This window comes from Ornithorhynchus anatinus, chromosome 3, assembly GCF_004115215.2.
Source record: "Ornithorhynchus anatinus isolate Pmale09 chromosome 3, mOrnAna1.pri.v4, whole genome shotgun sequence".
Taxonomy (NCBI): Eukaryota; Metazoa; Chordata; class Mammalia; order Monotremata; family Ornithorhynchidae; genus Ornithorhynchus; species Ornithorhynchus anatinus.
Window position 1 is genome coordinate 85,980,294 of NC_041730.1, and position 143,276 is coordinate 86,123,569.

Consider the following 143,276-nt stretch of genomic DNA (forward strand, 5'->3'; position numbering starts at 1 on the left):
CGGTAAAATGGGGATTAAGACTGTGAGCTCTATGTGGGACAGGGACTGTGGCCAATCTGATACCTTGTATCCACCCCAGTGCTTAGTACAGAGCCTGGCACATAATAAGCGCTTAACAAATACCAACTTTATTATTATTATATTTACAGACGAGGTAACAGGCACAGAGGAGTAAAGTGACTTGCCCAAGGTCACACAGCAGACAACTGGCGGTGCTGGTATTAGAACCCAATGCCTTCTGACTCCCAGGCCCGTGCTCTATCCACTTCTTAGTAGTAGTAATAAATAATAATAACAATAATAATAACGTTATTGTTAAGGGCTTACTATATTCCGAGTTCTGTTCTAAGCTCTGGGGGAGGTATAAGGTTATCAGGTTGTCCTAGGTGGGGCTTAAAGTCTTAATCCCCATTTTACAGATGAGGTAACTGAGACACAGAGAAGTTAAGTAACTTGCCCAAAGTCACAAAGCTGACAAGTGGCAGAGCCGGAATTAGAACCCACAACCTCTGACTCCCAAGCCCTTGCTCTTTCCACTAAGCCGCTCAGCTTCTGTATCTCTCAGGCCATCTTCCTGCCCCCTTGAAAGCCCTGATGAGAGACAGAGTCTTGTGGCAATTTAAACGCCAGAGAGCCCACAGCTGAAACACTGTCTGTGATGGTTCTTTGTGGCCACCACCTTTTTGGAAGGATCCCCAGAACTGGACATCAGGGGAGGGGATATTTGGAAGGGAACAGACTGAAAGGGCCTCAGGATTATTTATTCTGGGAAGAAACAAGAAGGGAAAGGATATGATTGAAGCCAGAAGAAGCACAAAGGGTGCAGACAGGACAAACAGTCCCATATACAAACGTTGCCTATTGGATAGAGCACTGGCCTGGGTGTCAGAGGACCCGGTTTCTAATCTTGGCTCTACCAAATGCCTGTTGTGTGACTCTGGGCAACTCATTTCACATCTCCGTGCCTCTGTTCCTTCATCTGCAATATGGGGATCCAATACCTCCTCTCCCTCCTACTTGGAATGTGAACCCAAAATGGAACTTGATCATCTTTTATCTATCCCATTGCTCAGTACAGTGCTTGACACATAGTTAGCATCAATGGGAAGGGGTACCCGTTGACTTCTGAGGTCTAGGCTTCAAGGCTCTCCATCACCTCGCCCCTTCCTACCTCTCCTCCCTTCTCTCTTTCTACCGCCCACCCCGCACGCTCCGCTCCTCCGCCGCCCACCTCCTCACCGTCCCCCGTTCTCGCCTATCCTGCCGTCGACCCCTGGGCCACGTCCTCCCGGGGCCCTGGAACGCCCTCCCTCCTCACCTTCGCCAAACTGATTCTCTTCCCCTCTTCAAAACTCTACTTAAAGCTCACCTCCTCCAAGAGGTCTTCCCAGATTGAGCTTCCCTTTTCCCTCTGCTCCCTCTACCCCCCCACCTCTCCGCAACTAAACCCTCTTCTCCGCCCTTTCCCTCTGCTCCTCCCCCTCTCCCGTCCCATCCCCTCGGCACTGTACTCGTCCGCTCAACTGTATATATCTTCATTACCCTATTTATTTTGTTAATGAGATGTACATCACCTTGATTCTATTATTTGCTATTGTTTTAATGAGATGTTCTTCCCCTTGACTCTATTTATTGCCATTGTTCTTGTCTGTCGGTCTCCCCCGATTAGACTGTAAGCCCATCAAAGGGCAGGGGCTATCTCTGTTACCGATTTGTACATTCCAAGTGTTTAGTACAGTGCTCTGCACATAGTAAGCGCTCAATAAATACTATTGAATTGAATGAATGAAAGTAAATGAATGGGAACACTTCTTTCATCCACAGCTGGGGAGTGGGTGGGCAGATCCTTTTCCCAGGAAACTGCATGGGCAGGACAGAGGAGCAGATCCAGCAGATTCCCATCTGTGAGAATGGGCATCCAGAAGGGGGCAGCTGCCCTGGCATTCCTCTGAAGATCCCGTGGTCACTGCTGTTGGGGAGGGAATGCTGGGCTGCGTGGGCCATGCATGGGTCTGAGCCAACACAATATTTTCTGTGGTGCTGTGGGGCTGCTGGAGGGCAAGTTTAGGTTTGGATGGCACTTTTAAGCTAGGAAAGGGACTTCTTGTGAAGGAAAAAGGGGAACACATTGCAGTCCTCTAACTGTACGCTGCTTCTAGACTGTGAGGTCCTCTAGACTGTGAACTCCTCTAGACTGTAAGTTCCTCTAGACTGTAAATGTCTCCTCTAAGCTGTAAACCCCTTCTCCACGCTATGAACTTCTCTGGACTGTAAACTCCTCCTCGTGACTGTAAACTCTTCTAGACTGTAAGCTCCTTCTGGCCTGTAAGGTCGTCTATACTGAACTCCTTTAGACTGTAAGCTCTTCTAGATGGTAAAGTCTAGGCTATACACTCCTCTACATTGTAAACTCCCCTAGACTGTAAATTCCTCTTCCAGACTGTGAGGTCTTCTACACTGTAAAGTCCTCTAGTCTATAAGCTCCTCTAGACCATAAACTCCTCTAGACTGTAAACTTCTCTAGATCGTAAATTTCTCTAGACTATAAGCTCCCTCTCTACACTGAAGGCTCACCGTGGGAAGGAAATGTGTCTACCAAATCTGTTGTAGCATACTCTCCCAAGTGCTTACTAAAATGCTCTGTAAGCACTTTATAAATGCCATTGATCGATTAATTGATTGAGGAGCAGAGAGGTGGCAACACTCGCTTGTTTTAATTTTTTTATTAGACTAGGAAATATAATTTATCGCATAAAAATTAATTAATCTGTTACAATCGGAATGCTAAACTTTATTTACAGGTCTGAGTGTACAGAATAAACAGAGGCGGGGGCAGGTGCCATCACCAAGCCTTCCCCCAGCGTATAAATATGAAAAGAGAACACCAAGCAGCAGCACCGTCCTATCCACCGGGAGAGGGTTGCCCCGCCGACTGTGCTTCGGTGGGGTCTGCCCAGCCCGGGGAGACAGCCTGCCTCTGCCCCCTGGCCTCGGGGGTGCCTGCCAGGTCTCGCACAGATTGGGGAAAGCCCCCGCCTTGCTAACCCTGATCCACCAGAGGAAGAGACACAGAGAGAAAGAGACAGAGAGAATAAGAGAGAAAGAGAGAGCAAGAGAGAGACAGCGAGAGAGAGAGGCACATAGTACATGGAGACTCTGATCCTGCTATCTGTGAGAGAAAGGATCCCACCCTCTCCCAACCTCCTGACCCTGAAAACAGAGCTCAAGGGGGAGAAGGTGTGCAGACCCCTGCCTCACTCAGGCTCTCTGACCAGCTGCACATCACTCATCCCAGTGTTAGGCATGGTGCCCACACACCCTGCCTCACCCTCTGACCCCCTCACCTAGCTGAGTCAGGCCCCTCCACAGGTATCAAACAGGGAAGACCTCCGCCCACCCCAACTACCAGAGGAGGTCACATCCCCTCCCCTGTCAGATTCCCCATTTGAAGGCCACGTGCCATCCTGGCCCGAGCGAGCAGAGAGCAGCCTTGAAAGTCATCCAGTGGGGGCCAGCTTAGCTTTCCGAGGAAGCCGATCTGGCTGTGGCAACCTCCCGCCACCGAGGTAGGAGCAGGCCATGATCTGCTCTTTGTTCAAGGCTGGAAAACATGGTGTCGGCAGTCACACCGGAAGTGGAGCTGGACCTCCAAATGGCCTCCCGTGGGACTCCCTCCCCATTCCCGGTAGGCCTGACCCCCTTCCTCCAGAGAGGAGCTAATTCTGCTGGCTGGGACCCCCTGCTTCCCCCTGGAAACAAGCAGGGAACCACAGGTCAGAGTATGGAGAATGGACTCTCTAGATGGCCCCAGGGTGCGTGGGGAGCTGGGAGCCCATGCCACTGGCAGGAAGCTGTCAGTCCACCACTTTCCAAATATGCTGTAGTCAGAACCAAGGCTCGGGGCAAGGAGAAGACAGGGAGCAGGGTGTTTTGTCTGTCATTTCCATGGAAGAAATCAGGCTGAGGGGAGCTTGTGTACCATTTCAAGGAGGAATAATCAATCTGAGGTGCCCATGTTCTTTCAACCTCCTCGGGAGCTCCACCTGCTACTTCTGAAATAGGGCCGTGGAGCTCCTCCCCTCACTGGTCCCCTCTCCCTTTGTCCTCCCCCAGCCTGACCCAGCTGGGAGCCCTGGCCTCCATGGGGGCCAAAGACCCTGAGGGTCACCCTAGCATGCTCTGTGGGAGCAGAGTCCAGGGCCCTAGGCCTCAGAGCCTGTGATGGGTGCTCACACACACAGACTCACACACACACACATGCACACATCAAAGAGCCCTAGCCCCCCTCTTCTGTTCAGGCCTGGTCCCATCCCACCCTGAGAAGGAAGAGTCAGGAGGTTTCAGAGGCAAGCGCTGTCCCGCTCCCCACATCACCCCCGCCCCCAACTCCCTCTTCCACCGCCAGCAGCTGCCTTTGGTGAGAATGGCAATAAAACCCCAAACCCACGGCCACGTTTATGCAACGGCGGCAGTGGCGGCACAGACTCAGACACCAGCCGGGACCACGCATCATAAAAAACCAAAACCTTCTTTAAATTAGCAGCATTTCAAAGGGCTCTGGGTTTGGGGCACTGGGGTGAGCTCCCAGGAACTGCACAGAAATACGTGTTCCCGCAGGTTCCGGGATAATAGCAGTGAGCAGCCCCAGAACTAATTACCGCGTAGCGCTCGCACTCGGGTTTGAGGGCAGAAATACTCCTCTGTTTATTGCCCTGTAAATAATAAATACCAGGCGATTACCGGGTAATTAGCCAGCTGGGCCGGGGCAACCAACAGAATCTGGGCCAGAAGGCAGGGGCCCCGGGGGGCTCTGAGGGAGGGGCCGGGGTCTAGGCTGGATTTCCAGGTGCGCTCCTGAGGTGGGCTCAGGAGGGAGAAAGGGAAAGCCCAACCTGGCCCCGAAGGGAGCGGAGCCCACCGGTTCTCCGCCTCTCCTCCCAGCAGTGCTTATGCCCTCCCCATAGGTTCGGGCTGGGAATCCAGTGGGCAGGGGGAGGGTGGGCTGGACTGAAGCCGGGGGGGGGTGAAGGAGAGTGGTTCACCTGGGGTTCTTCGAAGACCTTCTGGCATTTCCCCCTCCCTACAAGAGTGGGGCTATCTGGGGAAGGAGCTTGGAGGAGGGAATCATGGGGCAAGCGGAGATCAGAGCTGGGAAAGACGAGGCTCTGGTCAGCATTGCCAATCCCGGGCTTGTAAAACTGAGCATGGCCTTTGAGCTGGTCTCTCTCCACACCTCCCCGCCCCCGCTAGCTCTTCCCCCGTGGTTCCCTGCAGGACGCCCGAGGTCTCGTCCCCAGCACTCCCAGGTGGGGGCGGGGGTGCAGAGGAAAAGCTACCTTGGATGGATGAACCTAGGGGAGCTGGCCCAGGGTTTGAAGGGGCCTTGAGCCTTTGGATGTCCTTATCTGCTGGCCTTTCTCCAACCAAGACGGATGCAGTGGTCTTCCCTGCAATGGCCTTTCAGACTTGGTTACTTCCTCCTGCTCCTTCAACTTTGCTCTGAGCCCAGGGAAGGGAGGAGAAAAAAGTAGAGCATTCCCTGCCCCCTTCCCTAATTGCCTGGGTCAACCCCCACCAAAGTGCCCAAACCCATTCAAGCACAGCTCAGACAAGGGTCCCTGGATAGGTCTGCCCAGGTGGAGTCCCCTCCTAGTCTCAGCCTGTTAAAGGTTTCAGGCCTTGGGAGTCAGGGAGGCCAGCTGAGGCCAGTGGCCTGCTGGGACTAATGGGTCCTGAAGTCAATGGCCAGTGTCCAAGTGGGGCTTTCCCTCTGCACCAACCTTGTCCAGGAGGTTTGATGCTGCAGACCTGAAAGGGGCAGGCCCAGGGCCCAATGATGAGCCCGGATATTTCCTGGGCTCAGACTCCCAGGCTGGACGAGTCATGGCCAAAGGACAGGGGAATGGCGGGCTGGCCCCATTCTCTTCCACAGCCTGCAAAACTCGGGAGTGGCGGGAAGTGAGACCCATGCCCCAGCCTCCATCACACAGAGGTCTCAGCCTCCAGGGAGGAAGCAGGGCTGCTGATCCACAGAGAAGCTGGCCACAGCACGCTCGGCCAGCTCCTTTTCCCCACCTCTGCAGAGACACTCTGATCCGCTCTCTGGGCCACTGGCTACTGTGGCCCAGGGCTGTGGATCGGCTAGCTGGCCCATTCAGAGATACATCGGATAGCAAATGGCTTAATCCCGCTCTGCCCCGTGGCCGGCATTCTCAAACTTTCCCTGCCAGGAGCATTTCACAGCTGCTGAGTCTGAGTCGCAGGTAAGGAGAATTCTCTGTCTCTCTCTGCCTCTGCCCCTTGGTGCCACACTTACTCTAGAACCAGGCAGCCTACTTTCCCACCCAGCCTCCATGCACTCACTCCTTTCACCCGCTCAATAAAACAGTTTTCAACTTTTGGCTTTTTTTTTTTTTCATTTTCTTTTTCTCTTTTTTTTTTTCTTAAAAAGGGTTCATCCAAAGATCTGGATAATAAATAATCTGCGTTTCCTAAGAAACTGGTTTCTTTTTTCCTCTTTTTTTTCTTCTGGATTGTTTTTCTTAATCCTTCTTCTCTTAGCTTTTCTAGCTGTTTGGAGGTTTTTGGACAGGAGAAAGCAGTTTGTCTAGATTGCAGTTTGAATCTTCAAAGGAGAAGGGTAAAGGAGAAAGAGGAGGAAGAGATCTATAACACAGGATACCCTAACCCGACACCTACAGATCTCTGGCTGAGCACGGCTGTTGGGGCGGGGGCGGGGGTTGGGGAGAGAGTACCCAGGGGTGCTTGGATCTTCTACCAATTGCAGGTGTCATCTCTAAGGAGGATAGGAATCTGGGAGAAAAGGAGGAAGAGAAGGAAGAGGGGACTGGAGAACAGAGAGATAATCTCTCCATTCCTGTTTTCTTCTGAGCCTCAGCCCTTTGCCCTGTCTCTTCCTCCTCCTCCTCACCCATCCACCCCCAAGTCCATCTGTCTCTTTTCAGGAGGCCCACACACCCATCAGGATCCAGAGAGCTGGGGACCGTCTCAGCAGTCGCCTTCCGTTGCCATGACCACCAGCATCTCGCTCTTGCCCATCTCTTCCAAGGCACCTGCCAGGGTGTTGAGGTCTCCATCATCCTGGTGCAGGGCTTCCCACAAGTCCAGGATTACCCCAGTGGGGCTGGCTTTGGTGGCAAAATAGTTCAGGTACCTGGGAAGGGAGAGAGTTGGGTCAGGGAGTCCTCGAGGCCCTTAGGGCAAGGTATGTGTACACTGCCACAGGGGTGTATGTGGGTGTAGTTGTGTATGTTCTGGGGTAGATGAGGTGGGGCTGGGTAGAAAGAAGAGAGGTTATTCTGAACAAAGGACTCTGCATATGGAACCCTGGTTTTCCATCGCCTCTTTCCCCTCCCCATATAGGCTGTGACCTTGAGTAAGCCATTAGACATCCCTGGCACCACTTCCCTCACCTGACCCGAGGGCAGATCAGTCTCGATGGCTCTGACCAAGACACTCGGTGAACCCGCCCGAATGTCGGCAATTCTGAAAGCATTTTTTTTAAAATGGTATTTGTTAAGTGCTTACTATGTGTTAAAAACTGTTTAAAGTGCTGGGGTAGGTAAAAGTTAATCAGGTTGGACCCAGTCCCTGTCCCACATAAGACTCACATCTAAGTAGGAGGGAGAACAGATATTTAATCCCCATTTTACACTTGAGAGAATCGAGGCACAGAGAAGTTAAGTGTCTTGCCCAAGGTCATACAGCAAGTAGAGATAAGAACCCTAGTGCTTTTTCCACTAGGCCATGTGGCTTCTCAGTGTTAAGGCCATTGAGAAGAGGCAGGTGGAAGGGGAGACTGAGTCCTAGGAAGGAAAGCTGGGTCTCCCTGTAGGGGGCAGGCGACTTGTGGCGGGGGGAGGGGTAAAGGGAGGGGACTGACACCTACCGGTCCATACTGAGCTTCTGGGCCAGCAACCTCCAGTCGTTGCCCCGGGAATTGGGGGCGTCTAGGCTGTTGCAGATTTTCTGGCGGATGGACATGGGGATCTTAAAGGCGTAAGGCCCCAGCTGGGTGGTCCCGGACACACTTGGGGCTGAGCAGAAGGCGTCCAGGGAACCGGCGGCCGTCTGAAAGGAGAAGGTCCGGCGCGGGGCAAGGGGTTGGAGTCGGGCTAAGGAGAAGCCCCTCCCAGTTGCTCCCCACTCATCTCAGACTCAGACTGATCCCTGCCCTCGGCGAAGCCCTGCAGGGCCTGGGATGGTGGTACAGCTGCTTCCTCCTCTGAGTGCCACAGTCCACTGTCCGCTCACAGCTCGCTTTCTCCAGCCTCTCCCTGCATGGGGATGGGGCCGGGACCTCGGGCCGGGACCCCTCCTGGTCCTACCTGCACCGTCACCCTCCCTGCCTCTGCTCCACTCGGCTCACCTCGGCCAGTGTCCTGTGCAGCTGGACTACCTGCCCTTCTCCATCCCTGCTCCACTCCACTCCACTCGGCCAGCATCCTGTGCAGTAGGACTCCTGTCCTTCCTCATCCCTACTCCACCTCGCTCACCTCGGCCAGCGTCGTGTGCAGCTGGAATATCTGTCCCTCCCCCTCCACCTGCCGCACGCAGATCTTGCAGGTGAGCTCGGAGGATGCCAGGCTGAACCGCTCCAGGGTGAAGGTGCAGTGCAGGGCCTTCTGGGTGCCGCTCCAGATGTGGCAGAAGGGAATTTCCTGCCGGGGGGAATAACCAGGGCTGATGGGGCTGCACCCTGAGCTCCTTTCCACCCCCGTCCCTCCCTCACGTAGAAATGCCTTGTCCATTTCTATCTGATACACCAGAGGAGGCAGAGCAAACACTAGGATCAAAGAATCAGGGCCCAGAACTTGCACTGAAGTAGCTAGACACTATTGTTTTAACCTTGGGCAGCAGCAATCTAGGCCTAGAGGTCCGGAGCTCCCTCAACCTTCTTTGGTGGGACTCAATCAATAGTACTGATTGAACACTTACTCGGTGCAGAGTATTGTACTGAGTGCTTGGGACAGTATGACAGAGTTAATAGACATGGTCCCTGCTCTCAAGGATCTTACAGTGTAGGGGGGAGATGGATAATAAAATAAATTACAAATCAGAGTAAACAACAGAGTTGAAAGATCTATACATAGGTGCAACAAAGGTGGTGGGTGTGGAAGAGCTGGGGGGGATGGGAGACGGGGTGAGAAAGATGAGGGATGAATCAGGGAAGACCTCCTGGAAGAGATGTTACTATAACAGGGTTCTGAATATGGAGACAGTGGCGGTATGCCAGATGTGAAGTTCTGGGCTGGTGAGCAAGACACTGATGGGGAGACTTGCAGTCTTCCCCTGGCCTGGATCTGCCAGCCACACCGTGGCCACGCCCTGATCCCCTCACCTGGAATTTGGCCAGCAGCTTGCTCCTCCACTGGGTGTGCGGGATGTCGTGGATGGAGAGCCTCAGGTGGTGATAGCTGTCCTTGAAGAGTAACGGCTTGGGCTCCTCCAGCAGGTACCCGCCCAGCGTCCGCTCCAGCTCCAGCACTTCCTGGGGGGCCAGAGAGAAGGGAGAGCTGGGAGGGAAGGCCAACAGATCACCTCCCTCCCCAAGAGAGGCCCGTAGCCCTGGGAGAATGCTGGGGTGACAGCCTGGATCTTTACGTCTCCAGGGGTGGTAGCAGGGAGGAGGAAGAGGAGGAAGAGAAGGATAATGAGAAAGAGCCTTTATGAAGCACTTTCTTGGTGTGGTGCACTGTAATAATAATAATTATGATATTTGTTTAGTGCTTACTATGCTCCGAGCACTGTTCTAAGTGCTGGGGTAGATACAAATAAATCAGGTTGAACATAGTCCCTGTCCCACATGGGGCTCACAGTTTAAGAGGGAGTAGGATTGAATCCTTAGAGAAGCAGCATGGCTCAGTGGAAAGAGCATGGGCTAGGGAGTCAGAGGTCATGGGTTCTAATCCCAGATCCGCCATTGTGTGACTTTGGGCAAGTCACTTAACTTCTCTGGGCCTCAGTTCCCTCGTCGGTAAAATGGGGATTAAGACTGTGAGCCCCATGTGGGACAACCTGATTCCTTGTATCCCCCCCGTCCCCCCGCAGCGCTCAGAACAGTGCTTGGCACATAGTAAGTGCTTAACAAATGCCATCATCATTGTTATTATTATATTATCCCCATTTTACAGATGAGGGAACTGAGATAAAGAAAAGTTAAGTGAGTTGCCCAAAGTTACCCAGCAGACACATGGCAGAACCAGGATTAGAACCCAGGTCATCTGGCTCCCAGGCCCGTGCTCTTTCCACTAGGCCACATTGCTTCTCACTGTAACGAGGTGCTTGGGAAGTACAGAATAAGGAAGTGAACTGTTCCCTGGCCATAAGGAACTCACACTACTCACCCTCTTGTGGCCCCCCCAGTCCCCTTGGGGTTTCTGAGCCAAGACCATCAGTGTAGGCAGCCTCTGATCCCCACAAAGAATCTGACCCTCACTCTGTCCTACATCATTCTGATTCATGCTAGGGCCGGGAACCAGGGAGCAAGCAGGTAGGGAGTAGGCTCAGGGGATCCTCTGAGGACTGGGGGAGGGAAAGGGCAAGGCAAAGGTGGAAGAGAGAGAAGCCGCAGACCTATTGGAAAGAGACAGGACTGGCAGTTCTGCCATTTGCCTGCTGTGTAACCTTGAACAAGTCACTTAGCCTCTCTCTGGACTCAGTTCCCTCACCTGTAAAATGTGGATAAAATATCTGTTCTCTCTCTCCTCTTCACAGGAAGTTTGCGAGGTTAAATTTACGAGAAAGCAAGTTGGGAAACACAGAAGGTCCTTATAAATTCATGGTGTTCCCTATTCTTAATCATTCAAGGGAGCCCAAGGTCCGGGCTTTGTGGGGGTGCTGGTGGGGGTCTCCACCTACCTTCAGTGCATCCGGAGTGTCTTCTAAGCAGTACACTCTGAGGCTGTATTCCAGGGAGGTGCAGAGGGCGGGGGCAAAGATGGCCAGCTGGAGCCTCTTGACGGCAGAGCGGGAGCAAGACTCCCCAACGAAGACGTAGGTGCCCAGCTGGTCCAGTAGGGTGTGGCAGGACTTGGCCTCCAGCTGGCAGAAGCATGGGGTGTTGAGGGTCTCCTCACCCAGCGTCACGACTTCCTGCTCAAGGGGGAGAGAACGCCAAGCTGATGGGGCCCATCCCGCCTGGGGCAGACTGGACTCTGAGGACCAGGGAGCCAGGAATGGTTCCCAGTCCTTTCCTCAGGGCATCTCAGCTGGCCGTTCCCACAGAATTTCTGGATGCTGGGATGGGGTGGCCAAGGAATGTTGAGTAGCTTCCCACCCTGGGGATCCCGATGAACCGATCTGTCTGAGTTGGCTTAGGCGAAGTGGGTGGGAATGGGGGGTAGAAAAATGAACTGGCCAAGGGTCCTGGCAGCAGGGTGTTGGTCAAAGCCAGGCCCTGCGCAGATGGGATGCAGGACTAGTCCTGCAGCTTTGGACAGGGAGAGGCCAGAACTTTGGGAAAACAAGGCAGTTCTGTTCTGGCCTCATTTGGCCCCAGGAGGTGGGGGTTGGGGGTGGGGTGGTGAAAGGAGGCCTTGGAGTGATTTTGGTGCCTTGAAACCACCCTGGTCATGCCTGGTCAGTTCCATTCACCCCAACAGCCCATCTGCCTGGTCAAGCCCCTCTTGGGCCCCCTGTCCTCACCTCCTCTTCCCCTCTGTCAGTCAGTCAGTCAGTCAGTCAATTGTATTTATTGAGGGCTTGCTGTGTGCAGAGCACTGTCCTAAGTGCTTGGGAGAGTATGACAAAACAATAAACAAATATATTCCCTGCCGGCAATGAGTTTACAGTCTAGACGGGGAGACAGTATTAGAAATAAATAAATTACAGATATGTGCATAAGTCCTGTGGGACTGGGAGTGGGGAAGAATAAAGGGAGCAAGTTAGGGTGAGACAGAAGGGAGTGGGAGAAAGGAAAGGAGGGCTTAGTTAGGGAAGGCTTCTTGGGAGAGATGTGCCCTCAATAAGGCTTTGAAGTGGGGGAGAGTAACCTCAGGCACTACTGACCTCCCAGTTCCCTTGATGCGACTGCGTCTTCAACTGGAAAATCCAGTCCGGGGAGCTGACGTCTGCACAGTGAGGGACGGTGAGGATGACCGGGCGGCACAGGAGCAGCCCGGTGGGCCCACAGGTCACCATGGGGCTCAATACTGTCTGGGTACCTTCCACAGGAGAGCTGAAGGTGACGGCAGAGAGAGCCCAGGGTCACGAGGGCCCTGCGTCCTGGCACCCCAACTCCCCGGGCATGGAACATGGCAACCCTGTAGCTCGCCTTTTTTCAAGCTCATGGGATCCCACTGGAAAGCTCTGACACACCCGCTTTCCTATTCTGGGGGTCCGGGCACAACCACCATTCCTGACTTGGTCTTTCTCGTCCATCAGACGGATAGGTGGCTGTCTGGTGAGGTCGCCGCTCAGCATCCCTGGGTTGCTAGGCTACAGGGGAAGTGTTAGAGTATCGCAATAGCCAAGGGGGAGCAGGGGCACTCTGGCTGCTCAAAGACCTCTTGTGCCTGCACAGCTGGGATGCTGGACTGACAGGCAGAGCACAAGTCCTTCAGCTTTGGACAGGGAGAGGCCAGGATTTGGGGAAAACAAAACAGTTCTGCCCCGGGCTCATTTGGCCTCACGTGCTGCGGGGATGGGGGGTGGCGAAGGGCTCCTTGGAGTTATCTTGGTGCCTTGGAGCGACCCTGGACATGCTTCAGTGACCAAACCCCCACAAAGAACTTTGTAGTTAGAGGATATCTGCTGGTCTCATATGACAGGGGGCCTTTGGGAGGTCCTAAGCTTTGGCCTAGCCTCATTCTCTCTTTCCCTGATTCTCTCCTGTCCACTGATGGTCCAAGAGATCCCAGAGCAGAGCTGGACTACTCACAGGGTGTTCTCGGCTTTGTTGATGATCAGGTACATCTCGTAGAACTTTCCCTGGGGAATGGCCCCATTGGGTACCAGCAGGCTGATCCCTGGGAGAATGGGAGAGAGATTGAAGGAGCCCTACCACAGCCCCCCGCCCAAACACTGTATGGGAGCTTTTGTGTCGGGTGACCTGGTGCTATCTGGTCTCCTCCACCTCCTACGCTTGGTGATTTCTTGGTGGGAGTCTTTTCTTGGGCAGCTGTAAGAAACCCCTGGAGAGTGAGGGAGCCAGGACGTCACAGAGAGGCTGCCTGGGGTCCTCTTCTGTCCAGTTGCCAGGGTGGATATAGAAGCATCTAGTTCAGAGCACTGAATAATTTCCCCCCTTTCAAGCCTCAGATAATCCTTCTGAAAAGTGGGGGAAATGATCCTCTGGAAAGGGGAGAGGGGCCAAGTTGGGTGGGGGTGTGGCTAGAGGTCCAGCAGATCAGCCCATCGGGCAAGCCAGGACCGAAGGAGATGGCCAAGGAGTCGGACACTTTGATCTTGAGGCAGGGCAGGTGAGGGTTGATCGTGGGGGCTTTATCTGTGGGGTCCTACGGTGCACACCTTGAGTGGTGATAGCTGGCCACCGGAGTTGGAGGTCTGGGTGATGCCCTGATGGGTGACAGTGTCACAGGACTGCCCTTTCTGCTGCCCTCTCTATGTCCCCCGCCCTTACCCTAGGCCGCACCTGTGTCTGGAACAGTAAGTCGTCCACCGAGGCAGCCGAAGGTCCCACTGGCGCCGAGCCCGTGCTCCCTGGGGGAGCCGAGGAGGGTCTGCGAGCCCAGCATCCTGCTCCGCACATTCAGGAAAGGCGGGTCCTCTCCCAGGTAGGGGCCCGAGGGCACCCCCCCCAGCAAGTCGGCCCCATCAGGCAGGCCAGGGACCACGGGGGTGCTGAACACCTTGATCTTGAGGTTGGGCAGGGGGTCGAGCAGGGGCGAGGTGGTCATGGGGATCTTGTCAGCGGGGTCCTGCAGAGCACATGTGGGCCCGCGATAGATGCCAGCGCTGGCCGTCAGGTCCGGCTGCATGGATGGGTGCAGCAGCTGTGGAGTGTCTGCCGGAGCGGGCAGGGGCACAGTCAGAAGGGCAGAAAAAGATGGGGGAATCCCTCAGTGGCCCTCTGACATAGCCCACGGCATCTTTACACTTCGCTACTTCCCCTTCCTGTAATTTATTGTAATATTCATTCATTCTTTCATTCAATCGTACTTATTGAGCTCTTACTGTGTATGAAGCACCATATTAAGAGCTTGGGAGAGTTCAGTACAACAACAAACAGATACATTCCCTGCCCAAAGTGAGCTCACAGTCTAGAGGTGGAGGATCTGCCTCCCCCATGAAACTGTAAGCTCCTGGTGGGCAGGGATCATGACTAACAACTCCTACTGTACTCTCACAAGTGCTTAGTAGTGCTCTGCACAGAATAAGTGCTCAATAAATATTATTGATTGATGGATCCATCACTTTCTCTCATCCCTGGGTACAACTAGGGGAGCCTCCATCTCCCAAAGGGAGGGGAACTTTCAAGCCTGTTCTTGGGGCTGCTTGGAGTGCTCAGGTCAGCAGGGAAGAACGTCTGGAATCTGTTCCCTGAGGAGGGCAAGCAGCATGGCCTAGTAGAAAGAGCACAAGCCTGGGAGTCAGAAGATCTGGGTTCTAATCCCAGTTCCACCACTCTGCTGTATGACCTTGGGCAAGTCACTTAACTTCTCTGTGCCTCAGCTACCTCATCTGTAAAATAGGGATTAAGACTACAAGCCCCATGTGGGATAGGAACTGTGTCCAATCTGATTAGCTTATAACTACCCCGGCACATAGTACTGTGCCTGTCAGAGAGTAAGTGCTTAACAAATACCATAAAAAAAAGAGATGATACAGGGCCTGAAGCCTTGGTGGCTTCTACAGGGTTTGGAGAGCTTCCTGGCTGAGCTATTATTAATAGCAGGAAAGTTAGGGGTGCAGAGTGGGGGATTTGGGGGTGGATCCCTAAACGTTAGAAGGAACATACAGTTTCAGCTGGGCAAACCAGACAGCGTTCCTCTCAGCTCCCTGGCACTGCTGCTGTCCAAGACAGATGACTGTCTATCCCATCCTCCCTTAGGAACCTTCAAAACGGGCCAACCCAAGGCCTGGGGGCCTGGCAGGGACTGGACCGGGCTCAAATGAAGCAAGTCTGACTTCAGAAGAGACTAGATCGAGAAGGTTCAGCCCTGGGACCACTGTCAAACCTCTGGAGTCCCTAGTTTCCTGCCCCCTTCCGAATGACCCAGACTTTCACCCAGGCATTGACCGACCACCCTTCCTCCCAGGCCAGCCTGTCCCAATGTCACTTGGTCTGGCAGCATGGACAGATTCTTCCCTGGCCGGGAAAATGGGGTGGGACTGAATGTGTCCCTGCCGGTTCTTGGCTCTTGGGCTCTTGCCCTCCACGCCCCCCAGCCCTCTTCCCAACTGGCCCTCTGGGGCCTGCCCCACTCCTTACTGTGCCGAGCGGTCTTGAAGTTGACTGGGTGGAAGCCACCGGTGAGGGCAGCGGATGAGTCGGTGATGTTGGTGTCGAAGTCCCGGCGGCCACGCCGGTACACGACCACCCCGACGGCCATGAGGATGACCAGGAAGACGAATATAGCCACCACCAGCCCAGCGTAGAGTGCCACATCCCCTGTGACCTCCAGCACTGAGGAGAATGGACAGGAGAGGGGAGTCGTCAGGAAGAGGAGGATGCAGTAGAACATCCCAGCCCACCCCTGAGTAAAAGTGAATGCAGAATCCAGGGCCCCAGGGAGGGGGGCCTGGCGGTGATGTGGGTAAGGGATGCTGGTTCTCTGGAGGGATTTGGGAAGAGGGAAAGCCAGGCTGGCATGGTGGGAAAGGAAGAAGGATGGAGGTGGCAGGATGCAGAATGAGATGAGATGTGTGGTAATGAAGTTGAAAGGAGGGAGAGGGATTAGAGAGGGGTGGGTTCAACCCCTCTCCCACCTTGTTCCTTCACAGGGCTTTTCCCTCCTCTCAATCCCTGTGATACTTCCTGCCCTCTTCCCCAAGCAAGCAGATGTGTACCGAGTCAGTCAGTTCAGGGCCAAAAAGTGTCCTCAACCAGCAGCTGCTTGTTAGAACCCAGATCTTCTGACTCCCTCCAGCTTGTTGCTCCTGGTCGGAGCAGCGGGAAGTATCGGGACCTCGTCATTCAGGGGAGGCAAGACCCCCAAGATGAGAGAGGTGAGGGTAGAATCTGACTGCCAGCCCTCACACACTTCTTAGGTTTGGCAGGGGTTGAGATAGTCGCCCCTCAAGGTCAGACGGGGTAATTTGGGGTCCTCTGGACCCAAGATTCTGGAGTTCAAAGTTCACAAAGGGATTGGCTCCAGGAGATGAGTGGGAGGAGTTTGCACCTCTCCCTTCCATAACCTGCCATGAATGCCCATTGCCGGGGCGTACTGGGCATCTGCTCTTTTCTTTGGGATTTTTGGAGGGGGTGGTTCCCAGAGAGTGGGAAACAGGGAACAGGAGCCCAGAAAGCCTCTTCCCTCCAGTTTGAGGATTGGAAATAGGAGTTGGGGAGGGGACGCAGCTCTGCACCACAGATGATCTCTTTTTTTATTTAGTGTTTAGTTCACATTTGATTATCTGCTGGTTGATTAACGACCAGTAATTAGTCAAGCTGCCCACTCCCTCGCGCCCCCCCGGTGTGCTGGATTTGTGAGGATTATTGCTAATTTTAGCCGACCAGCAGCGTCGGACTGCCGCAGCTGAATGACCGCCGGGTGAACTGGTGGCTGGGGCTTTGTAGCTGTGGGGTGATTCATTGCCCTGGCCGGCCCCCTCTCCTGGGCAGAGGTCTGATGGATGGGTGGGTCAGGGGACCCGGGACTGGGGTCCTATTCTCTTTCACCCTGTCCCTCTGTCTCTCTCCTTGGGCCTGGGCCCTGACAGTAGGTTCTCCTAAATCTTGAGGTGCAGGGATCTATAAACACAAGAGACTAGAAAGTGGACTCTTGTGGGAAGGGAATTTGACTACCAACACTATTAGACTGTACTCTCCCAAGTGCTTAGTACAGTTTGGCTCTGTGGAAAGAGCACGGGCTTTGGAGTCAGAGGTCATGGGTTTGAATCCCCACTCGGCCACTTGTCAGCTGTGTGACTCTGGGCAAGTCACTTCACTTCTCGGTGCCTCAGTTACCTCATCTGTAAAATGGGGATTAAGACTGTGAGCTCCACGTGGGACAACCTGATGACCCTGTGTCTACCCCAGCGCTTGGAACAGTGCTTGGCACATAGTAAGCGCTTAACAAATACCAACATTATTATTATTATTACAGTGCTCAGCACAGAGTAAGTGCTCAATAAATTCGAGCGATTGATTGTACTGAAGTTCACTGTCCACGAGGATGTCTCTCCAGACAGTGTGACCCCCCCTGTTCATCAGTGGGCACTAACCCTCTCGGCCACCCAGGGAAGAGCAGGAAGAAAGAGGCCCGGCAGTCAGGATGAAGACCCGGTCATCGAGGGTAGGGCCAGCCCCTGTTGATGCTCTTTCCTCCTCCTTCTGGCCCCAAAAGAGGCCAACTTCATACCCTTCCAGGACTCCCTCTCTCTCCTTCCCTCCTTTTCACTGGGGGAAGGGGACTACATAGTAACTAAAGCCCCCCTCCCTCAAAGGAGGGGACAGGAGAGATAGACAGGAGAGAGGAGTCGTCAGGAGGAGGAGGAAGTAAAGCATCCCAGCCCAACCCTGAGTAAGACTGAAACTCTTACTTCCCCCAAACCACCCACTTTTCTCTCTTCTCCCAGAGCACTCTTGGCCCTCTCCCGACTGCTGGCCTGGTCTGTTTTTCCTGGACTCCAAAGACTGAGCACCTCAAGAAATAAAGAAAATCAAAACGGGGTGGAGGATCTGCACAGGAAGGTTCCTCCTCCCAGAAGCCTCTGAGACTTCCCTTTCTCCTTCCCTCACAACTGGATTCTCCCTTCCCGCACGGGGAAAATTCAAGGAATACTATTGCCAGCCCAAGGAAAGAGAATGGAAGTGAAATGGAAACTTACGGTCACCTTTGGGTTCGCTTAGAACTCTCTTATCTGTTAGGGAAAATAGAGTAAAACCAAAAAAATGATCAAGGTGCAAGTGATGGCGATGAGGATGGCAAAGTGGGGGTGAGATGTGTGAGCCCCTGCAGTGCCTCTTTTGCGGTGCCCAAGGTCTGGCACCACTGTAGCTGATTGGCTAAGAATTCCCCTCACCCCACTAGACTGTAAGCTCGTTGTGGGCAGGGAATGTATCTGTATATTGTGATGTTGTACTCTCCCAAGCACTCAGTAGAGTGCTCTGCACACAATAAGCGTTCAATAAATATGACTAACTCTCCTGTGGGGAGAGGAGCAGGCTGTGGGTCTGGGGAGAGGAACATGGTTTGGGGAGCCACGCTATAGGCCTAGGCTGTGCGTTGTTCCCTTCCTCCCTCACTCCTCCCCGGTGACTCTGACCCACGACCTCCCACTGTTGACTCACTCTGCATGCACAGGCCGTCGGTGCAGTTCTTGGAGTCGAGCAGCAGGCCACCGCAGTCTCGCCCCCCGTTCTGGGGAGCTGGGGCCGTGCACTCCCGGCTCCTCCAGTGCGTGCACTCTGTGCTACATGCTGACCACTTGCTCCACTCAGTCCAGGCTCCATCTACTGTGAAACACACACACACACAGCCAGACCCAACCATGCAAGAAGACCCAAAGATGAATCCCCACACACACACACACACACACACATACACAGGGACAAACCCCCATTGGTCAGACACAGAAGCACCAACGCACCCCAAATCAAACACAGATGACAGAGAGAAAACAATTCATTACAAGATTAGGGGAAGGATGGAGATTTGAGTCAGGGAGTGGGGGATGGGAAGCAGGGGCCTTTTTTTGGAGGAGTGGAGGGGCCCAGAGCTGTACTCTCCGAAGGAGATGGGGCCCCAGGGTGGGACCTGGACTCAGGATAGCTTCACTTGGTTCCTGAGCAGGACCAAGTGGGAGGGCATGTCATTGTGGGCCATCCAGTCCATGGCTTCAGTGGATCTGAGAGTGGGAACTTCATGGCCTCGGGCAGCCAATTCTCAGAGCCAACAATGGAGGCAGATTGGAGGGTGCCCTGCCCTGATGGGTTCAGGATCCGGGTCTTGGGTAGGGGCAAGAGGAGCTCCTGGGGTCAGGCCTGGGGGTCCCCCAGGGCAACAGGGGGAGAAGAAATGTTGGGAGGAAGGAGGACCCTGTTCCCCTAGATCCGGCGCACCAGAAGGCGATTCCTACCTGGACACATGGTGGTGCAGGCAACCTTCTGGAAAGATGGGCCCTCACAAAAGGTGCCACCGTTGAGCGGGGCCGGGTTGGTGCAGGTCCGGGTGCGCTTCTGCCAGCCGCGCCCACAGCGGTTGTTGCACGAGGACCACTCCGACCATGTGGACCAGCCTCCATTCACTGTGGATAGAGGGAAGGAGGGAGGGAGGCCGCTGAAGGCTTCCGGCCCCGCCAGGGTGGGCCACGAGAGGGCCTCTCCTGGGGGACGGGGGCAGAAGACCGTGTGAAATACCTCAGGCTGGTGCTCACACCCCCGGCGAGGGTAGGTTGGGACGTGCCCCTCCCCCACAAACCCCAGGGCTTCCTGCAAGTCCCCACTTCCAGCAGGGCGCTCCGGGGCCACAGGTGCCGGGTTCGCCCTCGCCCCCAGGGGCACCAAGCCACAGTGAGGGAGGGTGGGGGCGGGGTGGCCACCTCCGCTGAATTCCAGGGAAACATTCATCTCGCCAGCGGGATCCAGGCCCGGGTGGATCCGGGCAGACAGGAGCCGACAGAGTGTGGTTTGCAGAGCAGAGGGATCGGTGACTCAGCCCCACCTCCGGCTCTGCCTCCCATCTCCCTCCTCCACATCGACACCTCCTCCCAGCCTTCAGAGAGGTCAAGCCCACCTGGGGCCCAAGGGATGCTGGGAATGCTCTAGCTGATTTGGGTCTGCTCTAGGCAAAAGCTCTGGAGGGTGAGGGCAGGGTTTGCCTACTGCTGGGAGAATGAGGGTCTGGTAATCCGGTGAAGTCAGCCCCCTACCGCCTTTCTGCACATCTCAGCCTCCCCTCCAGGTGCCCCCAGAGCCCAGGTGGCCCAGGGCAACCCCTCCCCCACCTGGGCCTTGCAAGAGGAGGAAAGACAAAGGTACCATAGACCACGACGGTGGCCGTGGTGCTACGGCGCTTGGCCACGATGTTCTTGGCCACACAGGTGTAATTGGCGGTGTCCGCCAGCCGGGCCTGGCGGATGATGAGGTTGTGGTCGATGGTGAGCAGATAGTTGGTGTCCAGGGCTGGGTCGATGATGTCTTCGTTCCTTAGCCACTCCACCTGGAGGGGAGGTGGGTTGGGGTGACGAGACGGGGAGAGGGAGAGCAGGGAGGGTGAAGGGAGGAGACAGCAGAACAGCGGGGTGACGATCTGACTAGCTGGCAGGTGGGGGGACATGGAACACGCCTGTGATTGGGAAGCACACTGAGTAAAAGCCATGAGCTCACCCGGGACTCTGATCCCTAGACCACCTGGGGACGAGCTGGCTGATGTTCACCTCTAAAAACTCTACTGGAGATCAGGCCTTCTTAAGTATTCTGTAAATTTTGTTTTGCTTTTTAATCCTCCCAGAGATCTAAGGAGATCCCTCCCTGCTAAATTGCAAGCTCCTGGAGGGCTTCTCAATCTTCTGACAATTTTGTTCTTCTCAAGAACTGAGTATAGTGCTCAACAAAGAGAAAACCCTCAAATAAATACCTTTGGTTGACTGAATGATTAATTGATCTAGGGAAGTATTTTCCTGGGAGGGAGCAAATCCTAAAATGAATTTTTGTTAAGGACAGACACCAGACACAGGACATTAATTTCCAACTTGTCAGACCCCAGACCTCACTGCCTGTTTCACCACTCTGGTTTGGTCACAGGAAACTGAAACAGGCCCGGATTGGGAATAGGATCCAGATCAGAACTGGAGAAAGAAGTTGAATGGAAGGAAGGAAAGAAGGAAGGAAGAAAGGAAGGAAGACAGGAAGGAAGGAAGCTTTTATTCTGACTGGGATTTTGAAGGGGGCGGAGAACCCTAACAGTCCATAAAAGCCCTGGCTTCTGAGAAAAATGAATAAAGTCTAGAGAAGGGAATGACCATGTTTTTGTAATATTGAATCCTTTAAATGCCCTTCCCTCTCCATATCACCTACTAATTCCCCAATTTACTGTTAGTTCTTAGTGAAATAGGTTTAGACTTTTCCGAAAGAAAGTTACGCAGTGCCCACTCACACTGCTGAGAGAGGGGATTGAATGGGTCCTAAATTCAATAGCTAAGTTTCTCTTATAAGAGAAGCAGCATTCCCTAATGGATAGAGCATGGGCCTGAGAGACAGAAGACGTAGGTTCTAATCTTGGCTCCACCATTTGTCTGATGTGGGACTTTGGGCAAGTCACTTAACTTCTCTGGACCACAGTTTCCTCATTTATAAAATGGGGTTTAAGACTGTGAACCGCATGTGGGACAGGGACTGTGTCCAACCTTATTAGCTTACATCTACCCAAGAGCTTAGTACAGTGCCTAGCACATAGTAAGCAGTTAACAAATAGCATCAAAAAGGCTGAACTAGACAAACTGAATTCTGCTTGCTTCCGGGGCTGGGGTTGGGCTTTGGGTTGCTGGGAGGTGCCAGCAGTTTAGACTCCCAAGTCAGTCAGGCAGTCAGTCAATTGTATCCAGCTCTTGAGAAGCAGCGTGGCTCAGTGGAAAGAGAATGGGCTTTGGAGTCAGGGCTCATGAGTTTGAATCCCAGCTCTGCCACTTGTCGGCTGTGTGACTGTGGGCAAGTCACTTAACTTCTCTGTGCCTCAGTTCCCTCATCTGTAAAATGGGGATTAAGACTGTGAGCCCCAGGTGGGACCTGATTCCCCTATGTCTACCCCAGTGCTTAGAACAGTGCTCGGCACATAGTAAGCGCTTAACAAATACCATTATTATTATTATTACAGTGCCTGGCACATAATAAGCACTTAAGAAATAACCCCATTATTATTTATTGAGTACCTACTGTGTGCAGAGCACTGTACTGAGTGCTTGGGAGAGTACAATATAGCAATATAACAGACACAATCCCTGCCCACAGCAAGCTTACAGTCTAGAGAGGGACCATACAATCTGGAGTCTGTAACTCCATGGAATTGGGGAGTGCTCTGGAAGGCATACTGGAAGGCTGGGGTCGTTGAGTTAACAAACCTCTGCCTTGTTTGGTCAGAGGAAAGCTCCTGGGGGCCTCTGGGTAAAACAGGCCTGGCACAGACCCAGGTGAGCCTTAAAGGGGTGGGGGGAGGATATTACAATCACAGAAACCCTGGAGGGGCAGGTTTAGACCAGAAAAGTAGTGTGGTAAGCCCACAGTGCCTGATTGTAGGATTGTGCGCATATGTGTGCGTGTATCTGTGTGTGGTGTGTGCATGTGAGGGTGTATTATCTGTGTATGCACATGAGCTTCTGGCTACGGATATGTGCTTTAGAGAGGGGTTGCATATGAACTAGTATACGGGGAGGATTCTCTGAGCACATATCCTGGGGTGCACAGGGGAGGTGTGGGGGATAATCAGTGAGAGTGCAGGAGTGGCCAGAGTGGTTGTCTGCTTCCCATCAGGCCTCGGGGGTCCTCTGAAGTTAAGTCCAGTCCAGGATTCTTATGTCTGGAAGCCTTGTCTGGCAACCAGAAATTCAATTCCTTTCAATTTAATTCAATTATATTTATTGACCGCTAAGTGTGTGGAAAGAACCATACTTAACAATTGGGAGAGTACAATATAACAGTAAACAGACACATTCCCTGTCCACAATGAGCTTACAGTCCAGAGTAATGGGGGCCCACCAGCTAACTTCCCTTCTCCCCTCCTGGCCAGCCCTGGGCTTCTGTCACCCCCCAGGCGTGAGATGGAAAGAGCCATTGAAGGGGGTCGAGAAGACAGGCAAGAGAGCAGAGTCAGTTTTATTTATGCTTATTACTCCTGCATCTAATCTGCGTGCCAAAATCCACACAACGTATATAAACACATGTGTTTGTGCACAATGATGTGTGACCCCATCAGGGGTGTTTTACCTGCATATGAATGCATGACTTTAGGTGAGAGAGAGAGAGAGAGAGTGTGTGTGTGTGTGACTTTGTGTGTGTGTGTTTATGAGAGAGTCTGTGGAGCTTGTGGCCAAAACAGAAGCTGTTGCAGAGCCCAGGAAGACTGAACAGGTGTTGAGGTTAAATGTGCAATGAGATGTCAGAATAACAGATCCACTGTCCAAAATAAACATTCCTGCTGAGTAATGGGAGCCGACAGCCTCACTGTGGGCCCATCCATCATGACCACGCTCCGTCTGTGCAGACGGGGTTAATCTACCTCTCTATCTCCCTGGAGGTGTGTGCTCTTCACTCCAATTTACCAAGCACGTGGCTGGGGGGCTGGAGGCCCCCGAGAGCAGCCCTGCAGGGCGGGGAAGGGGTCTGCTGAGGAGAGATGAGGTGTGGCCCCTGGCCGCTTCCTCTAGATAGTCAATCGATCAGTTAATAATAATTACTGGGTGCAGCGCCCTGAACTAAGTACTTGGGAGAGCACAACAGAGTTAGTAGACATGATCCCCGCTCTCAAAGAGGAAGAAATGATGGGATTTGGTGATAGACTGAACATGGGGTTTGAAAGACAGAGAGGTGTCAGGCTTAAGGCTTGAGAGATGGAGAGGATGGTGGTGTTGTCTACTGTGATAGGAGAGATAGTGGGAGGAGAGAGTTTGGGAGGGAAGATGAGGACATATTAAGCTGTAAGTGTCAGCGGGATATCCACGTAGAGATGTCCTGGAGGCAGGAGGAGATTCGAGAATGCAGAGGACTAGTAGTGGTTGTTCAGGACTAGTGATGTAGATATGGGAGCCATCCCCTTCCGGGCAGATAGTGTCACTGTTCTGTTAAATCAAATAATCTTTCCCTTTGGACCCAGATCCTCTTAGTTAGAAGGGACTGGCTTCAGTGCTTTTCTGAGCAAGGGAGAAAATCAACCCTTAAGTCCAGACAAACGGAGTTTTGAGCTCTGACAATTTCCTAGCCCTACTCAGATGCCTACACGTGCACTCACCCTGCTTCCTCACCCCTTCCCTAAAGAGAAACTGAGGCCCAAAGAGGAAGCAATTTGCTCCTCTTTGATGCTGGCTTCAACTCGAAACTCCGGGGCCACCCTGGGAAGGGGCAGAGGTTTGGTGTCTGCTAGGCTCTGAAAGCAAAGACAGGGCTACTGTCAGTGTAAGCTCCACGCAGGGTGCCAGCCGAACGTGGGGACCTTACCTCAGCCGGGGGCACCCCTTCCGGAGGGCGGCACTGGAGCAGGACCTCGTGTTCCAGGGGCACCTCCTTCCCCAGGGGCTCCTGGTCGAAGTTCTTCCGCAGGTCTGGGGGATGGAGAAGCCCATGAGGCCACAGTGTGGGGGGTGGGGGGAGAGGAGAGTTGTGGGGAGGCAATGTCCGGGCACTAATTTTTTGCACCGAACTCCAGGCCCGGCAGAAAATTGGCCGGCTGGCTTCTTTGGAGAGCCAGGAACGGGAGATGAGCTCAGTCCTCTCCCACCACCAGGGGGCAGGATACTCCACGGGATGGACCCACGCCCCCGAGGGCAGATGGGGCAGAACCTGGGCTGGAAGGACCGGGGTCCAGAGAAGGTGGCTAGGACAGGGTCCTGGAGGGAAGAAGCTGGGCAAATGGGCCTCTGAAGAAATGGGTCTCTGGGTGCCCGGCTTGAGGAGGGGGATGGTGGGCCTGGAAGGGGGCCCGGAGGACCCGAGCCCCAAGGGCCCGGGGAGAACGAGAAGCACCCACAGGCGATGCGGACGTAGGCGCGACGGCTCTTGGTGGTTCCGGCAGAGCTCCAGGCCACACACTGACACCAGTAGTCCTCCAGCCCAAACAGCTCCTCCACCTGTTGGCGGGACACCTCGATCTGGACCTCACGCACCAGCAGACCTGGAGCCAAGAGACGGACGTCAGGCGCAACTCCGGCAGATATAATCGCATGTCAAGAGTGGGAAACAGAAGGGAGAGGGTTGGGGCTGAGGAGACCCTCTCCAGGGGCTAGCTATATTCAGAGAGAGAACTGGTGACGTCCCTTGAATGCAGGAGACCAAGAGAGGTCATCAGGGCCATTCCCCTCCCTCAACAACTTGGGAGTGGGGTCTGAAAGTTGCTTCTGTTCATGGTGTCGGGGTATCTGAGTGGGGGATAAAGACTCTAGGGGGGGCAGATGTGCCTCGTGGGAAATCTGTTTCTAATCCCAACTCTTCCACTTATTTGCCTGCTGTGTGGCCTTGGCCATTCACTTGAGTTTTCTGTGCCTCAGTTTTCTCAACTGTAAAATGGAGATTAAATATTTGTTCTCCCTCCCTCTTAGACTGTGAAGGGTACATGGGACAGGGATCGATCTGGTTATCTTGTATCTATCCCAGAATTTAGCTCCATGCATACAGTAAGTGCTTAACAAATACCAATATTGTTATTTATCATCATCAGTATGACCCATAAACCTTCAAAATTCCCAGTCCCTTCTCTCAGAGCTAGGGAGAAACTGAGGTGGAGAGGTGGTAAAGAAGCCATAGCAGTGCCCTAACCTGGGTCTCCAGTACAGGGCTCAACTCTGACCAAAAGCCAGTGCCCTCCCACCCTCCGATTCTGCTCACATCGTGGATTGCCTGTCACACTTTTGCCTCTTCTAACTGGTGCCGCTCATTCCTTCTAGACTCAGGCCAGGGGGGACCACTGGAGCACTGCCTTGTGAATGGCTGGGGGGTGGTCTGGGCCTGCCCCATCCAGCAGTCCTGCCCCTGTCCCTTGTACAGTGCTTTGCATCCGGCACTGGACACCAGATGGTGAACCCACAGGGGAAGGAAAACGCAGGCATCAATTGTGAAGAAATCAATCCCTGAGTGGACATCAGAAGTCTAATGGAAACTTCTGGGAGTCCAGCCGTGAGAACCACTGGGACAGGAGCTGGTCTGCTGCCATTGCTTTCTGACCCCCATGAGAGTCTGTCCAAAGCCCCCCACCAGCAACAGACACACAGCAACAGAAAATCAGCAACAGAGACCTGGCCAAGACTGCTCCTGGCCCCAGAGCCATGAATTAGGCCAGTCTTTGGGGTCCCTGACGCCCTCCCCTAGGCCAACAAGTTGCAGAGGGCAGGGCCGGCAGTGTTCCTGTCCCGGCCCAGGCCATGTAATAATAATAATAATAATGTTGGTATTTGTTAAGCACTTACTATGTGCCGAGCACTGTTCTAAGCGCTGGGGTAGACATAGGGGAATCAGGTTGTCCCACGTGGGGCTCACAGTCTTAATCCCCATTTTACAGATGAGGGAACTGAGGCACGGAGAAGTTAAGTGACTTGCCCACAGTCACACAGCCGACAAGTGGCAGAGCTGGGATTCGAACTCATGAGCCCTGACTCCAAAGCCCGTGCTCTTTCCACTGAGCCACGCTGCTTCTCCTACATGGCCGTGCCCCAGTTTCTCAAAAGTCATGGGGCCCGGTGGGTACCTTGGTCATTTCCAGGTAGAACATCTGCACCAGTGGGCAGACCTGGGTATAGGACCGTTTAGGGAACCAGACAAAGAGTCTGAGAGAGATGGACAGGCAGAAATGACACAAGAATGGGAGACTCAAAAGAAAATGAGGGAGAGAGAAGAGTTCAGGAGAAAGAGAGGAAAGGAAAGAAAAGAAGAAATGAGGAAGTGTGAGAGGAAGAAAGCGAAGGAGAGGGAAAAATGGTGAGGGAGCGAGCGAGAGAGAGAGAAAATGATCCCATCAGTCAGTGACTGTGTATGTGTGTGTGAGAGAGAGAGACAAGTAGATATGTGTGTGAGAATAGACATATGTTACAATAATAATAATTGTGGTATTTCATTCAATAGTATTTATTGAGCGCTTACTATGTACAGAGCACTGTACTAAGCGCTTGGAATGTATAATTTGGCAACAATAGAGACAATCCCTGCCTAACGACGGGCTCACATTTGTTAAGCATTTGTGTGTCAGATACTGTACTAAACGCTGGAGTGGATACAAGCAAATCGGGTTGGACACTGTCCCTGTCCCACTCGGGGTTCAAAATCTCAATCCCCATTTTACAGATGAGGTCAGTGAGGCACAGACAGGTGAAGTGACTTGCCTAAGGTAACAGCAGACAAGTGGCAGAGTTGAAATTAGAACCAATGACCTTCTGACTCGCAGGTCTATGCTCTATCCGCTGCATCATGCTGCATGTGTGAAACAGTAGGTGTGTGCATATGTGTGTGTAACTGAGTACATCTGAATAGGCATATGTGATTGCGTGTTTGAGAGGGTTCGTGTGAGTGTGTGATTGGGTGTAGTTGTATAACTCTGTGAGTGCATGAGGGAGAGTAAGTGTTTGGGTGTGAGGCTGTGAAGTGGGAGAAAAGGAGGAAAGCGGATGGAGGGCGGTGGGTGTGGCCAGAGAGGCGGGAGCTGGCCGGTCGGTGGGCACATTTACCAGTGCCCTGGTCCAGGCTCTTCTTGGTGAGGTGGCCATTCTGGTTCACCCACTCGCCATTACACTTGAAGTAGATCTGGGTGGCTGGACTGGCGCGGCACAGCAGCTCCACGGGCTTGTTCTTGACGATGTAGGCATCCCCCGGCTCCTGCAGAAAGTAGGGGAGGGGCTCGGCTGGGGCCGACGGGAAGGAGTCCGGCAGGGTGTCACCAAACTCGAGCCCTGTGGAGAGACAAGAAAGCATGTGGGTACAGCTGGCAAGGAGGGACCCTCTGGAGCTGACCAGACCAGCCCTCTGGGTGGTCAATACCTGACATCCCAATCAGCTATTGACATCCCAATCGGCCACCCTCGGGGATGTCTCTTGCCTGGGGTTGCCATGATGTTGCCGCTACTGATGATGATGGTATTTGTTTAGCACTTACTATGTGCCGGGCACCGTACTAAGCACTGGGGAGGATTCAAGCAAATTGAGTGGACACAGTCCCTGTCCCATGTGGGGCTCACAGTCTCATTTACAGATGAGGTAACTGAGGTACAGAGAAGTGAAATGACTTCCCCCCAGTTCACCCAGCAGACAAGTGGTTGAGCCGGGATTAGAACCCACCACCTTCTGACTCCCATGCCCTACCCAATACGCCATGCTGCTTCTCGCTCTGCCATTCCCTCAATCTGATAACTGCATGTATCAAGCCCCTGCCCCCACCTTGGCCCCCCCACCCCAGCCCTAGTTCCTCTCATGGCCCCACCCACGTCCCAGAAGGCATCGTGACCACTGAGGAGGCCAACCAGTTTCGGGGTTGGGGAGGCAACAGGAGAATGCGCAGCAGAGAAGGGAAAACAGAGGAGGAGGGGATCTTCCAGCTCCCGAGACAGGTTGGGGGCTCACACTGACCTCGCCACTCTCGTCAGAAGCTCAGGGAGCGGCCCCTTCGTGGGCTGACCTGCTCTCACACCATCCTGAGAGGTGGGGAGAGCAGGTATTACCAGTAACACTTTACAGCCCAGAGAGATGAGACAACTGGCTCCTAGTCACTCGGCAAATCCAGGACTGGAATCCAGGCCTCGACATCCAGTGGCCCTGGTGTTTTCTAAGTGATGACCTCCTCACTGCCCCTCTATGCTCTCAGGCCTGTGCTTCAGGAGGCAGACGCGTTAGATGGCTTATACTTGTTGGGCAGTGCCCCACGTAGGGCACAGGGCATTCCTCCCACTGAATGTCCTTCTGGGCAGAGCCGGGCAATCCTCTCGGGGCCGGGCACTGGTCAGAAAGCCCCAGATGAGGGCTTAAACTAAGGCAGGTGGAACTGTGGAGAAGAGCTGCTCTTTCCTACTCGCGCTTAGTAGAGTGCTCTGCACACAGTAAGTGCTCAATAAATATGATCGATTGAATGATTGATTGTCATTTTCATCTTAGAGGCTGCACAAATCACCAGGCAGCCAGGCAGAAGGAAGCCGGGCAGGGGGAGCTCTGAGAGGACGGAGGCTGGGCGGGAGACTCAGGCTCAGGCGGGTGGGAGGGAGGACGGGGTGAAAGGTGGTATCCGGACTCTCATCCTCGGTCACCTGCCCTGCTCACAGGAGCCCAGGCACTCTATCGTGCCCACAGGCCTGCCCAGAGCACAGGAGAAAGGAATGCCCAGGGCTGCTCCACTCTCCACGAGGCGGAGGGAGCCACGTCAAGCCTCAGCCACCTCACCATAGCTCTGCCTCTGGCTCAGCTCCTCTCACTCCAAGGGGCCCATGCCCGCTTCCAGGACAGCCTCCTGCCCAGGCTGGACCCCCAGGAATGGGGCTGGAAGAAGAGATGACTCAGGGGCAGCCTCTCTGTCTCTGATTCTTCATCTCTCTCGCCAAGGGGACCGGGAGTTAAGAGCTGATGATCCTAGCCGGTCCCTCTGGAAAGCCAGGCTGGCTTGAAGCCTGGCTTGGCTCCTGTTCTCTCCGGTCTCTCAATTTCCTTCCTGGGTGAGGTGGGCTGCTGGACATGGTCTGGGGCCCAGGCTGGGACAGCTGGCCTGGTGGACGGAGGGGAAGGGACCTGATGACCTCCTGGGGTCCCTTCAGCCTCAGGAACCCAGTTGGCCTAAAGTTTTCCCTTCCCAGCCCCCAAAGCCCGGTCTCAGTGAAACCCAGAGCCACCAGGAACAGGGTGGTGAGCCGGAGTCCAGGGGCCAGACACCCAGCCAGGAGGGCCACAGAACGTCTGCCTGCCGGCCGCCGGAAACCGAAAAGGGAAAGAAAAATCAAAGGAAGAAATACAAGCCGGAGAGGTCAGTGGCTTAAAATCCATTTAGGAAAATTGACTTTCCATTTCCATTTTATCTCAGCCCAGAGAGAAGGCGGGGACAGGCTTGTCCTAATCCATTAACAGCTCCTTCGGAAACACCGAATTAAACTCCAGGATAATTCTCCTCTCTCTTGATTCATCCGGGCTGCTCCCACCAAGACTCCTGAAGGCCCCAAGTGTTCTTGGCACCTTCCAATGGAGACGGCAAGCACAGAGCCAGCAGGACCCTCCACAGGTCCCTTGGGAGCAGGCAAGGGGGTGTTGCTGATGTGGGCATGGAGGGTTGACTCCTGGAACCCCTTCCCAGAGAATGGGAAGAGGCTGGATTTTCTGTTTTGAAGAGGATCAGTGCTTGTGTTTACTCTTCTATAAAACAGAAGCAGTGTGGCTCAGTGGAAAGAGCCTGGGCTTGGGAGTCAGAGATCATGAGTTCATAACCTGGGTCTGCCACTTGTCAGCTGTGTGACTGTGGGCAAGTCACTTGACTTCTCTGTGCCTCAGTTACCTCATCTATAAAATGGGGATTAAGTGTGAGCCTCACGTGGAACAACCTGATTACCCTGTATCTACCCCAGTGCTTAGAACAGTGCTCTGCACATAGTAAGCGTTTAACAAATACCAACGTTGTTATTATTATTAAAACGGGCAGGATGATCCTTGCCTCTGCATCATGTGCAAGAAGATGCTGCGGTATCACTATAAATAGTATGGACAGAGTGAGAAGGGCAATCGTGGGGTGGGGTACTTTATTGAGTACCTACGGTGGGGAGGGCACTATACTGAGTGCGTCAGTCTGGAGGGTTTTTGTTTGATTGCTCTTTACGGTATTTAGTAATAATAATAATGTTGGTATTTGTTAAGTGCTTATTATGTGCAGAGCACTGTTCTAAATGCTAGGATAGATACAGGGTAATCAGGTTGTCCCACATGAGGCTCACAGTCTTAATCCCCATTTCACAGATGAGGTAACTGAGGCAGAGAGAAGTTGTGACTTGACCCAGTCACACAGCTGAAGAGCGGCGGAGCCAGGATTTGAACCCATGACCTCTGACTCACAAGCCTGGGCTCTATCCACTGAGCCACGCTGCTTCTCCAGTAAGTGCTTACTATATGCCAGGCACTGAACTAAGCACTGTGGTAGATACAAGATAATCAGGTCGGACACAGTCAATGTTCTACATGGGGCTCACAGTATTAATCCCCATTTTTACAGGTGAGGCAAACTGAGGTATGAAGAAGTGAAGTGACTTGCCCAGGGTTACAGAGTAGACAAGCGGAGGAGCCGGGAACAGAACCCAGGTCCTTCTGACTCCCAGGTCCGTGTTCTATCCACTAGGCCATGCTGCTTCTTACCTATACTTCTGTGTTAGGGCACTGTACTGAGTACCTAGTGTGCACAGGGCACTTTATTAATAATAATGTTGGTATTTGTTAAGCGCTTACTATGTGCAGAGCACTGTTCTAAGTGCTGGGGTAAGTGCCTCTCTCAGCAGGAAGGTCTTATTTACTACTGTAAACGGGTCAGTGGATAGAGTACCCTCATTGCAATGGCTACAGTACTGAGTGGCTTCTCTGTACATGGCACTGTACTGAGTACCTACTGCAGACGGAGCACCGTACTAAAGGTCTATAGCAGCTGGGTCATTTCTGTCACTGTGTTGAGGGCCCTGCATTAAAATCTACTGAGAGCAGAGCACTGATATGAGAACTTACTGGGTGAGCCAAGCACTGAACCAGATACTTGGAGACAAGCAAAGGAAGACATAAACCTTTCCCTGATGGCCTTGGCTTTGAGCCTACGGAATGGCTCCTCGCTCGACCCATGGCTCACCCCAAACCTCACACTCAAGGCAGGCAGGGGACGGACAGGTGTCTTTAGAGTCCTCTGCACTGTCGGCCAGTCTATTTGCAGGCTGCACCTAATAATGCGCCAATCACTAGACTGGCAGCTCTTTGAGGACAGCGGGAACCACTCTAACCATTTGCTCACCTGGTAATGAATTAAAGATGAGAGCTGAGGAACCCAAGCCCCAAGAAGCAGAAATGACAAATGCAAGAAAAAGAAGACCCAGCTGTCCCAGAGAGCACAGATGAGGCAACAGGGATTGCTGGCCACCCTGAAAAGGCACCTGGATACAGAGAGGAGGGAAATGCCTGGGGCCCTTCCTAGAGGCCAGGTCCCTCTGGCCACAGTGTCTCTCTGTTCTGTCGTCGGTCTCTGACCCCTGGACTCTGGGTCAGGGCTTAGGCGCCACCAGGTTAAACTGCAGTTTAGGAGATGGTCGGCACCGTTCTGACCAAGCCGGTGTCGGGCGGATGGGATCCCCTCCATGCCCCCAACCCTGGTCTTTCATGGGCCACGGGAAAAACTTCACAAGTCTTCCCCTTGGGAAGTGATAGCTGTAGGAGATTCTGGCCTGAAGCAACCAGGCAGGCTGAGAGACGAACCCCACCTGCCCCCCACCCTGTTGATTCCACCACCAAGGCAATCCAATTCCTTCCATTGCTGGGGCACTCCTCCCACCTTCACCCCATAGCCAAATCTTTCTGTCCACCCCCACCCACCCATGGCCTGGTCAACTCTGCCTGCTCCCAAACCCATCATCGGGGCCACGGCCGGGTGTCCTCCTCCCTGGCTACTAGAAGTAATAGCCTTCCATACTCCTCGCTGAGCACCCACTGATTTCCTGACTTTGTTTTACAACTCTAATGCAGCAGCAGGTTGGAGGAGCGTAAACATTAGAGATCCATTAGTCAGTGCAAGTGAATGCCTCCATGCTATTCCCTCCTTCTCCTCCTCCTCACCACTGCCCTCTCCCCCAATCCCAGCGCTCTCGGGTGCAGCAGAGGGGAATTTACTCAAGATTACAAGTACTTCAAGACATATCACCCTGGCCTTGGCCACAATGTCCACCCGGAACTAACGGGCCTGCTCGCTTGGCTTCTTATTTAGTTCTTTTCCCTGCCACTGCTAACCTCTCTCCCACTCCGACTCAGACTGGGACGGGATTTAAAAGCCTGGGATGAGGGAAGACTGGACCCCTGTAGCCATTAGTGGGTGGTGGGAGAAAAGGGGGGTCGGGTCGGGTTGCCTCCATACTCACCCTCGATGACTAATGACCCCGGCATCCTGACCATTCCAGATCCAGGGCTCTTGTGGGGGAGGTTCCTGGACCAAAGGCCCCTGCCCTGGGTGGGGAAGGTAACCAGGCTCATACTCTGTCTGCCTTCTGCTATGTTTCTGACTGCCTGTTGACTGCTGGTTTATTCTCTTGGGATGGATCAGGTGCCAGCGGGCAGGGTGGTTTGCCCTGGTGTTAGTGGCCGAGGGCTTCCCAGGGGCTCTCCTGCTGCCTGGCCTGGCAGTCTGACTGCTGATCCCAGCCCGGGCCTTGAGAATCCCCCAGAGGTCCAAGGCCAGACTCCAGCAGGTCCAGGATATTTCCTCTCCCTGGTTCTCTCTTAGGGAGTCAAGCCTAGGAAATGCAGATGGTCTGCCATTCAAAGAAGCAAAGCCTGGGTCAGGGGACACCTTAGGATTCACCCCAAATTTGCTCCAGTTTCCCAGGATCCTTCCTGAGCCTGAACTGGGGCCTGGCCTGGGAGTGGGGTATGAGAAAGCAGGGGATGGGGCTCACAGGGTTAGACTATGTCAGGGGTAAAGGGGATTCTTGGATTTACAGCTGTGGGGGAGCCACTGTTCCCACCCTCAGAGCTCACCTGGACCTCTAGCCTCCCTCACCCCAGGTCTCCGCCCAGACCTGAGAGTTTCTGAGTGACAATCAGCACAAGAGAGGAAGTTTTGGGGTAGCAGGAAAGGCCCCCAAAAGGGTATTTGAGGCTTGTTAATAATAATAAATGTGGCATTTGTTAAGCGCTTACTATGTGCCAAGCAGCATGGCCTAGTGTATACAACACAGGCCCAGGAGTGAGAAGGACTTGGGTTCTAATCCTCGCTCTGTCACTTGTCTGCTGTGTGACTTTGGGCAAGTCACTTCACTTCCCCGTGCTTCAGTTACCCCATCTGTAAAATGGGGATTTAAGAGTGTGAGCCCCATGTGGGACATGAACTGTGTCCAACCCGATTAGCTTGTATCTACCCCAGTGCTTGGGACATAATAAGTGCTTAACAAATACCATAAATAATAAGTAATAATAACGATATTTGTTAAGCACTTACTATTTGCCAAGCACTGTTCTGAGCATGGGGGTATATACAATGTAATCAGGTTGTCCCACGTGGGGCTCACGGTCTTAATCCCCATTTTACAGATGAGGTAACAGGCACAGAGAAGTTAAGTGGCTTGCCCAAGGTCATACAGCAGTCAAAAGGAGGAGCCGGGATTAGAACCTACATCCTCTGACTCCCAAGACCATGCTTTTTCCGCTAAGCCACGCCGCAGTGTGCTATGAGACAAGGGAGATAGAGATAATCAGGTCGGACATACCCCTTGTCCCATATGGGGCGGTTAGCAACTGGGAGCCCACCTGCCCTCCCCTGGCCTCATCCTACCAGTGCTCTCCCCAACCCCCTTTACAAAAAAGGCCCAGATCTGGCGATCTGGGGAAGAAAATTCAAAAGAGGCACCTGCAGCTGGGGCCTGTGACGCTGCCCCCAGGCAGTGCTGCCTTCTGAGCTGGCGGGAATGAGGAAGCGGTGGGGCGAGAGGGGGAGAATAGGTGCCCGGGAGGGGGTGAGGGGAATGAGGGGAAGAGAGAAACGTTCCACACTGAGCACATTTATCATAGGCGATCACAACGGCCTTTCATAGACCCCTTCCTGCCCCACAACTCTCGCTAATTCCAGACAGCCCGACCACCTACAGCCTGGGAAATCTTTTCCTTTCTCTCTGCTCTGCTGAGAGGCTCAGTTGGAGGAAAATAGCCATTTATTATGAGGTTAATGCACACACACACAAACACACACAAAAACAAATGCAATCCCAACCCAAACTCATCCCTCCCTTTTCCCGGCAGAAAGCTTCTCTTCTTCCTCCACCTCTGCCTCCTCTTCTACCTCTTCTTAATAAAAATAAGTAGAAGAATGTTGGTATCTGTTAAGCGCTTACTATATGCAGAGCACTGTTCTAAGCGCTGGGTTAGATATGGGGTAATCAGGTTGTCCCACGTGGGGCTCACAGTCTTAATCCCCATTTTACAGATGAGGTAACTGAGGCACCGAGAGGTTAAGTGACTTGCCCAAAGTCACACAGCCGACAGGTGGCAGAGCCAGGATTAGAACCCATGATCCCCGAATCCTAAGCCCGTGCTCTTCTTCTGGTGGCTTAAGGGGGTGGCAAGGCCAGGCCTGGTGGTCTCAGCATGGCTCAGTGGAAAGAGCCCGGGCTTGGGAGTCAGAGGTCATGGGTTTGAATCCTGGCTCTGCCACTTGTCAGCTGTGTGACTGTGGGGAAGTCACTTAACTTCTCTGTGCCTCAGTTACCTCATCTGTAAAATGGGGATTAAGACTGTGAGCCCCACGTGGGACCTGATTACCCCATATCTAACCCAGCGCTTAGAACAGTGCTCTGCACATAGTAAGCATTTAACAAATACCAACATTATTATTACTATTCTTATTATTCTCAGAAAACTGAAAAACAATCCTCCAGCTCCCCTGCTGCTGACAAATGAGTTCTGGGAAACAGGGAGACTATTCATGGCCAGGGAGACCCCAGGAGACCCTGGGGCAAGGGGAACTCGAGGACTCACCCTCTCAGAGTCCTTTAGCCTATGGATCTCACTTCCTGCAGTGAGGTGGGGTGATGAGCCACTACTGGGGCAGGCTGGAGGCGGTGGAGAAGAGGCCCGAAGTGGGACCAGTCCCACGCTCCCATCCCCCACGCTCCCATCCCCCATGCTCCCATCCCCTACGCTCCAGTCAAGGGGCCTGATTGGAGGCCTCACTTCTCATCACCACTCCATCCCTTGGGGTTACTTCAGTCCCCTAGGGTGACATCACAACTTGTTACCATGGAAATGGCTGTGATGTCACAGCTCTGGGTGTGTGACTCCCCCGACACCCTTCCCTTTTCCCTTGTACCTGAACCCTCGGGACTTGGGAAAACAGCCTCCTGGGGGCCAACTCACAGCTAAAATTGGATCTAGGTGGCCAGTTCTCTCCCATTTTTAGGGAGTCGCCTATTCCACCCTGTCAGTAAATTCATGATAACCTCCCCTGTGACAACCTGTAGTGCAGTCCTCTGAGGTCCTGTTCCTTACAATTCAGGTTACCTCTCCCCAAACTCCCTCCTCCCCAAAATAACACTCTGTGGCTAGGGAAGAGAGAGGGAGGGCAGGAGACTTGACTTTCAGGTAGGCTCGGCCTCGGGGGCATACCCTAGTCACGTGGCAGAGATGACAAAAACAGCGACACTAACCACGGCTCCATCACCCCGCTCTGGCAGGCGCGGGTACCGGTCACCGATCTCTTTGCCCTCGGAGCCAGCTGCCCGGGGCGGGGTCATGACAGGGACAATGTTTGCTTCCAGATGTGAAAATCCCTGTGGGTGTCTCCTGGCTCATTACCGCTGGGGAGTTCTTCCCCAGAGAAGCAGTGTGGCTCAGTGGAAAGAGTGCGGGATTTGGAGTCAGAGGTCATGAGTTCGCATCTCAGCTCTGCCACTTGTCAGCTGTGTGACTGTGGGCAAGTCACTTAACTTCTCTGTGCCTCAGTTACCTCATCTGTAAAATGGGGATTAAGACTGTGAGCCCCACGTGGGACAACATGATTCCCCTGTGTCTACCCCAGCGCTTAGAACAGTGCTCTGCACATAGTAAGCGCTTAACAAATACCAACATTATTAAGTGCCCGACCCACTCATCTCACCCCAATATTGAATAACCCCGATATTGGTGCCATTGTGAGTCTATTCCATTCTGTGCATTCCCAACTCTGCTCTAACCATAGTCCACTCAATCTGCCGCATGGTCAGATTTTTCTCCCATATTTCTTTCACTTCAAAACAGTTCTCCCCAGATGTAGACATTATTCTCATTCTCTTTCTCCCTCCCTCTTTCCTCTCCCTTCTCCATCACCCCCACCTATCCCTCCCTCTTACCCTCTCTCAACCAGTCCTATTTATCCCTGCTTAACCAGAAGCAGCGTGGCGCAGTGGAAAGAGCACGGGCTTTGGAGTCAGGGCTCATGAGTTCGAATCCCAGCTCTGCCACTTGTCAGCTGTGTGACTGTGGGCGAGTCACTTAACTTCTCTGTGCCTCAGTGCCTCTGTGCCTCAGTTCCCTCATCTGTAAAATGGGGATTAAGACTGTGAGCCCCACGTGGGACAACCTGATTTCCCTGTGTTTACCCCAGCGCTTAGAACAGTGCTCGGCACATAGTAAGCGCTTAACAAATACCAACATTATTATTATCGAGCACTTAGAGTATGCTAAGCATACTTGCAGTACACTAAGCATTTGGAGAAGAGTACACTATAACAATGTAACAGACACATTCTCTGCCCTCACTGAGCTCTACCTCTCCCCCCTGTCCTCTGGTTAGAGGTTTCCCCTTCTCATAGGGTCAGGTTTGTATATATCCAGAGAGAAGGGGCCAGCAGGGAGGGCATGGGCCGCTCCCCAGGAGCCAGGCTCTAGCCAAAAAATCCCCAACCTGACCCTGCAGCTAGGCATCCTTGGAGAATCCCAGGGGCCTTTGCTTGGGGGAAGAGTGGGGTTTGGAAATTGCCCGGCCACCCAATTACCCCCGCACCCACCCACCTACCGAGAAACTCCCTCTTGTCAAAATGGCTGGCTCCCCTCTGCTTTTCCTGGCAAGACTGGCAAGCAGATGAATGGTCAATCGAATACGATCGGCATCTTCTGGACAACCATCCATTTGACAGAAGCATGGGGGAGACACACCCATTGGGTACATGTGGCATGGTGGGTACCACTGTGCCCCCGCCCCCGACATACGTACTGTTGATTTCACTGTTCCTACAGACACTGCCAGGTTTTCTGACAAGCCAAGAGGTGACGTGTCTCAGCTTGAATGGCTGCCCAAGGGGAGGTGAGCCATTTAGAGACTGGCTGGTGGGGAGGGTTACTCCCTGATTCTCCCTGGCTGGCAGGGGCCTGGGGAAGCAGGAGGAAGGGAAGGAAACTGAAGAAACCTCCTCCTTTCTCCCGGTCAGTCTTGGAAGGCAAGGCCAAAGCTCTCCCTGGCCACCCTTGGAGGCATGCCTGGGGAGATAAGACAGGGGAAATTCCACAGGGAAGCAGTGTGACCTAGTGGGAAGAGCACAGGCCCGAGGGTCACAGGACTTGAGTTCTAATCCAGGATCTGCTGGTTGTCTACTGTGTAACCCTGGGCAAGTCAGTTGACTTTTCTATGCCTCGGTTTCCTCCACTATAAAATGGGGATTCAATACCCGTTCTCCCTCCTATTTAAACTGTGAGCCCCCTCTAGACTGTGAGCTCGGTGTGGGCAGGAAACGTGTCTTCCAACTCTATTATATCGTTATATTGTACTCTCCCAAGTGCTTAGCACAGTACTCAATAAATGTGATTAATTGATTGACTGATTGAGACCCATGAGGGACAGGCACTGTGTCCAATGCGATTAACTTGTATCTACCCCAGTGCTTGAAATTTATCATGAATATTATTATTATTATCATGAGGTCCGGGGGCCCCTGATCACCAGCCAAGGTGAGTACTTGCCTAACAGAGGTCAGTCCAGGCCTTCCTTAGGCTCCTCTATCTCCCCCAGCTGACCCTGCCTACCCCAAATTGGGGTGAGCAGCGGGGTTGCCCAGCATGAAGCTCCCCACGGTACAAGTTGGAAGATCTGAGTTTTGATCTCAACCGATCCTCAGAGAGAACCAATTTCCAATTCTGCAGGTGGCCTTGCTGGGTTAACCCAGGCAGTCGCCTTCCCTTTCTGACCTTCAGTTTCCCCTTCTGTTAAATGGGAATGAAGCGCACAACTGCCTTACCTGCTGGCCTCATTAGTGTAAGAACTTGGCCTTATGGGATGGAAGGAAGAAGGCTGTCACAGACACCCAGATTCTTTGGGTTAGCAAGGTCCTACAGAGGTCAACTAATCCATCCCCCTGCTCTCAGACAGGATATCCTTTCAGTCCTGTTCTTAAACACCTCCAGAGACAGATTCCACAATCTCACTCCACAGTTTCCAGTATTTAACAACTTACTTTTTTTTGCATCAGAAAAGTCTTGGGAGGGAGAGAGTGAGAGACAGCCCAGTAAAAATGGCAACAAAGCAATTTGCAAGTTGAAAATATGAATTGTAAACAATACTTCTTCGTGAGGACTGCCTTCCCACAAAATTCCTTGGGCTCTTCCATATTAGGTATTATCTGCTTGGAGGAGGCAGCAGGGACAGAGAAAGGTTAAAACAGAACTCTAAGAAGCAGAGAGAAATTACTGTGGGGCCGTTTTCACCTAAGACATTCATTCAATCATATTTACTGAGCGCTTACTGTGTGCAGAGCACTGTATTAACTTGAACATGCATATGCAAGTATGCATACACAGGCACATGAATGCAAATGCCCCTAAATGCATATGTAACCACACACACAAACCTACACATGCACACTTTGGAAGCACAGTGCTCTAGGCCTTGTATTAGCCCCTTCTCATCCAACCATTCCCTAGGAGCTGCTTTGTTTCTATGGCTGTTTGATTGTTTTCTAACCATCTTGTTTAAGTGAACAAGAATAGTTCTGGGGACTAGAGTCTCTAGGAGTGGTAAAATACCAAGAGATGGAACGTGATGGGCCTTTGGGGTTGGATTTCAATTTGTCTGGCCAAGCTGCCCTTTACTCAAAGTGGACACATCAGGTATCCTCCTCTCTCCTTTGTTTTGTCCTATTTAGGTATCTGATTATCAGGAAGTTTGGTTTGTTAAGGTCTTGGTCAAGGAAGAATCCAGGTCAGGATTCCTAACTTGCTTATCAATAGAGTTTGCCCACCAGATCCTTACAATGGAGAGAACCAGGCAAGGCCTAAAAATTACCCCAAGTAGAATTTACTGCTGTTTGTATTAAGGTAGATACAGTGATTTGTGTCTTCTCATCAAGTGTGAAGGTAGGATGCCGAACCCACTGTAATGAGTGGAGTCAAGCTGGTCTTGACTAGCAGAGTAAACTCTGCCCGTCAACCACCACTCCCTACTAGTGCTAGAAGAAGTGCTAATAGTCATAAGCTTGTCTCTGAGTCTGTGAAGTTTTCTTCCACAGTAATTTAGTGCTGTGACTTGCACTAAACACTCAACAGTGGTCCAGAGCAGTTTGTCCCTCAGTGACTCCCAGAAGCGCAACCCCAAAAGGTAAGGAACCTTTAGAAATCTCTATTGGGCCTCCGAGAGAAAAGGCCGGTGGCCATGTGACCAAATGAGCTTATGTCATTTGACCACTTGGCAGAAGATGCGTTAGGCACAAGTGAGTAATTTGGTCTATTTAGTAACACAGACAGGATTTGGAATTTTCTGATTACTAAATGCCAGGGAGTGGTGCAGGGCACGGGACTAATGCAAGGCAAAGGCTGCCAGGTTAATGTAACTGACTGTGTGAGTGTGGCCCCAATTGAATGCTTATGAATTGCTGCATCAGTTCTTGGATTTAAACCAAGTCTAAATGCACCGTGGTCATCCTAAGTGACATGCTGCGATAGCCACTGGGCTTGGTGGAACCCCACAAACCCAGCAATTGCAAGCTTCCCCTTGTGCCTCTCTCTCGTGTCTATAAACTGTTGCACCAGTTCTGAGATTTAAGGCATGTCTGTATAACTATATAACGCCACTCTGTAAAACAGTCGATTGTGAAAGCAAGTGAACTTGGTGGAACCTGGTGATTCCAACAGCAGTTGTATCTCTTCTGTCCAGTCTGTCTGCTGAGACAGACTCCCAGTTGACACCCCCTCTGTGTCTTCCCCAACTGAGTGTAAGGCACAGATGAGCCTTCAGTTGGGTAGAGGAAGGGCATCAAACTGCACTAGACTTCAGAAAATGGAAAAGGAATACTCCAAAGAGGTACCTCTCCTGCCAGAGGGAACTCTTGCTTATTAAATGTAAATTCATTATGGACCTAAAAATTCCAATTTCTTAGATAAATGGAATTTTTTACTTGGGATAACTCTACTAAACAAATCCCCACTGAAGGAATCTTTAATCTAGATAAAGTAGTTCACCTCCACAGAGCATTAGTGTCTAAAGAAAGTAAGATTGACCCAGGCGTGAGTGGGATTTAGGACCTTATTAGCCAGGAAAGTATTTTTGTCATTTCTCTGTGCTTCGTCTACTTTTCTATCTCTGTCCTTTCTGATTGGCAAGTCACCTCGGGCAACCCTAGCAAACTGTTTCAGATGGCTATGTGCAAGACCCTCCGCGTCAAACAGCAGAAACTTGGGTGGCTGCATTCTAATTCAATCAACCAATCAATCAATCAATGGTATTTATTGAGCACTTACTATGCACAAAGCACTGTACTAAGCACTTGGGAGAATCAGACAGAATTTAGCTGATAGACATGTTCCCATCTGACTCTGTCATCTGACTCTGCCCTAAACCTCTTTCCCATTTATACTATATGTGTGTTAGAAAGAAGCTCTATGCTCAGTATGAAGCCTACCTGGTGACTTAGGTCAGAGCTAGGTGTCAGGAAGAAAGGGACCCATGAGACCTTTGAGCAAATAATGAACAAACTCGCTGGGGAATCTTCCTTTGTATTTACCCCACCTGGACTCTTGTTCTCCCAGAGTCCAAGTAATGAAAGCCTGTAAAATGGATCACATCCGGGTCTCTCCTGGGCATTGAAGTAATATGTTTTAAATCACTACTAACCAAGTTTTAGTTGCAGGCACCAAACCAGCATCTAATGAAAGCTCTACACATCAACCACCACTCCCTACTAGTGCTAGAAGAAGTGCTAGTAGTAATAAACTTGTCTCTGACATATTTGTTGAATACAACGAAGAGTCCGTGAAGTTTTCTTCCACAACAGACAGACCTTTGAGCAGAAGGAAGGTGACAAAAGCCCTGTCTCAGGGAAGGATGGGATCGCTTTGTACTTCGTTATATTACTCTTTCTTCCCTTATACCAGTAGGTAAAGCCTCCCCTGCCTCTCCTTTGTCTTATCCTCCTTTACCCTCCTCTCCCCTCCACCCATCCACCAAGGCCTCTATTCAGAGCCAGGGATAGTGTCTTCCACTTGGGTCTTTGAGGGGAGAGAGCTGGGCTTCCTTGAGGAGTGGAGTAGGGGCAGAGGGGAAAAAGGGAGAGGGAGGGGCAGGGGAAAAGCTAAGTGACTTGCCCAAGGTCACACAAGAGACAAGCGGTGGAACCAGAATTAGAACCCAGATCCTTCTGATTCCCAGGCCCGTGCTCTATCCACTAGGCCACACTGCTTCTCTGGACTTGGATTCTGGATTCAGTGGACCATGAACTGGCCCCCGGGGGACAGCTGGGTGCAGCAGCAGGAGGGAAGCAAACTACACCTGTGGGAGTTCAACCTGCCAAACCCACCAAACACAGAGAGTGTCCTCCTCTGTTAGGCTCAGAGGAATTCAACCAGGCACATATCCAGAGGCAAGCTGGACCCTACTCGGAGCTGGGACCCCAAGAGTCAGCCCCCACTCACACCATCCCCAGCCCCCACTGTACTACTCTCGTTGGCATCGTCGCAGTGGGAGTAATGGGGGTCTCTGTGTTGCCCTGAAAAGGACAGAAAGAGACTTAGGGATGGGAAGTATGGAGTCGGGGTGGGGAAGCTAAAACCAACTAAAAACCACCCCCTTCTCCATCTCACCTCAGTTTCTCCATCTGTTTAATGGACAGATTGGCCAGAGAGAATTTCCCCAGTGAAGTGCAGGTGCTGGGTGACAGTAATTGTGCTGTTTATCTGTTAAGCTCTTAGTGCCCAGCACTGTACTAGGCCCTGGTGTAGATACAGTGTAATCAGATCAGACACAGTCTCTGTTCCACATAGGGATCACAGTCTAAGAAGGAGTGAGAAGAGACATTTTATCCAAACTTCACAGAGGAGGTAACCCAGGCCCAGGGAAGTAAAGTGGTATACTCAAGATCACACAGCAGGCAAGAGGCAGGGTTGGGATTAGAACCCAGGACCCCTGCCTATTCTCTTTCCCCTGGGAAGGATTGGAGGACTGCCTGGAGTAGGAAGTTGATTCTGTTTTCCCAGCTGACCCTAAGTGGGTGTTGAGAGGACCAGCCCCAGGATACATAGAATAAAAACTGTGAGCTCTAGATGGTGAATTCACTGTGGGCAGGAATGTGCCTGTTTGATGTTATTTTGTACTCCCCCAAGCTCTCAGTACAGTGCTTTGCACACAGAAAGCACTAAAAAAATACGATTGAACAGAAATGGGGGACAGCAACCTGGCTTCCACCTGACCCATTCAATCGATGATATTTATTGCACGCTCATTATGTGCGGAGCACTATACAACAGAATTAGCAGACACGTTCCCTGCCCACAGTGAACTTAGAGGGAGACACATCAATATAAATAATTTATAATATACAATTTTAAAGATAGGTACAGAAGTACTGTGGGTGGGGCGAATATCAAATGCCCAAAGGTCACAGATCCAAATGCATGGATGATACAGAAGGGAGAGCAACAGAACTCGAGCAAGAGAGCTCTTGCAAGAGAGCAAGGGAGCCCACTGCCCTTCCTCTCTGGTCGAGGGCCAGGAGTTGGGAGCCAAAAGGGTCAGGGCTGGCTGTGGGAACAACGGGGATCATAGATATTAATCCATCCTGCCTGATCCCAGTTTTCCGAGCAACATCTGCTCTCTGATAGCTGCTCCACACGTCAACAGCCGACTTGGAAAAAGCCAACCTACACTCTTGCATCCTGCCTGGGCTGGGTTCCTTCGAGGAAAAGCCTCAGGAGTGGGTGGGGGTGGGGGCAGAGGGGCAGATGGGGCAGATGAGGGCAGACTCAGGTCTCACAGGGCCAAGCCTGCTAATTTGTAATGAAAGAGGTGGCAATAATAATAATAGTGATAATAATAACTGAAGTATTTGCTAAGTGCTTACTATGTACCAAGCCCGGTGCTTAAGGGCAGGAGTAGATACAGGAGAGGCAGGTAGGACAGTGCTCAAGAGATGAAGTGGTCTTACATGTGAAATTTCTGGTGATTTTGTCATTCGTATTGATGACAAGCATACTGCCACACATTCAGGTGCAAGTTGATTGGAAAGAGCAACTGACTAACAGAGACTAACTCTGGTCCATCCCACAGAGTCTCCACACCAACAGGTACTGCTTTGCTCTGCCCACACTCCTCCCAGCTCCAGAGAGACTGTGGCTCAGGAACTGCAGAGTGGCCACAAAGGGAATTCTGGTCCAGCTGGAGTTGGGCTGAAGAAGGGCCAGACACCATTACAACTCAGTTCAGGCCCAGTATTTGCTTGGGCAGTTGGATTGCTTATGGGCATTGGTGGAGTCTGTACATAAGAGCAACAGCTGGAACTCTGCTCCATCATGGCTGTATCCCACCACCTTGTTTGTAATCCACCATTCATTCAATAGTATTTATTGAGCGCTTACTATGTGCAGCACATGGTACTAAGCGCTTGGAAAGTACAAATCGGCAACAGATAGAGACAGTCCCTGCCCACTGACGGGCTTACAGTCTAATCGGGGGAGACAGACAGACAAAAACAATAACAATAAATAGAATCAAGGGGATGAACATCTCATTAAAACAATAGCAATAAATAGAATCAAGGTGATGTACATCTCATTAACAAAATAAATAGGGTAATGAAAATATATACAATTGAGCAAATGAGCACAGTGCTGAGGGGAGGGAAAGGGAGAGGGGGAGGAGAAGAGGGAAAGGGGGGAAAAGAGGCCTTAGCTGAGGGGAGGTGAAGGGGGGGGTAGAGGGGGAGAAGAGGGAGCAGAGGGAAAAGGGGAAGCTCAGTCTGGGAAGGCCTCTTGGAGGAGGTGAGCTCTAAGTAGGGTTTTGAAGAGGGGAAGAGAATTAGTTTGGCGGAGGTGAAGAGGAAGGGTGTTCCAGGACAGCGGGAGGACGTGGCCCAGGGGTCGACGGCGGGATAGGCGAGAATGGGGGACAGTGAGGAGATGGGCGGCAGAGGAGCGGAGAGTGCAGGATGGGCAGTGGAAAGAGAGACGGAAGGAGAGGTGGGGGGGCAAGGTGATGGAGTTGTAACCCACTACCTCGTCTGTATTCCTCCGCCTTGACTGTATCTCTCCATGTCAACTGTATTCCTCCGCCTAGACTGTATACCTCTGCCTCAACCGATTCTTTTCACCAGGCCTCTCTCCCTCTGCCTCAACTGTACTCTTTCCCCTCAACTGTATCCCTGTTCCTCAGCTATATCCCTTCAATCGACCTGGAAAGAGACAGCAGTGGAGAGATCCACCTCAATTCCAAGTGCTTTTCCTCCAAGAGTGCTATCTGATTTTAATCATTTTCTCTAAAATTACTACATCCAGAGAGGTCTCAGCACTTGGTTTCCAATGGAAACGGCCCAAGGATTCTGTCCAATCTGCCTAAATCGTAAGCATTCTGGTACAACCGAAAGCCCGGCTGGCACTCCAGATACAGGCGGAGAGCACTCTGCCAGCTGGCCCTTTGCCCCTCCCTCCCCTTGCCCAGCCCTCAGAGGCCCCCAGACCATCCCAACTCCTCTTCGGCCACCCCACCAGCCAGGTTTTCTGGCTCTGGGAGAGAGCTCGGCCTGACTCCAGCTGGCCAGTCTATGTTTATGCGTCTTGGTCCCCAGCGTTTCACCAAATGAGCCTGTGCCCGTCCTCTTAAACTGAAAGGATCCGGAGGGGACCCAGTGACCTTGGCTTCCCCCAGAACTGCCCGCAGTGTCTGCTCGCCCTCCCCTCTCCTCAAATGCAAATTGTATTTACCATTCTCCAGAGAGAGAAATAATCACTACTCCCCTGGGGAGTAAGCAAGAATTTGGGGGTGGGAGGGAGAACTGTTTCCCTAGTGGAGGAAGGGGGCAGGGTTGGGTGGAGAGCAGCAGGAGCTGAGCAGGGGTAGGGGGTTCCCTGAGAGAGGATGGGAGACTCCTAGTCCTGATCCCTGCAAAACTGCCATCAGTGAGTAAAATAATAACAATAATAATTATTATTATGGACCTTCAGCGCTTACTATATTCCAGGCACTGCTCTAAGCACTGGGGTAGATAAAAGTTAATCAGGTGGACAATTTCCCTGCCCCTCATGGGGCTCACAGTCTTAATCCCCAATTTACAGATGAGGTAACTGAGGCACAGAGAAATTAAGTGATTTACCCAAGGTCACACAGCAGACATGTGGAGCAGGATTAGAACCCAGCTCCTTCTGACTCCCAGGCCTGTGCTTTACCCACAAAGCCATGCTGATTCTCAAGTGACAAGGTCTCCGGAGTGGAGTTTTTCATGCAAGACAGATCCAGCACTTTCAGTTCCTTGAGGGCAGGAGGCATCTCTTCTACTTACCATAATAATAAATAATAATTATTGTGGTACTTGTTAAGCGCTTAGTATGTGCCGAGCACCGTTCTAAGCGCTGAATTCTGTATAATTCCAAGTACTTAGTATGGTGATCTGTGCCCAGTAGGTACTCAATAAATACTGATGATGACGATGATTTTTCTCTCCCCTAGTCCCTTGTTTTCTTCAGGGCCAAGCCAAACTTCAACTTGCGCAGGAAGCTGGGGGCAAAGGTTAAATGGCTCTCGGTTGCAGAATCCCCTGCAAATCGAAGCTTCCAACTGGGCTATGGCTAGCTGCAATTTGATGAGCCAGAGCCCTGGCCCAGACCGGCTTTCCTGCCGCAACAGGAGGCAGCAGGCTGAAAAATACTCAGTGGATTTCCTCCTTGTTTTCCTCCTGTCTCCTGAGCAGCACTTCATTTTGAAGAGGTGTCGGATGTTCCCCAGCCCAGAGGGGAGAGACGCCCCATAAAGGAGCAGTGTGGAGTGGTGGCAGAAGACCTCCAGGTGGGGTCAATAATTATCATAGTGTTGTATTTGTTAAGCACTTACACTGTGCCAAGCACTGAACTAAGCACTGGGAAGAAACAAGATAAATCAAGTTTCCCGGTGTGGACACCTAGGTCCAAAACAGGATAGGGTAGCCCTTGGGAATACTAATCAATCAATCAATTGGATATACTGAAACTTACTGTGTGCAGGGCACTGTGCTAAGAGCCGGGGAGAGTATAATACAACAATATAACAGACATATTCCCTTTGCTGTTCTGGGGCTTCCAGACACTCCACGTGCTCTCTCCCTCCTACTTATAATAACAATGGTATCCGTTAAGCACTTAGTAAGTGTTAAGCACTACTCAGTCCTGGGGTAGATACAAGTTAATCAGACTGGACACAGTCTGTCTCAGGGCTCACAGTCCAACAGGGAGGGAGAAGAAATACAGAGCAGAAAACTCAGGCACAGAGAAATTAAATGTCTTACCCAAGGTCACACAGCAGGGAACTGGCAGTGCTGGGATTAGAACCCAGGTCCTCTAACTCCCAGGCCTGCTGTTTCTCTTATCTAGTCCTTTTTCCCACAATACACCAACTAGCACTCTTCATTCCTCTCACACCAACATATTCGTCTTGTCTCATTCAGAGACCCCCAGACCATCCCAACTCCTCTTCGGCCATCCCACCAGCCAGGTTTTCTGGCTCTGGATGAAAAATACTGGATGTGCTCGGCACATCTCTCTCATTGTTGACCCCTTGCTCACACTCTCCCTTCTGCCTGGAACTCCCTCCCACTTCACATCTGCAGATCCACACAGCTCCATCTTCAAAGCCATTTAAAAAATCACATCTCCTCCAGGCAGCCTTCCCTGATTAATCTTTCATCTCTCTATCCTACTTCTCCCCCTACTGCCATTTCAACACTTTTACATCACCTAAGAACACGTATCTTTACTACTACTGCTTGTATCTCCCCCAGGGCTTAGAACAGTGCTTGGCACACAGTAAGCGCTTAACAAATACCATCATTATTATTATTATTATTATTATTACCAGTAATTTATTTTAGTGTCTGTCTCTCCCACTAGACTGTAAGCTCCTCGGAGTAAGGGAGCACATCTACTAACTCTACTGACTCACCCAAGTGCTTAGTACAGAGTTCCGCACACAGTAGCTGCTTTTTAAAAAATACATGTGTTAAGTGCTTACTATGTCAGGCACAGAACTAAGAGCTGGGGTGGATACAAGAATATCAGGTTGAACACAATCCATGTCCCTCATGGAGATCACGGTTTTAATACCCATTTTACAGATGCTGTAACTAAGGTTTAGAGAAGTGAAGTGAATTGACCAAGGTCACACAGCAGGCAAGTGGTGGAGCCGGGAGTAGGACCCAGGTCTCTGAACCCCAAGATCATGCTCTTTCCCCTAGGCCATGCTGCTTCTTTTAATAAATACTACTGATTTACTGATTGATTGGAAGTACCAGATTGGGTTATGTTCTGTGGTTACACAGTTCAGGCAGTATAAAGTAATAATATTAACAGAACCTTCCACAGGAGTCCACAGAATCTAGAGTGTTGAGTAGGGAATCTCTCTGCCCCCCACCCGACTTACTCCAGACCCATGGAGCTCCCTTCCCAGAAGGTCATGGGTTTTAATCCCAGCTCTGCCACTTGTCTGCTGTGTGACCTTGGGAAGTCACTTCACTTCTCTGAGCCTCAGTGACCTCATCTGTAAAGTGGGGATGAAGACTGTGAGCCCCATGTGGGACATGGACTGTGTCCAACCTGATTAGCTTGTATCTACCCCAGTGCTTAGAACAATGCCTGCCATTTCATAAGCGCTTAACAAATACTATTATTATTATTATTCTGAGCCACTGGCATTTGGCGGTACGACATAGGGAGGCTGAGAGCTGAAAATAAGAATAATGGATATAAAAGCGTCCGTACCATTCCGGACCAAATGGGGCCAGACCAGCTGTAACTGGCCAGTGTGGTATAAGCTAAGGGAATGAGGCCCTTTGCTGAGGGGGCCAAGCAGCCTGGCCCACCTCTGGCTTCCCTACTTCCACCAGGGCCACCCTGGGCTCTTTTTTAGGGGGAGGGGGCTGCTCGGTGCTGACATGGCCTCCTTTGCCCACCCCCCCGCCACACACATAAACACACTTGCTCCCACCTGTCCATTATCCCCACCACATGAATATCCTGCCTGAGCCCCCATGCCTAATGCCCTTTTAGGCACTAATAACAAAAATAATCATTACTACTACTACTAATAACCATTATTATGATACTTGTTAAATACTCTGTGCCAAACACTGTTCTAAGTGCTGGGTTAGATACAAATTAATCAGGTTGCACACATTCCTTGTCCCAGATGGGGCACACAGTCTTAATCCCCATTTTACAGATGAGGTAACTGAGGCGCACAGCAGTTAAGTGACTTGTCCAAGGTCACAAGGCAGACATGTGGTGGAGTGGGATTAGAACACAGGTGATTCTGACTCCAAGGCCCATGCTCTATCCACTAAGCCACACTGTTTCTTAGCCCTGAGAGTGAAGGGCTTTTATGGTCTGCTTTTTGTTCCTTCATCCCCTGCCTCTTGACTGAAATTCAAACTCAGCGTCCCTTGGGAGAAAATGTCCTCTCTGGGGTCTCCCTGGCATCCCTGCCTTCCAGCCAGCAGGGCAGCCAAGCTGGTAGAGGGAAAGAGGGAGCGTCTCAGGGGAATCCAGCCTTCCACACCCTTGGGATGTGCTGCATCCACCAATCCAGACAACAGGCAGTGTCGTCTGGTGGAAAAAGCACAGGGGAATCAGGAATCAGGAGTCCAGGATCCTAGCCCCGGCTCTGCCATTTCCCTGCTATGTGACACTTAATTTCTCTAGGCCTCAGCTTCCCCATCTGTAAAATGGGAATCATACTTCCTGCTTCTACCTACTGGGAAGTTGTAGGATCCTATGAATTAACTGAAGCAAATGCACTTTGGAGAGATAAAAATGGACACAAATTCAAGCACTATTTGTGTCGTAGGCATCCGAGTGTTTGCCCAGCCAACCCGACAATGCCTTTCCTGACACCATACCCGCCTTCAACCTGGTGATGAGAAGGTTCTGGGCTTGGAGATTGGAGAGCAGGGCTCCAACTCGTCTGCCACCCCAGCACTCTGTACCTCTCTTTGCACATCTGAGGAATGGGAGCAGCAGAATGGTCTCTGGAAGCCAGAATGGTCACTGGAAGCCTCTCTCTTCCATCCAGTCCCTTCCTCAGAGGTGGAAGAGAGAGGCTTCCAGTGACCATTCTCCCTAACCGGCTCTTCCTGTTGCAGTGGCCAGGTGGAAAATAAGGTCAATTGGTCCCGGGGCCAGGATGCCTCTGAGTGGGCTCTGAGCTTCCTGTGGGCAAGAGCTATTCCTCTTCATCACTGCCAGGTGTCCGCAGGTCAAGCCTATTTCCTCAAGACTTGGTAAGACCTTCCCACTTCCTCCTTCCTTCTCCGCCGGGGCTCGGTGCCGCTCTAGGAAACCTGGAGCTGGAGGCCCGTTTGGGCTGGGGCCAGCACCAGTCTTTCCCCCACCTGCTGCTGCCTTGGCCCAGCCTCAGCCACATCTTAGCCCTGCCATAGCCCAGACACAGCCCTGACACAGTCCTTCCAGATCAGCACCGGCCCCTGGGTCCTCTCCGTTTTGGCTGTGACGACACAGAGCTGCAAAAGGCTGATGCAAGTTGGGAGACGGCAATGAAATAGAGAAATCGAGAGGCAGTGGGGCCCTGTCACTGCCCTCTCTGGAGAGTGGCCGGTCCCTTCTCTCTGCTGGGCGTGTGCCTTTCGCTGATGTAACTCCCTGGCCTCATTAACTCAAAGAAGGCAGGACATGCTACCCTCTGCTCCCAGCCCAGTAGGGGGACGAGGAAGAACGGCAGAGAGGGCCGCAAAGGTGTCTTTGGAGCTCTGGAATGATAGAGCTTCCTCTCCCACCTCAGGGCCCCTCCAGCCAGCTTGGAGAGACTCCACAGGGAGCCAAAGACAAACCCCTCCGCTGCAACCTAGGAAATAATTACTGGTCTCGGCGAGGAGAGAAGCTGGTGACTGCATGGTTGTAACCCAAAGGCTAGCCCCAGAAGCCCCTTCACTGGGCCTGATTTCAGTGAGATGTCCGGTGGGGTCGGTGATGCTGGGGACCCATTCTGCACCTCGCTCAGTGTTGCCTGTGAAGGGAAATGTATCTAATTTTGTTATATTGTATGCTCTCAAGCACTTAGTACAGTGCTCTGCATATTGTAACCACTCAGTAAGTACCATTGATTGATTGAGGAGGAAGAGGAGAAAAAGAAAGAAGAGGAGGAAGAGAAAGAGGAGGAGGAGGAGGGAGATGGCGGCACTCAAGAAAGGCACTACAACTATGGCTACACTAGCAAACATATCTGGACAATTCAGGCCCATTTACCTAGATGATTTTGACCAGAGCTTCCTGTTCAACAGAGGGCAAGGTGTGGGTAAGGTGAAGTGCAGGGGGGAACAACTGGATGTCCCAGATGAATGGCTAGCATAGACCCAGCTACCGGTAACCCATTTGGGCAGGGCAGGGGTTCCCCATCCACATTTTCAGGGTGAGGAACATCATCCCCTGTTTTCCTTGTGATGGGCCACTCTCCCACCCAGGACCCTGATCCGGACTCCAATGACCCAGAGAGCTCAGCCCCCTCGACACTCAGTGAGCTTGTGACTTCACTTCCTGTTCTGTCAGCTTTTCCCAAAATACCACTCCTCTGATCTCGCCTGCCCCCATTCTCCCCAGGGTCCCTCAGGTCAAAACAATAGCGGCCTTTCCTTGCCCTTGAGAGAACGGTTTATTAAGTGCCTAATTTTAGCCAGGGAAATACTTGACATTTTCCCAGCCTGTGTTCTCTCCCAGACAAAAGTGTTTGTTTCCCTCCCCGCAATTGTTCTAGTCTGGAGTCTCTCTGGCCATTTGGCGGCCACTGGACACCGGGGCCGCAGGACAATCCCCTTTGTGGTTGTTTCCTGGGGTGCTCTGACAGCTAAGCTCTGGCCCGGTTCTCCGGGTGGGGAAGGTCCTGTGTCCTGGAGGCTATTCTTTGGCCTCCTAGCACGTCGGACCGCCCCTGTGTCACTTCAGACAGCATCCAGTTTACGGTCCTTCTGGAGACGCCTGGCCCTCTCGCCTCAGCCTCTGCCCTCAGGAGCCACAGCAGCCCCTGCCTCTGCCCCCATCAGTCCCCCAGCAGCCCCAATAGGGGAGAGGTGAAAGTGGGGTGGAGGCTATTCCTTGGTCTCCTGGCACATCAGATTAACCCCACATCAGTGTCTTTAGACACTGTCCCATCAAGGGCCCTCCTGCCTCAGACTCCATCCTCAGGAGCCCCAGCAGCCCCTATAGGTGAGAGATGGAGGTGGGGATGGGGCAGGGAGGACCAGAGACCCCCAGTCCCCGCCCCAGCCTTCCCTGCCTGATGAAGCGTTGCTCTGGGTATCAGTGTGCCACGGTAACCTGAGATGCCCCGCTATGTGTCACAGTTCCCTGCAATATCCCGCAATGGATCACAGAGGGTCGCTCTGCTGAGGTGTTCCACAATGTGCTGCGGGATATGTATCACGGGGTCCCGCAATGTGCTCTAGTGTGTCACTGTGTGTCATGGTATCCCACTGAGTGCCATGACATACCATGATGTGCCACATGCCTCAAGAAACTTCACAAATGCTCTTCTCTGCCCCCACCTTCTCCCCTCCAGAAATGGCATCCCCATGGCCCTCCCTTAGGGCAGTCCAAGCCCTGTCTGGCCCCTCCACTCACTGGAGGGCTCAACCTCCTCCTTTCTGTGAAGGCCCTGGGGACCGGAGGAACTAACAACCTCCCTGGAGTGCTCCCTACAACCTCCTGACTGACTTCCAGCCCTGTGGGGCCAGTGACCCCCAGCCCCTTGATATTGCTCCCGTGCCCCTGCTCCATCTCTAGCCCCGGGCCCTGAGTCTGCATGCCCAACTCTGTGGGGCCCTGGGTCTGCATGCCCAACCCTGTGACCCCAGCCTCTTGCCCCCAGACCCCAATTCCGGCCCTATGCCCCCAACCTCGTTACCCCAGATGAATCCTCCCTTTAGGCAGAGGCTCTCTGGGCCAGAGAGAGTCCAGACTAGGACAATTTTGAGAGGAGGATGAGGTATTCATCCTGGACAGTGCAGCCCACTGCCTCCTTCCCCAACTCTTCCGCATCATTCACTCCCTCCCAGCGGATAACCACACCAGCTGCTAGCTCCACGTGGGACCTCCTCCACAACTTCCCCCCACGCTGCAGCCCACGCAGGGCCCAGGAGGGGCCTATCAGAGCTCAGGGGTCTCAAGGGAGGCCAGGCCCAGCAGGACCTACATAAGATGGAAGTCTGGCCTGACCATCTCTGCCCCTCAAGCTAGGCTCACCCAGTAGGGGACCCCTTCCTCCTCCCCCTCCCACCCTCTCAGCTAGGTCTCGGGCCATGGAGATGGGACAGCGGCAGCCCCCTCCCCCTCCCCTCTAGCCTTCCTCCCCTCCGCCCCTCCACCCCTCCCTCCAGCGAATGCTATAATTACTGCATTCCTTCCAGGCTCCGGTAATGAGGGGGTGCCCTTGCCAGCAGTAATTGCAGAGCTTTTATAAAAGGAGCAAGAGCCTCCGCTGAGCAACATGTACAAGTCTGTGGCTGGACTCTGCTCTCCGGGCTCTGTCCTAGTGGGCGGGGATGGGGACGGGGATGGGGATGGGGGTAGCCAGTGGTTCAGGGGAAGTTTAGAGGGGAGGCTCATGAAAGCCAGCTCCTCTCTTGGCAATGTAGCCTGAGACTGGGTGGGGTTTCAGTGGGCCGTCCCGGCCGGAGGAAGAGTTAGGACCTGGGCTGCCATCCCCAAGGCCTTCCCGGGGGCATTCGGGCTCAGCAGGTGAGGCCTCCACTGTCTCCACCTAGGCCTTGGGACCTCATGGGGCACCTGGAAGTGAGTCAGCTGACCAGCTGCTTGAGCCAATGGTGCGGGCAGAATCTGCCTGCAATCTTTGAAAGCTTACACTCCACCTACACTCCTTGCCTGATCCATCCTCCCCAACCCTTCCTCCAGCCACCCTCTGGCCACTCCAATGCCATCTTTGTTTCCTCATCCTTCAGTGCTGGCACAACCACCCTCTGCACCCCATGGGCATGGACGGCTTCCAGCCAGGCACCTTTGATCGCAGCCCTCATCTCCCCCTTGGAGGGGAAAGAAGCTGGACAGGGCAACGTGTCAGTCTTGTCGGTCTTGCCAGCCTGGTGAGGTCTGTGGTCTGGCCGGAGACCTGGGGCCGGAACCAGCAGCAGCAGGAAACCTGATTTGAGATCCTGGCCAGACTTGGGTGGGCACGATGCAGTCCGAACCAGTGCCCAGTTTCCAAGGCAATACTTCCATGAGGGCAGCAGAGTATCCAGAGACAGGGAGGGCGAAAATAGGCTCTGGAAAGACATGGGCACCTTGTTGAAGGGCTATGAGGACCAGAGGCCACAGCCACTTCAGGAAACCAGACCACTTTTGAGAGCTTACTCTCCATTCTTCGGATTCTAGAGAATGGGCCTGTTTGAGAAGCAGCTTGACCTAGTGGAATGATACAGGCCTAGGAGTCGGGAACTCATGTTCCAATCCTGGCTCTGCCATGTCTTCTGTGTGACCTTGGGCAAGTCACTTAACTTTTCTGTGTCTCAGCTCACTCATCTGTAAAATGGGGATTATTTACCCCAGTGCTTAGTACAGTAACTAGCACTTAGTAAGTACTTAACAAATACAATTTTTAAAAATGGCAGGAAGTAGGGGTAAGTAGGAACAGAATCAGACTTAGGAGTCATCAGAGGTCAGAGCTTGATCCAACAGGCCCCACTCTGTCTCCCAAACATCCTCGGGACCCCTTCTGATTCCCTTCATTCTGTGGGTCATCTTGTAAAGTCTCACTGTGAAGCCTCTTGGAGAACTTGAAAAGAACAGGCACACACCTGTATTAGTTGATTGACTAATTCCCCGGGTAGAGGCAAGGTGCCGGGCCACATGACTCTTGAGGTTCTTTCTTACTGAGAAACTGAGAAGCCGCGAAGCCCAGTGGGAAAAGCACAAGCCTTGGAATCAGGACATATGGGTTTTAATGCCAGTTCTACCACTTTACTGGCTGACTGGACAAGTCACTTAACTTCTCTGGACCTCCATTTCCTTGTCTGTAAAATGAGGATTCAACACCTGCTCTCCTTCCTGCTTAGACTCTGAGCACCTTGTGGGTCAGGGATCAGGTCTAATTTGATCTTCTTGTTTCTCTCTCAGTATTTAGTGCAAAGCTCGGCATATAGTAAACACTTAAAAAATACCACTATTTTTTATTATTATTATTACGATGGTGATGATCTCCAACAGGATTAAACTCCTCCGGTTCCTCACATCATTGCACATGGCTCTCAGCAGCAATCCTGTTGGCTGAATCAATGTTCACAGCCAAGGAGATGAGGCAATTTTTCACCCAGATGTAGGAGTGCAAGGCTCAGAGGGCCCCTCTCCAGACAGCAACCTGCACCCCCTGCTTTCAGGAGAGGTCAGGTCCAGGGACTGGCCCACTCCCTCCTCTGCAAACTGAGGAGCCTGGCCTCCCTCCGGGAGCCCCAGGTGTCAGAGCATCAAAGCCCCTTCCCATGAGGTGATCTGCCTACACCCTGTACTAGCCCAGTTCTTCCGGCCATTACCCCATTTGTCCCAGTTCACGTAGCTGGAACAAAGAGGCTGGTTGTTCAGTGTCTCCTCAGGTGGCATCTGGCTTGGCCAACCCAAACACCTCTGGGCCCACACTCCTCCCCCAGGGACTCCTCCTCAGGGTCCTCTGGCTAGGAGAGTGTTGCTAGCCACACGTTGCCCAAGTGCCACCCACACAGAGCCTGCTGAGTCTTCAAAGCCTGCCTGTAAGGGCCTGGCCTCTCTGCGGCGGAGGGGGGCAAGCAGGGGATGGCTGTTCTTCTCATTTCATAGATGGGGAAATAACGAGGGGGGAACAGAGGCTCAGTTTTTGCCCAAGGGCTCCCAGGACATCCCCACTCCCACTGCCAGTCCCTGGCACAGCCACAGGACACAACCCCCTTTGAGGGCCAAATGGCACCTCAGGCCTCAGCTGAGGCAGGCAGCTCAGGGGCACACCACCAGGAGCTTTTCCAGGTAGATATAATAATAGTAAATGTAATAATAATAATAATGATGATAATAGTGGTGTTCGTTAAGCATTTACTTAATTCCAAGCACTGTTCCAAGTGCTGGGGTAGATACAAGATAATCAGCTCAGACCACCCTTGTTCCACATGAGCTTCACAGTCTAAATAGGAGGGAGTAAATTTGTAAATCTGTAATCTGTAAATCCTCAATGAAAAAACTGAGACACAGGGAAGCTAAGTGGCTTGCCCAAGGTTACATGGCAGGCAAGTGGCAGAGTCAGGTTTAGAACCCACATCCCTGGATTCCCGGGCCTCTGCTCTTTCCACTAGGCCACACTGCTTCCCTGCAGAATGAGCAGGGCAGGGGTCAGATGCCTGCCTCTGGACGCCCTAATGAACAGCAATCCCTGGAGAAAGCTGGCACTCTCTGCCTACTCTGAGGGGCCCAGAGGTTCCAACACAAAGCCACTTCTATTTGGCTTCTTCCAAAAAAGCAGTATGGCTTAGCGGATAGAGCTTGGTGTTGGACCTAGGACCTAGGTCCTAATGCTGGCTTCACCTCTTGTCTGCTGTGGGACTTTGGTCAGGTCACTTAACTCCCCTGTGACTTGGTTACCTCATCTGTAAAATAGGGATTAAGGCTGTGAGCCCCATGTGGGACAGGGTCTATGTCAACCTGATTTGCTTGTATCTACTCCAGTGCTTAGTTCAGTCCCTGGCATATAGTAAGCACTTAAAAAATGCTACAGTTGTTATTATTCTCCTCACCTGAGATTGCACGGAGAGAAAGCCCTGGAACAGGCTGGCTGAGCTCCGCCTTGGGGAATAATAATAGTAATAATAATAATATTTATTAAGTGCTTACTATGTGTCAAGTGTCAAGCACTGTTCTAAGCACTGGCTAGGTAGAAATTAATCAGGTTGGACACGGTCCCCTGTCTCACATAGGGCTCTGAGCCTAAATAGGAGGGAGAACAGGAATCAACCAACCAATTGTATTTGCGCGCTTACTGTGTGTACGGGACTGTACTAAACATTTGGGAGAATACAATATAACAGAGTTGGTAGACACATTCGCTGCCCACAAGGCAACCATCCATTTTTGGGTCCTTCATTCCCAGCTACCCCATCCCTGACCCTCCTTCTGGCCAAGTCCTTCCTGAGCGGCTCACGGACCCAAGACCAGAGCTTCCCACTCTAAAGCACGAGCCAAGAGGCAGGCAGAGTTGGTATCAGGTGGGGAAGAGGGGCTGGTCTAGGAGATGGACGATTTGGGTGCCCAAATGGGACGAGGCATGTGAATTATCAACCTTGAGACCTGGATTGATCAGGAAAATCAGGTGTGGGGTGTGATTGCCTTGAAATACCTGAATAATTCACTCAATTTTCCAGAATTATCTGTGTGGGTAAACAGAACTGAGCCTTGGCTTTCCAGTATGCCCTTCTCTGAGGCCCTTCTTTCTTCCCCATGAAAATCTTTCTTTCTAGGCAGAGAGAGTGAGATTATGGCCATGAAGTGCTTGGAGATCCCTAGAACCCCAAGCCTTTCTTGTCCTCTGCATCCCCTGCCCTCCACCAGTCTTCCCCTAACTCTCCCTCTGCCCTCCCCAGCACTTGTGGCTGGACACTTATATGCCGTGGCCATTGTTTGGCTGAGCCGGAGCGGAGCTGGACTAGGGAGTTGGAGGTGGGGGGACAGTCTGCACAATTCCAAAGGCAGGAAATCCATTCTTAAATCAGAATCCTTCCCGTGTACAGGCCTCCATTGACGGAGACCAGCAGGTTCCTCTTACATTGTGACTTTGTTTCCCACATTTGTGAGAAAACCCTCCTCCTTCTCCCACTCTAGGGGCTGCCTACCTCACCCTGGGGCTGCAACTTGCTGACTTCCCTATGGGGCATTTCCTGGAATTGTTTGGGGTGCCTCATCCCAGCAGGTCTGGTGCCCTCCCTCCCTCCCTCCATCTCTCCCTAGCCCATGTCCAGACTGAGATCAGCTCCCTTCTGAGGAAGCTGGTTTCCTCATCCAGCCGCCCCAACCTCCAGTTGCCAACTTGGGCATCCAAGGAGGGCAGTTCCTGGCCCCAGCATCCCCCATCCAGATGCTTAGCCTTGTTTCCCGCTCTTAACCCCATGAACATGTCACCCTAACCCGTCACCCACACAGCAGCTTTTCTCCCCACATGGTCAAACTCTGGACTAGGCCAGCGGCCTCAACACCTCGAGGATTGGTCAGGAAAGCCTGCTCCCATTTTACAAAGGGCAAAACTGAGACTTGGGATATGGGTGTCTTTTTAGGAAGGACCACTCCTACTTTATAAATGGGGAGACTGAGGTACAGAGCAAAGACACCCAAAGAGGAGTCGAGGTGGGGAAACAGACCATCCTCATTCCTAATTGGGGGCCTCCTCTGGGCGCCCCGACTATCATGCTCAAGATAATGCTGCACATTCAATCTCCGGGAGGTTTCCATGCCAACCTGAATTTCTGGACTAGCTCCTCTGGTCCCTGCTCTGACTGAGCATGACTCCCTGAGGAAGGGCTTCCCCACAACTGGCAGAGGCTTATCTGGGGGCTCTGCCTCTCCTGCTTCTGGTCCCTCAGTGCCCAGGAGGCAGGCCAAAGAAGGGTCAGTGGGAGCTCTGAAGTCACACCAGGGTGTGTCAGGCCTCCCCAGTGGGGGAGACGGGACATCCTGGCACTCCCACTAAAAGCAGCAAAGGTTGGGCTGTTGGGAGGAAGGGAAGACAGAGAAGATGGGCTTAGCTTTCATCACGCCTCTTTGCTGGAACCCTACTTGGGCTGCAGGTTCAGCTTCAGTGGGGCTGGGGAAGTTGGGAAGAGAGATGAGAGATCATGGTGAGGTAACAGAGCGATGGAGCCCAGGCTACCAACCTGGATGTCCCTTAGCAGGAGGCATCTTGGAGGGGCGGCTTGGGATCTCGGACAATCAGTGAATGGTATTTATTGAGCGCTTACTGTGTGCAGAGTACTCTACGGAGCACTTGGAAAAGTACAATAGAGTTGGGCGACACAATCCCTGCCCACAAAGATCTTACAGTCTACGGGGGAAACAGACATTAAAATGGATTGTAGATACGGGAGATAGTAACAGTAATGATGATATTTGTTAAGCGCTTACTATGTGCAAAGCACTGTTCTAAGCGCTGGGGGGAATTCAAGGTGATCAGGTTGACCCACGTGGGGCTCACAGTCTTAATCACCATTTTACAGATGAAGTAACCGAGGCATGGAGAAGTTAAGTAACTTGCCCAAAGTCACATAGCTGACAAGTGGCGCAGCCGAAATTAGAACCCATGACCTCTGACTCCCAAGCCCGTGCTCTTTCCACTGAGCCACGCTGCTTCTCTAAGTCTATTTACATAAGCATTGTGCGGCTGGGGTGAGAATCAGAGTGCTTATGGGATACACAGCCAAGTGCACAGTTGACGCAGAATGGGGCGCTGATAGGGGAAATGAGGGCTTAGGTAAGGCCTCTTGGAAGAGATGTGATTTTAGGAGGGCTTTGAAAGTGGGGAGAGTGATGGTTTGTCGGATATGAAGGGAGCGGGAATTCCAGGCCAGAGGCAGGATGTGGGCGAGGGGTCAGTGGCAGGATAGACTAGATCAAGGTACAGTGTGTTGGTTGACATTAGAGGACCAGAGTGTGCGGGTTGGGTATAGATGCAATTTCTTCCTATTTTATGGCTATATCCTCCTTGCCCTTCTGCCCTCCTTGCTGCCCTACTGTGCAAGTTCGGCTGACATCCTTTGGTAAGAGGAAATGGCCCCAAATAGCCAGGGGCAGTTGGTCATCAGCCTTTTCCCCGGTGGCTTGAGAAGATCATCAGGACCTACCACCCGCCCCACAGTTTCACAGCAACTGGGGACAGAGCCAGGAAGAGGCTGGAGAGAAACGGGGAACTAGCAGTGTGGCCTGTCCAGAGGGCTCAGAGTCTAATGGGGAGGAAGAACAGATATCTTAACCTCAATTCGTGACCTAGTGGACAGAGCACGGCCCTGGGTGTCAGAAGGACCTGGGCTCTAATCCTGGCTCTGCCACTTGTCAGCTGTGTGATCTTGGGCAAGTCACTTCACTTCTCTGTGCCTCAGTTACCTCATCTGTAAAATGGGGATTTAGACTGTGAGCCCTATGTGGGATGGGGATTGGGTCCAACCTGATTAGCTTGTATCCACCCCAGCACTTAAAACAGTGCTTGACACATAGTAAATGCTTAGATGAGGACACTGAGGCCCAGAGAAGTTAAGTGATTTGTTCAAGGTTACACAACAGGCAATTTCACCATCCCTCAGCCCCCTAAATCCACAACATCCCCTGGACTTCTGGCCCCACAGAATCTCTGAGCAATGGAGAGGGAGCAGAAGATAAACACATATTTCCCGGCTGCTGGCCCCTGCCGTTACTGCTCGTTGCATCAGGCCCAGAGGCTCCCAGCTGGCAACCCTGTTTGTGGCATCCATGCACCCAGGAGCCCGATTGAGGGGGTGTTCCCGGGTTGGGGGGGTGCTTGATGGCCTTCCCTTCACCTCCCCCAACAAAGGCCCAGGAACAGCAGGAGGGCAAGGTTGGGTGGGCAGCTAGGAAGGGGAGCTGAGGTGAGGAGAGGGCTAAAGCAGCGGGATGAGAAGCAACATGGTGTAGTGGATAGAGCACAGGCCTGGGAGTCAGAAGGTCATGGGCTCCAACTCCGGCTCTACCAGTTTGTCTGCTGTGTGACCTTGAGCAAGTCACTTTGCTTCTCTGTGCCTCAGTTCTCTCATCTGTAAAATGGATTGAAACTGAGCCCTTCAAGAGACAGGGACTGGGTCCAACCTGATTTGCTCATATCCACCCTAATGCTCTGCACAGTGCCTACGACATAGTAAGCGCTTAACAAATACCATCATTTTACGGGCCTTTCATGAGGTGTTGGGGGAGATGCCCCTCTCCGTGGAGAACCCCTGAAGAGGCAGTCTCCTCTCTCCCCAGACTCTCTGGGAAATTTTAAAGCCACCACCGGAAAGAGTCTCACAAATGTCATCCAACCAAGACAGTTTGACTCTAAAGCACTCTGACACAGATTAGCTCATGGGCCCCGGAAGGCAAGCATTACCTTCCCCATTTTACAGGTGGAAAAATGGAAGCTTGGAGAGATCAGAGGCTTGCTCTAGGCCATACAGCGATCCAGTGACATGATGGGGTCTCAGAACTGACTTCCTGGCTCTTTGCTCAGGGCTCTTTCCATCAGTCTCTGTTGTCTGCAGTAGGCCCAAGAGAGAAGCCCTCTAACCTGCAGGAGGAGCAGCCCAACATCCAGAAAACCATAGGAAGTATAATAGTAATAATTATATTACTATCAATTGTAGTAGTAGTATTTTCATTAAGTATTTTCCTGTGTGCAAAATGCTGGAAAAGAATATACAGATGGGAATTGGACATGGTGCCTGTCCCTTGGGGGGGGGGGGGGCGGCGGTACACTGGGTGCCTTAACTCTGGCAGAGAGGGGCTAAAGGAGACTCTCAAATCAAATCTCTCTTTCCTCACTATTCCCTCTATTCTCCTGCTCACCCAGCTCAAAGAGTTTATTGGTCCAGGGTCTGAGGAAGAAAGAGTGGAAGAGAGGGAGAGGGAGGAAGAGGAGGGGAGGGTGAGAGAGAAAGAGAGAGAGTGTCCCTGAATCTAACGATAAACTCATCTTGACACGTGAACACTGATTACTGCTGTTCTCCAGACAGTCCCCTCCTTGCCCTTCCCATCAGCACTTAATCATTTACAAATGAAGACACGAGGGGCAGGCAGGGAGGGAGGCATAGAGAGGTTGCCAGATTTCCCATAATGTACTTGACAGGCTTGGGTCCAAAAACACACCAAACACACAAACTTCTATTTTAGCTGAAGAGACAGAGACAGGGAAAGAGAAGGGGGTGGGTGGGGGTGAGGGGGAGACAGTCCTCACCACAGAGCCACAGTCAACCAGAGAGAGATAGAGAGACAGAAACAGCATGAGTGGGAGCGACAGACGCAGACATGGAGACAAGCCCCAGGACAAGTAACCGCTCAGCTGCCTCACTGTAGCTCTTCCTGATTTCCTTCCAGGTGATCTCTGCCAGGGGAGCTAGAGAGATCCCAAGATGCTGCAAAGAGCCACCCGGCATTGCTTTCTGGGGTATGGGTCTGCCTCAAGGCTGGAGCCTCAAGGTTTCCTCCCTTTGGCCTGGAACTTCCTCCCGCTTTATAATCAACAGAACCTTCATAGCCCTGTAAAATCACATCTACTCCAGAAGGCCTTCCATTAGCCCTCCCTTCTGCATCACCTATGCAATTGAATCTGCACCCCATAGATATCCAACCAAGCTCCTTGTGGGATCAGGTCTACCAACTCTATTGCACTGAAGCGGTGAGGCCTAATGGATAGAGCATGGGCTTGGAAGTCAGAAAGACTTGTCTGCTGTGTGACCTTGGGCACAGCGCCTCAGTTACCTCACCTGTAAAATGCAGATAAAGACTGTGATCCTCATGTGGGACAGGGACTCTGTGCAACCTGATCAGCTTATACCTACCCCAGTGCTTGGTCTAGAGCTTGGAACATAGTAAGGGCTTAACAAATAGCATAAAAAACCTCTCCCAAGTGCTTAATACACTGCTCTGCACACAGTAAGCACTCAGTAAATACCACTGATTGATTTGTTCTTGTCTGTCCGTCTCCCCCGATTAGACTGTAAGCCCGTCAAACGGCAGGGACTGTATCTGTTGCCGACTTGTTCATCCCAAGCGCTTAGTACAGTGCTCTGCACATAGTAAGCGCTCAATAAATACTATTGAATGAATGAATGAATTGAAAGATTGACTGAACTCAGGCATCCAGGGGACAGCCACCCACCAAGGGCTTCCCACCTGAGTTGCACCCTCGGTCATCCTGCCCATATCTCTTGTGCCTAGGCTGGGGGCTGGGCTCCACCTGCAGCTGCCAGGGATGGTCTCTATCCGTTACCCAGTTGTCCATTCCAAACACTTAGTCCAGTGCTCAGCACTGAGTAGGCGCTCAATACATAGGATGGAATGAATGAATAATCCCCTGGTAGGTATTGGTGGTACCAGGCCCGATTTCTCCCTGGGGCTCATGGAGAGATAGGAGAGGGCAGGGGTAAGGCAGCATCTGGGAAGGGGGAGGGTGCATATGCCCCTGAGCACCCCCTCACCCCAAGGACAATGGGCACGGCAGGTGGGGTGGGTTCTGGCTCCGGGTCCATTCTTCTTTGGCACACACATCCCTCTTCCCACTCAGCATCACCTCCCCCCCACACCCAACCCCACTGGCTAGGCAGCTCATGGATTTGGGGAGCAGGAAAAAGGGAGGATCCCTGGGACATAGCTTGGTGGCATATCTAGACACTATCCCCAGAAGATGCTGCTGCCAAAGGTGGCCTGAAGTCAGGTCTCCCAGCTGCCCCCCAACCCCGACCGCTGCACTAGCTGCTAGACCACGCGGCCTGTCACCAGAGGCCAGATGCTGTGAATGGAGCCATCTTGGAGCAGAATCTGTCAGTCGTCATGTCGGAGCCCGCTACCAGCCCCACTCCCCGTGGAGAAGGAGTTTGGCTGGGCCCAAGAGCCATTTCCAGCAGCTAGAGCTCTGCGGCCAATGTCCTCTAGATGCAGTGAAGTCCTTTGTGCTAGGGCCTTCAGCCCCACTGCTGCTGGGGCTGACCCAGCTGGGGTCACATGTATGTGAAGTGCTGCTGGCAGGAGCCCAGCTCCTGCTCCATTCCCCTATCCTCACGGCACACAAAGAGGGAGTCTTACTGGCTGTCACTATTGTGCCCCGATAGCCACGATGCTCCTGGCACTTCCACAGGAGAGGCAAAGGGGACGGGGGCCAGGCTGATACCATGGGACTGTGCCAGTCTTCAATCTAGAGTCCTGGTTGAGGCTCCAACTCACCACCACCCCTTCAGGGTGGGGGCAGGGGACACTGATGGAGGGTACTGATGGAGTCCAGAAATAAAATAATAATAATGTTGGTATTAGTTACGCACTTATGATGTACCAGGTTCTGTACTGAACACTAAAGAGGATAAAAACAAATCAAGTTGGACAAAGTCCCTGTCCCACGCGGGGTTCACAGTCTCAATCCCCATTTTAAGGATGAGGTAACTGAGGCACAGAGAACTGAAGTTACTCGCCCAGGGTCACAAAGACAAGTGGAGGAGGTGGGATTAGAACCTATGACCTTCTGACTCCCAGTCCCGTGCTCAATCCACTACCCATGCTGCTCACCTGAAATGAAAGGTAGAGACAGCCAGAGTGACAGTGGGTGCCCTGAGGCAGCCCGTGGCCTCTCCACGAATTTGAGGCTCTGGGCACATGCCACCCAGCCCACCTACATCCGAACCCAGCACTGCCCCATGGCAGCCCAGCTTTTGACACACCAGGGTGGGCCCAGGCTAGGGGCCGGGGCAGGAGCCACAGCAGGTCATAAAATATGCAAGCGTGGCCTCAGAGCCATGACATTCGGCTTCACAGGTGCTGTCAGTGTCAAGAGGCTTCTGCTTAAAGACCCTGCTCCTGGGGGTGCCTGGGGGTGTGAGGGTCCGGGCTGCAGGGGTAGAGAGTAGCACACTGGGTACCTGGCAAGGGTGTGTGTAAGTGTTAAAGTGGTGCCAATGTGAGTGAGTGAGTGTGTCTGTGTGCGTGCGCGCATGTACATATACGTTCCGGGGTGTTAAAGTAACAGCCTGAATGTGTAAAGGGAAAGGTTTGGCACAGTGGAAAGAGCACGGGCTTTGGAGTCAGGGCTCATGAGTTCGAATCCCAGCTCTGCCACTTGTCAGCTGGGTGACTTTGGGGAAGTCACTTGACTTCTCTGTGTCTCAGTTACCTCATCTGTAAAATGGGGATTAAGACTGTGAGCCCCACGTGGGACAACCTGATTCCCCTGTGTTTACCCCAGCGCTTAGAACAGTGCTCTGCACATAGTAAGCGCTTAACAAATACCAACATTATTATTATTATTAAAGGTTGAATTCCAGGAAAACGCAGGCCTAGCGGGAGTCATTACGCCAACAGGGTGTCCATTCAGACCAATATATGAATTACTAATGGAAATTCATGGATCATGGAAGCCCTTTGGTTCTAAATATTCAATTATTTAACAAGCAATTATGAAGGAGAGAGAACTGGAGGAAGAAAGAGTTTAGCACCCCAAATAATGCCATCTTGAAGAACAAGCTGTTCTTCTCTCTCTTCCATCAACCTAGCTCCTCCCTCCCTCTCTCCCTCCCTTCTCAGCTGGCTGTTCAGTATTTCCTTCTGAAGGATAAATGAGAGCTGAATGACTTGTGACTCTTTCTCTCTCTCTCTCTCTCTCTCCCTCTCTCTCCAGGGTCCTGCCTATTTATTCCCCTTTCTCCTACACACACACACACTAACCTACCTGAGTCCATATGCAGCCTCAGGCAAGCCAGCCTAGTGGGGAGTCACTGATGGTGGGAACAGCTGTCCATCCTGGGGACGTACCAGGATCTGCTCCTCCTCCCACCCCAACCTTCCTGGGGTGACCAACCAGTGTCTGCTGATAATACCCATGTCACTGGGACCCACAGAATGGGGATGACCAAGTGCTCAGAGCCCAAGGCCTTAAACTTCTCCCCTTCTATGTCAGATCTGAAAGAGCACCATTTTCAATTAGTGACCCTCCGAGTGCTCTGCTGAGGGTTTAGAACTCTTTCTTTGGGGTCATAGGGTGGAAATGAGGCAGAGTCATTGGCTTCAGGGAACTTCCCGTCTCGGGCAGAGGGGATGGATAAACCCAAGCACAGGCAAAATAACAAATAATAATAATAATGTTAATGATTGTAATACTATGTGCCAAGCACCGTTTCAAGCACTGGGGTAGATACAAGGTAATCAAGTTGGATTCTTGCTTGGTCCTGCTTGGCCCTCACAGTCTCAATCCCCATTTTACAGATGAGGTAGCTGAGGCACAGTAAAGTGACTTGCCCAAGGTCACACAGCAGATATGTGGCAGAGTCAGGTCTAGAACCCACTTTCTCTGCTCCAAACCCCCATATAAACACATACCTAGCAATACATATGGACCTGTGAAAGGCTGGTGGTGATGAGGCTATCTGGACTTGTACTTCATTCTAATTGGACAGGGGAGGCTTCTTGGAGGATGTGAGCTCTGAACCCTCTTAGAGGAGGGCAAGGAGTCGGGCAGAGAGGGAGGGACCCATAGAAAGCTGGCTAAGGAGCAGGTGTGGAGTTCAATTCCCCTGCCTAGTTACCCATCTCTCCCATTGCTTCCCTTGAGGTCTCGTCTCCCTCCTGCCGGCAGGAAACTGAAGTGAAGGCCTACATTCTCGTGAGCAGAGGGTGAGCCTTGGCTGCACCTTTACCAGGGCCAGATTGCCAGATTCCTAGAATTGAATTATGGCCACGCAAGACCTTTCCCCAAATTCCAACCAGTTTGCAATAGCCCAGCCCACACTGATCAACTTCCCTTGGTATGGATGACACTTGTTCTCCCTGTTTGGGAGAGGGAGGTGGCTACTATATCCCCATTTTACAGATAAGAAAACTGAAGGTAAGTGACCGGCTCGAGGACACTCATCTAGTTAATGGTGGAGCTGGGAGCACTGCCCAGGTATCCTGCTTCTCAAACCCGAGTTCTTGCCACAAGACCAGGTTGCCTTCCCTCCTCTCCCCAGATCTCAGGGCTTTGAGAACCTCAATGTTCACCCTTGGCATTGCCTCTCAGAGTCCCTCACTGATCTCTAGATTCCCATGAAAACCAAAGAGGTGAAAAGTCACTGCTTGATTTTCCTTGACCCCACTGCCTGGTTTCCTGGAGACTTATTTTACTGGCAAGTTTCAGCGGCTGCCTCCAGCCTCCCAGTTGCACAACTGACCCAGGAAAGGGCCCGGGGTCAAACTCATGGCACGGTTTTCCTCTTCAAATAGTCCACTGCTGGGCGAACAGGGCAACCCGGGACAAAACAGAGATGCCAAACTTCCTTTTTATGTTATTTAAGAGCTTATTATGTGCCAGATAATGTAGTAAGCACAGGGGTAGACAGGTTGGACACAGTAACTGTGCCTCAGTTACCTCATCTGTAAAATGCCCTTTTAGGTTCTAATAATAAAAATAATAATAACTATTATGATGGTACTTAAGTACTTACCATGTGCCAAACACTGTTCTAACTGCTGGGGTAGATACAAATTAGGTTGTACACAGTCCCTGTCCCAGATGGGGCTCACAGTCTTAATCCTCATTTTACAGATGAGGTAACTGAGGCAAAGTTAAGTGACTTGTCCAAGGTCACACAGCAGGCAGAGCTGGGATTCAAACCGAGGTCCTTCTGATTCCCAGTCCCATGCTCTATCCACTAGGTCATGCTGCTTCTCAACCCCCTCCCTGTTTCGCTCCCTGCTATTCCCCCTCCTCCTCCCAGAGAATTCCAAGGGGCTCTCGGATGGGGAACAGAGGGGCTTTGGACACAGTACCTAGTTCAGAAACTAGGAAGCTGAACCACAGAGGTTGGGAGTGGCAGGGGCACAGTTGGGAAGGGGTCTGTTGATGCCAGAGGGCACACATACCCAGCTGGAGAACCTCAAATCAGATCATATATCTAAAGCAAGTGTCCTCAAATCCCAGGTTGCTCGGGCATACAGAACAAGAGAGATCAACCCGTCCAGCCCTGGACCTCTAGACAGAGGACCGTCTGAGCCAACCTGGGAGTGGGCAACCACACTTTTAGTACAGAGCTTGGAATGGAGACCCTCATTCCCTTTGGGAATCCCTCGCCAGCAAAGATCACCCTGATCGGGAAGTTCTTCCTTCAATCCAACCTACATCTCTCCTGCTTTCAATGAGGCCCACTGAGACCAAACTGAGGCTCGGTTCTCAGTGGGCGGGGAGAGCCGCTGGCCAGCCCCCTCCCTGTCAAACACCTGCAGGGAAGTGAAGATGGTAATTCAAGTTCCCCTCTCTCTAGCCCCAATCTCCAGTCCTCCTTAGGAGTCCCCACCGGCCTCTCGAGGTCTGTTTCCCATCCTTTCATGGAGCTGGCTTCTGTTCTCCCCCCAGAGAGAAGTATCCAAGAGAGAACTGGAGGGAGGCTCCTCCTATCTCCCTGACTCCTGCTTAGGAGGCAATATGCTGGGTACCTCAGAGCAGCCTAGGGAGTTCCCCAAACCCTGCCCCAGGACTCCCAGAGGAATCGGGGCCTCTGTCCCTTGAGGCTCCTCCCTACTGTGGTTGTCCCCCATGTCCATCCCCTTGAGCCCCAGGTCTGCGGCTCCTCCCCACAGGAGGCCTGGCTCTGGGTACCGGCTAAACACAGGGTTAGGGGACTTGGGGAGGACTTCCCCTGGTCCAGCCTGACCTCAGAGAAGAACACAAGTTCATACCCCTGCACCTGTGCCCAGAATTGCCAGCCACTCCTCCTCCTCGCTACAAAATGGAAGGAGGGATGAGTGTCCCCTCCCCAGCCCAGCTTTCTGAAGTCCAGCCCAAAACCAGGCTCTGGTTCCCCTGTCCCAGCCCCAGTATTCAGGATGTTAGGACAGTTCCCACCTGTTCTCACCGCCCTCCTGTCCCACCAGCCTTTGTAAGGGGCTAGCCTTGAACTAGGCTTCCCAGACTAATCCCAACTAAACCTGCCTGCACCCTGAATCTCTAGGACCCTGGATTACTTTTCCCATCCTCCTCAGAAACCTCCATGCTCTGTGATTTCCCCCAAACCCCAGTCTGCGAACAGGGGGACCAAGTCCCAGCTGAGATCCCTGCAGAATGCCCCTCCACTCTGGATCACTACCTCCCTGACCCAGAAGGACATTCCCATCAATCCTCCTTCCCAGAGTGAACCACAGCTCCAATCCAGGCTGAGTTCAGCACCTCCCCCACCCTTCTCACTCCCTCTGCAATGCCCACCCCAGTCCCGGCCTGCTTCCTGCTCTCCCTCTGCCATCCCCAAGAGCCCCTGTCACACATGACATTTCCCAGGGCTCCTAGACTTCCTGCCGCAGCCCCCACCGGCACCCAACTGCCCAGGGAAAACCCGGCTTGTGGGAACGAAACCTGGAACAAAGGTTGGTTTGGGATTGAAGACGCCCGGAGACAATAGAGAATAGGTTTCGGATTGTTTCCTGAACTTCAGCTCCTCGTGGGAACGGGGTTAGGAAAACCTTTTCTCAAAATGGTTATTATTTTGTGGGTTGTCCAAAATAAACACCCGCACGCAGAACACGGAGCCAGACAGGAAGTGAGAAACATCTGGGAGACATCTGGCCACTTGCTAGTCCATAAACCAGAGGCTGTGCAGGGCTGGGGGGTCCGCAGTGAAGCATGTGAGGGAATTACACATGAAGACGTGCGCACACCCACAAACGCATCCGTGTACTCTCACGCACATGTGCACGTGCATAAACACATACAAACACACAGGGATGGGACTTGAGCACTGTTCACTTCAAGGAGAGTTGGAGGCACATAGTCTCATCCTGAGGCAATGCCCCTCATGGGGCTTGTTCACACTCCCTCCTTCCATCTTGTCTGGCTCTGGCATCGACAGCAGGCAAGTGGCAGCTCAAAAGCCAGGACCACCCCCTACCCGCACCCCAGCCTTACCGTGCTGGGGCGAGATAGTGCTATGGCATCTCTCTCCCTGCAGGACTCTTTCTGATCAACCCAAGGTGGGGACAGCAAGCCCCCCATCATCTCCTCCACCCCTAAAAAGTTTGTGGTGTATCCATGGCAACGAGATGGCACGATGGGAGGCGGGAGTGCGGCGTATCCAGGACAACGGAGACGGCCCCTCTTGGACTGAGTAAGGATGCGATGGGCCCACAGTGGCACTCTGGCTGGCCCAGCACCCATCTCTCCCACCCACGGGTTGGACCCAGGCCAGCGGCCCCTTCAACGATGCTCCCTGAGGGTGAGCTATCACCCTGTACATTCTGTACTTTCTCCAGCCAGTACCCACAGGGCACAGGGGAGTCCGGGCAACTGACTGGCTCTGTGGTCAGATGCAGGCCAAAGTGCAGAGCCTCCCCAGGGGTCTAATCAATAGCTACCCAACTGGCATCTTGTTCCTAGGGGCTGGTTCGTGCCCCCTACCCCGCAATCACTGGGCATAGCTCACAGCTCTTTCTGAGGCTGCTTACCCCACACTAGGTGTGAGCTGAACCCATGGGGGTCCCAGCAAGGGTGAGGAGGGAGCGGAGCAACAAGAGGGAGAGGAGGGAGAGGAGACTGGCCTTCCCCAGAAACTGGAGTTGGAAGTAGTGCCGGAAAGACAGGAATTCAGGTCCCTTCTGGGGGCAGCTATCTTGTTGGGCGGCCGGAGCCTCTTGCCACCAAATCCCTTAGCCAGCTACAGGGGAGAGAGCAGGGAAACAGAGACCTGGAGGGGCCTTGTAGAACCCAGAGCCACAGCCGTTCCGGGTGAAACTGAGATCTGGGCTAGAAGCTGGAAGCTCTGTCTCTTGAGATTTCGGTGAGGGTACAACCCCAAACCTCACAAGAGTCTGAGCTTGGATGTGGAATGAGGGTGACTGTTAGTCAGAAATACAGGATTTACTTTAGCCACACCTCTCACACATGCACCACCCATACACACACACACACCACTCACTCACTAACCATTAAACAGCGTAAACAGACCTCTCAGCTTAAAGTACCCAGATATTTCAGGATTCTGACCATATAACCCACAGCTTTGGGACTATGTGTCACTGGGGTATCGATGCCCCTGCCACTGGATGAGTTGTTGCTTGGTAACTGGCAAGGTGGGGTGGGGACTGGTCGGTTGCTCCAAGGGGCCCGGGCCTGATCCCTATGTGTCCTCTAAAGCATTTTGACAGGAGGAGGAGGGCTGGAGTGGATGAAAGAAGCAAGGAGGAACTGGTGGGGTGAGGGGAGTAGGGTGGAGCAGGGGTCAGCATCATTGTTAGCTCATTTACAGACGATCCCCTTCGCCCGGTGACCTCGGTCAAGTCGTTTCATTGTCCTGCCCTTCAACATCTCATCAGTCAGAGGAAAGAGAAAGAGATGCAGGCTTCAGCCTGAAGATACTCAGAGAACGATAAGAATTCCCTGGGTCAGAGACAGCACACACTCCCCTCCACTCAGCGCAGGGACCAGCAACTCGGAGTGGTACCAGGCTGGACGGGGAAAGGGTAGGAGGCTTGAGGTGGTGGTGCCATCCCCAGCTGATCCACTGCTCCTTGGGGAGGAGGAGCGGGGTTGGGGGTGGGGAGGCCCCCTCCCACCCCCTGGGCCAGGGAGGTGGCACAGAGCTGGGGACCCCGGATTGTGACCAGGAGAACTGGCAGGAAAGTTGCTGGAGGGCACGATGGGGCAGCTGCTGCGCACTACAGACCATTAATTTGGGCAGGCAGCAGGGAGGAGCTGCTCATCCAGGGACAGGAGTGTTCTGTGTCTATTACATTGCTATACTGTACTCTCCCAAGAACTTAGTACAGTGCTTTGTACTAGTAAGTACGATTGACTGATTTACTGCTACACTTCTGGGGTGCTCACACTCAATGAACCTCAAAAATGGGGCCTATCTCACCTGGCAGCAGGGGTGCTGCTGGTCCACTGAAACCCCCCTTCCCTCTCTGCAAGCTGGGCAACAGCCAGGAGTCTAGCTCTTCAGCCCAAAACAGCATCCCACCAAGTGCAGAGCCAGGATGCTCCGGCAGATAGTGTGTTCCCAGAAGTCACCAGAGGAAATGTTAGTTTACCTTCCTTCCTCTGAGCAACAGTCAGTCAATTGTATTCATTGAGTGCTTACTGTGTGCAGAGCAATGTACTAAGCACTTGGGAGAGAACGATATAGCAATAAACAGCACATTCTTTTCCCACAAAGAGAGGTGTGCTACAGATGCCATTGTCTAGGTGGTGACCCCATCCCTGTGAGCAGAAGGGTCCCAATTTTCTGGGCAGTGGGAGCAGAGGGGATTGGGACTGGGCCAGGGGCAAAAACAATAATAATCTTAATGAGATTACTAGACCCCTTCATGTCTCCCACAGCGCTTTCCCATCCACAATCTCCTTTTAACCCCACAATATCCCTAAGAGGTAGGGATAGGTGGCTATTTTATGTATGAGCAAATTGAGGCCCAGAGAGGTAAAGTGACTTGCCTAGAGTCCCACAGAAGGTAGCTGACATACCTTGAACTCTAAATCACTCCCAGATCCACCCTCCCCTCTGGAGCCAGAAGCAGCTTCCTAAACTGGAGGAAATTCCGAGAAGGCTCAAGGGATTGTCTAGCTGAAAAGATTGCAGCCATCTCGAACCACTGATCCTTCCAGAGTTTTCTTCTAAGGCACTGGGCAACAAGCAGCCGATGTCCCAAAGGCAAGGGCGAGAACAGGGGGATGAAGGTGGTTTCGGCCAGCCTAAGGGCAATTCTGTTTTGCTCAGTCCACTCTACTGGCTTCCATTCGGTCCTGCCCCTTGACTTCCCGGCCTTTTAATTAGGAGGGGAGGGGCCCCGGGAGAGTGTCTGGGATGCCAGTGTTACATGGCTAATACAGCAAAGGCATCAAATTAAAGCCACCTCCAGACTTGCTTCCTTCCTTCCAGAAAGGCCGGGGCCTCTCATGGACAGCTTCTCCCTCCTTCCTTCCTCCCACAGCTCCCCCCACAATTGGCTCTGGCCTATACGTTTGCCTCTTCCCAGACTCCCTTCATTTCCAGCAGGAGCAGGCCATGATCAGCCTCTGGGGAGAGGTGGCTGGGGCTCTGTAGGCTGACTCGATTAGGGGCAGATCAAGGGGGACCCAATGATGTCAAGATACTTATCAATCAACCTTGCTCCCGCTACTCCCGCTCTGGCAATTTCCACCCCAGGCTGGGGGCAGCCAGGCCTCTCTAAGGCTGGACTCCAGGGGGACAGATAGAAAAGCCCTTCAGCAGAGGAGAGGAGTGCTGACCAGCCTCCCTTCCCTCTTGGTCTCTGTCGTGAGCCGCCTTTTTCTCTTTCCCTCTTATCAGGGCTGCCTGAGCTTCTGGAGGGCCCCAACCCACGCCTCCATCTGCCATGTCATGGTCACCCCCAAGGACTCTGATAGGGGTCTGGGGAGGATGAGCCCTGCCACCCCCCCAATCTCCAGGAGGCCCCAGCACAAAGCCATTCTGCTCTCTCCAGCAACAGAGAGTTCTCATAAACACCTGGCTCTGTTTATGAAGTGTGAGGCTGCAACAAAGGGGCTTTAGCACAGGGAGTTAGTTAAACCAGGGGCTTGGCCCTGTGGCTTTGGAGAGCCGGAGGAGACCTCTTTGTTGCTGGCCAGCCCGCGGGTCTGAGTTTCATTGGGAAACCACCTGGGACAGGAGTCTACTAGCCTCCAAAGCCGGTTTCGAGACCAGTTAGGGAAGCTGGCAGCCCAGCACTCGCAGACTACAGGAAGAGTTATGCTCTTCTGGGGCAGTAACTCTCTGAGTGAACACAAAAAGGAACCCAAGGGAATCTCGAACCCAGTGCTGCAAATCCAACAGGTGAACAGGTACTGCTTATTAAGAGCTCACTTCCACTGGAGAAGATGGAAAATCAGGCCCACATAGATGGGAACCTAAAACCCGGTGCTATGAGCATGAACACCTGCAGGAGCCCAAGGCATGTCAGGAGCACAGAGAAAAATCAGGCCCCGGGATTGGGTGTTGTCCTGGAACTCCTCTCCTGACTGGACCCTGGGGACTCAGCAGGTCTCAGAGTCAGGAGAAGCAGTGTGGCCTAGTGGATAGAGCAGGGGCCTGGGAGTCAGAAGGTCCTGGGCTCTAATCCCAGCTCTACCACTTGTCAGCTGGGTTACCTTGGGCAAGTCATTTTTCTGTGCCTCAGTTCCCTCATCTGTAAAATGAGGATTAAGAGTGTGTGCCCTGCGTGAAACAGGGACTGTGTCCAACCCAATTATCTTTTATCTACCTCAGTGCTTAGAATGGTTCCTGGCATCGAGTAGGCACTTAATTATTATTGTGATTATAATTATTATTATTATCAGAGCAGGGAAACACAGGAATCTCAAATATCTCCAGGTAACACTTGCTCTCCATTCAGAAGCAGCTGCCACCTCACAGTACCAGCCAGGGTGACCAAGGCCCAGACAAGCTCCACATCCCTTCTCAACAGCCCCTGTATATCCCTCACCCACCACTCTATGTCCCTACCTGGTAAAATCACTCTGGAAGAGTTGAAAGTTAGCATTTCCCTTTTACAGTAATTATTCTGGTATTTACTGATTTCCTGAAAGGTCCCAAGTTTTTATCTGGAGGAGTTCCAAACAGACTCTTTGTAATAAGCTTAATGAGGTGGTGGCCAGTGAAGCTGCAAGACCCCAGCCCCTTCACAGCCCTCCTCCAAAGACCCCTCACCCACTGAGCAGAATTACCTATCGGCCCTTGCCCTTCCCCTCCGTGCTGGGACTAGGTTCTGCTCCTTCCACAGTCTTCCCTGGGCCACTCCGTTGCCCAACAGCTCCTCAATCTCCGTAATTCCTACAAACAAATCTGAGTTCTACGATGTTTAATTGCCCTAACACAAACATTAAAAGTTTATTAAGAAAGCTATCATTCTGGAGTCCAGGGAGAAAAAACCAGCCAGCAGCCCCGAACCAGTAACTAGCAAGAACCCCACAGGCAGGAGGGGAGCACGCAAGGCCCTTGGGCTTCCAGGGAAACTATGTGTGTGTGCTCACATATGTATTTGTTCATATATGACAGTGTGTGTGTTTGGGCGGGAGGCACAGAAAGAGTTGGAGAGGCATTGGGACCCTCCACCCCACCTCCAGACAGGAGAGTGGGGGGAGCTCAGGGCCTCTAATAATGATAATAATTATGGTACTTGTTGAACACTCACTACATGTCGAGCACCATTCTATGCGCTGGGGTAGATTCAAGTTAATCAAGTTGGACACAGCCCCGGTCCTTTATGGGGCTCACACTCTTAATCTCCATTCTACAGATGAGGTAACTGAGGCACAGACAAGTTAAGCGACTTGCCCAAGGTCATACAGCAGACAAGTTGTGGAGCTGGGATTAGAATCCAGGTCCTTCTGGCTCCCAGGCCTGTGCTATTGAGAAAACAGCGGGGCTTGACTTTTCTGGCTTGGCCAAAAGGAAGAGAGGATTTGTGCTCATTTTCACACTCGACAGCAGTGGCTCGAAAGACCCCAGCAGTAACAGTAGGCCCTGGCTGGTCCAGACTCTGCCTCGTACAGCAGCACCAGGACTTGTGGGGGAACTGGGGATGGCTGCCGCCCAGCTGTTTGCCAATCCTTGTGGCGGCCAGTCCCTCACCCCTGCTTGCCTTCCTAATGACCCACCATGAACCACCCGACCGTTACTTGATCGGACCCCACTTGAACCTGCTGTTCTTTGCAGCACCGCTTCCCGTGGCAATGTTAAATTTCTCCCCCTGGTCTGAGGGACTCTGGGCTGCGCCCAGAAGCCTTAAGCCTCTGGGGACTCTAGATCCAGGAGCCCTCTGCACCCTGGCAAGGAAGCTCACGCTCACCTCAGGGGCTGCCTTTAGGTGTTGCAGGTCCTCTCAGACCCTCACTATAAGGGCCTGGTGGAGCTGGGAGCAAATGAGCAGGGTTGGGCTGACTTCTTCCACCTCCCTTAAGAGCCAAGTTCTCCCCTCCGTGCTCCCCCTGCCCCCTTTGAGGGCCCCAATGATCCCTGGGATTCATTGAGAATGATCTTGTCTCACTCACCCTTGTCCAGCCTTGACTTCGGCCAGAGGTCACCAGGGCCCAGCCCTTTGGCCCAGGGCTCAACAAGGTCTGGCCCTGAGCTGACATACCAGTTTATGCCTTCCTAAGTGGGGAACCCACTGACAGCTTAACAGCCATCTCCAGTGCTGCGGCTTAATATTTACAACCTGAGAGGGCGGGAGAGGTGCAGCTAACCGAGGGGCAGGCAGCCTCGCCGGCCAGCAGAACTCCTGCTCCAGGAAGCCATAAACATGATTTTACCTCATTTTTCCTCCCCGGAATGGGTGGGAGAGAGGTGGGGAAAGCTCTTGCCTTTTTTACAACATCCGTCCTATCAAATATTCATGGAAAGACATTGCTGAGAGACCCCATCTGGGGCTGCAGCTCCCCCTCCCCCTCACACACACACTGGGGCAAAGGGGAGAGTGGGAGCAGGGGCCAAGGGCGTGGATGTGGGGCTGCCCCTCTTCAAGTTACCCCCAGAAAACACTGAGCTTCCTCTATAGGAAGCAGAGCGGATGAGTGCATGGGAAGCTGAATGGTGGGGGACAGTTGAGATGGAGAGGGGAGTGAGGCTGGAGAGTGGGGCCCTGTTCTGGCTCTAGTTGGGCTAGTCACTTCACTTCTCTGTGCCTCAGTTACCTCATCTGTATAATGGGGAGTAAGACCGTGAGCCCCACGTGGGACAGGGACTATGTCCAACCTGATTAGCTTGTATGTATCCCAGTGCTTAGTACAGTGCCTGCCTCAGAGGAAGCGCTTAATATATTAAAAAAAACAAAAAACAAAGTTCATCTTCATGAGCCAGCACCGCCCTGGGGGGCAGTGGGGGAGGGGTGGCAGCAAGTGGTTTGGGGGTGAAGGGGGAGCCTATGTAAGAGGACATTGATATGGAACCCTGGGCCAGTGGCAGGGCTCAGATCCTGCAGGGGACTCCATGACACGGGAGGGAGGGAGATAGGAAACATGTGGGGACTTAACCCAGCTACTCGTAGCTCCCCAAACTCTACCCCACTGGGTCCCCCCTTCCTCGGCTGTTTGAGTGTCCAGAGAAGGCTCGATCAGCCTCAGGGGGTCAGCTGGTTCCCTCACAATCTGTCTGTGGATAGCCTCAGCTCCTGCAGGATGTGGCTGTCTGAACATCGCCTTGACCACAGCCCCTCTGGGAGTCTCTCCAAGCTGGGCTGGCAACCCCAATCGCGAGGCTACTCTGCCCCCAGGCCCTCCTCCCTACTGTCCATCATTGATCCGGTAAGCATTCTGGCCTCTTAATAATAACAATAATGTTGGTATTTGTTAAGCGCTTACTATGTGCCGAGCACTGTTCTAAGCGCTGGGGTAGACATAGGGGAATCAGGTTGTCCCACGTGGGGCTCACAGTCTTAATCCCCATTTTACAGATGAGGGAACTGAGGCACAGAGAAGTTAAGTGACTTGCCCACAGTCACACAGCCGACAAGTGGCAGATCTGGGATTCGAACTCATGAGCCCTGACTCCAAAGCCCGTGCTCTTTCCACTGAGCCACACTGCTTCTCTTCCGAAGGGATAGGGGCATGGACACTGATACCCACCCCCCTTCCCCCAGGTGCCTGTTCCAGCCCCACAGGAAAGAGCCCAGGAGGGTGGTGGGAAGCGGGGAAGGAGATGGGGACTGGAGAGGGGGGACTCCCAGTGACAAAGGTTGGGATCCTGACTCCTTGGACCACACTGGAAGTTTGTCTCCTTAGGCCTCTTTTGATCATGCTGGGTGTCCATCAACTCTGTTGTACTGGTACTCTCCCAAGGGCTTGGTACATTTCTCCACTCACAGTAAGCACTCAATAAATACCACCGATGGATTTCCGTCTGCTGCCTCATAGACAGGAATCTGGACTCTCTCCCAAGCTTGATCCCACTGTCCCCTCTGCAATCCCTGGGGATGTGGTGTGGACCCTTGGGGCTTAGCTGGGTCTCCAATCCCTTCGGCCCCTTCCAGATGTCAGGGGGATGTGGGAAGGGGCCGCGTTGGATAGAGGGAGGGAGAGGGTGGGTCCTTCCTTTCCAGCCTCTCCTCTTCTCCCTCCCAGACCCCCTTCTTCCCCACTCCCCATCATTCTTTATCTATCGATGGCCTGGGGCTCTCAGACCAGGGGCAGCGGGTCTGCTGATAATCAGGGAACAGATTTGCAGAGGCAGGCGCCAGACAGGATCCTTATCTCCTCCAGAAGAGGAATGCTGAGCACAAGTACAACATTTTCACAGAAAAGAGAGTGGGGAGACAAGAAACACACACCAGCCCACCATAAACAGGAGGGGGGCGGGGGGTGGGGGTGGAGGGATTGGGTGGGGGTTCTGCCCCCAGGGCTGGTGCTTGTGCTGTCCACTCAGCAGGAGTAGGGCAGAGGAAGGGAGGGGAGAGGGTGTGAGGGGTCAGGCGACAGCAGGGCCCACAGTAGGAATTAGCTAACCCAGGCTTCTGGCCAAGGTGACATGCCTCCAGGCTGAAAGCTCCCTGAGTGAACCCTATTTCAGGCTACAGACAGATCCAGCTCAGGACCCCAGCACAGGAGTGGCTGCATTTTTTCCAGACTTGAGTAAAAATAATAATGAAAATAATAATAAAAATGATAACAATAGCAGCATTTATTAAGAATTTACTGAGAGCCCCACGTAGGACAGGGACTGTGTTCAACTTGATTAGCTTGTATGTACCCCAGCCCTTAGTACAGTGCCTGGCACAGAGTAAGCTCTTAACAAATACCATTAAAAAAATCAAAAAACAAAATTCATCCCCATGATATCATCTCTGTAGTGGAAGTTGTACGTGTTGGTGTAGATACAAGTAAATCAGGTTAGACACAGTAACTGTCTCACCTAAGACGCCCAGTCTAGGTAGGAGGGAGAATAGGTATTGAATCCCCATTTAACAGATGGGGAAACTGAGGCACAGAGAAGTGAAGTGACTAGATTGTGAGTTTGTTGTGGGTAGGGATTGTCTCTGTTGCTGAAGTGTACTTCCCAAGCGCTTAGTACAGTGCTCTGCACACAGAAAGTGCTCAATAAATATGATTGAATGAACCCAGGTCCTCTGATTCCCAGGCCTGTACTCTATCCAGTAGGCTACGCTGCTTCTCAGAAGAGGCATTGCTCCGAACCCTTCCTCAGAATCAAGTGCTGGTAATTATCAAGTCCTTACTGTGTACAGAATACCGTGCTAGGCCTCTGGGAGAGTACAGTACAGCTGGTAGACCCGATCCCTGTCCTTAAGGAGTTTACAAAATACCCCCCAAGGCTCATGGTCCCACAGAGTGGTCAGAAGCCCAGCCAGAATGAATCGCAGACCCAGAAGCAATGGCAGCAGGCAGGAATTCCTCCCAGCATCCAGGCTGGGGGAATCTTGTTCCTCATCCTGATTCCTTTCTTTTCTGGCTCTATGTCTGGCAAAGGCTAGGTTTGCAGACCCCTGCTGGTTGGCAGGTGGCTTTCAAACAGATTCTAAGCTGGTGCTCAGGGAAGCCCGATGGAAGGGAAGTGGGAGTAACCACTGGGCATCAAGCTACTCTGAGCCTGTCCCTGCCCAGCCCAAGCTGACTCCTGGATTTCACTGACAAACAGGAACAGACCCAAGCATCCTGCTTCCTAGCCTCATTTAATCCCCCCACTGCCCCCAAACTATTAACTTTCACTACAATGGCTTAATCCCCTATGGCTAGTGAAGGACAACTGCAATGGAACTGCGATTTCATTATCATCATCCCCATCATCAACATTTTCTCAGTGCCTCAGTGTACAGGGCGCTATCCTGGGGAGCAGTTGCCTGCAGAGCACTGTTTTGGGTTCTTGCTACGAGCAGGGGACTGAACTGGGTGCCTACTTGTGGAGGGTAGGACCCAGGGCACTGGAGAATGTACCCTAGAAGCAGAAGATACAGTCCTGCCTCCTTCCTCTTCGTGCCTGTACCAGAAGGGTTATGGGGAGGCAGCTGCTGCTGAGTCCTGATTGCTGGCTGAGTTTGACACAGTCCTTGAGAGTGTCCATCCCGCTGGGAGAGAGCAGGGGAAAACTTTAATAAAGCTCCTTAACAGACCAAAAAATTGTCCTCACTGACGTGTTTGTGGCTGATTAAAGGATCCTTCCGCTCCGCCCGCTCCCTGGGCCTCCCCCTGCCGGCCCGCCTGTCCACCCCCCGTCCCCCCGCTGTCTGCGGACAGGGCTGTTTCTCATTAGCGGCCACCGTGGGTAGGAGCCAGAGCTGCCTGCCGAGCTTTGAACCAGCCGCCCGCTCAGGTCGCCACTCTCTTCCACAAACAGAAGCCCCATCTGGGCCGCTTTCACAGCTTCCATCCCTTGGCTGGGCCCGTGATGGGCAGCCAGGCTGGGAATGTCAGAGTCTGCAGGAGACGCTGGGCCGGGATTTGGGGAAACTATTTATTGCAATGCTTGGGATGCGGATTTGCTTTCTTGCTCAATCCTCATCCTGGGTGCTGGTGGCCAACTGATTGGTAGACACACTAAGAGCCTGTTTCACTGCTTTTCAGCTAAGAGGTCATCCCTTTCATTCCACTACCTTCAGGCAGGGCCCCACCCCAAAATTAAAGGGCCCCTCTGCTCACCCAGGAGAGGCATAATACCTCCGGGTGCTATGTCAAGGGAGAGTCCAGTAGTCAGGGCACATTCTCGGGGAGTTCTTGGTCACTGCCGGTCTCCCTGTTTTCTCCCTGTTGCATTATCACGGAGGAAAAAACTGCTCAGTATTAAAGGCCTACAACCTCTGTGGCTCTGTCCAGAGTAACTGGCTTCCTCCTGCTCCCCTTCCCTGACCTCCCTCAACCCAGATAGGAGTTGGCGGGATGGGGATGGAGTGGCTATGCTGAGAAAGAGATAGTTTGGGCTTGCGAGGTCTCTGCCGGCTCTCGGGGGACAGTTTCTGCTGGGTCCAGGGGTGGAGGACCGTTGGGTTCTGTGCCCAGCTGGACGGATCCAGAGCAGCAGGGGTCTCACCAGCCAGCCTCCCCCGACCCACTCAGGAATCTGATCCACATTTGGGGAGGGGAGAGAGGGAGAGGGGCCAAACATTCCATCAAGAAGTGAAAACAGGCTACACCCTAGCCCTCGCACCCCAGATCCTCTTTAAACTTCGCCTCCCCCAAGGCAAGCCAGTCACCACTGGGCAGGCTAAGCTGCCGCTGGGAAGGCTGGCCAGGGCCGTGAGCTAGACTTACTAATCACAATCTAGAACCTAGACTGTAAGCTCGTTGTGGGCAGGGAACGTGTCTACAATTCTATTATATTGTACTCTCCCAAGCGCTTAATACAGTGCTCTGCACACAGAAAGTACTCAAATACAATTGGTATGTCTGATGATCCTAGAGCTATGGAACATGGTGGGCTGGGGGGAAATGGGGCAGGAGCGACATTGAACTGAATCTCCCAGATCACAGATCAGATAAAGCCATGATATCCATCCTCAGTGTGGTTGAGTCTCATCTTGATGACAAAAGAGGAGCCCCAGAGGAGTCCTATCTGTGAACCACAGGGGGGTCTTAGAGCCCACCAGGTACAGTTCCTCCAGAGTTTCCATCTGGGATGTGCTGTTGGACAATCACTTCCTTTACTGGGGTCCTCACGTTAGGAGGACACAGGGGAATCAGCAGGTTGGGGGCGGGGGAAAGCGTCAGAGGTCTGTCCAGGTATTTTACTATTTGGCCTAGTGGATAGAGCATGGGTCTGGGAGTCAGAAGGTCATGCGTTCTAATTCCGGCTCTGCCACTTGTCTGTTGTGTGACCTGGGACAAGTCACTTCATGTCTCTGTGCCTCAGTTTCCTCATCTGCAAAATGAGGATTGAGACTGTGAACCCCACGTGGGTCAGGAACTGTATCCAACTCAATTTACTTGTATCCACTCCAGTGCTTAGTACAGCGCCTCACATATAGTAAGTGCTTAAATACCATTATCATCATCATCATTTATTCTCTGCCAGGTGTTCAATACAGCAATAAGGGAAATATTGTGACCTAATGGAAAGAACTCACACCTGGGAGTCAGAGGACTTGGGTTCTAATCCTAGTTCTGCCACTGCCTGCTTTGTGACCTTGGTCAAGCACTTAATTTCTCAGTGCCTTAGCTTCTTCATTTGCAAAATGTAAATTCAATACCTGTCCACCCTCCAATTTACACTGTGGGCCTCATGTGGGGCCTGATTATCTTTTATCTATCCTAATGCTTATTACAGTGCTTGGAACATAGTAAGAGTTTAAGAAATACCACAGTTATTATTATTATTTTAGTGCTCTGCCCATAGTAGGGGCCTGATAAACACCACTGCTTGGCTGAAAAGAGAGAACAGCAGGTTACTAATGAATCCTGTAGGACTCCAGCTTAGCCCATCCCTGGTATGTCTAAATTGGAGCAGAACCATCCTGAACTACAAAAACATGGGCATCTGCAAGTCTTCCAAGGACCACAAGATATGATATTGGCTCCATCCAATGCTGTCCCCCTGGGAGCACGGAAGGTTATCCCATCAGGGTGGGGAAGATGAAACACGCTCTGAGCACGGCCTCTGAACCAGTTTCCACTACAGTCTCTTGTGAATAAGCTTGCAGTCCTCCTTCCCACGCCTACAAAACACTTGTCTCACATGTGAGAGTGTGAATTTTAAAAAGATCTCATTTAAAACAGCGTGGAACCAAGGGAATGAGTACAGACAGGTTCTGACAGAACTCCTAAAAATATCTTTCCAGGAAAGCAATTTCTACGGGGTGTTGAGGACCACAAATAACCCGCCCAGGAAGGGGCAGAAAGTGGCCCCAGGCTATTTCTGGGTATTATATTTATTGAATTAATGGTATTTATTGAGCACTTACTGCATGCAAAGCACTGTACTGAGCACTTGGGGGAGTTCCATATGACAGAGTTAGTTCCCTGCCCTCAAGGAGCTTAAAGCCTAGAGAGCTAAATCAACTACAGTGTACTCTTGTTGCCAGAGAAAGATGAGGAAGGGAAGAAACCTCATAAAATAAAACTTGCTCTTGGGTTCGTGGCAAGTCACTCAACCTCTCTATGTCTCCAATTTATCATCTGTAAATTAGTTTGCCTTTACGATGAAGTCCCCGTTATAGAGCAAGTCAGGGCGTCCTACCCTGGAGCACCGAGGATGGAGATAATATGGTTGTCCTCTGCATTTGCAGGTGAGCTGCTGACGGTGCAGAGTGCGTGAGTGTGGCTGAAAAGGCCAATGCCGAACCCACAGACCTGACCACACTGAGCACCAGAAAATGATAACCTCAACCTCTTAAATGTGTAGAGTGCTTCTATTTTTTCCCCAAGACATTTTCAGATCAATTACCAAGTCCATCCTGTGAGGAGGTATTGGGAGCTCCAGTTTACAGATGAGGAAACAGGCCCAGAGAGGTTGTGTGACTTGTCCTGGGTCACACAGCAAAGTCAGGCACCACTTCAGCATGGGGCTAAAATCACATTCATTCATTCAGTAGTATTTATTGAGCGCTTACTATGTGCAGAGCACTGTACTAAGCGCTTGGAATATACAATTCGACAACAGTTAGAGACAATCCCTGCCCAATGACGGGCTCACAATCTAAACCGGGGGGACAGACATCTCTTCCAGTAAGCCTTCTCTGACTAATCTTTCATCTCCCCACCCTATTTCCCTCCTTACTATATGCATTCATTTACTCAATCACATTTAATGAGTGCTTACTGTGTGCACAGCACTGCACTAAGCACTTGAGACAGTGCAATATAACAATCAATAGACAAACTCCTAGCCCACAGCAAGCTCACTTGAGTCCTTTAAACCCTAAGCACTTACCCCAGTCTCTTGTCATACAGCACTTATATTCAGATCTTTAAATTCTGTTGCTCCCCACTAAATATAACTTAGGCTAGACTGTAAGTTCCTTGAGGGCAGGGTCACACCTAGTGACTCTACTGTATTCTCCCAAGTGTTCTGCTCAGTCAGTGTTACTGATTGACTGGTTAGAGGTAGAGCTGGGACGAGAACCCAGGGCTTTTCCACCTAGGCCGAGTTGCCTTGCTTCAACAGGAGTTTGAGTGTTAAAATGGTTAAAGCAGCATGGCCTAGTGGCCTTAAAGCATGGGTCTGGGAGTCAAGAGGACCTGGCTTTTTATCCTGGCTCTGCCACTTGTCTGTTTGTGACCTTGGACAAGGTACCTCAGTTACCTCATCTGTAAAATAGGATTGATTGTGACCCCCAGTAATCCAACTTGATTACTTTGTATCAACCCCAGGGCTTAGAAGAGTGCCTAGCACATAGTAAGCACTTAATACCATTTTTTTTTAAAAAAAAAAAAAAGAACCACCCTAGCTCCATGGGCCATACCTTTCTCTGGCTAATAATAATAATTATGGTATTTGTTAAGCACTTACTATGTGCTAAATCCTGTTCTAAGCACTGGGGAAGATACAAGATAATCAGGATGTCCCGCATGGGGCTCACAGTCTCAATCCCCACTTTACAGATGAGGTAACTGAGGCACAGAGAAGCTGTGACTTGCCCAATATCACACAGCAGACAAGTGAGAGAGCCGGGATTAGAACCCATGACCTCTGGCTCCCAAGCCCATGCTCTTGCCATGCTGCTTCTCAACAGGCCAAATGTGGGCTCTTCTTAGTCAGGTCATTGTGAGCGGTTGGACAGTCCCCAAGAGCGGTGGGGGGAAGGGACTATGTCCCACTGGACTTCTGACCCTGAATGCTCAGTGACTGGCATGGGGAGAGAAGCAGCACCCATCTCTCCAACCCACAGCCCACTGAGAGGGCATCCGGGAAGGTGCCAGACAGGCTTTGGGATTCCTGGAGGTTGAGCCACTGTACCATCTTGGCCCTCTGACCCTGCACTGAGCGGGGCGGCCCGGTCGCAGTGGACAGGACCGGTGAGAGGAAGAAGATGCAGCGGGTTACACAGTGTTTGGAGAGTCTGTAGCAGGGGCAGGACAGAAAACTCTAATTCTGCTCCTGAAGCTTCTTCAGCCGGGAGGCTCCTCGGCAGTCAGCCATAGATTCTGCGGGGCCAGGGAGTGAGCACGGGGGGTGAAGGTGGAGCTCAGTCCTGTCCCTGCCTCCCAGGAGCCAGGGAAAGCAAGAGAAGCTTTCAATCAGTCAATCAGTGGTATTTATTGAGTGCTTGCTGTGTGCAGAGCATTGCACTAAGCGCTTGGAATAATAATAATTATTATTATAGGATTAAGTGCTTACTATGTGTCAGGCACTGTACTAAGCACTGGGGTAGATACAAGGTAATTGGGTTGAACACTGTCCCTGTCCCACATAGGGCTCACAGTCTTATTCCCCATTTTATAGATGAAGTAACTGAGGCAGAGAAGTGAAGCTTCTTGGCCAAGGCCACACAGCAGAAAAGCAGCAGAGCCGGGATTAGAACACAGGTCCTTCTGACTCCCAGGCCCATGCTCTATCCACTAGATCACACTACTTAATAATTGTGGCATTTATTAATCACTTATTATATGTCAAGCATGTTCTAAGATCTAGGGAAGATAGAGAATAATCAGGTTAGACACAGTCCCTATCCCATACAGGGGTCACAATCTAAGTTGGAAGGAGAACAGGTATTAAATCCCCATTTTACAGATGAAGAGAGTACAGCACAACAGAGTTGGGAGACATGTTCCCTGCTCATAATGAACTTGCATTCCTTTCAAACTTGCATTCCCTTTACCCGTGGCAGGGCCGAGTGCCCGCGGGCAAGCAGCATCCCCTTTCCGGGCCTCCACCTCCCAGGGGGCCTGGGGAAGGGAGACCACCATATCCTCTCTGTTCCACAGGACCAGGGAAACACATAAGCTAAGCATTGAGGAGATATGCCTTCAACAGGGCTTTGAACGGGGCTGAGATGAAAGATCATCTGCCCACAGGTGGGGCCGGGGTGGGGGTGTGGGGGGTCTCAGAAAGCAGGCTCCTCTAGACAAGGCCTGTGGTAAGCACGAGCCCGTTACGTCAGATGGCTACAACCTGCTCTCTGTGAGTCTCCCCACCCCTCCAGGGTTGTGAAGGGAGGGCCCACCGGAAACTTCCTGGGAGCCGCTGTATCTTGAGCATGGCTCCTTCGATTACACAGATGTTATCGGGAACCCTCTGACGCACGCCCCAGAGGCAAAGCTAAGCATACCGAGATGTGCCACAGTTACACTGGAAAGGACTCCTCAGCCCTGGGAACCAGAGAAGCCGGACGCCTAGGAGGTGGGACTGCACATAGGTCTTTCTTCCCAGCATGGCCACACGTACCCAGCCTTGTCCTCTGGCTTGGTCTTGACTCTCTTGGGCCTTTCCATATTCTCAGCCCTCAGGCAGAGGGGCTGGGGGTCAGGGATTTGGGCAATCTTCCTTGGCCCCAGCTTGATTCCCACTACCCAGCGGGACCCGATGCTGACTGGAGACGGAAGACTAAGTCCAAAGACTTCAGCTTTGTTCCAGGCTGGGTGGCCAGAGACAGCACTCCAAAAATAAAGACGCTGAGAAGACCATGATGTCACCCACACTACGGTGGCAGCCTCTGTCAGGGTCCCTGGCCCCCCAAACTGTTCCAGAGCCTTTATGTTCTCTGCCTGGGTCTATGTGAAATCTGGCACAGTGCCAAGTCGTGGAACCCAGCCACATCAGATAGAAGCTTGGCACTAAAAATAGAAAGTGAACATAGAGGTATCAAATATGCATTGGAAATGGACAGGCCCACTGAAAACAGCACTGCTTGATATGCAACCAAACTCCGGCCACCATCTCTAGACTACAAGCTTGCTGTGGGCAGGAAGTGTGCCTACCAGCTCCGTTGCAGTGTACTCTCCCAAGTGCTTAGCACAGTGCTCTCTACACAGTAAGCATTCAATGATTGATCCTATTTTTGGCCCATTTCCAGCCCCTTCCCTGCTGGACTCACCTGGGAAGTTCATGCCCTGCATGGAACTACTGTGGTCCTGGGGGTTGTGTTGGGTTAGGGTGGGTTGGGTTAGTAAGGCCAGGGTAAAGGCTGGCTTGGGGATTGGGGTCTACAGGACCGGAGGAGGAGACAGAGGACAAGGCGGAGGGCTGGAGAAGGAGAGATAGAGCTTCCCAACCTTATTAGAAGATGCTTACTCTCTTATAGGCTCTCCCCAGCTCTGCCAGCTCCTCCCCCTTCCCCCCAGGTGCACACACACACACACACACACACACACACACACATACAGCCTCAACCTCTCTCTGTAGCTGCACAGGATACTGGGAGAGAGGACGAGGACCCTCGGGTGTAATAAACCACTTATTGACTACTGTTTTCAGTTCTTTAGATTTAAAACCTGACCTTCCGGCAATAACATGCTGACAGTCTCCTCTCCGTCTGCTGAATCTCAGAGCAACAGACTCTCTCCCTCCCTCAATTAAGTCAGTCGACTGGTGACTCCACTACACACATACCACACTGCACTACACACTCCAGGTGACTCCCCATCACCATACACTAGACATCACCCTATGCTACACAATAAATGTGACTTTCCACTTCCACCAAGAGTCTATACACTTTCCCCAGCGGACCATCACTATGGCAGTGTTGCATCACAGCACCACACACACACACACACACACACACACACACACACACACACACACTCTTAACCAACTCCACATCTCCAGCTGACCCTGGACAGGAAGAGAGAAAAGTCCACAGTAAAATCCTTCTGCAGACACTAAGTGATTCACCCAGATGTTTTGCAGAAACAAGCACACACACACACACAAACACACACATACAGGCATAGCCCTCACTGGCCTCTGCACCCTTACTCTAATCCAGAAGGCAGGTAGAGATGAGAATGCATTATTTATATATATTTGTGTGTGTGTGTGTGTATAAACAACCCACATATATACAAGATTTGTATATATGTACACAATTATGTAATATGTTACTTATTTATATTAATGTTTGTCTTCCTCTTTAGACTGTAAACTCTTGGTGGGCAGCATGGCCTACTGGATAGAGCATGGACCTGAGAGTCAGAAGGTCATGGGGTCTAATCCCGATAGCGCCACACTTCTGCTGTGACCTTGGGCAGGTCACTTCACTTTTCCATGCCTCAGTTACCTCATTTGTAAAATGGGGGTTGAGACTGTGAGCCCCACAGAAGACGGTGTCCAACATTGTTTGCTTGCATCTACCCCAGTGCTCGAAACAGTAAGCACTTAACAAATACCATAATTATTGAGAAGCAGCATGCCTTAGTGGAAAGAGCATGAGCTTGGGAGTCAGAGGATGTGGGTTCTAATTCCACGTCCACCAGTTGTCTTCTGTGTGATGTTGGGCAAGCCATTTCGCTTCTCTGTGCCTCAGTTACCTCATCTGTAAAATGGGGATTAAGACTGTTAGCCGCAAGTGGGACAACCTGATTGCCTTTTATCTACCTCAGCATTTAGAACAGTGCTTGGAACGTAGTAAGCACTTAAATACCACAATTACTATTATTATTAAACTTGTTATGAGCAGGGAATGTGTCCGCTAATTCTGTTACATTGTACTCTCCAAAACACTTAGTACTGTGCTCTGCACATAGTGAATGCTCAATAAATACCACTGATTGATTTATTGATCTATAGCTCTGTGGAAGAGAGGCATGAGGGTTTGCTTGAGCCAAGGGAATCTCCATATCTAGGTATGTGGGAAGAGTTTGGGACAGGGAGCTAAGGAGGAGAGAAGAGCAGGCACTGGATGGACTGAAAAGAGTGGGAGTCGGGGCTGAGGGATATTTAGGGAAGAGCAGGGGAAATCCAGGGCCCCGGGATTCCAGGGAGGTAACTATAGAGCAGAGCCTGCCCACCACAAGCCACTTCCATAATCCTTTGGATCTTGGTTTTTGTTTCCTGACCCACTGGGCGCTTTGGATTTCCCGACTTCCCCTGCCTCCTTTCAGGTGGGATCAGAATCTGAATTAGCACTGGCTAAATAGCATCCCAAAGGGCTGGGTGGGGCTTGCCCCATCCTGGATTACACTTTGGGCAGGAGAAAGCAGCGGCAAGCAGTTCCCAGCAACTCACAAGCAATTCAACCAGATCCTAGGACATAAATCTCCAATGACTGCTTCTGTTTTTGTCTGTCATCAGGGGGTTGGGATGATAATTTGGAAAAAATCCCTTCCAATTCTAAAAGTCTAAGTGCAATTTTTGACAATTTTCCCCAAAGACAAATAGAAGGTCAGCCACTTCTATTTAGGTAGGAGCTTTCTCCAGTGAGTTCAAAGTCCTTTACAGACATAAACTTGCTAATAATAAGAACAATTTTGGTATTTGTTAACGGCTTATGTGCAAAACACCATACTAGGCACTGGAGTAGATACAGTCATTCATTCATTCAAGAGTATTTATTGAGCACTTACTGGGTGCAGAGCACTAAGCACTTGGGAGGGTACAATATAACAATAAACAGACACATTTTCTGCCCACAAGATCTTCAGGTTCCTAGTCAGTCTCAGTCTAATGCAGGTGAATAGGTATTGAAACCCCATTTTGCAAATGAGGTAACTGAAGTACAGAGTGACTTGCCCCAAGGTCACACAGCAGACAAGTGGTGGAGTCGGGATTAGAACCCAGGTCCTCTGACTCCCATATCTGTGCTCTTTTGACTAGACGACCAGGTCCTGCTTATCCTTGACTAGAAAATAATTCCTTGATTTTAGGAAAAATAGTTTCATTTTTTGAAAGTACAGAGGTGGGTATTGATATACTCACTTCTCTTCTCTGGGCCTCAGTTCCCTCATCTGTAAAATGGGGATTAAGACTGTGAGCCCCACGTGGGACAACCTGATTCCCCTATGTCTACCCCAGCGCTTAGAACAGTGCTCGGCACATAGTAAGTGCTTAACAAATACCAACATTATTATATACTCATTTTACAGATGAGAAAATTGAAGTCCAGACAGTGACTTGCTCTAAGTGACACAGTGGCAGAGCCGGGACTAGAACTCAGGTCTCCTGAGTCCCAGACCCACACTCTTTCCACTAGCCCTCAGGTCAAGGGACTGAGAAGACCAAAGCCAAGAGAAGGGAAAGCCACAGAACTAGAAACTAAAACACTCGTACTCTCCCAAGCACTTAGTATGGGACTCTGCGCAAAGTAAGCGCTCACTAAATACCACTGATTGATTGAGAGGGACTGTAAACTCTAGACTGTAAGCTCATTGTGGGCAGGGAATGTGTCTGTTAAACTGTAGTCTCCCAAGCATTTAATACAGTGCTCTGCACACAGTAAGCGCTTAATAAATACGATTGGCTGACTGACTGGTCCTTCTGCCCTACAGCACAGTGAGCTAGCCCCCAGAGCCAGCTGCTGCAGGAAGTGAGGTGGACACTGGGGAAAGAAGAGGATGCAGCCCCCTCTCTTGGCTCTGCTCCTCTTCCTCTGGGCAACCAACTCGGGGAATCGTTATCATCTCCGACCGTAATAGAGAGCTGGAGTGCAGGGCCAGAGGAACAGTCCCCACCCGACTCCATCTTGCCAAATCAGAACTGACCCGAGATCCACCAATGCCCAGAATTCACCTCGCTCAGGAGGGACCCAGGGAAAAGAGTGGCCTCGGATCCAGCTCACTGTTGGCAGGGGCAAGCACACAACAACCTGTGCAGCCCAATCTGCCCTTTCAACCTGTCAATAGCAGCACTGCCCGAGTGCCTGCTGTGGGCAGAGGACCGCTTCAAGTGCCTGCTGCAGGGCATGGTATCAAGTGCCGGCTTGGGGCAGAGCACTATATCAAGTGTCTGCTGGGGGCAGAGGACCTCTTCAAGAGCCTGCTGTGGGCAGAGCACCGGATTGAGTGCCTCCTGAGGGCAGAGGACCACTTCAAGAGCCTGCTGGGGGCAGCCTCCATTCCCTGTCCTGCTCGGGGGTAGAACACCGCTCAGACCAAAAGGTTCCAAATTCCCAGCCCCCACCAGCATCCAGCAGCTGTGGAGCCGCTTCAGGCAAAACCCCTCCTCTCCCTAAACCACTCTCCTCTTGCTGTTCCAACTCCTCGTCTAGCTACTAGAATATCCTATTTCCCAGCATTTCCCCAAGAAAGCCTTCTGGGAGAATGAAATGCCACATCACTCTTGGGGAGCCATCATACTGTCCCCTGGATGAGGCTGGTTCATGGAGCGGGCCCAGACTATAGGGGCAGACCTGTGGGCTGCCTGGCCTCCTGAGGGAGGCAACAGGGGGAGCGGAGGGGGAAGCCTGAGCTACTGCGTGTTCAGACCCAGAAAAGCGGCCAACAAAACTCAGCCCAGTGGTTTGCCTTGAGTCGCTTTCATGTCTTCGTTGATAGCACGGGGACTTGGGACCCACACTGTGCTGCAGGCCCCAGAACTCACACCGGTGCTTCTCCTGTTAGATTGGAAGCTCTTTGAGGTCAGGGTCTGTGTCTACGGACCGTACGGCACTGCCCCAAGCATTAAGAACAGGGATCTGGACATGAGTGTCTGTTATTGGTATAATGTACTCTCCCAAGAGCTTAGTACAGTGCTCATAGAATGTGCTCAATAAATACAACTGAATGAATGGCAAGCACTAAATAAGCAACACTGATTGATTGCTGTTGCTCTAACCACTAACACTGTTACGGTGGTCCTGTATCTCGGATCCAATACTGCTGACTACTTGGACTACCACCTGAGGTGAATGTCTGAAAGGGCCCCACATCCCTGACCCGAAAAGTTCCCTGGGGTCTGGCTGGGGAAGGGAGAGAAGGCGGAGGTGGCTTGCAGGATAATGGTTCGGGCTCCAGATGCCCACCATGAATCACACCAATTCCACTAGGCATGTGGCCTGGCCTATGCTCTGTCCAGCTGGGCCAGAGCTCTGACCTGATAAGATGCATTACGGGGAAGGGAAGGGTGGCAGGAAGAGTTTTCCTGGAATTTCCGATTTGGGTTCCGATCACTGTGCTCCTGGGCACCCCCGGCTGTGAAGGAAAGCTCATGGTTGGGTTACCAAGCTGCTGTCTTTCTCTTCAGCCCACCGGTGCCATTCCAGCCATGCTTCAAGTCAGTCAGTCACTTGTATTTATTGAGCACTTACTGTGTGCAGAACTCGGTACTACGTGCTTGGGAGAATACAACAATAAGCGGACACATTCCCTACTCAAAATGAGCTTACAGTCTAGAGGGGGAGACAAACATACTATAAATAAATTACAGATATGTACATAAGTGCTGTGGGGCTGGGAGCAGGAGGATGAATAAAGGGAGCAAGTCAGGGTGACACAGAAGGGAATGGGAGAAGAAAAAAGGAGAGCTTAGCCAGGGAAGACCTTTTGAAGAGAGATGCCTCCAATTAGGCTTTCAAGGAGGGGAGAGTAATTGTTTGTCAGATATGAGGAGGGAGGGTGTTCCAGACCAGAGGCAGGATGTGGGCGAGAGCTCGGCAGCGACATAGATGAGATTAAGGTACAGTGAGAAAGTTAGCATTAGAGGATAGAAGTGTGAGAGCTGGGTTGAAGTACGTGAGGTGGGAGGAAGCAAGGTGATTTGAGATCAGTCAACTGTATTTTTTAAACACTTACTATGTGTAGAGCCCTGTACTAAGAATTTGGAAGAATAGAACAGTTGGTAGGCAAATCCCCTGCCCACGAGGAGCTGACAGTCTAAAGGAGCAGAGACAGTGAAAACCTTTGCTCCACAGCACACTCAGGTCCCAAATCAACCCAAACAAAGACCTTGGACTGACAGGGGCCAGTGGGTTTACTCTCCCTACATGGAGAGAAAGCAAACGTAACCGGTACCACCCTCTCCAAAGACCCAATGTGGACCAGGGCAAAAGCAGGTTGTGGGAAGGGGGAGGAGAAGTTCATCCTCAAGTGGGCACTGGAGCAATAAAGATTGGTATTGAGAAGGGGTGTGTCCTAGAGGAAAGAGCACAGGACTGGGAGTCAGAAGATCTGGGTTCTAATTCCAGCTCTGCCACTTGTCTGTTGCGTGACTGCGGAGAAGTCACTTTTCTGTTGCTCATCTGCAAAATGGGGATTGAGACTGTGAGCCCCGTGTAGGACAGAGACTGTGTCCAACCTGATTGGTTTGTATCTACCCTAGCGTTTACCGCAGTGCCGGCCACATAGTAAGTGTTTAACAGATGCCATATGGGGATTAAGACTATGAGTCCCATGTGGGCTATGGACTGTGTCCAACCTGATTAGCTTGCATCTAACCAGTGCTTAGTATAGTACCTGGCACATAGTAAGCACTTAACAAGTACTATAATTTTAAAAAAATAATAACTCACAGGAACCTGAAGGCCCCTGCTTGGCTGGGCGGCCCCACCTGTCCTACCCAAAGAAAAAACACCTGCCATCTACAGCAGCCGCAGTGGGCTGGAACACAGAGTCCCCCAGTGGACCATGCTGGCAGTCACTGGGCCCAGATGATAGGGTGGGTAGGGATCCTAAATGATTTCCTGGAGGCTAAGACTAACTCCAGGATTGCTCCTCCGGGAGCAATCAATAAGTAGCATTTATTGAGCACTTACTATGTGCAGAGCACTGTATTAAGTGCTTGGGAGAGTACAATACAACAGAATTAGCAGACACTTTCCCTGCCCGTTATGAGCTTAGAATCTAGAGGGGAAGACAGACCAATAATATAAATAATTTATAAAAAGAATTTAAAGATTCATATACAAGTCCTGGGGGGTCGGGGTGAATATCAAATGTCCAAAGGTCACAGACCCAAGTGCATGGATGACACTTGGGAGTGTGAGTGGGGACAAAGAAGAGAGTTTATGCGGGGAATGCTTCAGAGGCTCCACAGAAGAGAAGCTCCCAGCCGGGAGCGCTTTATTTCTGGTTGCACCATTCGTGGCCAATGATTCTAGGAAGAGAAACCGAGGTAAAAGCGCCAGGTGATTTACGACTTAGAGAGAGAGAGAGAGAGAGAGAGAGAGACCCGGGGATAGGTAATGCACACAAGGGCACTCCAGTCGATAATATTGACGAGTGTTTTAGGAGGGACCTTTTGGAAACACAAGTGGGTTGAGAGTGCGTGTGTATGTGTCTGACAGGCTTCCAGGCAGATTCTTTGACTGAGGGGAGGAGTAGGAGTCGGGGCAGGGCTGGAAACCAGGGTCTTGCCCCACCAGGGTCTTGCCCCTTGGGGGGAATGTGGAACAAGTGTAGGAAGCAGCCTGGCCTAGCAGATAGAACCCGGGCCTGGGATCCTGAAGAACCTGGGTTCTAATTCTGCCTCTGTCACTTGTCTGCTGTGTGACCTTGGGCAAGTCTTGTCACTTCTTTGGGCCTCAGTTACCTCATCTGTAAAATGGTGTCCAATCTGATTAGCTTTTATCTACCCTGGCACTTAAAATTTGCTTGACACATAGTAAGTGCTTAACAAATACCATCATCAACATCATCATCTTCAGGGTGAGACTGTATAGTGGCCACTGGTCATCCGGTGAGACTGAATCCTGTACAGAACCACAGAGGCCTGAGAGCTCTTCTACCAGAGCCTCCTTCATCCAAGCATAGAGCACGGCTGGGAAGTCGGAGGTTGTGGGTTCTAATCCCAGCTCTGTCATTTGTCAACTGTGTGACTTTGGGCCAGTCACTTAACTTCTCTGTGCCTCAGTTACCTCATCTGCAAAATGGGGATTAAGACTGTGAGCCCCACTTGGGACAAGCTGATTACCTTGTATCTAATCCAGCACTTAGAAAAGTGCTTGGAACGTAGTAAACACTTAAATACTATCATTATTATTCTAAGCCAGTTCCCAGCAGCATGGCTTAGTGGAAAGAGCACAGGCTTGGGAATCAGAGGTTGTGGGTTCTAATCCTGGCCTCGCCACTTGTCAGTTGTGTGACTGTGGGCAAGTCACTTAACTTCTCTGTGCATCAGTTACCTATCTGTAAAATGCGGATTCAGACTGTGAGCCCCACATGGGACAACCCAATATCCTTGTATCTATCCCAGCGCTTGGAACAATGCTTGGCACATAGCAAGCACTTAAAAAATACCATCATCATCATAACCTTCCTGCCTTCTCTCCACCTCATCCTTCTCCTCTGTCTCCCACCCACGGACTCACAGAAAGACCGGGGCATCTGTCTGGGAGGGCTACGGTGAGGTCACAAGCTTTTCTCTCTGGTCGTCCCAGACAGAGGCAGATAGAGTCAATCGGCACTGAACTTCAAAAAATCTGATTTTCCATACTCCATCCCGAAGAAGTCATCCTGTCGCTCCCAACCATGAGGTTTACAAAAGGGAGTGGAGGAGGGCGTGGAGTAGGAAGGAGGAGGAAGGAAGAGGTGGGTAGGGGATTGTGTCTGTGTGAGGAGACGAGAGGGCAGTGAGGAAGAGCTATGACAGCCACTGGAAGCAACAAGACCTACTGAAAAGAGCATGGGTAATCAACGCTCAATAAATACAACTGAACAAATAAACGAGTCAGAGAACCTGGGTTCTACTGGCTCTGTCAATTGCTTGCTGTGTGACCTTGAGCAAGTCACTAACTTCTCTGTGCCTCGGTTCTCCGATTCTCCCTCCTACTCAGACTGTGAGCCCCATATAGGACAAGGACTCTGTCCAATCTAATTAATTTGTATCTACCCCAGTGTTCGACAGAGAGTAAGTGCTTAATACTACTAAAAAAAAAAAGCCTCTCCAGAGGCTCACTCTCTGTTTCCAGATCATAAGTGTCAAGGCACGGGCTGAAATTTACATTAAGTTGTTGGTACTGACTGCAAGTGAAGCTTTTGTTAATCCTTGGTGGAAGTTAATGCAACTGTGACCGACTGTCCTTTTCCCTCCGATGGAAACCCTATCCGCAGGGGAGGCCCAAGAGGTCCACCTGCTCCTGAATCCCAACCTCAACAGTCTGTCCGGTAGTCTAACCATTGGGCATTCAGTTGATCTGAACTAGAGCACAGAGAGACCCTGACAAACACACCATTTTTGTTGGCCTGCAGGGGAATGGAGACGGAACAGAGCAAACGTTCCTACTGCCCCATTTTAAAGTCCACCAGCCTGAGGCTGAGGACATTGGCGGGCCATGTCGCTTGTGACGGGTGGCAGTGCAAGGAGGTTGTCTGGCTCAGGACCAGGGCTCCAGCTGCTGAAGTGGAGTATTCTTCAGAGAGTGGGATGGGATGGAGCTGTGGGGTGAGATGTCAGGAGTGGTCTGCTCCCTCCCACTAATGCCTCCCCTCTCCATCACCCCAGGCAGCCCCTTTTCTCCACAGGCCCGGCCTCCTGGCTTCTCTCTGCATCCCCTGGAACATCCTCCTAGGTCGCTACCGGCCTTACCTTTCCAGAGGGAGAGGGTGATGGGAAGGAAAGAGTAGTAGGTTGTTTGTTGTACTAGAGTGTTGAGGGTGAGGTACTAGGGCACGTGAGTTTAGAGTCAGGGGTGGGCAAGAGGGGTCATACACACACCTAACGTGGCAAGACCGCCACGGCAGGACCCCCACCCCCAGCACTCTGGGAGCAGTGAGCTGGCAGAGCAGGGGCCAGTCAGAGCTCAAGTCACTCAATCAATCGTATGCAGATGCAGAACACATCTCCTCCAAGAGGCTTTCCCTAAGCCCTGCTTTCCTCTTCTCCCACTCCCATCTGCATCACCCTAACTTTCTCCCTTTATTCATCTCTCCTCCCAGCCCCACAATACTAATGTACATATCTGTAATTTATTTATTCATATTAAGGTCTGTCTCCCCCTGTAGACTGTAAGCTTGTTGTGGACAGGGAATACATCTGTTACATTATCATATTGTACTCTCCCAAGTGTTTAGTATAGTGCTCTGCACACAGTGAGCGCTCAAATACAACTGACTATTAAGTAGTTGGTAAAGTACAATATAACAGAATTGGCAGACGTGTTCCCTGCCCACAGTGAGCTTAGAGCCTCGAGATCTTCACAGGAAAGTCAATTCAGTAGAACCTCGGAGGATGGGAATGGGTAGCCAAAGGCAGGAGAGAGAAAAGCAGTATGGCTGGGGGGAAAGAGCACAGTCCTGGAGTCAGAGGACCTGGGTTCTAAATCCAGCCTCTCCACTTGCCTGCTGTGATGCTTGCCTGTTCAAGTCACATAATTTCTCTGTGCCTTTTTTGCTCATCTGTAAATTGGGAATTCAATATGTGTTGTCCTTCCTATTTAGACCATACCTGACCTGATTATCCTGCATCTACTCTTGCATTTAGAAAAATAATGGGCATTTAGTAAGTGCTTAACAAATACCGTGATGGTGATTATTAATTGTAAGGGGGAAGGCTCTCCTCCCACCCCAGAAGCATGGCATAATGGGTAAAAGTCCTTGCTCACTAATTCCCCAGATGGTGCACCCTTCCCGCCTCTCGGATCCCAGGCCTCCCCTGGAAGCCTGCAAAGAGAGAGACAGTCTAATGGAAAGAGCAGGGTCTTGGAGCCAGGAGGCCCGGGTTCTGGCCCTGACTCCGCCCCTGTGGCCTCGGGCAAGTCACTTAATGTTTCCTCATCTGTCAAATAGAGATAAAAATATCCATCTGTCTCTACTTCCCAGTAAGGATACAGTGAGAGGGTGGAGAGAGTACTTTGGAAAATAAAAGCATGGCATCAATTCAAGGTGTTGGTGTTAATTAGTATTAGAAATGTCTGCCCCCATTCACGGCATAGAGGTTAAAGAAAACACGCTTCCTTGGGCAGGGATACTGTTTGGGGCCATTTCCCCAGGGCCATCTCTTGGCACTGGGTCTGGTTCCTCGGCTAGAGGGGCAGAGGAGGCTGTGGGGGGAAATGGACTCAGGAAGGCTGAACAGAGGTCACCTTTGGTTCTTGGCCCCATCCAACAGCCCTGGACCAGGATGGAGAAAGATTCCCCATCAGGGAACTGAGAGCAGAACTTCAGGGCCAGATCAGAGACAACGCCAAAGGTGCTTGTGGGAGAAGGGATCATCTTGGAATCATCTTCCCCTGCCTCCATTCTGGCCCCCATTCTTTTTCAAATTGCATTTGTTAAGTGTTTATCCAGTGCCAGTCACTGTACTAAGCGCTGGGGAAGATACAAGTTAATCAAGTTGGGCACAGTCCATATTTCACCTGGGGCTCACATTGTTAATCTCCATTTTACAGATGAAATAACTGAGGCAGAGAGAACTGAACTGACTTGCCCCAGGTCACCCAGCAGAAAAGTGGCAGAGCTGGGATTAGCACCCAGTGGGTTAGCATCCATCCACTAGGCCACACTGCTTCTTTCCTGACTCCCCTCTACTACGATTAAGCAATCAATGGTATTTCTTGAGCAATTACTGTGCTACAGCACTTGCATACCCATAGAGGCTCACACGGCTGTGGGCTTAAATGGTTTCTGGGTGGTTGTTTTTTGTGTGTGGTATTTGTTAAGCGTTTACTATACGTCAGGCACCGTTCTAAACACCGGGGTAGATAGAAGCTAATCAGGGTGGACACAGTCCTTGGCCCAGAGGGGGCTCACAGTCTTCATCCTCATTCTACAGAGGATGTAAGAGAGACCAGAGAAGTTAAATGACTTTTCCAAGGTTACACAGCAGAAAAGTGGCAGAGGCAGGATTAAAACCCAAGCCCATGCTCTATCCACTAGACCATGCTTCCACACACCTCACAAACACACGATGACACTCGTGCTTCCACACAACAGTGGCACGCACTCTACTGGGAAGGTGCTCCTAGGGCAGCCAGAGGGAGCCTGTCCCTTGGACTTGAGGATGATTCTAGTCACGGCATTCGGGCAAGTCTAACCATCACTGGTGTGGGGGTGGACAGGCAGCGTGCGACCATAAGAGGGCAAGCAAAGAGCCAGAGGGTGGCAGCGGAACAGCACTGAATTAAATCCACTTTGCCAAAGAGATGCTAATCAGAGCTCTTTGTGAGTGAGGTAAATGAGGGGGCTTTTCCAGGGCCTCTGCCTTGGCTGGAGCAGAGGAAGAGGAAGCAAAAAGGAGGGTCGGAGGGGGGGCTGAGAAAAGAGAGGGGGAGGCCAGAGCCCACGGTGATTTATGCCTGCACTTGAGCAAATGTTTTTGCTGGCATTAGCATTGTTAAAGCCAAAGGAGACAGAGTGAATGGGAAACAGCAGGGACCTGTGGCTTTAAGGGGCTTGCATCTGCTGTAATGAACTCCAGAGCCTCTCCTCTTCTCCTCCCCCACCCTCCGCCCTGCCTCGGGTGTTTCTGTGCTCTTGGCCTTCTAGCCAGCCCATGGGCATCTCTGGATACTCCTAGGACAGGCTCTGCTCACTCATTTATTCATTCATTCATTCAGTCGTATTCACTGAACGCTTACTGTGTGCAGAGCACTGAACTAAGCACTTGGGAAAGTACAATACAACAATAAAGAGTGACATTCCCTTCCCACAAGGAGCTCACAGTCTGGCGGGGGGGGGGCGGGGAGAGAGAGGCGAATAAAATTACAGATATGTACATCAAGCAATCAAGGGTATCAATTGAGCGCTGACTTTGTGACGAGCACTGTACTAAGCACTTGGGAGAGCAATAGAGCAGTGCTCTAGGGTGAAGCCCCGGATGCGGCGGAGTTTAGACAGGGGAGGCTGTGAGGTCTAATTCAGACACTGACAAATCAGCTGTGGGACTCCAGGCAAATTTGGGTTGTAGGCCCCCACTCTGATGCAGGGGGATAGCCAAGTTGACCTCTAGGGGATGATCTGATCTCCAGAGGACTGAGTATAGTCTAGTGTGTGACCTTGATCAAGTCAATTTGCTTCTCTGGGCCTCAGTTACCTCATCTGTAAAATGGGGATTGAGACGGTGAGCCCCAAGTGGGACAGGGATTGTCCCCAACCCAATTTGCTCGTCTCTACCCAAGCGCTTAGTACAGTGCCTGGCACATAGTAAGCGCTTAACAAATGCCATTATTATTATTAGTCGGAAAGAGTCCGGGGTTGGGTTTCAGATCTCACTTCTAATGCCAACTCTGCCACAGGTCTACTTACCTTTCTAAACTTCAGGGCTCTTTTCTTTAAAATGGGCAATAATCCTCTCTTCTCCCTACCTCAGAGACAGTGAGCCTAAATAATAATAATAATGATAATGTTGGTATTTGTTAAGTGCTTACTATGTGCCAAGCACTATTCTAAGCGCTGGGGTAGATACAAGGTAATCAGGTTGTCTCACGTGGGGCTCACAGTCTTTACCCCCATTTTACAGATGAGGTAACTGAGGCACAGAGAAGTGAAGTGACTTGTCCAAAGTCACACAGCAGACAAGTGGAGGAACCGGGATCAGAACTCACAACCTCTGAGTCACTGATGTGAAAGCACTTTGGGAATAAAATAGCTCCATAAATTCAAGGACCAGGAAAGGAAGGTGAGCCGCCTCTAGGGCCAAGGGTCCTCCATGGGACTGGAGATGGGATCAAAGCAGAAGTCTCTGCTGAGGGGAGAACCCAACAGGGAAGTCCTGCATCAGTGTCCCCGTTAAGGTCAACAGTGATCTCCTTCTTGCCAAAACCAGTGGCCTCTACTCCAGTCTAATCTTAGGCCCCTCAGCTGCTTTCGAGACTGTGGACTCCTTCTGAAATCATGATTCAACCTTGGTTTCATTGACACTGCCCTCTCCTGATTCAATCAATTAATCAATCATATTTATTGAGAGCTTACTATGTGCAGAGTACTGTATTAAGCACTTGGGAGAGTACAACATAAAACAGACACATTCTCTGCCTACAATGATTTACAGTCTAAAGGGGGAGGTAGACATTAGTATACATAAATAAAATGTGGATATGTACACAAGTGTTGTCGGGTAGGGGTGGTGAATAAAGGGAACAAATCAGGACGAAGCAGAAAGAAGTGGGAAAAGAGGAAATGAGGGCTTGGTCAGGGAAGCCTTCTTGGAAGAGATGTGCCTTCAATAAGGCTTTGAAGGTGGGGAGAGTAATCATCCGTCGGATATGAAAATGGAGGGCATTCCAGGCCAGAGGCAGGATGAGAGCGAGAGGTTGGTGGCAAGATAGATGAGATCAAGGTACATTGAGAAGGTTGGCATTAGAGGAGTGAAGTTTCTGGGCTGGGTTGTAGTAAAGAGACTAGTGAGGTGAGGTCAGAGGGGGGAAGGTGATTGAGTGCTTTAAAGCCGATGGTAAGAGAGGTTTCTGTTGGATGCGGAGGTGGATAGGCAACAAGTGGAGGTCTTGAGGAGTGGGGAAATACGGACAGAACATTTTTATAGAAAAATGATCTGGGCAGCAGAGTGAAGTAGGGACTGGGCTGGGGAGAAACAGGAGGCAGAGAGGCAGCAAGGAAGCAGATAGGGTAGTCAAACTGGGATAGAATAAGTGCTTGGACTAAGCAGCGTGGCTCAGTGGAAAGAGCCCGGGCTTCGGAGTCAGAGGTCATGGGTTCGACTCCCGGCTCGGCCACTTGTCTGCTGTGCGACTGTGGGCAAGTCACTTCACTTCTCTGTGCCTCAGTTACCTCATCTGTAAAATGGGGATTAACTGTGAGCCTCACGTGGGACAACCTGATTACCCTGTATCTACCCCAGTGCTTAGAACAGTGCTCTGCACATAGTAAGCGCTTAACAAATACCAACATTATTATGCTCCTGTATTCTCCTCCTTTTTCTCTGGCTGCTCCTCCTCTCTTTTACCGGCTCCTCCTCTGCCTCCCACCCCCTAACTGTGGGGATTCCTAAAGGTCAGTTCTAGGTTTTCATCTATTCTCCAGTTATACCTACTCCCTTGGAGAACTCATTCATTCCCATGGCTTCAATTACCATTTCTATGCAGATGATTCCAAAATCTACATCTCCAGCCTGACCTCTCTCCTCTAGAGTCTCACATTTCTTCCTGCCTTCAGGACAACTCTACAGGATGTCCTAACAACATCTTAAGCTAAATATGCCCAAAACAGAACTCTTCATCTTCCCACTGAAACTCTGTCCCCCTCATTTCTCTCCCATCACTACAAACACCACTATCCTCCATCTCACAATTTCATAACCTTTCCATTATCCTTGTCTCATCTCATTCAATCCACATATTCGGTCCGTTACCATATTCTGTCAATTCTTACTTTCTCGTCTCTAAAAGCCACTCATTCCTCTCCCTCCAAACTGCAACTACACTGATCCAAACACTTATCCTGCTTTGATTATTGCATCAGCCACCTTGCTGACTTTCCTGCTTTCTTTGTCTCCCCACTTCAGTCTATACTTCACTCTGCTGCCCAGATCATTTGTTTCCTAAAAATACCATTTGATTCACATCTCCCTAAACCCAAAAAACCTCCAAAGGTTGCCCATCCACCTCCTTATCAAACAGAAACTCCTTACCATTGGCTTTCAAACCCTTGATTCAGCTCACCCACTCCTCTCTTACCTCACTGATTTCCTACTCCAACCCAGGCCTCATACTTCACTCCTCCAATGCCAACCTACTCACTGTATCTTGATTCCATTTATCTCACCACCGGCTGCTAGTCTGTGTCATCACTCTTGTCTGGAACTCCCTCTCCCTTAATATACAACAGATCACCACTCTCCCCATCTTCAGATCCTTATTAAAATCACATTTTTTAAAAACAATTTTTTTGGTATTGGTTAAGCACCTATGTGTCAGATTGGACAAGTCCATGTATCGGAGAAGCAGCGTGGCGCAGTGGAAAGAGCACGGGCTTTGGAGTCAGGGCTCATGAGTTCGAATCCCAGCTCTGCCACTTGTCAGCTGTGTGACTGTGGGCAAGTCACTTAACTTCTCTGTGCCTCAGTTCCCTCATCTGTAAAATGGGGATTAAGACTGTGAGCCCCACGTGGGACAACCTGATTCCCCTGTGTTTATCCCAGCGCTTAGAACAGTGCTCTGCACATAGTAAGCGCTTAACAAATACCAACATTATTATTATTATTATCACATGGGATTCACAGTCTTAATCCCCATTTTACAGATGAAATAAATGAGGTAAACATGGAGAAGTGAAGTGACTTGCCCAAGGTCCCACAGACGACTAGGGGCAGATCCAGGATAGAACCCACGTCCTGCCGATTTCCATGCTCAGCTTCTATCCACTAGGCTACGAAGCTGCCCTCACATTGCCTCCAAGAGACCTTCCCTTACTCAACCCTCATTTCCCCTACTCCCTCTCCCTTCTGTTCCACCCATGGACTTGGATCTGTACCCTTTAAGCATTCATTCATTCATCCAATCATTTATTGAGCGCTTACTGCGTGCAGATCACTGTACTAAGAGCTTGGGAAAGTACAATACAACAATACAGAGAGACAATCCCTGCCCACAATGAGTTTATAGTCTAGAGGGGGGTAGACAGACATCAATACAAACAAAACTACACCCCACAGCACTTATGTACCTATCCATAATTTATTTTAATATCTGTATTTCTCTGTAGAATGTAAACTTGCAGGCAGGGAACATATCCATTCATTCATTCAATCGTATTTATTGTGAGCTTACTGTGTGCAGAGCACTGTACTAAGCGCTTGGAAAGTACAATTCGGCAACAGATGGAGAAAATCCCTACCCAACAACAGGCTCACAGTCTAGAAGGGGGAGACAGACAGTAAAACAAAACAAGTAGTAAGGCATCACTACCATCAACCAACACTGTCGTATTGCATTCTCCCAAGCACACAGTAAGTGCTCAGTAGAGACCAATCAATCAATTAATCAATATTTACTGAGTGCTTACTGTGTGCAGAGTACTGTATTAAACACTGGGGAGAGTACAATATAACAGACACATTCCCTGTCCACAACAAGCTTACAGTCTTTGAGGGTGAGTTTACCACTGATTGATTGATTGATAAAAATGAATGCCATTAAAGCAGGGGCAGGACCCAGAGGGCACCTCCTTCCCCAGTTGTGCCTGGAGAGAGAAGCAAATCCTCCTGCTGGAATAAAAGCCGAAGGCCCAGTCACCCACCTCCTCGAGGCTCTCTCTTCAAGCCTGCAGCTTGGATTGCGTTATTTTCATTTCACTTTTTTTCCTCTAAGAAAAGCACAGATTGTGTTTGTTTTGCTTCCGTATTTCTGTGTTCGTTCTCTCTCCCACCCTCCCATCTCGGGCTTAGTGCGGGCTGAGGAAAGCTGAGCAGAAGGCTAGGCAGGCCGGGAGCTGGTACAAGGCCCGGTTTCCCCTTTCCTCATCCCAGCTACCCCTCCCAAATAACACCAGTTCAGCCGTTCCCAACGATGGGCCCAGGGCCTGTTGCCCCTTCCTCTGTTGCTCAGCTCTGTCCCTGCCATTCTCTGCTGAGCCCCAGGGGTCAGCGTCAAACTGGTCCCTCCCTGGCTCCACCACCAGCAGGCCCTTGGGCTCTGCTGGCCCTGGGTGAATGGCCCTGGAGCGCCACTTCCCAGCCCCGGCTCTTCATGGAGGATGGGCTCAGAGGTCTGGGACCGAGGGACCCCTCTGCCCTGATCCTGGCGGACAGTCTCCTGAGACTTCCAGGGGAAAAGCCCTGGCTTTGGCTCAGCTGCTTCCCGGACAAGCCCGGGCCCTGGACAAGGCCTGGCTCCACCAGTTTCCCCTTGCCTGAAAGGGAGACGTGGAGATTCCACCTGGAATTTCAAAATTGTCAAAGAGCCCCCTAAAATGCCAAAACAGAGTGGGCATCTCCAGCCAGCTGATTTGTTTTGGGTTCGTCCTCTGCCCCCAGGTCTGAGTTGCTTCTGAAGGAAGTGACAGGGTCTCAGGCCGACCTGGTGGGGTGTGAGTTTGCGAGAAGGGACTGTGCAATTCTGTGTGCTTCTCAGCTTCCCCAAGCCGCGGGCCAGGCCGCTAGCCACACTCGGGCCTGACCCCAACAGACAGAATCCTCAACTCGAACCTGGCTCTGACCTATTGGAGGTCACAGGAGAGCACTGGGCAGCACCAAGTTCCCCCCTTCCCCCGCCTCCACAGTTGGTATTTCCCTGCCTCTACCCGTGCCCTCCCTCCCCGGCACAACTGTTGCTCTTTTTAAGACTGGAAAATGACGGGCAAAGGGTGAGGCAGGGGAGAGAGGCTGGTGTGCAGCCAGTAAGGTGGATTATTAGACTGTAAGCCCGTCAAAGGGCAGGGACTGTATCTGTTACCGATTTGTACATTCCAAGCGCTTAGTACAGTGCTCTGCACATAGTAAGCGCTCAATAAATACTATTGAATGAATTCCATGAAGCTACCCTAGGACCCTCACCTCACTCTCCCAGTGCCCTCTTGAGCCAATCTGCATCTAGGTCTCTAATACCACTGCTTATCTGAGCTCCCTGTCCCCAGAGCTGACAGCTATGCCCTCCCCAACACCTCTGCCCAGGAGCCTCCCTGGAAACTCCTGGCCCATAAAGGTGCCCAGTCTATGCCACAAGGGAGGGAATGGGGGCAGATTTAATCTTGGGCCCCTTGAAACACAGACAGGGGCTTCCACCCACTCTCCCCCTCCCCCATTTCCACTTTCCATAGGAGTAGGGAAAGCAGCATAGCCTAGTTGAAAGCGCAGGGGGCTGGAAGTCAGAGGCCATGGGTTCAAAACCCAGCTCTTGCCCTTGCTTGCTGTGTGACCTTGGGTAAGTAACTTCACTTCTCTGCACCTCAGTTTCCTCATCTCTGAAATGGGAATTCAAGACCTGTTCTCCCTCTTACTTAGACTGTGACCCCAAAGAGGAAGGGGGACTGTGTCCAATCTGATTATCTTGTATCTTCCCCAGTGCTAAGTACAGTCCTTGACATATAGTAAGTGCTTAATTAATACTATAATGATTATTATTGTGGTGGATTAAATAAATAAATGTTATGCCTGCAGCAGTTGGGGCACTTCCACTTTCCTGAGCAAACACATTATGCCATTTTAATTTTTCCACTTGCTGAAGAAGTGAGATGGGTGTTTTGGATAAAGCAAAGTTTAGGAAAGGACATATACCACAAAAGTCTCATTCTACACAACCAGGCACACCAACACGCCTGTAACACACATAAACACGTTTATTCAATCAAAGCCTTACTCCTCAACTTCCATTTCCCCTTACTGGATTCAAAAGGAGGAGGGATTACCAGGGGACGCTGGTGAAATGAGGATGAGGAGGGAGGAGGAAAAAAAGGACATATAGGCCTATCTTTGAAGTGGACGCGGGAGTTGCTGCCTTGCTTCCTTGAGAGACCAGGCACTCAGAGAGCTGGAGTTTTATGGTTAGCCTCTCCGGTTCCGCAGCCATCAAACTTTATGGCCTCCTGGGCTTCCAAGCAACGAGCAACGGACTGTGCTTAAAGGCAGAGGGCTGCAGTCTTGACTCTCCCAGAGGCAGAGGGCACAGGCAAGGGTAGACAGATGACCATGGAGCAGAGGACCTAGAAACAAGTCAGCCTTGATGTGACGGGACTTGTCCTTTAAGACAGGGATCTGGGGAGATACTACTACTAATAATAATGATTCATTGTCATATTCCTTAAGTGCTATGTGCCAGGCATTCTACTAAGCACTGGAGTGGATACAAGCAAGGTTAGACACAGTCCCTGTTCCACATGGGGCTTACATTCTTAATCTCCATTTTACAGGAACTGAGGCATAGAGAAGTAAAGTGACTTATCCAAGGTCACAGAGCAGACAAGTGGCAGCGCCGGGATTAGAGCCCAGGTCCTTCTGATTCCCAGGCCTGTGCTCTATCCTCTAGGCTATGTCTTTAGGGAAAAATGGGTCTTATTTACTGGTGCCCTTTCTTCCTTCCACCACTCGCCATGGGTTCGAATTCTGGCTCTGCCATTTGTGAGCTGTGTGACTGTGGGCAAGTCACTTAACTTCTCTGGGCCTCACTTACCTCATCTGTAAAATGGGGATGAAGACTGTGAGCCTCACGTGGAACAATCTGATCACCCTGTATCTCTCCCAGCGCTTAGAACAGTGCTCAGCACATAGTAAGCGCTTAACAAATACCAACATTATCACTGTGACACCCCCACCCCCCCCGGCCCTTTCCCAGGATAGGGCATGGGCATAAGGACACCAGGGTTCTAGAAATCCCACTGCCTCTCCCACTGCCTCCAACTCCATCACAATCATTCACTGCATACACTCAATATAGGTTCACCAGGCAAGGAAGAGAAAGTAGAGCAGAAGGTGCCTGCCTTCATCGAGCTGACCACCTAAAGGAGGAGACGGGCCAAACAAGCAAGTACCAGAACATCTCGGTCAGCATCTCAACTGTCCCTTCTGTCCTGTAGGACTCTGAGGAGATTCCTTTGATTCACCTTTATTCATCTTTATTCTACCCTCCCTTAGACCCTCAGCACTTAGGTATATATCCATAATCTATATTAATGTCAGTCTCCCCACTCTAGCTCTCTGTAGGCAGGGAACGTTACCACCAACTCTGTCGTGTTGTACTCTCCCTAGTGCTTAGTACAGTGCTCTGCAAATAGGAAACACTCAATAAATACCATTGATTGACTGACTGATGAAATGAGATCTGGTCAGGAGGAACACGGAATTATCTGAAAAAGGTGCCTGTCATGTTTATAAGAACATGGGATGTAGACATCACCCTGACACACCGCCAACCCCTAAAGACACTCAGTTTCAAGTATTTGATTTTTTCTCACCCTGATGGACTCCAAAGGGAAAATTCAGAAAAAATAGCACGTTCTCAGCCTTTCCAGGAAGATGTGCAGTTGGTACCAGCGAGCAGGCAGTATTGAGCAGAGTTCAATTCCAGACTTCACTCAAGAATGAGAAACCAAGATCTGTTATTGGAAGGTCGGTCATTCGGTCAGTAAATCGTATTTATTGAGTGCTAACGGTGTACAGAGCACTGTACTAAGTGTTTGGGAGAGTACCACAGACATATTCTCAGCTAACAACGAGCTAACAGTCTAAAGGGGGGAGACAGACATTAATATAAATAAATTGCAGATATGTACAAAAGTGCTGTGGGGCTCAGAGGGGGGATGAAGGAACACAGAAGGTAGTGGGAAATGAGCAAAGGAGGACTTAGTCAGGGAAGGCCTCTTAGAGGAGGTGTGCCTTCCATAAGGCTTTGAAGTGGGGAAGAGTCATTGTCGGATTTGAGGATGTAGGGCGTTCCAGGCCAGAGGCAGGATGTGGGAGAGAGGTTGGTGGTGAGATAGACAAGATCGGGATACGGTGAGAAGGCTAGCATTAGAGAAGCAAAGTGCGCAGGCTGCGTTGCAGTAGGGTCATTTTCACTGGGGACTCTAGGGATGAAAAGTCCTCATTCTGAAAGGGCAGAAAGGGGGAGAGGTCCAAATTGGTGGTAGGGGCAAACTTTGAAGGAGTAAAGGGTGAGAGACTCAATCTGGGGTCCTTTCAGCTCTGCTTGGAGGGTCTTGGCACTTCCTGGCCTTGCGTGGGAAGTCTTCCCATCTGGTCAGAGATGAGCCCAACTCAGACAGCTGTGTGTGTAAAACACACTCTATCAACAGCTAGCTGGGGACCCTGTGAAGCACTTGGTCCCCATTGCATCCCAAAGTGGAGGGAGCTGGAAATTCCCCTTAGTGACAGAATCCCCAGGCATGGAGGGAGCAGTCAGTCCGGTAGGAGGACAGAACCCCCAAACCACAGAGTTAAAAAGCCAACGCAACCGCCCCCCCCCCCCCCCCCGGCCCCCCGGCCCAACCCCATCCCCACTCTTCAGCCTCAGCTCCTGCCATTCTACCTTTGGGGCATTGTGGAAGCTGCAACTTTATTGCCATGCTTTAAAGAGCAAAAGGACCTGAATTCTAATCTCCGCTCTGTCACTTTTCTGCTGTTTTACCTTGGGAAAGTCACTTTCCTTCTCTGTGCCTCAATTACCTCATCTGTAAAATGGGGATTAAGACTGTGATTCCCATGTCCCACATGAAGGATGTCTAACTTAATTAACTTCTATCTACCCCAGGGCATAGTACAGTGCCTGGCACAAAGTAAGTGCTGAGCAAATACCATAAAAAAAAACCCCAGTATCCTGCCCCCTCCACCAGGCAATCCCCAAACCGACTGATTCAATTCCAAGTCTCTCCTGGATTTCTTTTTAATAGCCTAGATGGTTCATAAAAAATATTCCCGAGCCTCCCCCCCCACCGGTGACACCCCCATCCCACATTCCCAAATCCCTTTAAACAATGTTCTCCATTCAGCGGGCCCCTTTCCCCCCTATCATTAACTTCCAACTTCAAAATGCATCTTTAAATACTAGACTCTGCCCAAATGATAATTAACTCGGATCAAATTATAAGTGTTGTAACTTTGCAGCCCGGCAGCAAAAACAACTGCCCTTCTAGAGCCGTTCCTCTGTTCCCGACGCCGGGTGGACTCGCAAAACCATTAATCACCACATCACCGGCCAGCCATTGTCTGAACTACCGGGGGTGGGGGCGGGCTGGGAAGGGGACAGTTTTGGACACCACAAAAATCCAGAATAATCTTCCCGCCTGGTCGGCGTCTCCGCTAGCACCCGGGACTGCAGCAAAGGAGCCTCCGATGCATTCTAGCTACCCCACCCACCCTCCCCCAACACAACCCGCAAGCAGCAGCCAAACCCACCTGCTTTCACCCTACAACGACCTCTCACACCTCCAGTCCTCGGTGGAGGAGCCCCCTATGGTGCCAGAGGTCAAGCCAGGGCGGGAGTGAGGCGGGGGCCCAACTTGGGGGCTTTGGTCACTGTCCCGTCCGTCCTCCGAAAAAGAACACTTTTCCCCACATTATGAGCAGAGACCGCAGAGAGCGCGCTGGATCTTCGCCCCTCCAGGCGGGCAGACCGCTGGACGCCACCTCCCCTCCTCCTAATTCAGATTGTGAGCCTCACATGGGACAACCTGATGACCCTGTATCTCCCCCAGCGCTTAGAACAGCGCCCTGCACATAGTAAGCGCTTACCAAACACCAACATTATTATTAAAGAGTTTTGGGGGTGTTTAAAGACTTTGGAGTCCTTGCCTTGCCTTCAGGATGGGGTTCGTTGCGTTGAAAAAAAATCAAAAAGGCCCCGGACACAAAGACCCTCTCTAGTGCCCTCGACGACATCAAGACAACCCCGACAAGCCTGGAGCCGGGACTCCCACCATCAAACCCAAGCTCTGCTCCAGAAACAGGACGATTGGCCACCTTCACGGGACTCCAATCCTTAACTCCCCCTGCCCTTCCCCGTCTCCAGCCATCCGAGAAACGGCCCCTCTCCACCCCCAATCCCCTTCCCCTCCACCCAGGAGAAAACAAATCAGGCTCGGCTCAGCCGGTAGATCCAGAAGCAGGGTGGTTTAGTAGAAAAAGCCCGGGCTCGGGAGTCGGAGGACGTGGGTTCTAATCCCGACCCCGCCACTTGTCTGCTGTGTGACCTTGGGCAAGCCGCTTCACTTCTCTGGGTCTCATTTACCGCCTCTGTAAAAGGGGGATTAAGACTACGAGCCCCACGTGGGGCAAGGCGATTATCCTGTATCTACCTTAGCGCTTAGCACGGTGTTTGGCACATAGTAAGCGCTAAACAAATACCATCATTATTATTATTATTATTATAATTATTAAGACTGTGAGCCCCATGTGGGGCAGCCTGGTTACCTTCTTTTTACCCAGCTCTTAGAACAGTGCTTGGCACATAGCAAGCTCTAAACACCACTATTATGAAGATTGCGAGCCCCATGTGGGGCAACCTGATTACCTTTTATCTCCCCCAGCGCTTAGAACAGCGCTTGACACACAGTAAATGCTAAACAAATACCATCATTATTAAGACTGTGAGCCCCACGTGGGGCAACCCGATGACCTTCTATCTACCCCAGCGCTTAGGACAGTGCTTGTGTGACTGTGGACAAGTCACTTAACTTCCCCGTGTCTCAGTTACCTCATCTGTAAAATGAGAATTAACTGTGAGCCTCACTTGGGACAACCTGATGACCCTGTCTCTCCCCCAGCGCTTAGAACAGTGCTCTGCACATAGTGAGCGCTTAACAAATACCAACATTATCATTATTATTGTCATGTAGTATGGACTAAACAATTACCACCATTATTATTATTAATAATGGTGGTATTCGTTAAGCGCTTACTATGTGCAAAGCACTGTTCTGAGCGCTGGGGCATACAAGGCGATCAGATTGTCTCACATGGGGCTCACAGTCTTAATCTTCATTTTACAGATGAGGTAACTGAGGCCCAGAGAAGTTAAGTGCCTTGCCCAAAGTCACACAGCCGACAAGCGGCAGAGCCGGGATTAGAACCCAAGACCTCTGACTCCCTTTATTAAGACTGTGAGCCCCACGTGGGGCAACCTGGTGACCTTCCTATCTACCCCAGCGCTTAGGACAGTGCCAGTGCGACTGTGGGCCAGTCACTTAACTTCCTGCGCCTCAGTGACCTCATCTGTAAAATGGGAATTAACCGTGAACCTCACGTGGGACAACCTGCTGACCCCGTATCTACCCCGGCGCTTTATTAAGTCTTTATTAAGACCGGGAGCCTGGCACGAAGGAAGGGCTAAACAAACACCATCATTACTCTTATTAAGACCGTGAGCCCCCACGTGGGGCAACCTGATGACCTTCGATCTACCCCAGCGCTTAGCCCAGAGTAAGGCGCTAAGGAAATGCTATCATTAGTAGTGTTATCGTTAATAATAATAGATCCACTCTTATCCCCGTCCCGTCCCCGCCCTGGTGCCCGCTTCCTACCGGCTCTGCCCAGCTCCGGGAGGCAGCTCAGCAGCAGCACTGCCAGCAGGAACACGCCCGGCGCTCCTCCCGTGCCCGGGGGCACCGCCACCGTCGCCACCCGGCTGGGGGCCGCTGGCCGCATCGCTCCCCTGCCCGGCTCCCTTCGTCGTCGTCGTCCTCCTCCGACCCCCGGGCGCCCGGCCGCGCCAGCCCGTGCCCACCTGGCAGGCGATGCCAGCCCCGCGCGGGGGGCACGGGCAAGGACCGGCCGGGGGGGCACGGGCAAGGACCGGCCGGGGGGGGACGGGCAAGAGGTGGCGAGGGCGCTGGCGCTGTCCAGGGGAGCTGCGGCCCCGTGCCCGCCGGGTGCCAGTCCTCGGGGTTGGATGCCAAGCCTCCTGGCCCGGGGCTAGCAGAGGGCTCGCATCCCGGCCGCGCTCCGCAATGCCAGGGCGTCCCGCACGCCGGAGCCCAGGAGCGGGGGGGCGGGGCCCGAACCCAGACGGGGGGCGGGGCCTCGTCCAGACACGCCCCCTCGCCGGGGATCCGGCCCTCCCGTTGGACGGGAGGCGGGAGGGGGCGGGGCCCGCCGAGGCGCAGGGGGGCTGGAAGACCCGGAGCTCCGGATCGATCGGGCGGCACGGGAGGCGAGGCGAACTTTTAGAGCCTCTCTTTCATCCATTCGGTATTGAGCGCTTATGGGGTGCCGAGCACTGGGCTAAGCGCTCGATAAATGCTATTGAATGAATGAAAGGGCAAGAGTCGGCACCATTCATTCGGTCGTATTCATTGAGCGCTTACTGGGTGCAGAGCAGTGGACTAAGCGCTCATAGTAAGCGCTCAATAAGTACGACGGAATGAACGAAAGTAGATGTCGGCACCATTCATTCGGTCGTATTTATTGAGCGCTTGCTGGGTGCAGAGCACCGGACTGAGCGCTGGGACAGTGCAAGTCGGCGCCATTCATTCCATCGTATTTACTGAGCGCTTATTGGGTGCAGAGCAGTGGACTAAGCGCTCATAGTAAGCGCTCAATAAGTAAGACGGAATGAACGAAAGTAGATGTCGGCGCCATTCATTCGGTCGTATTTATTGAGCGCTTGCTGGGTGCAGAGCACCGGACTGAGCGCTGGGACAGTGCAAGTCGGCGCCATTCATTCAATCGTATTTATTGAGCGCTTATTGGGTGCAGAGCAGTGGACTAAGCGCTCATAGTAAGCGCCCAATAAGTACGACGGAATGAACGAAAGTAGATGTCGGCACCATTCATTCGGTCGTATTTATTGAGCTCTTGCTGGGTGCAGAGCACCGGACTGAGCGCTGGGACAGTGCAAGTCGGCACCATTCATTCCATCGTATTTATTGAGCGCTTATTGGGTGCAGAGCACTGGACTAAGCGCTCATAGTAAGCGCTCAATAAGTACGATTGAATGAATGAAAATAGAAGTCAGCACCATTCTTTCAATCATATTTATTGAGCGCTTATTGGGTGCAGAGCACTGAACTAAGCGTTCATAGTGAGCGCTCGATAAATACGATTGAATGAATGAAAGTAGAATTCAGCACCATTCAATCGTATTTATTGAGCGCTTACTGGGTGCAGAGCACTGGACTAAGCCCTTGGACAGTACGAATCGGCACCATTCATTCAATCGTATTTATTGAGCGCTTACTGGGTGCAGAGCACTGGACTAAGCCCTTGGACAGTACGAATCGGCACCATTCATTCAATCGTATTTATTGAGCGCTTACTGGATGCAGAGCACTGGACTAAGCACTTGGACAGTACAGTTCGGCACCATTCATTCAATCGTATTTATTAAGCTCTTACTGGGTGCAGAACGCTGAACTAAGTGCTTGGACAGTACAAGTCGGCACCATTCCTTCAATCGTATTTATTGAGCGCTTACTGGGTGCAGAGCACTGAACTAAGCGCTTAGACAGTACAGTTCGGCAGCATTCATTCAATCGTATTTATTGAGAGCTTACTGAGTGCAGAGCACCGGACTAAGCGTTCATAGTAAGTGCTCAATAAATACAAATGAATGAATGAAAGTACAAGTCAGCACCATTCATTCAATCGTATTTATTGAGCGCTTACTGGGTGCAGAGCACTGGACTAAGTGCTTAGCGCTGTACTAAGAAACAGTCCCTACCCAACAACAGGCTCAGTCTAGAAGGGGGAGAAAGGTAAAGAAACAAAACAAGTAGTCAGGCATTACTACCATCAAAATAGATAACTATAACCATAGATAAATGCACATTATTAATAAAATAAATAGAGCAATAAATATGTACAAATATATGCAAGTGCTGTGGGGAGGGCAAGGGGGTAGAGCACAGGGAGGACCCTCCCTTTGTTTTTTCTTCAATCAGTCGTATTTAGTGAGCAGTTACTGTGCTCAGAGCAACGTGGGTTCTAATCCCAGCTCAGCCACTTGTTTGCTGTGTAACCTTGGGCAAGCCATTTCGCTTTTCTCTGCCTCAGTACTTCATCTGTAAAATGGGGATGAAGACTGTGAGCCCCACGTGGGACAACCTGATGACCTTGTATCTACCCCAATGCTTAGAACAGTGGAAGCCCGTCAAACGGCAGGGACCGTCTCTATCTGTTGCCGACTTGTTAATCCCAAGCGCTTAGTACAGTGCTCTGCACATAGTAAGCGCTCAATAAATACTATTGAATGAATGAATGAACATGGTAAGTACTTAACAAATACCATAGTTGCTATTTTTTATTATTATTAAGAAGAAGAATCAATAATTGTGGTATTTATTAATCACTTACTATGTGCCAGGCACTGTTCTAAGACCTAAGGTAGATGCAAAATAATAATGATAATAATAATTATGGATTTGTTAAGCGCTTACTCTGTGCCTCTTACTGCGGGAAGAGTTCTCTACTGAATGCTTGAGAGACTACAGTATAATTGGAGGTGGTAGACACGATCCCTTCGGTTTTTATGGTCTTAAGCGCTTACTAGGTGCCAAGCAATGTACTAAGCACTAGAGTAGATACAAGCAAATCAGATTGGACACAGTCCAAGTCCCACATGGGGCTGTGAAGTCTTAATCCTCATTTTACAGACGAGGTAACTGAGGCACAGAGAAGTGAAATGACTTGACCAAACTGACAGAACTGACAAGTGGCAGAGTAGGGATTAGAACCCAGGTCTTTCTGACTCCCAGACCCGTGCTCTGTCCACTAGTCTACGTTGCTTACACTCTAGAGGGGGAGTCAGGCAAACAGTTCAGGTGTCCAAAGAGGGTGGGCTATGGATGTCCCCCTCCCCAGAGGTTTGTCTGGGAAATCCCTAGAATCCTGAAAGTCTTCTTGCTCCAGGCCACCCTGGGCAGCGCAGAGACCATCAAACCCCTCAGACCGTGGCCCACGTTCCCCTGGGGGAACTGTCCCCTAGACTCCTCTTCCAACCCCTGAAGATTGCTTGTGGATTTTCTGGTTTGGAGGAGGCAGGGACTAGAGGAGGTCCATCAGAGGGCCGATTTTTGTACTGTTCCCCGAATTTCCCCTTGAAAGATGGGCTCTGTGTGTGTGTGAGAGAGAGAGAAAGAGAGAGATTTAGTGTGTGTGTGTGTGTGTGTGTGTGTGTGTGCACGCACGCACACACACAAGGGCAGGGCCAGAGGAGTTGGTAATTGTCAAAATTTGGGCTGTGGAGGCCTGTCATTTCCTGTGGCTCCAGGTAGCCGGACAAAGGCTTTGTCTTGGGGGACTCCCAAGGCTGGGGGAGAGTGTGAGGAGGAGGAGGAGGGTGTGATAAGGAGGAATTAAGGGATGGAGGGAAGGATGAGGAACCGGAGAGGGGAGGAAGAGGAAGGGGTGAGCAGGAGGAGGAAAAAGAAAGCAGGGGAGGTAGAGGAGAAGGGGGATGGAGAGGTGAGGGGGAAGGCACACATGGAGGAGGAGGAGGAGGAGTGAGAAGTGTAGTGGGAGAGAAAGAGGAAAAGGGAAAGGGGAGAGAGACAGGGAAGATGGGTGGAAAGAGATCACCATGTCTAGGGCTCCCCCAAGGTCTGTAGCTCCTGCAATTCATTCTGGGCTATCTGTTCAGCTGGTTCCATTTCTGATAGGGGCAGCAGGGGCTTCAGACTGCAAAGCATTTTTAGGACTATTATCTCTTTTTAAACAATTAAAATGGAGAGAAGAGTAGAGCTCCTGTGATCTGGGTGAATTACTGGTCACCGCTGGTCCATGCCCCAAGTCCTGTTGGAGCCCCTTTATGCAGGAGGTTGATTGGGTTTGTTGGGGGAGACAATCCAGTAGCCTCCATTTCATTCTGTCATTTCCTGCTGCCAGGTTTCTCTAGGTGGAGAGTTCTGTTTCCTGTGGGACAACTCTTTCAGCTCTGGGGCTGTCTGCTCCCCTCCCCTCCCCATCCCCACCCCGTGACCGACAGTGGAATGGAACAAAGTGGTGGAACAAGCAGCCAGGCTGGGGAAGCGTGTTTGGGGACTTGTTGGCTTGTCTGGGACATGCCAGGGCTGGGACTGGGGCTGGATGTGAAAACCCTAAATTCTAAGTGCTAAATGGTATTAGTTTAGTTAAGCACTTACTATTTATCAAGAACTGTAGAAAGCACTGGGGTAGATACAAGCTAGTCAGGTTGGACACAGTCTGTGTTCCACTTGGGATTCACAGTCTTAATCCCCATTTTGGTGATGAAGGAACTGAGGCAGAGAGAAGTTGAATAACGTGCCATGGTAACACAGACAAATAGTGGAGCCAGGATTAGAACCTAGGTCCTCTGACTCCCAGGCCGGAGTTCTTTCCACTAGGCCATGCTGCTTCATGGGCCTACAACATGAGTGTGTGTCCTGGAGCAGGGTGGTCGAAGAGGGGTCTCTGAAACCTGGAGGAGTAGATCCAGCTAATCAGTAGTACTTAAAGAGCACTTCCTGTGCAGAGCACTAAACTAAGCACTTGAGAGGATACAATAAGCACTGAGAACAGTGCTCTGCACACAATAAACATTCAGTGAAATAGAACTGAATGGTAACGGTAGAGTTAGTAGGCATGATCCCTGTCCTCAGAGAATTTATAATCTAAAATTATTCATACAGTTCACAAAGAGTAGGTGACGGCATTGAAGCGCGTTGTGTGCCTCTGGACTTGTGTGTGTGCTTCTGGGCCTAAGTCCAGGGGCTGATCCCGGGGAGCGTTGAGGCCGGACCCTCTTTGTTCCCCTTCCCCAAGCCAAACCGAAGGGACGGTTTCAATCGTACACCCGGAAAGGCAGACAAAACCAAGTGGGAACTCGTTCGGCTGTAACGGCCTGTAAAACCTCTCCGCTAGCCTCTGGCCACGCCTCAGGTAGGGGACAGGGAAAGGGAGCGGAGGGGGCCTGTCCCAGACCCCGGGCCCCCTAACCTGGCGCCACCGCAATCGCTCCCATTATCCCCAGCCCCTCTCTGGAAGCTGACACCAGATCGCTGATAACTCCTGTGCTGGTTGAAGGAGGGGAGGGGAGGGAAGGAAAGGGGAGGGGAGAGGACAAGAGGGAAATGGGGAGAAGGTGGGGGAAACTGTCTGTGCCTTATCTTTCTCCAGAGGCTGGGGCCCAGGAAGTAAGGAATGATTTTAACAACAGCCTTGGAGACCCCCTCTGTATCTAGGAGAGGGGTAGCTCCCACCTTCCTCTGGACTCTAGGAGTTGTCAGGGGTCAAGATTATTTCTGTGGATCTTTCTTTCCACTTCACTCACTGCAGGGTCTCCCTCCATCCCCCCTTCCCCCCATGTATTCCTTCTGCTGCCCTGGTTCCCTGCAATTTCCCTGGTTCCCAGGTCCAGCAGCCACAGAGTCTTGAACTCCACCCTAAATCTCTCCCATCCCTCACCCCACCCAGACTCGCGCTACCCACTTGATTGTTCGGTACCTTGTGCCCTAACCCAGTCCACCTGGGCACCTTGTATCAGAGTGCCCCCACTTGAGGCCTCCATCCTGTGGGCCTGATGTCTCCCTGTTCCCCCCACACGGGGTTCAACTGAGAGTGAAGTAATTCAATCAATCATATTTATTGAACACTTACTATGTGCAGAGCACTGTACTAAATGCTTGAGAGAGTATAGTACAACAGAACTAGCATACATGTTCCCTGCCCATAACAAGCTTATAGTCTAGTGGGGGAGACAGTATGAATAAATAAGCAATTTATAATACATAATGTAAGCACTTAGTACAGTGCTCTGCACATAGTAAGTGCTCAATAAATACTATTGAATGAATGAATAAAGATAGGTATCCAGAAGAATCCAGAAGTCACAGAGTGAAGAGCATAGATGATGGAGGGGGGAGAGTGAGCTCGGAAAAAGAAGGCTTAATTGGGGAAGTCCTCTTGGAGGAGATGTGACCCACAGCTATTTAGGGGCACCCAGGGATTCTGTCCCTGAAAATAATAGTTGTGGTATTTGTTAAGCACTTACTATGGGCCAAGCACTGTACTAAGCACCGGGTTAGCACTCAGATAATCAAAAGAAGCAGCATGGCCTAGTGGATGGGCCTGAGAGTCCTTCTGAAGCACTCAACTCTGTGCCTCAGTTACCTCATCTGTAAAATAGGGATTAATACGGTGATTCCCCTCGTGGGACATGGACAGTGTCCAACTTAATTAGCTTGGATCTACCCCAGCGCTTAGTATGGAGCCTGGAACATAGTAAGTGCTTAACAAGTACCGTAAGAAAAAATCAGGTCAGACACGGTCCCCATCCCACAGCCGAAAAGAGAGGGAGAACAGATATTAAATCCTCATCTTTCATATGAGGGAACTGAGACACCGAAAAGGAAAATGACTTACTCAAGGTCTCATAGGAGACAAGTGGCAGAGCCGAAATTAGAACTCAGCTTTTCTGATGCCCAGAGCCGTGTTCCACTAGGCCACACTGCTTCCCGATTCCTAGCAGAATTAAAAAGATCCCAAATTGGGTCTTTCCATGCCAATAGTTTTTTGGAGTCTGTCTCCTCTTCTTCTCCCCAACCCAGATCCACATCCCTCCTCTCTTCTTATTCCTGGTCCCCTTGCTACGGCTCCTCCGCAGTGAGCTGTGGTCACCTATGGCCACAGGGTTTGCTTCGTTCCAAGATTGGCTGGAAGAAAGTGGGACAATGTCTCTGCCTCCCCCGGCATCTCCCCGAGCTCGGGGCTGACTCCGTCAGCATGGCATAGTGGATAGAGCAACAATCTGGGAGGCAAAAGGTCCTGGGTTCTAATCCCAGCTCTGCAACTTGTCTACTGTGTGACCTTGAGCAGATCACTTTACTTCTCTGTGCCTCAGTTACCTCATCTATAAAATGGGGATTGAGACTGAGCCCTACTTGGGACGGGGTCTGTGTCCAATCCGGTTTGCTTCTAACTACCCCAGTGCTTAGTACAGTGCGCAGCACATAGTAAGCGCTTAAAAATACCATAATAATATATTATTATTATTAAGCAGTGTGGCTGGAGAAGCAGCGTGGCTGGAGAAGCAGCATGGCTCAGTGGAAAGAGCAAGGGTTTGGGAGTCAGAGGTTGTGGATTCTAATCCAGGCTCCACCACTTGTCAGCTGTGTGACTTTGGGCAAGTCACTAAACTTCACTGTGCCTCAGTTCCCTCATCTGTAAAATGGGAATGAAGACAGTGAGTCCCACGTGGGACAAGCTGATCACCTTGTATCCCTCCCCCAGCACTTAGAACAGTGCTTTGCACATAGTAAGTGTTTAAATGCCATCATCATCATTATTATTATTATTGTTATGCTGATGTGGACCATTCATTCATTCAATAGTAGTTATTGAGCGCTTACTATGTGCAGAGCACTGTACTAAGCACTTAGAATCTCTGCCACTTGTCAGATGTGTGACTTTGGGCAAGTTACTTCACTTCTCTTTGCCTCAGTTCCCTCATCTGTAAAATGGGGATTAAGACTGTGAGCCCCATGTGGGACAACCTGATCAACTTGCAGCTGTGTGACTGTGGGCAAGTCGCTTAACTTCTCTGGCCCTCAGTTACCTCATCTGTAAAATGGGGATGAAGACTGTGAGCCTCACGTGGGACAACCTGATGACCCTGTATCTCCCCCAGCGCTTAGAACAGTGCTCTGCACATAGTAAGCGCTTAACAAATACTATCATTATTAATATTACAGTGAACGGGACTGGTCTCATCAGCCGCTCCGTGGCCCGTCTCCTCGGGACTGGAGCGGTTTGGGGCCGCTTTTGCGGAGAAATGCAAGAGCACTGCCTTGCAAGAGCATTTGCAAGCAGTTGTAGAGTGCAAGGCTTATCGCAGCTTCGCAGAGAAGCAGCGTGGTTCAGTGGAAAGAGCCTGGGTTTGGGAGTCAGAGGTCATGGATTCGACTCCCACCTCTGTCACTTGTCAGCTGTGTGACTGTGGGCAAGGCACTTTACTTCTCTGGGCCTCAGTTCCCTCATCTGGAAAATGGGGATTAACTATGAGCCTCACGTGGGACAACCTGATTAGCCTGTATCTACGCCAGCAATTAGAAGAGTGCTCTGCACATAGTAAGCGCTTAACAAATACCAACATTATTATTATTATTATCGCGCAGGAACGGGGAGAGCGAGAGGAAGCAAACTCCCCTTGGCTTTGCTGCCCTGCGGTGCCGCGCTCGTGCCACCAGGAGGCGCCCTGCCCCGACCGGAGCTGCAGTTGGCAAGCGGGCTCGGGGCGGGCGCCCGATCCTAGAGCGCCCCCGAGCGGTCCGGCCCGCTCCAGGGTAGCCCTAGGCCCACTCCACTCCTCATCTGATTCAAAATAATAATTCCAAGAATAATAACACTTATTAAGCAGCGTGGTTCGGTGGAAAGAGTCCACTGGGAGTCAGAGGTCATGGGTTCGAATCCCATCTCTAATAATGTTGGTATTTGTTAAGCGCTTACTATGTGCAGAGCACTGTTCTAAGCCCTGGGGTAGATATAGGGTGATTAGGTTGTCCCTCATGAGGCGCACAGTTAATCCCCATTTTACAGATGAGGTAACTGATCTCTGCCACTGTCAGCTGGGTGACTGTAGGCAAGTCACTTCACTTCTCTGAGCCTCAGTTACCTCAAACCTCAGCACTGTACTCGTCCACTCAACTGTATATATTTTCATTACCCTATTTATTTTGTTAATGCGATGTACATCGCCTTGATTCTATTTATTTGCTATTGTTTTAATGAGATGTTCATCCCCTTGATTCTATTTATTGCTATAGTTCTTGTCTGTCCGTCTCCCCCGATTAGACTGTAAGCCCGTCAAAGGGCAGGGACTGTCTCTATCTGTTACCGATTTGTACATTCCAAGCACTTAGTACAGTGCTCTGCACGTGGTAAGCGCTCAATAAATACTACTGAATGAATGAATGAATCTGTAAAATGGGGATTAAGACTGTGAGCCTCACGGGGGACAACCTGATTACCCTGTATCTCCCCCAGCGCTTAGAACAGTGCTCTGCACATATTCATTCAGTAGTATTTACTGAGTGCTTACTATGTGCAGAGCACTGTACTAAGCGCTTGGAATGGACAAATTGGCAACCGATAGAGACAGTCCCTCCCCAGTGATGGCTTACAGTCTAATCGGGGGAGACAGACAGACAAAAACAATAGCAATAAGTAGAATCAAGGGGATGTACATCTCATTAAAACAATAGCAGTAAATAGAATCAAGGGGTGGTACATCTCATCCCAGCTCTGCCACTTGTCAGCTGTGTGACTGTGGGCAAGTCACTTAACTTCTCTGTGCCTCAGTTACTTCATCTGTAAAATGGGGATTAAGACTGTGAGCCTCACACGGGACTTTCTCGTTATATCCCGGCTAGACTACCGTGTCAGCCTTCTCTCTGACCTCCCTTCCTCCTCTCTCGCCCCGCTCCGGTCTATTCTTCACTCCGCTGCCCGGCTCATCTTCCTGCAGAAACGATCTGGGCATGTCACTCCCCTTCTTAAACAACTCCAGTGGTTGCCTATCAACCTCCGCTCCAAACAAAAACTCCTCACTCTAGGCTTCGAGGCTCTACATCACCTTGCCCCTTCCTACCTCTCCTCCCTTCTCTCTTTCTACCACCCACCCCGCACGCTCCGCTCCTCCGCCGCCCACCTCCTCACCGTCCCTCGGTCTCGCCCATCCCGCCGTCGACCCCTGGGCCACGTCCTCCCTCAGTCCTGGAATGCCCTCCCTGCTCACCTCCGCCAAATTAATTCTCTTCCCCTCTTCAAAACCCTACTTAAAACTGACCTCCTCCAAGAGGCCTTCCCAGACTGAGCTCCCCTTCTCCCTCTACTCCCTCTACCACCCCCTCTTCACCTCTCCGCAGCTTAACCCTCTTTTCCCCCCATTTCCCTCTGCTCCTCCCCCTCTCCCTTGCCATCCCCTCGGCACTGTACTCGTCCGCTCAACTGTATATATTTTCATCACCGTATTTATTTTGTTAATGAAATGTACATCACCTCGATTCTATTTAGTCGCCATTGTTTTTACGAGATGTTCTTCCCCTCGACTCTATTTATTGCCATTGTTCTTGTCTGTCTGTCTCCCCCGATTAGACCGTAAGCCCGTCAAATGGCAGGGACCGTCTCTATCTGTTGCCGACTTGTTCATTCCAAGCGCTTAGTACAGTGCTCTGCACATAGTAAGCGTTCAATAAATACTATTGAATGAATATTGAATGAACATGGGACAATCTGATTACCCTATATCTACCCCAGCGCTTAGAACAGTGCTCTGCACATAGTAAGCGCTTAACAAATACCAACATTATAATTAACAAAATAAATAAGGTAATAAAAATATATACAAATGAGCTGATGAGCATAGTGCTGAGGGAATGGGGAGAGGAGCAGAGGGAAAAGGGGGTAAAAGGGGAGCTTAGCTGAGGGGCGCTTAACAAATACCAGTGCCAATATTATTATTAAGCACTTACTAAGTGTCAAGTCCCCTCCCAGGATGTCACCTAGAGAGTTTCCAATACTCTACCAGCCACGGCGCTGGAAGAAGAGTCAAGCATGCCCATGAATTGTACATTCCAAGGGCTTAGTACAGTGCTCTGCACATAGTAAGTGCTCAATAAATACGATTGAATGAATGAATGAAGTCCATTCCTTGCTTGGCCAGTGGCTAGCGAGTGGCAGGCAATCTGCTGCAGGTCAAAACACACCTATGCTGGACAGCATCGGCACGGGAGAGTTGAGGGTGGAGCGTCAAGTTGACTGCGTGGGAGATGGCGATGGTAAACCACTTGCATATTTTTATTTAAAAAACCCAAGATCCACCTCCGTCCTACCTCGTCACTCTACCAGAACCATTGCAGTCGGAAGAGGGGCTTCCTAGGAGAGATGTGTCCCCGGATCCGCTATGGATCAGAAATGACTCGGCGGCGTAAGACAAGAATGTGTCAAGCACTGTTTTAAGGACTGGTGTAGACACAGTTAAACAGGTTGGACACAATCCATGTCCCACGTGGGGTTCACAGTATTCATCCCCATTTTACAGATGAGGTAACTTAGGAATAGAGAAGTTAAGTGACTTGCCCAAAGTCACACAGCAGACAAGGGGCGAAACCAGCTTTAGAACACAGGTCCTTCTGACTCCCAGGCCCATACTCTATCCACTAGTCCATGCTGCTTCCAGAATCCCCTTCTCCATTTCTTAAGTTGTGAGTAGGGCTAACTCCCAAGGCTCACTTATGATAATAATAATAACAACAACAATAATGACAATAATAATATTTAAGTGCTTACTATGTACCAAGCACTGTATTAAGCAGTGGAGTAAATACAAAATAATCAGAAGCACCAGACCATTGGCGTCAAAGCACCCAAGAGTTCTCTTCTACTTATCTACTCTTGTCTCCCACTATACCCCACCTTGCACACTTCATTCCTTTCAAGTCAATTGCCACTGACCTCTCTTTTCCCCACTCTGTCCCCTACATGATACCCCTTCACCCTTCGTATCCAAGAGACTGCAGTTCTCCCCATCTTCAAACACTTCTGAAATCACTTTTCCTACCCCAAATCATAAGATAGTAAGCTCCTTGAAGGCAAAAATCGTGCCTATCAGCTCTACTGTATTGTACTTTCCCAAGCACTTAGTATTGTGCTCTGAACACTCCAAGTGCTCAAGAAATGATTGAATTGAATAAATTGATTGATTAGGAAGTCTTCCTGGATTCCGCCCTAGTCTTCCCACCTAATAATCCCCCAACAACCACTTTTTCTTTTAGTGGAACTTGTTAAGCATTTACTATGTGCCAGGCACTGTACTAAGTGCTAGGATAGCTACAAGCTAATTGGGATGGACACAGTCCATGCCCACATGGAGCTCATAGTCTTAATCCCCATTAGATTTGGGAGTCAGCCGTGTGCATGTTTACTTGTTTTGTTTTGTTGTCTGTCTCCCCCCTTCTAGACTGTGAGCCCATTGTTGGATAAGGATTCTCTCTATTTGTTGTGGAATTGGATTTTCCAAGTGCTTAGTACAGTGCCTTCAACACAGTAAGTACACAATAAATACTACTGAATGAATTTTACAGATGAGGTAGCTGAGGCACAGAGAAGTGAAGTGATTTGCCCAAGGTCACGCAGCAGACAAATGACAGAACAGAATTAGAACCCAGGACCTTCTGACTCCCAGGCCTCTGCTCTATCCACCAAGCCTCACTACTTCCCACTTTAGCTCTTTCATGCCACCTAAGCACTTAAGCCTTCATCATTCCCCAGAGCAGGTATTGAACATATTTTATATGCTGCATTACTCCCCTGTCTGTAATTTAGTGTCGGTCTCCTCCCCTTCCTACCCCTCACTAGATTATCTTTTAATTATTTTGTGCTCTGTACCTAGTAGGTGGTCACTAAGTGAATACCATCATCAGCATCATGAAGAAGGATTGAACATCTATAGTGGGCAGAACACTGAATTAGATTCTTGAGGAATATGGGGAGTAGAGAAGCAACATAGCCTAGTGGTAAGAGCACGGGCCTGGGAGTCAGAAGACTCATGCTTTAATCTCTACTCTGCCATTTGTCTGTTGTGTGACCTTGGACAAGTCACTTCACTTTCGTGACTCAGTTTCCTCATCCATGAAATGGGGACTAAGACTGTGAGTCCCATGTGGGAAGGGGACTGTGTCTAGCCTGTCTTGTAACTTCTCCAGGGGTTAGTACACTGCCTAGAACATAGTGAGCACTTAATACCATTAAAAAAATAAAGAGGCCATTTCACCCAAGTCACAGTGTAATCATTCATTCATTCAATATAATCAGGGAGTGCTTACTATGTGCAGAGAACTGTACTAAGCGCTTGGAATGTACAATCGGGCAACAGATAGAGACAATCCCTGCCCATTGACGGGCTCACAGTCTAATTGGGGGAGACGGACAAAAACAAGACAACTTAATCACGATAAATAAAATCAAGGGGATGTACACCTCATTAACAAAATAAATAGGGTAATAAAAATAATCAGCAGTCAACGGACACCCCAACCGTTCACTAGTTTAAAAGTGAAGAAATGCAAATAATGATAATAAATACAACTGTGGTATTCATTAAGCACTTTATTATGTGCCAAGCACTGTGCTATGCACTGGGGTAGATACAAGATAATCAGGTCAGATGTCCCTATCTCACATGGGACCCACGGTCTAAGAGGGAGGGGAATGGGTATTGAATCCCCATTTTGCAGATGAGGAAACTGAGGCCCAGAGAAGTGAAGTGACTTGCCCAAGGTCAGTCAGCAGACAAACAGTGGAGCTAGGATTAGAATCCAGATCCTAAGACCCTCCCCAGTCCTGTAGTCTTTCTACTAAGCTATGTTACGTCTCTTTTAGTCAACAAATGAATTAACCACAAATAAATGACGTGAGTCAGTACATGAGTTCTGAAGTGGCTGAGTGGGTGGTGTGAGCAGGGAGGTACGGCAGGGAATGACCCCTAAAGGAGGAGGAGGGATGGTATTTCCCTCTGTTGTACTGTACTCTCCCAAGCACCTAGTACGGCGTGGCTCAGTGGAAAGAGCCTGGGCTTCGGAGTCAGAGGTAATGGGATCGACTCCCAGCTCTGTCACTTGTCAGCTGTATGACTGTGGGCAAGTCACTTAACTTCTCTGGGCCTCAGTTACCTCATCTGCAAAATGGGGATTAACTGTGAGCCTCACTTGGGACAACCTGATTACCCTGTATCTACCCCAGCGCTTAGAACAGTGCTCTGCACATAGTAAGCGCTTAACAAATACCAACATTATTATTATTATTACAGCGCTCTGCACACAGTAAGCTCTCAATAAATACAATTGATCGATTGATTGATTTGGTAGCTATGAAGGAGGGGGGTTTATCATCATCATTACCATCATTGGTATTTATTGAGCACTTACTATTCATTCAGTCATATTTATGGAGAGCTTACTGTGTGCAGAGCACTGTACTAAGCGCTTGGGAGAGTATAATACAGCAATAAGCAGTCACATTCCCTGCCCACAACAGGCTTACAGTCTACTATGTGCAGAGTACTACTGTACTAAGCGCTTAGGGGAGTACAGTGCAACAGAGTTGGCAGACACATTTCCTGCTCTCGAGGAGTATACAGTCCAGAGGGGCAGACAATATAAAGAAATAATTTAGAATATACCATTTATTGATAGATATACGAGTGCTGTGGGTTTGGAGGTGGAGGGTGGGATGAATATTAAATGACTGAAGGTCATAGATCCAAATGGGCAGATGATGGTTCAGGCCAGAGGAAAGGAATAAGCACTTGCCAGAGACAGAATTGTAAGTGAGGAGGGTTGGAGTGCTTAGAACAGTGCTTGATCCATAGAAAACACTTAACAATAATAATGTCGGCATTTGTTAAGTGCTTACTATGTGTTAAGCACTATCCTAGGCGCTGGGGTAGATACCAGGTAATTAGATTCTCCCACGTAGGGCTCACAGTCTTCATCCCCATTTAACAGATGAGGTAACTGAGACACAGAGAAAGTAAGTGACTTTCCTAAGGTCAAACAGCTGACAAGTGGCAGAACCGAGATTAGAACCCAAGATCTATGACTCCCAAGCCTGTGCTCTTTCCACTAAGCATCATTATTATTATTATTATGGTGAGGAAGTGAGCTCTGGAGAAGCCAAGCCAAGAGCAGATTTGGGGGTGTGATGGGAGAAGATAGTGGATAGTAAGGTGAGCCTTCCTAGAGGGGAGGAGGAAGGCTACCAAAATCAACACTATCAACCAATCAATGAATTGTATTTATAGTGTGCAGAGCACTAAACTAAGCACTTGGGAGAGTGCAATCTAACAGCGTTAACTTACAGTCCTGAGCGGGAGGATCTGTCAGGACCAGTGCACACTGAGGATACGCCCGGCTGTGCAAATGATTTTTCTGCTTTCTGGAGGTTGCATGTCGTGGGGGGGAATCCTCCTTCCCCACCCACCTCCCTGCTCAAGGCCACCTAGAATTAAATCCTGAAGCGAGGTTTGAAAGCCATCCCCTCTCTCCCTTCCCCCACACTCCCATCCCACCAGAGCCTGAGCAGAAAGACAACCGCATCAGTTGTTTCTGTTTGTCCCGAGGGCTCCCCGGGGGAGGCGTTGGGCTTTTCCTGTTGAACTTTAATTTATCGTGTCCCACTAAGCTTACAAAAGCGCTTACCTCGGGAAAAACACGTTGGGAAATAAAAGACTTTCAGCTCACCAAGACAATGTGTCCTTTTAATGTTTTTGAACATTTACCCTGATCTTAATGGGTTGCATAATTAACCATTAATTATCTTTCTTTTCTCCCCCATCCGGACATGAACCTTGGCTGGGAGGGAGCAAACTCAAGTGGAAGACAGACTTCACACAGACAAACATACAGGCGTGCACACACATGACACACACACACATACTCCTTCTGGGTCCCCGGGGTGCCTGAAGTGCAACTTCTAATTCTTGGGCTGGGGTTTCAAAGTTATCAGCTGACCTTGAGGCTGGGAGGGAGCTGGTGGGGGGAGGAGGAGGGGAGGTGTGGGCAGAATCTGTCACTGGGGCCATGAGTCTGTCACTTCAGGCTGTGTGAGTCTGTCACTCCAGGAGAGAGGGCAGGAAACCCAGAGGGACCCCTTCACTGCTGGCTGGAAAGAGAGGCTATTTTAGGAGACGTGGGCTGCGGAGGATGAATCGATACCTGAGGTGGTTAGTCAGGGTTGGTGTCGTCCGAGCTGTCTTCGGCCTGAGAGAGAGCCTGGAGATCTAAAGACTGAAGTATCAATCAATCCGTGGTATTTATTGAGCACTTACTATGTTGAGAGCACTGCACTGAACAGTTGGGAGAGTACAGAACACCAGGATTTGCAGATACATTCCCTGCCCACTATAAGCTTAGGGTCTAGAGGGGCATCCTGGAGGGGTATCGTAGAGGGGCAAGATTATTAACTATCCCCAAAGGGTCTGCCTTGATCTGGAATTAAAACTTTAGTCCTGATCTAAAGGAAGACTGGGCCATCTCATGTTCCCCAAATTCCAAACCGGTGTGTTGGCAGCAAAGACCAGTAGCCATATCACCTGTATGGATTCAGAGAGGGCACTGTTCTGAGCAGAGCTATGAGCACCTGCTGGGTGCAGGGCACTGTACTGAAGACCTGTTGGGTGTAGAGCACCATTCTGAGCATCTGCCTGCTGGGTGTAGAAATCTGTTCTGAGCATCTGATGTGCGCAGGGCACTGTCCTGGGCACCAGCTATGTATAGGGCACTGAATTGAGCACCTGCTGGATGTGGGACACAGTGTCAAGTACCTGCTGTGTGCCAGGCACTGTACTGAATACCTACTCTGTGCCAAGAACTGCGGTAGGCACCTGGAGAACATCCAGCACTTAGTACAGTGCCTGGCATATAGTAATTGCTTTGCATATACTATTATTATGATGAGTATTACAATATAAGTTAAAAAGAGATCTTTGCCTCAAGGTACTTACTGTCTAATGGGGGAGATAATAGAAATAAATTGATGAATTCACCAAGAGTTAAGAGTGAGGGATAGATATTGTGATAAATGAATCGATCAATACCAAAGGAGTAAGTGGCTAAATGAATCAGTAGCAAACACATAGATGAGCCCATGAGTGTGGAGAGGGTTGGGGGGATTCATCAGGGAAGACCTCCTGGAGATGTTTTCAGCATCCCAAAGGTGGGATCTGGGGTCTTGCCAGAGAAGGTCAGAGACCCTAGAGTCGAAGATCTGAGGACTGTGCAATCCGAAGTCGACAGCACCTCTATTTATCATTCAGGTTGATCCAGGGAACGGGAGAGGGGAGTCCTACCCCCCAAAACCTCTCCAGCCTCCTCTCCAATTAAGGGACAAGGCCAGGCCCAGCAGAAATGGATGCCCGTCTCAACCCAGACAAAATTTGGGTGAGCACTCTGAGCGGCGAGGCAGAGCACAGCCTGCCCGCGTTGGTGGAGAGGGAGGGTTTGGAGAGGTAGAATGGACCCCCTCGCACACACACACGCACAAGGGGACCCAGTACAAACAGGGGACAGGACAGCTGGACCTGGAGGCAGGTCAGGTTCCTTGGTGCCATTGCCTCATGGCTCCTCTATGGGCAACACCAGCTGCCCTGTGGAATGCGCCATTTAGCGGAACTGAAAAATCATAGCACTCGTATAGTGGAGCAGGAATTAGTTGTCCTTGACAGTCACCTGGGGAAGCAGCATGGCCTGGAGGTAAGAGCGTGGGCCTGGTTCTAATCCCAACTCTGCCATTTACCTGCCGTGTGACAATGGGCAAGTCACTTCACTCCTCTGTGCCTCAGTTCTCTCATCTGTATAATGGGGATTCAGTGCCTGTTCTCCCTCCTACTTACTAAGTAAGGCCCATATGGGACCTGATGATCCTGTATCAACCCCAGTGCTTAGTACAGTCCTTCGTATATAGCATGCACATAAAGCGTGGCCTAGTTGAAAGAGCACAGGCGTGGGAAGTCTGAGGACCTGGGTTCTAATTTTGTCTCCACCATTTCCCTGCTGCATGATCTTGAGCAAGTCACTTCACTTCTCTAATAATAATAATGTTGGTATTTGTTAAGCGCTTACTATGTGCCGAGCACTGTTCTAAGCGCTGGGGTAGACACAGGGGAATCAGGATGTCCCACGTGGGGCTCACAGTCTTAATCCTCATTTTACAGATGAGGTAACTGAGGCACAGAGAAGTTAAATGACTTGCCCACGGTCACACAGCTGGCAAGTGGCAGAGCTGGGATTCGAACTCATGACCTCTGACTCCAAAGCCCGTGCTCTTTCCACTGAGCCATGCTGCTTCTCTAGTTCCCTCATCTGCAATATGGGGATTCAATACCTGGGCTCCTTCCTACTTAGAATGGGAGTCCCATGTGGGACATGATTATCTTGTGTTTACCCCAATGCTTAGCTCAGTGTTTGGCAAATAAGAAGTGCTGAACAAATACTATTATCTTAGTTACTGTTGTTAGTAATAATGTTGGTATTTGTTAAGCGATTACTATGTGCAGAGCACTGTTCTAAGCGCTGGTGCTCTGCAAACAGTAAGCATTCAATAAATATGATTGAATGAATGTTGTTGTTACTACTTGATATCTGTCTGGGGCCCAGAGATAGGCTGTGTCTGGCCCAAGGGTATACAGATGAGCAGTAGCAAGGAAGGCTAAAAAGGATGGAGAGAGGCCGGGCAGCCTGGCCACTCGAGCGACCAGGTCCCTGGGGCCAGGCAAGCCCGGCACATCCCAGCCAACCCCCCGTGGGCCCCACCAAGCATTAGGCAGGGCTATCCACTGTCTCGTCCTGGAAATGCTTCTCGTGAGACCTGAGTTCTAGTCCTGCCTTTACCTCCCACCTCCCCGTGCTCCCAAAATTTGTAATTTCAACTTTCTCTTCTCAGTGACCAGACTCCCCTCTCCTTTCAGCTTCTATTCAATTTTCTCCTCTCCATCTCTGTTACTCCTGTTCATTGGGCTTCCTGGCTCCTCAGAGCCAGCTTCTTCACAGATCCTCAAAGGTCAGAACTCCCTTCTCCACCTCCTCTGCCCCCAAGGATCCTCTTCTCTCTCCTCTTCTCTGTTCCCAGACCCTCCATCGTAGTGAGTGGAAGTCACTCAGTTTCTCTGGGCCTTATCATCAGGTTGGACTCAGTCCCTGCCCCACATGGGGCTTACAGTCTAAATAGAAGTGAGATCGGGTATTGAACCTCAATTTTACAGATTAGGGAACTGAGGCATAGAGAATGAAGTGTCTTGCCCAGGATCACACTGCAGACAAGAAACAGCATGGTGTAATGGTTAGGCCAAGGGCCTGGGAGTCAGAGGGTCTTGAGTTTTAATTCCAACTCCCCCAACTTGTCATCTGGGTAGCCTTGGACAAGTCACTTAACTTCTCTGTGCCTTTGTTACCTCATCTGTACAATGGGGACTAAGATTGCGAGCCCTACGTGGGACAGGGACTGTGTCCAACCCGATTTGCTTCTATCTACCCCAACACTTAAATACAGTGCTTGGCACATAGTGAGTGCTTAACAAATACCACAATTATTATTATTATTATCATCATTATTATTAATATGTGGCAGAGCTGGGATTAGAACGCAGGTCCTCTGATGCCCAGATCTGTACTCTATCCATTAGGTCACACTGCTTCTTTCTAGACTGTAATTTCATTATAGGAAGGGAACTTATCTGCTGCTAGTTCTGTTGTATTCTCCCAAGTGCTTAATACAGTGTTCTGCATATAGGAAGTGCTCAAAAAATACCACTGATTGACAGATTGATTCTGCAAAATGGGGAGACCCTAACCACCCACGGGATCCCCTGCGTTGGAGGGTCAGCCTGAGGACAAATGAGGGAAGGTGGAACCATGGCCTGGCCGCACTAGGAGCACAGTGGAAGGAAGGCTCAGGGCAGGGCTGCTTAGCGATTCATTTGAGTAAAGCAGGAGGGGGGAGCTCCGTTGGGTTTTCCTCCAACTGGCTGACAGCATCAACAGTGGCCTCGGCAGCAAATCCCATGTAATAATAATAATGATTACTATGGTATTTGTTAAGCACTTATTGTGTGCCAGACTCTGTACTAAGCGCTGGGGTGGATACAATCAAATCAGGTTGGACACAGTCCTTCTCCCATGTGGGTTCACAGTCTTAATCTCCATTTTACAGATGAGGGAACTGAGACACAGATGAGTGAGGTGACTTGCCTTTGACTTTGGGCAAGTCACCCAGCAGACAAGTGGTGGAGCCAGAATTAGAACCCATTACCTTCTGACTCCCAGGCCTGTGCTCTATCCACTATGCCTCAAGGATACGCTTCCCCCCTCCACCCCCCAAGTTCTTGGTGTCTTCTTCCCCTTCCCCATCCCCTCTACTTACCAGGCCAAGGGAGTGAGAGCATGTCCTTTCCCATTGTCATTACCCAAGGGCGAAGGTGAAAGGTGAAATCAACCAATCACCTTTGATTATTGAGTGCTTTATTGAGTGAGCACTATACTAGGGGCTTGAGAGAGTAAATTTTAACAATATAAGAACAAATTCCCTGCCCTTAGGTCTTCTCCCTATCAGGGCACCTGCTCGAGACAGGGGCATCCCTATTTGGGGTATTTCTTAAGCACTTACTACGTGCTAAGCACTGTACTAAGCCATGGGGTGGATTCCAGATGATCGGGTTGGACACAGTCCCTGCTCCACATGGGGCTCACTGTCACTCAGTAGGAGCGAGATCAGGTATTCAATCCCCATTTTGGAGATGAGGGAACTGACGCATTGAGAAGTTAGGTGAGTTGCCCAAGTTCACACATTAGACAAGTGGTGGAGGCAGAATTAGAAGCCAGGTCCTCTGTCACCCTGGTCTGTGCTCTATCCACTAAGCCATGCTGCTTCCCAGCCAGTAACAGTGTTCCAGTGGGAGTGTTGTCCCTAGCCTACCGCTAAACTCTGGGCATAGAGTCTGGTCTGGTCCCCCATGCTGGGCACAGTGATGAGACCTGAGATCTGAGCTGGGCTGGCTCCCCACGCTGGGCACAGTGAAGGGTCCTAAGGTTTGAACTGGGTTGCTGAGGCTTGTAGGTACCCCAGTGCTTAATAATGTGCCTGGCACATTAAGTGCTTAAAAAATACCATAAAAAAAGAAAAAAAAAAAACTTTGCCTCTCCCTCCCTGATCTGATAGTACCCAATCCTCAACCCCATACATTCTGACAGCAATACACACACACACACACACCACACAGACAATTATACACACGAGAGGGCAGGGCTCAGAACTCTCCCTCCAATCTCAACACACACATACACACACACACATACACACACAAGCCTCCCAACTTAGTCTGTTTTCCCAGAAGACTTTGCTCAACAGGACCAAAGCCCAAAGCCTGGTTCTACAAGTGAACTACCCTTGTGAGACCTGGGGCAGCCTCTCTCTGGCCTCAGTTTCCTCCCAAGGGAACGTTACTACCAATTCTGACTCCTGAAGTAGAATACATAGGAGCTCAAAGCATCTTACCAATGTAGTATTGGTAAAGCTGACCAAGGAACTTCCTCGGGCCAGGGATGCAGACACTGAACCTAAGGCTCAGTGTTCCCAAGTTGGGAAGGGGGGTACTGGTTTATCACCAACATCCCGACCTTATTTACTGGAGCAATATGCAGAGGCCTTCACCAATCCCATCTATTTTCCAGACATGGAGCCTGCCCCCTTCCCTAAAGTGAGTAGCCATGAATACCAGGTGAGGGCTCAAGCCCACGGAGCTTATCAGTCTCCCTCCAGGGAAGAGGGGCCAGTGTAGGCAATGTTTGATTCTTGCTGCCAGTGCTGCTCACACTCTCTAACTCCCTCTCATCTCACAGGTGTCCATGCGGCTGGTGGAGTTCAACTTTGGGTGCCAATGTGACCGTGAAAAGGCCACCACAGGCCCCTCTGCCCCGCTGTTTTAGATACACATACATACAAACCCCAGCCCTCGTTATCCTGTTTGCTGAGCGTGGCGCCTAGCTGCTGTTTTAGCTTGGCCCTCCGTGGCTCAGGCTCCTGCAGGTCCACAGTTCAGTTGCTCTGGACACACACACAAACACCATCCTTTGTTGTCCTGTTTACTGCGTATGGTGCCTGGTGCCGTTTTAGCTCGGACTTCCGTTTCTTTCCATCCTCACAGAGCTTCTGTTCAAAAGGAGCGGCTCCTTTGTTGACTGTAGGGCTCCACGCTGGTTTCTCTGTGCTAGTTTGATTCCCAGTTTTTATCTGGAATGCAGCACATCTGAACCTTTTTTCAACGTAGCCTTTACAACATTTTCTCTCTCCTCCTTGCTTTTGGTCTCTCAGAGTCCCACAGTGATCTAAAGGCACCTTGTCATCTGGTATCTTTTGGTTGATGTTATTCTTCAATAATCAGTCCAGGAGGACTCTGGGTGGGATTTTTAATTCTAGGATTACTCTGGACCCCCACCTCCCCCAGAGCCTCCCCCCCTCCACCCTGGTGTGACCATCAGTCCATTTTTTTAATTGTATTTGTTAAACTCTTACTACGTGTCAAGCACTGTTCTAAGTGCTGGAGTAGATACAAGTCAATTAAGTTAGATACAGTCCCTGTCCCACATGGGGCTTACAGTCTAAGTAGAAGGGAGAACAGAAGAACTGAGGCACGGAGAAGTTAAGTGATTTGCCCAAGGTCACACAGCAAGAATTTGGTAAAGCTGGGCTAGAACCCAGATCCTCTGACTTCCAGGTCTGGCTCTTTCCACTAGGCCATGCTGCTTCTCTATTTGTCATCCCTACCTACACCTCCCATTCTCCTCTCATTGCTTCGGCATCTGTCCTGCTTATCCTCTCACTCTTGCTCCCACCTTGGGTCTGGAAAGTGAAAACCAGAGGCGGGGTGATGGCAGGGGCCGTGGTGAGCCTCCTTGCAGGGGAGAGTTGAATGGCATCCTTCGTAAGCTGCTACTGCGGCAGTCACGGGGCACCGAAGAGTTGGAGAGCAGCTCTGGACAACAATTTTCAGGGTACCCCTGGATTCCTGGCCCCCGTGGGCCTCAGGACTAAGGAATAGTCTCATCTCCCCATCCCCACTCCTGCCCATCTCCAGGTTGATAGGCAACCACTGGAGGTGTTTAAGAAGGGGAGTGACATGCCCAGATCGTTTCTGCAAGAAGATGAGCCGGGCAGCGGAGTGAAGAATAGACTGGAGCGGGGCGAGAGAGGAGGAAGGGAGATCAGAGAGAAGGCTGACGCGGTAGTCTAGCCGGGATATAACGAGAGCCCGTAGCAGTAAGGTAGCCGTTTGGGTGGAGAGGAAAGGGCGGATCTTGGCGATATTGTAAAGGTGAAACCGGCAGGTCTCGGTAACGGATAGGATGCGTGGGGTGAACGAAAGAGACGAGTCAAGGATGACACCGAGGTCGTGGGCCCGAGAGACAGGAAGGATGGTCGTGCCATCCACGGTGATAGGGAAGTCTGGGAGAGGACCGGGTTTGGGAGGGAAGATGAGGAGCTCAGTCTTGCTCATGTTGAGTTTTAGGTGGTGGGCCGACATCCAGGTGGAGACATCCTGGAGGCAGGAGGAGATGCGAGCCTGAAGGGAGGGGCAGAGGACAGGGGCGGAGATGTAGATCTGCATGTCATCTGCGTAGAGATGGTAGTCAAAGCCCTGAGAGCGAACGAGTTCACCAAGGGAGTGAGTGTAAATGGAGAACAGAAGAGGGCCAAGAACTGACCCTTGAGGAACTCCAACAGTTAAAGGATGGGAGGGGGAGGAGGCGGTTGCCTATCAACCTCCGCTCCAAACAAAAACTCCTCACTCTAGGCTTCAAGGCTCTACATCACCTGCCCCTTCCTACCTCTTCTCCCTTCTCTCTTTCTACCACCCACCCCGCACGCTCCGCTCCTCTGCCGCCCACCTCCTCACCGTCCCTCGGCCTCGCCTATCCCGCCGTCGACCCCTGGGCCACGTCCTCCTGCGGTCCTGGACCACCCTCCCTACTCACCTCCGCCAAACTGATTCTCTTCCCCTCTTCAAAACCCTACTTAAAACTCACCTCCTCCAAGAGGCCTTCCCAGACTGAGCTCCCCTTCTCCCTCTACTCCCTCTACCACCCCCACTTCACCTCTCCGCAGCTTAACCCTCTTTTCCCCCCATTTCCCTCTGCTCCTCCCCCTCTCCCTTGCCATCCCCTCAGCACTGTACTCGTCCGCTCAACTGTATATATTTTCATTACCCTATTTATTTTGTTAATGAAATGTACATCGCCTCGATTCTATTTAGTCGCCATTGTTTTTACGAGATGTTCTTCCCCTTGACTCTATTTATCGCCATCGTTCTCATCTGTCCGTCTCCCCCAATTAGACCGTAAGCCCGACAAACGGCAGGGACTGTCTCTATCTGTTGCCGACCTGTTCATTCCAAGCGCTTAGTACAGTGCTCTGCACATAGTAAGCGCTCAATAAATACTATTGAATGAATGAATGAATTTGAACAAAACTGTAGACCGCAGGATGGGTTCAAAGGTGGAGTCCTTGATTCTGCCCCCAGCCTCCCATCCTTGTCCTATCAGAATTTTCCTGGAGCTGTCGTCGGGGCAGGAAGAAGTCATCTTGGAGTAGCATGGCCTAGTGGAAAGAGCACAGACCTGGGAGACAGAGGACCTGGGTTCTAATCCTGACTCTTCCACTGGCTTGCGTGTGACTCTGTGCCTCATTTTCCTCATCTGTTAAATGGGGAGTCAATACCTGTTTTCCTGCTTACTTAGACTATGGGCCTCATGCCAAAGTACTTAGTCCAGTGCTCTGCACACAGTTAGTGCTCAGTAAATATGATTGAATGAATGAATACTGGACAAGGACAGTGTCCAACTTGATAAACTTGTATCTATCTACTCCAGCACTTTATACGTTTGATGCACAGAAAATGCTTAAAACATCCCATAATGTCTGCCTCTCCCTCTAGGCTATAATCTTGTTGTGGGCAGCGAATGTGTCTACCAATTCTATTACACTGGGCTCTCTCAGGTACTTAGTTCGTTCATTCATTCTTTCATTCACTCATTTAATCGTATTTATTTGGTGCTTACTATCTGCAGAGCACTGTACCAAGTGCTTGGGAAGTACAATTCAGCAACAGAAACAATCCTTCCCCACAACGGGCTCACAGTCAAGAAGGGGGCCTGACAAACATCAAAACAAGTAAACAGGCATCAGTAGCATCATTATAAATAAATAGAATTATAGATGTAGACTCATCATTAATAAATAGAATTATAAATCATTAAAATGTACAAATGTAAGCAACTTCTGTGGGGAGGGAGTGGGGTAGAGCAAAGGGAGCGAATTGGAGCGATGGGAAGGGGAGGGGGAGCAGAGGAAAAGGGGGGCTTAGTCTGGGAAGGCCTCCTGGAGGAGGTGAGCTTTCAGTAGGTCTTTGAAGAGGGGAAGTGTAATAGTTTGGTGGATTTGAGGAGGGAGGAGTTCAGTGCTCCTCACATGGAAAGTGCTCAAATGATAAGGATGATTCAGCATGATTACCTGGCAGGAAGTTACTAAGACAGCACCAAAGATGGGCAGGGATGGCAGCATCTCCCAAGACAGATGGCGAAGCTGGGTGAGAGAGATCTATGGCTCAGTAGAGAAGGTTCACTCATTTGTTCATTCATTTGTACATATTGAGCACTCACTGTGTGCAAAGTACTGCCCTAAGCGCTCGGGAGACTACAATATAACTAACAGACACATTCCCTCCCACAATGAGCTTACAGTCTAGAGTGGAAGACAGACATTAATATAAATAATTACAGATATGAACATAAGTAATGTGGGGCTGGGAATGGGGATTAATGAAGGGAGCAAGTCAGGGTGAAGCAGAAGGGAGTGGGAGAAGAGGAAAGGGGGGCTTAGTCCAGGAAAACCTCTTGGAAGAGATGTGCCTTCAATAAGGCTTTGAAGGAGGAGGAGAGTAATTGTTGGATTTGAGGAGAGGGTGTAGCAGGCCAGAGGCAGGAAGTGTTGAAGGTGTCGACTGCGAGATAGACAAGTTGGAAGTACGGTGTTAAAGTTAGCACTAGAGAAGCAAAATGTGCGGGCTGGACTGTAGTAGGAAAGTAGCGAGGTGAGGTAGGAGGGGGCAAGGCGATTGAGTGCTTTGAAGCCCTGGTGGCTTCTGTGGAAGAAGCCGGGGAGCGGGACACACTTAGGGATCTGGTCGACCCCAGCAGCTCAGTGTGGTACAATAGAATGACTTCTCAGGCTGGGAGTCACCCAGGTTCTAGTGCCATTTTGCTCCTGGCCTGCTGGGTGATTTGTGACAAGTCACAGAATCTCTGTGCTTTCGTTTCCTCATCTGTAAAATGGGGGTAATATACCAGCTCTCATTCCTCTTATACTATGAAACCCATGAAGGATGGGGTCGGTGTCCGATCTGGATATCATGTATAATAATCATGGTATTTGTTAAGCGCTTAACTATGTGCCAAGCACTGTTCTAAGCGCTGGGGTAGATACAGGGTAATCAGGTTGTCCCACGTGGGGCTCACAGTCTTAATCCCCATTTTACAGAGGAGGCAACTGAGGCTTAGAGAAGTGAAGTTCACTTCTGACAAATGGCAGAGCTGGGATTAGAAGCCACATCCTCTGCCTCCCAAATGCGTGGTTTTTCCATGAGCCATGCTGTATCTGCCCCAACCACTTATCTCAGTGCTTGGATTCAAAGAATGACTTAATAAATATCATAAACACAAATACCATAAATACCCTAGAGGGAAAGGACACCATGTGCGGGTCTGGAAGGGTTGGAGTGAATGTGGGGAAGTTGTGGGAGAAAAGTCCAAGAAAACAGTTGGCTCCAACACCAAGCGGGGAGCTCTCTGCTGGGATCCCATCTGCCAAGGAAGAGGGGACCCATCTCTAGTGCAATAAGAGGGAGTCGGGTTAGAGAGAGGATTAGTGAGAAAGACTGAGAAGCTCTAGGGCTTAAAACTTGAAAATCCCACTTGTTCAGGAGCCCATGCCCCACCCACCAAGCAAGTAACAATGTTAGGTATCAATCAGTCAATCAGGCAGTGGTATTTAAGGGGCACTTACTGTGTGCAGAGCACCCTACTAAGTTCTTGGGAGAATGCTAGACAACAAAGCTAGGAGACAGACACTACAATAAATAACAGACAGGGAAATTGTGGCAACCGCTATTTTCAACCATCACTGGAGCCCAAAGAAGCACACAGTCAAGTTGGAAAACCCAACTTTTTTCATTAACCAATCAACCAGAAGCCTATTCTAGGCAGAAGACTGTACTGAGCACTTGGGGATAGTACAGTGGAATTAGTAGATGTGATTCCTGACTTCAAGGAGCTTGCATTTGGGTGGGAGGACAGAGGCTAAAATAAATTACAGGGAGGAGGAAGGAACAGAGAATAAAGATCTATGCATAAGTGCTACAGAGGCGGGTGAATACCCAAGTGCTTAGGTGGAGTAGAAGTGCTGAAGTGGCCGTGGGAAGGGTGGTTATAAGGCCGGGAGATTATAAATTAATGTGGGAGGCCTCCTGGAGTAGATATGATTCAGAATGGCTTTGAGGATAGGGAGAGCAATGTTTTTTTTGGACGTGAATGGGAAGGGAGTTTCATGGTGGTTGGGAGGGTGTGAACAAGACGTCTGCAATGGGAGAGGTGAGAGCAAGGCACAGTGAATAGATTAACTTGAGAGAAATGAAGTGCGAGAGCTGGGTGTAGTGGGAGAACTGCTGCGTGACCTTAGGCAAGTCACTTAATTTTTCTGTGCCTCAGTTGCCTCATCTGTAAAATGAGAATTGATACTGTGAGACCATGTGGGACTTGGACTGTGTCTAACCTGATTAGTTTGCATTTACAGTGCTTAGTACAGTACATTGCTTAGTACAGTGCCTGGCACATAGTAAATGCTTAACAAATACTATTAAAAAAAGGGAGAGAGCTGACTGAGCATCTTAAACCCTGTGGTCAGAAGCTCTTGCTTTATGTAGAGAGGTATGGTCAATCACTTGGAGGTGTTTGAGGAATGAGGAGATATGTGCAAAGCATCATTTTAGAAAAATGTTTTGGACAACAGAGAAATGTATGGACCGGAATGTGATGTATGGACCGGAATGTGTGTGTGTCAGGGGGTTGGGGCCGAAGGGGTGGGTTTGAATGGGAGGTAGGAAGACCAGCGAGGAGGCTGATGCAGTAATGGATCAATGTGGTGACCTATTGGTTGGAGAGGAAAGGGTAGATTCTGGAAATGTTGTGGAGGAAAAAAATAGAATCTGGCAGCAGATTGAATATGAGAGGTGAAAGAGAAGGAGTCATGAATAATACAAAATTTGTGGGCTTCAGTGTTGGGGAGGATGTTGGGGGGTTAACAGTGATGGAAAAGTTAAGAGGAACAGGAACAGGAGAATATAACAATAATAATAATAGTAATAATATTAATGGTATATGTTAAGCACTTATTATGTGTGAAGCACTGGGGAGGAGTTCAGTTTGGACATGCTGAACTTGATGTCCGGGTAGGATATCCATGTGCAGATGCTCTGAAGGTAAGAGGAGGTGCAAGATAGCAAAGAGGGAGAGAGATTGGGTCTGGAGAGGTAGATTCGAGAGTCGTCTACATATTTATGAGGCTGTGTTAAGTTGTGTGCAAAACTGTTTCCCATGTCACTTGGCCTCTTTAATTTTGCTTCTGCTTAGGGAAGTCCTTGCCTTCCCTCCCCCAACCCCAAAATGAGAGTCATAGCTCTGAATCAGGACAAACGGCTCCTGAGTTGACCTCTTTCCTTGACCACACTGCACCACTTATATTGGTGCTGCCCTAGTTTCAAAGGAGTTGGTCCGGGCAACCTGAACGATCTGGACCAGAAGGAGGAAGGGAGGAGGCGAGGGAGCTGGGGAAGCCTACTGAGACTTCCTGGTTACAGGGACCCCACCCCCAGTGAAATGAACTGGCATCAACCCAGAAACACACCATTGTCTGGGACGGCCTTGATTCTCAGTCGCCAAGGGGCTTCCCGCAGCCAGCTGGCACATGTGGCTGGGCCCAGGAGGGATTTGGGGGCCTGGGTTCTAATTCTGCCTTTCTGTGCACCTGGGCTAAGTTGTTGCCCCCTTTATGAGCCTTGATTTCACCAACTGGGAAATGGGGAGGATGCTAGTGACCAGCTGAGAGGGTAGTTAGTTCAGGCAGTGTCTGAATAGCTTGTGCTGTTCCCCATTCATCCCCTGACTCGAGAAGCTTGTAAGCCATTTCACGCAAGGGTGTGTGTGTGTTGGTGGTGGGTGGGGGGCGGTGGCGGGGTGCAAGTGGCATATGGAAGTTTCTACATGCACGGATCTCACTTCCCCTGGATTCCTAGTTTTCTCTCCCATCTCCTGACGTCATTCATTCCATCAATCATATTTATTAAGCGCTTACTGTGTGCAGAGCACTGTACTAAGTGCTTGGAAAGTACAATTCAGCAACAAAGAGAAACAGTCCCTGCTAACGGGCTCACAGTCTAGAAGGGGAGACAGACTTCAAAATGAGAAAGGTATAAGTAGCATCAATATAAATAGAATTAGAGATGTATATACATGTCAGAACAAGTAATAATAATAATAATAATGATGGTATTTGTTAAGCACTTACTAGGTGCCAAGCACTGTTCTAAGTGTTGGGGTAGATACAAGGTTGTCCCACGTGTGGTGGAGTGGGGCAGAGACGGGTGGGTAGAGCAAAGGGACTGAGTTGGGGTGAGGTTTGGGGGGAGCTGAGGAAAAGAGAGCTTAGTCTGGGAAGGCCTCCTGGAGGAGGTGAGCCTTCAGTAGAGCCCAGTGGCCTGTTCCTGGATATAGCTGGGGATTTGGGCCTGGAGAAATGAGAAGGAAAAAGAGAAGGGGTGCTGGGGAGAGAAACAGGAGGTAGAAATTAGAGGATCCCAAAAGGCAGGGATTGTGTCTACTGACTATTGTACTTTCCCAAATGCTTAGTACAGTATGCTCAGTGTAAGCATTCAGTAAATATGACTACTGCTAACAATGGTGGTATTTGTAAAACACTTAAAATGTGAGAAAGTGTGGCTGAGTGGAAAGATCACATGCCTGGGAATCAAGCGATTTGGGTTCTAATCCTGGTTCTGTCACTTGCTTCCTGTGTGACCTCGGGCAAGTTGCACAACTTCTCTGTGCCTCACTTTTCTCCTCTGTAAAATGGATTGTCTCTTGCCGAATTGTACATTCCAAGCACTGAGTGCAGTGCTCTGCACAAAGTAAGCGCTCAATAAATATGATGAATGAATGAATGCCTTTCTCTCTTACTTAGACTTGTAGCCCCCAAGTCGGGCAGGGACTGTGTTCAATCTGCTTATATTGCCTCTATCACAATACTTAGTACAGGGTTTGGCACGTAGAAGCACTTAACATAATTCCATTATTATTATTATGTGCCAAACACTGTGCTGAGCTCTGGGATAGCTACAATACAAACAGATCAGAGGGTTGCGTTGACTGATTGAGAAGCAAATATGCACAAATACACACTCCCACCCCCATCTAACAAAAACAGCACATGCATGTGTGCTTATCCACTTGCAGACACCCACAACTAAATCCCATACACCCTCACAAACATTCTCATGCACACCTACGTGTGCAGATATCTCTACATACTCAGGTGCAGACTGCCTAATTCCCTACCCCAAATGCAGCCCACCCCCTAGCTCGGCCTCTGCAGAAGCCTCATTTTCCACTCAGTATGTCACCTCAATAACGTATCGTCCGGAGGGCACAATAACAATCCATAATTCATGGGCAATAATGTTCTACAAGTTCAAACTGACAATTCCGTTATTCCACACGTCTGCAGGCTGCGGTGTGGCTCCAGGGGTTCAGACCCCAGTCCTGCCTGCCTTCCTCAGACCACTTTCAGGCCCAGCAGGAGGAGATCTTGTTAAGGGAGAGGGGAGGGGCTGGGGATTGAAAGAAGGGAGTTTGGAGAGCTCCTCTAGGACCAGAAATGGGACATTTATTTCCACTTTATGCTCCCCAAGAGTCTAATACAGTGTTCTGCACATAGGAGGCATTCTGTCCAGTAACCTGAATACAGTAAGTGCTCAGAGCAGTGCTCTACCTCCAGTAGAGGGTTAGTGCAGTGTGTTCAGAACAGTGCTCTGCATGCAGTAGAGGCTTAGAGCAGGGTGTTCAGAGCAGTGCTTTACTTCCAGTAAAACTCAGTGTAGTGCTCTGTACACATTCGGCACCCAGCACAGTGCTCTGCCCAAAGTAGGTTCCCAGTACAGTGCTATGCATGTCTTGGGCACTCGAGGACAGCCCTTTGCACCTGGTAAGAATTCAGTACAGTGCTGACTGTGCACAGTAGTCATTTAAAAGAAGTAAAATCTCCCACAGGTTGGGGCTATTCCAAACCCAGTGGCTTTACCCAGCCTTGCAAATAACACCAAAAATGTCGGTGTCTGGAGTAGTTAGTAGTGACTCCGTGTTGCACCCCTGGAAATCTAGAGTGTGGTCTAGAAAGGGGTGTGTGTGTTGGGGGGGGGTGTCTCCTAGCAACACTGAAATCAGGGAGTAGGGGGAAAACCCCTGGCTGGCTAAGCCACCTTCCTCTAGGGAGCCAGAGCCATGACCCTCACTCCTTTCCTGAGACTCACCCCCCCCGATCAAATCCTGGCCAGCTTAGTGCGACTGGGACATGGTTGGGTTTGAAGTTTTTAGTAGGACAAAAAGGGTGGTGGTGCATGGTTTTCTTGGAGCCAGAAGAGCTAGGCTTTAGTCGTGTCCCCATCGTGACCGGCTGGACAATAGAATGTTTACCAACTGGGCCTCCTCCCTTTCCTCTTGAACCAGAAGCAGCCTCTGATATGATCTCGTGATGGCTGTCGACCTTGGTAGCCCTAAGCCTCCTGGCAGTGGCCCCTCTTGGCCCGCCTGAGGCTAATGAAGCAGTTGCTGGCCTGCCATGGCCTAGTATACCAAGGTGGATGGTGAGGGAGTTGTGAGCTCCTGGGGTACGAGAAAGGTAGTCTGACTCCCAGGCTTGCTTCA

At 50.9% G+C, this 143,276-nt stretch overlaps 1 protein-coding gene across 4 annotated transcripts; it reads right to left on the reverse strand.

The window, feature by feature from the left end:
- Positions 1–2,708: 2,708 nt before the first annotated feature.
- On the reverse strand, positions 2,709–111,699 carry UNC5B (unc-5 netrin receptor B). 4 transcript variants are annotated; one of them, XM_029060578.1, is made up of 17 exons: positions 111,273–111,699; positions 27,508–27,729; positions 24,825–24,968; positions 24,296–24,399; positions 20,129–20,309; positions 19,228–19,395; positions 18,440–18,601; positions 17,977–18,009; positions 15,416–15,610; positions 13,616–13,987; positions 12,902–12,989; positions 12,031–12,199; positions 10,882–11,115; positions 9,362–9,511; positions 8,517–8,681; positions 7,910–8,091; positions 2,709–7,174 (listed from the first exon to the last, which is right to left on the reverse strand). In XM_029060578.1, the coding sequence occupies exons 1-17, from the start codon at positions 111,394–111,396 to the stop codon at positions 7,009–7,011; spliced, it is 2,859 nt and encodes a 952-aa protein (XP_028916411.1). In that variant the 5' UTR covers positions 111,397–111,699; the 3' UTR covers positions 2,709–7,008. The 4 variants fall into 4 exon arrangements, with proteins under 4 accessions (XP_028916411.1, XP_028916412.1, XP_028916409.1 ...); XM_029060579.1 differs by having other exon boundaries at positions 17,983–18,009; positions 18,440–18,604; XM_029060576.1 differs by having other exon boundaries at positions 18,440–18,604.
- Between the last annotated feature and the right edge of the window lie 31,577 nt (positions 111,700–143,276).

Bases quoted from the DNA above. Each gene is read 5' to 3' on its own strand.
- UNC5B (XM_029060576.1), bottom strand. From the start codon at position 111,396: ATGCGGCCAGCGGCCCCCAGCCGGGTGGCGACGGTGGCGGTGCCCCCG. The intron at 27,730-111,272 runs GTAGGAAGCGGG...GTCTCTCCACAG, and splicing joins CCCGGAGCTGGGCAGAGCCG to GGCTCGAGTTTGGTGACACC. The intron at 11,116-12,030 runs GTCAGTAGTGCC...CCCCTTGAGCAG, and splicing joins CGCATCAAGGGAACTGGGAG to GAAGTCGTGACGCTGGGTGA.